Consider the following 139935-nt stretch of genomic DNA (forward strand, 5'->3'; position numbering starts at 1 on the left):
CAAAGAGTCATTGTGTCTCTGTTAAAGGGGTTAACAACTGCCCTGACAACATTAAAGTACTTGGTACTTTGGTGGGCTTTAGGAGACATTACAAGAATTATAAAATTTCTTGTTATAATTGAAGACTTGGGTTTATTGTTTTTGTTATTGCTTCTGGGATTGTGGGTTGTGCGACAGTGTTTGTCTGGTAGTATTTTGAAAATTGTGTTTATGGTTGCATGCTTGTATAGATGTGTGTATATCATTTTTTTTTTTTTTTTATGAGGTTTTTTGTCGAACTGTGTGCCAAATAAATTCATTCATTCATTCAATTATAGTTTAGTTTTCTCTGATATATAATTTCTGTTGTTTATATTGTATATATAGAAATATAATGTATTCATTAGTCAGTATTGTGTTTATATATGTAAATATTTTTATGCAGCCTAATCATATATTGTCTCTTCAAATTACTAAAATAGTTGACTTTAGTGCCACTATCTGCTTCTCTATCGTGTGTGTGTTTACAGTGTTTGCAAAACACCTGTCTACAGTCTAGACTATAACAGAATATTCTGTTACTGTTAAGCCCACTATGAATATTGAAATACGTCGAATCATTTGTCCTGTATCATAGCTACATGTATGACGTTTGCAGAAAAAAAAAAACGTGTGAAAGAGGTGCGATGGATTAAATACGCTGACACGTCATAGAAGGGGTCGGTGGTGTTGTTTATGTCCGCCTTTCCCGCGCATGCGGACACAGATCGGTAGGCAGAAAACTCCAGACTCTAAGCAGATGTGGTGAGAAAACGCACGGGAAGATGACTTCAAACTACATGTCAACTCTTCATCCCAATATCGAAAGCAATATTGTGAGAAATTAAATCTTTGAGACGACGACCATGAAGAATTTCAAGTTTTTGGAGGCGTACAATTATTCTATCAGTCGTCACGTGAGGGAATGCCGTTATCAACTGCTGCTGCTGCAGATGTTTGAGCTCTTTCTGCTGTCTGGTTCCGTCTCTGTGGGCTGAGTGCAGCAGCAGGACGTGCGTTGAAGTTGAAGAACTTTTTAAATCCACGCAGTTCACCTGTGTTACAGAGTCATTAAATGCAGCAATTCTGCGTGTGCAGTGCACCCAGTGCAAGGCTGAAAAAATGAAGGAAAAACAACGAGCCAAAGGTTTCTCTTTGACCCCCCCCCAAAAAAAGCCACCACAATGGGGCCACACGAAAATACGAAATGGAGCGAAATGGGGGATGAATGTACGAAGTGGGGTAAAATATAACGAAATGGAGCAGAGTAGAACAGATTCACTCCAAATATTTAAAAAAAAAAAAAAAATTGGTGACTCCAAATACTTTTATTTTTTGGTGTTTTGTTTTTTAGGCATTTTGGAAATGCGCTCTGTATGTACTCGGGGCAGGACTGCAATCAACTTCACTCGGCACAGTTCCGATAACCGATAATTATCGAAAATAATGTTTTCATTATCGGATTATCTTTTTAGATAGCTTTAAAAACCATTATCGGACTAATTATCTTGCGATAAATTTTTGTCCCATAATTGTTAGACCAATAACGTGGTAAATAAAGCTGAACAGCTACAAATATTTATAAAACTTAAAATCAGTTGAGCACCTACCTGTTAAATGTTTCGTAGCTGATGTGCAGTTCTACCCTCTGCAAAACAGAGAAGAGCTGCTTTAAAAAGAAACCACTCTATCTTCTGTAGACAAAGGAGAAAAACTAGTTTCTCTTAAACCCCATACTGATACATGGGCAATATCACCCAAGTCATCCAGAGGCATACATTTTTAACTTATGTTATTGTTTGGGTTTTTGTCGCTTTTGATGTTACCAGAAGCAATCGTGGTGTTAAAACTCAAATTCAGTTTATTAGTGGTTGCAAATATACCAGAGACAATACTGGAATTTATCAGTTATCGGTTATCTGTAATTTCTGATACATTTTTGGGTGGTTTATCTTTATCAAAGATGACTGAAAAGTTATCTGATTATCTGTTATCGAAGTTAATTTTTTGGTTATCATATATATATATATATATATATATATATATATATATATATATATATATATATATATATATATACACACAGAGATCAGTGGAGTGGAGTTGTGTCTTTTTCATGTTGAATTGGCATGGCCATGCTGATATTAAACCTTTTTTATTGTTGTTTGTTTGTTTTTTGTAAAATTTACAAATATATTAAGTCTCTTGGGCTGCTCCCTTGATTTCACTCAGGGTCACCACAGCAGATGCAAGGAGGGTCTGCATGTTGATTTGACACAAGCTATACACCAGATGCCCTTCCTGCTGCAACGTCACATTGCAGTGATTTTGGTTTTACAGTGGTGGTTTTACCACCACTGTAAAACAAAATGTACACTATATTCAAATTCTATCTCAAACACTCAAATGTTGTCAGTCATGATAGTTCAAAAATGTATCCCCTATGCAACTGTACTAAATAAAGAAAAAACTTCCTCAAATTTACTGTAGTAATTGGGTATGAGCCAAAGTATAAATGAAGATAAAATACCTGATGGTAGGGTGCAATACCAGCTATAAAGATAGGGGATACAAATTCTGGCAGGCCAACAGATGGTGGCTGCCAGAACATGTACGTATCCCCTATGCAGCTGTACTAAATAAAGACAAAACCTCCTCAATTTTACTGTAGGAATTGGGTGTGAGCTAAGATATATATATGAAGTTGAAATAGCTGATGGTTGGGTGTAATTTTAATTTAACAGGTTAGTCCCACTGAGATCAAGATCTCTTTTGCAAGGGAGACCTGGGCAATTCGAAAGTTTCCAATTCACCTAACTTGCATGTCTTTAAATGTGGGAGGAAATCAGATCACCTGGAGGAAACCCATACAAACATGGGGAGAACATGTAAACTCCACACAGAAAGGCCACAGGTGGGAATCGATCCTATGACCTTGCTCTGAGGCAACTATGCTAACCGTAAAGCTACCATACTTAGTAATCTATAAGATACAGACAGATATCAGGGGTGGTGGCCAAGTGTTTAGTGCACTTGGTTTCAGTAACACAGGTTCCTGGTTCGAACCCCACCCCTGCCACATTTCACTGGAATGTGACGTGCAGCAGGAAGGGCATCTGGTGTACAGCTTGTGCCAAATCAACATGCAGACCCTTCTTGCATCTGCTGTGGTGACCCTGAGTGAAATCAAGGGAGCAGCCAAACGGACTTAAATATTTATAAATTTTACAAAAAAATAAAATAAAAATGGTGTAATATCAGCATGGTCATGCCAATTCAACATGAAAAAGACCATCAAAATTACAGATTAATATTTTAATTACAGGTTTAAACAGTAAAATGTACATAAATATGTATATGTAAAACAATTTGCATATTAATTGTAATTTTGATAGAATTCCCCTGGCAACCACAGCTGCCAGAATTTTTCTGTAAAAAATGGATTTTTTTTTTTTTTTTTTTAAACTGTGAAAGCTGAATTTTATTTCTTGTAAACCAAAACAACCCATCACTCCACATCACGTTTGTCTGCTTATCTTTTATTTAAAACAGAAAAAGTCATGGACAAGTACAAGAGTGTTCAGTTTATAATTGTTCATATTTTAATCTCGAATGAACGAACTGAACTGAAGAAAGAGTGAAAATCATTGGATTATCTTGACAGCGGTGCGATCATAAACGTTTTTATGTTGGACACCGTTTCTGTGCGTGTAAGACACGCATGCATTAAACGTCGTCAAAAGCTTATGAAACTTATTTTTGTCTTGTCATGTATTGAACAATTTTTTGTCTGTAAGCGCAGCACTGAGTCAATGCGCGCTCCCGCGCCAGGGGATACAAATTCTGACGGGGGGAACTACTTTGGTATGACACCTGTCGGATGACCGGTCCAAGATGGCGGCCCCACGGCTCATTAGCGCCAGTAGGCAGTAGCGGTCGATGCGGTGTCAGATCGCAGTGTATTGTGGGAAAATCGCAGTGCATTATTGTAAATGCGAAACCACGAAGCTGCTTGTGTTTACGTTTTTTTTTCTTTCTTTCTATTTTTCTGCCGTTCTGCTCTTTATGCGGGTAATATGTAAATAACGATTTGGATATTTTGAATCACGGTTGTATGTGGAATCTGCCGGTATATTCGGAGATGGTAAATCGCTGTGTTGTGTTTGGGTGCAGCAACGTGCCCAAGTCTGGAGTTGTCCTTCACGTGTTCCCCGTGGAGAAGAATCAACAAGATGCGTGGGCACGATTTGTCAAAAGGACGAGAAAGGATTTTGATGGTCCCACGAAAAAAACTGCCATATGTAGTTGTCATTTCACTCATGACAGCTTCCTGAATAAGATGCAGTACGACATGGGGCTGTCCAAGTACCTAAAGCTGAAGACGGACGCCACCCCCAGTATTTACCCCGAAAGTGGGCGTGCTGACCCCAGCCCACGCGTGACTTCAGCCACGATGAAACTGGAAGTCACACAGGTTTGTTTTCAGTTCACATGGTTACGTCAGTCCAAACATTTGCAGAAGAAATGTCCTGTGTTTGTGTGTGTGTGTGTGTGTGTGTGTGTGTGTGTGTGTGTGTGTGTGTGTGTGTGTGTGTGTGTGTGTGTGTGTGTGTGTGTGTGTGTGTGTGTGTGTGTGTGTGTGTGTGTCACATTCTCCCTCTCTGTTGTTTACAGTGATATTTGATGGGAATAAGAAAATGTCATTCTGGCTGCCTGTCTTCATGTCTCTGCGTAATCAGGAAGGTGTATGTTATTTCAAGCATGTGTGGTTAGAAAAGCAATATTAAGGATTTACACAACAAAAATTACTGACCAATACAGATCTTGGAGTTGTTTTGGTCAAATTCCTTATATGAATCTTCTTCTGGCCATTCTGGCTCAAACCTGTGAGGTTGTACACCACCTGGGTCCTCACTTGTCAAAATCAACTCAATATCGTCTATTTCATCATCAAAATTGAGAGAAATATGGGATGAAAGCTTTCCAAATTGCTATTTTCAGATGCAATGTGTGACTAAATAAGGAATGAAATAATTTGACGCAAAAATATACAGATAATTACAACACAGACTCACACTACACAACTCATGTTTTGGCCGAGGCTGTCTGTGTATTCTGTATTGTGAGTTTGGTCAGCTGCTACCTCAGTCTCGTATCTTGTCTGCACGGACTAGGATGGAGTGAACAGTTGAGAAGAAATTCACATCCAGTGATCTGTTGTTGTCTTCTGTTTTGTAGAGCAACTGTCCTCCGTTTAAACATGTGAGCTGTCAGACGGATACAGAAAATCAGAGTACAAGATCAGTTGGCACGCAGCTCTCAACGGGAACTCTCCAGAGTGTAAAAAGTAAAGGTCTGTAGCCCCATGTACATACATTATATGACTGGACCCAGCGATGTTGGTGTGGTGCCAGGAGGACAGAAGCAGGTTCCAAACTGTGTCAGTCCCCACAAACAGCTTTTGGGGGGAGACAACAACTTATTTTGTCAATATATGAAAGTTCATATGAGACAGACGCTTTAAACGTGAACAGAGAAGATAACATGACAGTTATATTTTGGGATCAGTCCACAGTTTTGAGCCAAATAATGGATCTGAAGAATGGATGGATCTGACAAATAGCACAGAAGGTTGGGATGCAGGAATTTCCTACAATTTACAACAGCCTGATAATAACAATAATAAATTGTATTTTTATATTTAGTGAATTAAATAGTAATTACAGTAAGGAAAATAAGTATTTGAACACCCTGCGATTTTGCAAGTTCTCCCACTTAGAAATCATGGAAGGGTCTGAAATTTTCTTCTTAGGTGTATGTCCACTGTGAGAGACATAATCTTAAAAAAAAAAAAAAAAATCCGGAAATCACAATGTATGATTTTTTTAATAATTTATTTGTATGTTTCTGCTGCAAATAAGTATTTCAACACCTGTGAAAATCAATGTTAATATTTGGTACAGTAGCCTTTGTTTGCAATTACAGAAGTCAAATGTTTCCTGTAGTTTTTCACCAGGTTTGCACACACTGCAGCAGGGATTTTGGCCCATCACATCTCAGAAGCTAAGCAGTACAGGATCTGGTTAGTACTTGGATGGGAGACCTCTTTGGAACACCAGCAGCTGTGTGTGTTTCTCCGGGTAAAACTGGAGTTGTGTCAGGAAGGGCATCCGGCATAAAACTTGTGCCAATTACCAGTGCGGATCTGGCTGTATCCGCTGTGGCGACCCCAAACAAAACCGTGAGCAGCCGAATGAACAACAACCTCCACACAGATCTTCTCTAGATCAGCCAGGTTACTGGGCTGTCGCTGAGAAACACGGAGTTTGAGCTCCCTCCAAAGATTTTCTATTGGGTGTAGGTCTGGAGACTGGCTAGGCCACTCCAGAACCTTGATATGCTTCTTACGGATCCACTCCTTGGTTATCCTGGCTGTGTGCTTCAGGTCATTGTCATGTTGGAAGACCCATCCACGACCCATCTTCAATGCTCTAACTGAGGGAAGGAGGTTGTTCCCCAAAATCTCGCAATACATGGCCCTGGTCTTGCTCTCCTTAATACAGTGCAGTCGTCCTGTCCCATGTGCAGAAAAACACCCCCAAAGCATGATGCTTCCACCCCCATGCTTCACAGTAGGGACGGTATTTTTGGGATGGTACTCAGCATTCTTCTTTCTCCAAACACAGTGAGTGGATTTAAGACCAAAAAGTTCTATTTTGGTCTCATCTGACCACATAACTTTCTTCCATGACTCCTCTGGATCATCCAAATGGTTATGGGCAAACTTAAGACGGGCCTGGACGTGTGCTGATTTAAGCAGGGGAACCTTCCGTGCCATGCATGATTTTAACCCATGACGTCTTAGTGTATTACCCACAGTAACCTTGGAAACAGTAGTGCCAGCTCTCTTCAGGTCATTGACCAGCTCCTCCCGTGCAGTTCTGGGCTGATTCCTCACCTTTCTTAGGATCATTGATACGCCACGAGGTGGGATCTTGCCTGGAGCCCCAGTCTGAGGGAGATTGACAGTCATGTTTAGCTTCTTCCATTTTCTAATAATTGCTCCAACAGTTGATCTTTTTTCACCAAGCTGCTTGGCAATTGCCCTGTAGCCCTTTCCAGCCTTGTGGAGGTCTACAATTTTGTCTCTTGTGTCTTTGGACAGCTCTTTGGTCTTAGCCATGTTAGTAGTTGGAGTCTTACTGATTATGTGGGGTGGACAGGTGTCTTTATGCAGCTAAAGACCTCAAATAGGTGCTTCTAATTTGGAATAATAAGTGGAGTGGAGGTGGACTTTTTAGAGGTGGACTAACAGGTCTTTGAGGGCCAGAATTTCATGTGTTGAAATACTTATTTGCAGCAGTTACATGCAAATAAATTATTAAAAAAATCATACATTGTGATTTCTGGATTATTTTTATTTTTATTTTTTTTTTGGATTATGTCTCTCACAGTGGACATGCACCTAAGATGAACATTTCAGACCCCTCCATGATTTCTAAGTGGGAGAACTTGCAAAATTGCAGGGTGTTAAAATACTTATTTTCCTCACTGTATATACAGTATATAATCCCATGATTTTGCCATCTTAAATGTAACACAAGTGTGAGACACACACAGTTTTAATTTATGTTTTACAATGGTATTCCACCTTGGTTCTTCAAACAAATTTCATCCGTACAAGCACTCACAAAAAAAAAAAAAAAAAAAATCCCCATTCACATGAAAAGCCACAGGAGATGGACCATGGCACATGGTCCTGCTGCGGCTGTCTCTGGCTTGCTGTGTAGAGCCGCATGAACCAGGTAAGGTCGATGCGGGTGCTTCAGAGGGCAGAGAGTCTGCACCAACGTGGCATCCCCTAATGATGTGTTTTGTCCACAGCAGTAAGGGTTGTTCATTCTGATTGATATCTCTGTGTAAATCCTAAAGACGTATTTCCATGCCACAGCTCACAGCACCTCTGTAAGATGTGTATGTGTCTTGTGGGTCCACTCTGACCTCAGTCATTGATCTTTTTTCTCTTGTTCTCAAAAGAACACAAGTAATAAAAAAGAAAACTTGTTGGAAATACAAACTTAGTATTTTATGTTCATTCTGATTTCAGAAGAAAGCATGGTTCCTTCCATGAAGTGATCTACAGGGGGAAAAAATGCATTGCAAATATGAATCCATTTTGTAGCTGTCCCACGTTCAGTGTAATGCTCATATTCTACCTGTTGTCTCTCTCATTTGAGCACTCCGCAACAACAGACCTATGAGGCATATTTCCATACAGAGTGATTTTTTTTTTTCTTATTATTGATCTCACAGCTCCAGTGTCTGTACTTTCAAATGTGAAAAGTGAAAACTTCCTGAAGTTATGTCGCATGCTCCTCATAGTGTAAAACAGAAGGGTGAAGGTGGAATTGGCGTGGGAAATTTTACACCTTATAAAATTCTCAAATTGCCCATTCCAGATCAAGTCCTTAGCCCTCATCTCTGGATCAGTATGACATCTTAAGATGAGCCCTCTTCTCCCAAACACATACAGATTCCCGGTTTAGGCTGACTTGTTGGGTTCTGGTATGTTCTATGCTTCTATAAGCTACCCTCTGTTAATTACGTGTGTTCTTCTGAGCTGTCTGTTTTTCTCATGAAGGTGATAGAAAAGGATAACGTCATACCAAATGGACTGCAATTACAAGTATATAGCACTTTTCCATCTGCATCAGACACTCAAAGCGCTTTACAGTAATGCCTCACATTCACCCCAATGTCAGAGTGATGCCATACAAGGTGCTCACTACACAGCAGGAGCAACTAGGGGATTAAGGACCTTAGCCCAAGGGCCCTTAGTGATTTTCCAATCAGGCTGGGATTTGAACCATGGATCCTCTGGTCTCAAGCCCAATGCTTAAACACTAGAGTGAGGGAGGTGATGGTGTAGTGACTACACCATCACCTCCTCAATGTAGGCACCAAGACATGTAGTCTTGAGCTGTTTCTCCCTTACTGCATGTCATGAAGGATTGAATCCCCTCTACAAGGAAAGGTACTGGGATTAAGGTTAGACCTTATTCTTGTGAAGTGCCTTGAGGCAGCTTTGTTGTGATTTGTCGCTATACAAATAAATTAATTTATTATCCAAATGACGCTTTAATGTGGCACACAGTAATAATACACCAGCATAGTCTGTAATCTGGCTTATAGAAAAACTTTGCCTTTCAATATCGCATACCTTAGGAGTGTGCGGTTGCCACACTCACAGCTCGCATTGATTTATTTGCGCAAACGCGTGTGTGGCTGGTCGGTCGGTTGGTCCTCACTGAAAACAATGGTCTGTCCAAATTACTGTACATCTGCCACATACTGTGAACATGTGACTGCAGGACTACTTTTTTCTGTCATATCTGTGGAGAACATAAATCCTTGAGTCGACCATCAAACTGTAACAGCTGCGTGTATATGAAGGATTCTGATTTGGCTGGAATCCAAGCAGAACCTGTTGTTGTTATTGTTATCTGATGACCTGCACTTCCTCACCCAGGCGTGACGCATGGCCTCTCAATATGACATTGACGTGTGTCTGTTATAGTTTTAATTTGTCCTGCAATGAATTGCTTTTTTTATTGTTAAATCTTTGATGTTTGAAAATTCTTTAAAAAAAAAGTATTTTGTGCTTTTTGTTGCATGCTAAATGATTTAAATAGATGAATTTTAAAATTTTGTTCTTTTAGTTTTGAGTAATCAGATGTTTCAGGAGTGAATTTAACGGGATAGGGTCTCAGGTTTTTCCTTAATTTTATCTTGATTCTTGTTGCTCAGTTAGGATCAAACACAGTAATGTTAATTTCTCTATTTGTTTTTATTACATTCCAAAGCTGTCCAGGCCAATGTTCGGAGTCGGGATTTGGGCGTTGGCACCACCACCTTCCCCTTGGACAATCTACAAATATTTCTACAACCAACTGTAACAGAGACCTCCTCGAAGAGACCCCGTTTAGAACTTAAAGTGGAAGAGGAACATGATTACTCTTAAAGCATCACTTTTTCTGTCAAGGTTTAAGAACTACCGGATTCAATGTGAACTTCCTGTTTGACAATTTAAGAGTCAGCAGACCTGCCATACCTTCTTTGCTGTGTCCCTGTATTTTATTTTCAGAAATCTCAACATGGAGAGGAGTTTCTGACAGAAAGACAAGTGTTGGGACACTTAAGATCAATGATACTATAAACAAATCCTAGCAATTAAATTATTAATCTTTTGGCAAATATTTCCATTGTGCAAAGGTTGAAGTGGTACAGTCAAAACCACTTTAAGTGTAGCTATGAATCACCAGACAGTGTTGGAAGTGAAAGTTCCTCCTTTTCAAGCATCCTTTCTTAAGGCACCAAACCTTCAGCAGCACCCCTAAGTGTTTTAGTCTTTAGCAAAGGCAGGCATTGTTTGAAAGCAGTGTACTTTATTTTAAAAAAAATCAGTTTTTGTTATGCCTGCATAGTTATATAAGTTTTGTAAAGTTCCCCCCATTTTTGGATTAGGCCCGATTTAAAAAAAAAAACAAACAAAAGCTGTTCTTAGAGATGGAGAACAAACTCCAGTAAAATTTTGAAGTTGGGAAATGAAACTTTCCCTAAATATCCACTTGCAACTTAGTCACTCAGCTATAAGACACAAAGACTATAGTACAGTTTCACTTAGAACTGTGACAAAACCAGCCTCATGGATTTGCAATAATATTTGATTAAAATCCACAAAAATAGGGATGTCAGCCAGCTACTCTTCTAGGAGGTGGGCCGGACCAAGCGGCTGGAACTACAGAAAAGACGACGTGGACTTAGCATCCAAGCTGCCTCCAATTGTCCAGCATACCACATGCATACTGGCTGTAAATATCGCTCATGATCACCTCGGGGGAGCGCTCACCCTGTACTATGGCTTCATCTTCTTGCCCTTATCGCCAATCTGTATCCCAATAAATGGCAAGTTCCGGGCCTGGCTTGGTGAACGTTGGCTGTCTTTGGCCAAAGCATACTCGCCACCTAGCAAGACGTGCCAGTTCTTGCACAAGCTGTACTGCCGTCAATGAAATTTGGCAAAAAGAAAAGAAAATTGCTGTGGGCTCATTTCGGCATGCGGGCAGGGATGAACTGTTTTTGTTTTTTTATGGGCCTTACAGTGACTAATGATCAATAGACACAATGTCCTTTTATCAGGACACAATAAATGCACAGGGTTTTTTTGTGTGATTTGACTTTATAGTTTCCCTCAATTTGTATTTGTGTTATTTTGCATTTCGATCGGTTACTCTTCTTAATGGAATTTGACTGCATTGAGTCCACAGCCCCAAACAGAAAATGTCAAACTATGGTATTCATTCCCATTTCTTGAAAGAAAACTCAAGCATTTTATTGTAATGTGCAGAGTTAAAAACAGGCAGTTATGCCACACAATGAAATTCTTACTCTGTTCATTCTCCCTAGAAAATTTGCATGTAGAAAGCTCACATCAGATAATTCAAAAAACAGAAAATAAACATTGCTAGATTGAAGAATGTATTATAGATATTATTTAAGGGATGTAGAGTTTAGAGGATGTGTGGATGTGCAGTTTATGCAGTATTAGCAATTTTGTTCAATATTGTATAGTTTAGCAGCATTCCTGCTGTGTAGGAGTTGTAAGGTGCATGGGGGCATAAATAGTGAACAGCGCTATTATAATAAATACTTGGACGATGATAGTAATAATGATGAGGAGAAGAGCAACAGTGAAATAAGTCACTCATCAGGTAGTGGAGGGGTCAGTGTGTAAGAGAGTTATTGAGAAGCCTAATGGCCTGTGGGTAGAAGCTGTTCACCAGCCTAGTAGTTCTAGCTTCAGACTCCTGTAGCATCTGCCTGATGGTCAGAGTGTGAAGAGTGTGTTGGGGTGTGTCCTACGTCAGACTGGTTTGGTAAATGTCCTGCAGTGAGAGGAAGGCTGCCCCAGAGATGTACTCTGAGGTCTTAATCACACGCCGGAGAGCCTTCATGTCTTGGACCGTGTAATTACCGTACCAGACTGTGATGGCAGTGGTGACAACACTCTCAGTCGTACACCTGTGGACATTGCTGAGAATTTTGGCTGACATTCCAAATTTTCTCAGCCTTCTCAGAAAGTGCAGTCTCTGTTGTGACTTCTTGATGATCTGTCAGGTGTTGTAAGACCAGGTGAAATCATCACTGAGTGCCGAGGAATTTGAAGGTTTTCACCCACTCCACCTCTGTCTCATCAGTCTATAGTGGTGTGTGCAGCTCCCCACTACTCCTTGGATTAATAACCATCTCTTTGGTCTTGTCTGCACTGAGGTAAAGATTATTGTCACAACACCAGGTTACCAGATCTGCTACCTCTCTTCTCTATGCTATCTTGTCCCCACCAGTAATCAGCCCGATGACTGTAGTGTCATCCGCAAATGTAATGATGCTGGTGTTGTTTTTGTAGGCTACATGGTCATAGGCAAAGAGTATGTAGAGCAGGGGGCTCCGCACACAGCCTTGGGTTCTCCCCTTGCTTACAGTTATTATGCTACAGGTATCTCATGCATGCATGCTGTTTCAGACCCAGAGAAACACACCACATATCCAAAATGTTGCTGATGTCCATTTAATAGTCATTCCAGTTTCACCTTAGGTTACACATACTCCTGGCTCAAACAGATGCAAGCTATTTATACCACTGACTGGTTCCCTCCTCTAATGCTACTGTGCATGTTTTTATTATTATTATTATTTATTCTTTTGATGCATAAAATTCTCCTCATACTTTTTAGCCCAAGTGTTTGCCCCCACCGGCCCACAAAATTAAAGCAAAACAGCAATAAAAAAAATAAAAATAGTTCCGGTTTGTGGTTATATATACGGTTTTTCACTTCCGACTAGAGTTCTTGCACACCGATTTTCGCGCCAAAAATCGTAGTGCATTGTGGGATGCATTCATGGAGGTGCCATGAAGCACCGCCAGCGAACATCCTGAGGCTTTTATTTTCTCTCTCTTTCTGCGGCTTGTATGTAAATAATGATTAGGCTATTTTGAATCGCAGTTTTATGAGGAGTCTATATTCGGAGATGGTGAATCGCTGTGTTGTGTTTGGTGCAGCAATGTGCCCAAAACTGGAGTTACCCTTCACGAATTCCCCGTGGAGAAGACGCAACAAGATGCGTGGGTACGATTTGTCAAAAGGACGAGAAAGGACTGGGATGGTCCCACAAAAAACTACCCTGTGTAGTTGTCATTTCACTGAGGACAGCTTCCTCAACAAGATGCAGTACAACATGGGGCTTGCCAAGTTCCTGATGCTGAGGAAGGACGCCACCCCCAGTATTTACCCCGAAGGTACACCCGGCACGCTGGCTAAAGGTGGGCGTGGTGACCCGACCCCCACGAACAACTTCAGCCGTTAGGAAAAGGGAAGCCTTACAGGTTTATTGACGTCATTCAGAACATTTACTGGCGAATAGGTTCTGGCAGTCCTGTCTCTGTGTGCCACTGTCTTGTTTACAGTGATATTTGATTAGATCTGACGAAAGGGTTAAAAAGAACTCATAACCACGTGACCCGTCTCTAAGCTACCACAGTCAAAACAAACAGCTGCCGCAGGAAAAAAAACTGCTCATTTTTTCCTCCGAGTGTTTCCGACGTTGTTTACGTCACTCTGAGCAAACGTCGCAGCTCGAAAGGAGTGAAGACAAACTTCCGCTAACCAAAACCTCAACGGCGATCTTTCCAACGTTTAGATCCTTTTGTATACAGTCACAATGACACGGGGATGTGTTGTCGGAGGCTGTGACAACCGCTACTGCGATTCTTTGTTGCCAAAACAGCAGCGAAAGCGGATTAGCTTGCACGGTTGGCCTAAAGATGACCCCAAACGTGCGGCAAAATGGACCAAGTTTGTGAACTCGACTCGCAAGTTCTGGAAGGGTCCGACCGCCTCATCGACTATCTGTGGGGACCATTTTGTAGCTCCTGACGATTTTGTTGGCTATAGACCGTGGGTAAGTGGGCATCGGGATCGTTTGGACTTGCAGCCACATGCCATCCCGACCATTAAACCCGCTGCCGTCAAGCTAAATGTACAGTCTGCTCAGCAAGGATCCAAAGTCTGCAGATGTGACCCCGGCCCATCTGATCCCAGTACACCAAAGAGGAGGAAATCCACTGCACTCATAAAGTTAAAACTTCAACGAGTAAGTCTCGTTCCAGCCATGTGCCATATTCATTATGATATGGGCTGTTTCACAGTCAGGATACACAGTGACCTCACATATAGGATCTGCTATACTTTCTGGAGATGACTATTTTTAACCCCCTACCACCCTCCTCATTTTGGTTTGTCAGTATCTCACAAATAACTAGAAGCACTCAAGAGTGCAAACCACCAAGGCCATGGGGTCACTGACGCCATAACATCTACATGCCATGGAATCATTGAACCAAGTAGTAGTTAAAAAACTCAGTAGTTAAAAAAAAAAAGTTTCATCTGCTGTGACTGGATATCATGTATGCTTAGCACTTGGCATCAAAGTTTATTGCAACTTTCCCAGAAGCTACTGTCATCTGAGCACTGATATTGATATTGCATGTGCTTATAGACAAAAACGAGAGAAAATTCAATTTATTATTCAACTAAACTGCAAATATATGAATTTTTTTTAACATTTATGAAACACTTCTCTAAACAAGGCCATAGGGTCACTGACCCTAAAGAGATTCCCTCCTTGGCACAATTTCTTTTTGTCTCTTTCTGTAAAATTGTATATAATAATCATTAGATTATTAATATATAAACAAAAATAAATTTAAGAAATACTACAATTTGAAAACAAATGCACCCGAATGTGATGACAGCTGCAACTCCTTAATGCTAACTTTTAAAATTGAAAATGCCATAGACATGCTAACGCGTTAGCATCTGGATCCGGATCGTGATCCGGATCACCACTAAAATTTAATCACTTGTTCCTCTTGTCATTTCCAACCACTCCACAAAATTTCATCAAAATCTGTTCAAAACTTTTTGAGTTATCCTGCTGACAGACAGACAGACAGACAAACAAACAAATGCGCCCAAAAACATAACCTCCTTGGTGGAGGTAAAAAGTGAAATTTCCCATTGATGGGATATACAGGCTTAGAAGGGGTTTTAACTAAGATAATTATGTAAATTATACAGACTAAGATTAGTGCAAGATACCCATATACTGTACTATACAGGGCTGGATCCAGAGTGAAAATCTGACAGATGCATTTTTGCCCAATGATAAAATAAAAATTGTACGCGTCTTGTTATTCAATAATCTTGATTCTTTCATTCGTGTGCAACATACACTGTCACACTTCTTTTAATATATTTATTATACTTCATGGACCATAGTGAACACTTCTTATTTGTATACGAGGTCTATTAGAAAAGTATCCGACCTTATTTTTTTCAAAAAACCATATGGATTTGAATCGTGTGATTACATCAAACATGCTTGAACCCTCGTGGGTATGCGAGAGTTTTTTCACGCCTGTCAGTTACGTCATTCGCCTGTGGGCAGTCTTTGAGTGAGGAGTTGCCCACCCTCTCGTCGATTTTTTTTTTTTTTTTTTTTTTTCCTCATTGTTTAGGAATGGCTCAGAGACTGCTGCTTTGTTTGATCAAAATGTTTTCAAAACTATAAGGCACAACTGAGTGGACACCATTCGATAAATTCAGCTGGTTTTCGGTAAAAAATTTTAACGGCTGATGAGAAATTTTGGTCTGTAACTGTCGCTTTAAGGACGGCCCACGGCGCCTGACGGCGTTCTGCGCTTCGAGGCGACAGCGTCTCGCTGTTTCAAGTTGAAAACTTACACATTTCAGACTCTGTTAACCCAGTAAGTCGTCAGAGAACAGAGAACTTTCAGAAGAAGTCGGCATGAGGAGTTTATTCGGACATTCCATTGTTAACAGACATTTTGTAATGAAAGAACATGCGGGCAGAGTCGCATGTCGGGCCGGACCCGACCGCGGGGGGTCGCGACAGGAAAAACACATCCGTTGGAAACCTTAACGGGCAAGTTGGAACATGCCCAAGCTGTTAAACAATTTCTCAGTTACTCACTTGTTGAAAGCCATCAAAAGCCGCCTGAATTTTACAAATGGTTTTCAACACGGAGGTGTTTTTCCTGTCGCGGCGCACACAGATTCACCGAGTCGTCATGGAAACGACTCGGCGAATTTGCGCGCGCGTCTTTCATTAAAAAAATGTCCTTAAACAGTGGAATGTCCGCATAAAGTCCTCATGCCGGCCTCTTCTGAATCTTCTCTGTTCTCTCACGACGTCCTGGGTGAATTAAGCCTTAAATTAGGATGTTTTCAGGTCGAAACAGGCCGACGACGGCGCCTGGAAGCGCTGCAGGACGTCCCGGTCCGTGGGAAGTCCTTACACCGTCAGAAACACCCCATAATCTCTCATCTGCCATTAAACGTTTCACCCAAAACCATCTTAAATTTCTCGAATAGTATCCACTCGGATATTCCTCACAGAGCCAGAAAAAATTTTGATAAAGCAACGCGCGCCGTCTGGAGCAGCGTGTGAAACAAAGGAATTCAGCCGAGAGGGCGGGACCACATCTCACTCAAGGCCTGCCCACAGGGAAATGACGTCACCGACGCGTGAAAAAACTCACGCATGCGTACGAGGGTTCAAGCATGATTGGTGTAATCGCATGTCAATCAAATCCATATAGTTTTTTTATATATATATATATTTATAAGATACCTCGTAAATATGATGTCCTAAAAAACAACACTATAACAAAAATTGACTGTAAACAGGATCAAATTTATTGCCAAAATCTTTCAATTATACCTGACTCTATATATGATTTTTTTTTTCAATTAATAAAATCAAAAATATGACTGCATATATTCTTAATAATAATATATTGAGATACAGTTCACAGAAGACATTTTCCATTGATACCAATCAAAATTAGAAACAGTCCAGCGGGTAACAATATTCATCATGTCCATGACTAAATATACTAAAACAAATACATCATAATTGTGATATGTGTACAATTGTGATGTATTTGTTTTAGTGTATTCACATTTTGTTGTGATTTGGCACTTTATAAGCCGATTGAATTGAAATTGAACATTTTATTGAGTCTTAAAGTAAATAAATATGAAATTGGTCACTGGATCCTTAAACATTGGACATAATAAACTCTATATGGTGGATCCTTGATCTCTGGACATAAATAGGAATAAACAAAATCTGTAGTTTTTGTCAAAACCATTTCCTTTCAGACATTATTGACATGAATGTCTTTCCATATATCTGAGCTGAGCTCTTGTAGCTGCTGCGCTTCACTTCAGGATATAATTTGTAAAGAAATACAGCACGTTTCATTTTGGGAGGGAAAAAACGTTTTAGTCGATTGTAGTTTCTTGTCTGTAATACGTTTGTAAGAGGTGTCATTTTATTTAAAGCGGCAATTCGTTTTGAAGTTATTAATTCCGACCGGACTCTGTCTCCGCAGAGAGCTGCGCAACGTTTGGAGCTGTGACAATGGAATGGAGGACGATTCTCGTTTCTTGACTGCAACAAGACAATAGTCCCAGTTACTGACTTTAATCCACACAAAAGTGACTCATGATATTTTAAAGGCTTTGAGAGGGGTTAAGAAGCGGACTTATCGCTTCTAAAGAGCAGCGAATCAAAGAGCCATTGAATCGAAGCATTGCTTCAATGGTTCACGGCTTCAAAGTGGAGTCGTGCTGCAGAAACAGTTGATTACAGACCCACTGCAGACTAAACCCTGAATATCCAACTTTATTTGTACGTCTGTATGACTCTGAAACTCTGAAAAAATCTGTATAATATATGGACTATAGCTTGACATGAAAACCACAGAAAAGCTGTGTTCACCGCGGGGACACGTTCGGCACTATACGGGATTATTCAGGTTTTTTTTTTTTTTTTTTTACCGATGACGAACGATGCGTAAAAAAAATTGACCGATGCAACTGCATCGGTCCAAACCTGTCTGGATCCGGGCCTGCTATACTCATATCTACTATGTACTCAGACTACACAACTGCTATTGTGCTTCTGCATTCTCAAATAGTGATGGGCTATAAGCATTTCTGGAGAGGACAGTTTTTGACAGACAAGACCCCAATGTTAAAGACATTTGACATTTTGCAGCAATTTGCAGCCTGATCCTGAGCCAGGCTTTACTGGCCTCTACTGGTGGTTGGCTCTCACTGCGGTATTGTATCACTTCCTGTTCCGGAGCACAGCGGTGTTTTGCTGTATCTGTTAGCTGTTTAATCTGCGTAGTTAGATTGATCTAGATAACTAGATAACGATTTGTTTCACAGTGTAATCTTCACGTGCCTTAACTAAAGCACTCCCTCTGCTGAATCACCTCTAAATTATTTACACATTATTCACTTTGTGTGTTTTTAGGAATCCACTAGCTTAGCTCAGCTACTAGCTCTTAGCCGGTTTAGCATGGCGGCTTCTCCTGTCTCTCCCGCACTTCTCTGCTCTGGGTGTGAAATGTTTAGTTATTCCTCGGCCTCCTTTAGCAGTAATGGTACCTGTAATAAGTGTAGCTTATTCGTAGCTTTGGAGGCCAGGCTGGGCGAATTGGAGACTCGGCTCCGCACCTTAGAAAATCCTACAGCTAGCCAGGCCCCTATAGTCGGTGCGGACCAAGGTAGCTTAGCCGCGGTTAGCTGTCCCCCAGCAGATCCCGAGCAGCCAGGAAAGCAGGCCGGCTGGGTGACTGTGAGGAGGAAGCGTAGTCCTAAACAGAAGCCCCCTATACACCATCAACCCGTTCACATCTCTAACCGTTTTTCCCCACTCAGGGACACACCCACCGAGGAACAAACTGGTTATTGGCGACTCTGTTTTGAGAAATGTGAAGTTAGCGACACCAGCAACCATAGTCAATTGTCTTCCGGGGACCAGAGCAGGCGACGCTGAAGGAAATTTGAAACTGCTGGCTAAGGCTAAGCGTAAATTCGGTAAGATTGGAATTTACGTCGGCAGTAATGACACCCGCTTATGCCAATCGGAGGTCACTAAAATTAACATTGAATCGGTGTGTAACTTTGCAAAAACAATGTCGGACTCTGTAGTTTTCTCTGGGCCCCTCCCCAATCGGACCGGGAGTGACATGTTTAGCCGCATGTTCTCCTTGAATTGCTGGCTGTCTGAGTGGTGTCCAAAAAATGAGGTGGGCTTCATAGATAATTGGCAAAGCTTCTGGGGGAAACCTGGTCTTGTTAGGAGAGACGGCATCCATCCCACTTTGGATGGAGCAGCTCTTATTTCTAGAAATCTGGCCAATTTTATTAAACCCTCCAAACCGTGACTATCCAAGGTTGGGACCAGGAAGCAGAGTTGTAGTCTTACACACCTCTCTGCAGCTTCTCTCCCCCTGCCATCCCCCCAATACCCCATCCCCGTAGAGACGGTGCCTGCTCCCAGACCACCAACAACCAGTAAAAATCTATTTAAGCATAAAAATTCAAAAATAAAAAATAATATAGCACCTTCAACTGCACCACAGACTAAAATAGTTAAATGTGGTCTATTAAACATTAGGTCTCTCTCTTCTAAGTCCCTGTTAGTAAATGATATAATCATTGATCAACATATTGATTTATTCTGCCTTACAGAAACCTGGATAAAGCAGGATAAATATGTTAGTTTAAATGAGTCAACACCCCCGACACACACTAACTGTCAGAATGCTCGTAGCACGGGCCAAGGGGGAGGATTAGCAGCAATCTTCCACTCCAGCTTATTAATTAATCAAAAACCCAGACAGAGCGTTAATTCATTTGAAAGCTTGATTCTTAGTCTTGTCCATCCAAATTGGAAGTCCCAAAAACCAGTTTTATTTGTTGTTATCTATCGTCCACCTGGTTGTTACTGTGAGTTTCTCTGTGAATTTTCAGACCTTTTGTCTGACTTAGTGCTTAGCTCAGATAAGATAATTATAGTGGGCGATTTTAACATCCACATAGATGCTGAGAATGACAGCCTCAACACTGCATTTAATCTATTATTAGACTCAACTGGCTTTGCTCAAAATGTAAATGAGTCCACCCACCACTTTAATCATACTTTAGATCTTGTTTTGACTTATGGTATGGAAATTGAAGACTTAACAGTATTCCTTGAAAACCCCCTTCTGTCTGATCATTTCTTAATAACATTTACATTTACTTTAATGGACTACCCAGCAGTGGGGAATAAGTTTCATTACAGTAGAAGTCTTTCGGAAAGTGCTGTAACTAGGTTTAACGATATGATTCCTTCTTTGTTATGTTCTCCAATGCCATATACCAACACAGTGCAGAGTAGCTATCTAAACTCTGTGAGTGAGATAGATTATCTCGTCAATAGTTTTACATCCTCATTGAGCACAACTTTGGATGCTGTAGCTCCTCTGAAAAAGAGAGCCTTAAATCAGAAGTGCCTGACTCCGTGGTATAACTCACAAACTCGCAGCATAAAGCAGATAACCCGTAAGTTGGAGAGGAAATGGTGTCTCACTAATTTAGAAGATCTTCACTTAGCCTGGAAAAAGAGTCTGTTGCTCTATAAAAAAGCCCTCCGTAAAGCTAGGACATCTTACTACTCATCACTAATTGAAGAAAATAAGAACAACCCCAGGTTTCTTTTCAGCACTATAGCCAGGCTGACAAAGAGTCAGAGCTCTATTGAGCTGAGTATTCCTTTAACTTTAACTAATAATGACTTCATGACTTTCTTTGCTAATAAAATTTTAACTGTTAGAGAAAAAAATACTCATAACCATCCCAAAGACATATCGTTATCTTTGGCTGCTTTCAGTAATGCTGGTATTTGGTTAGTCTCCGATTGTTCTGTCTGAGTTATTTTCATTAGTCACTTCCTTCAAACCATCAACATGTCTATTAGACCCCATTCCTACCAGGCTGCTCAAGGAAGCCCTACCATTAATTAATGCTTTGATCTTAAATATGATCAATCTGTCTTTATTAGTTGGCTATGTACCACAGGCTTTTAAGGTGGCAGTAATTAAACCATTACTTAAAAAGCCATCACTTGACCCAGCTATCTTAACTAATTATAGGCCAATCTCCAACCTTCTTTTTCTCTCAAAAATTCTTGAAAGGGTAGTTGTAAAACAGCTAACTGATCATCTGCAGAGGAATGGTCTATTTGAAGAGTTTCAGTCAGGTTTCAGAATTCATCATAGTAGAGAAACAGCATTAGTGAAGGTTACAAATGATCTTCTTATGACCTCGGACAGTGGACTCATCTCTATGCTTGTCCTGTTAGACCTCAGTGCTGCTTTTGATACTGTTGACCATAAAATTTTATTACAGAGATTAGAGCATGCCATAGGTATTAAAGGCACTGCACTGCGGTAGTTTGAATCATATTTATCTAATAGATTACAATTTGTTCTTGTAAATGGGGAGTCTTCTTCACAGACTAAGGTTAATTATGGAGTTCCACAAGGTTCTGTGCTAGGACCAATTTTATTCACTTTATATATGCTTCCCTTAGGCAGTATTATTAGAAAGCATTGCTTAAATTTTCATTGTTACGCAGATGATACCCAGCTTTATCTATCCATGAAGCCAGAGGACACACACCAATTAGTTAAACTGCAGGAATGTCTTACAGACATAAAGACATGGATGACCTCTAATTTCCTGCTTTTAAATTCAGATAAAACTGAAGTTATTGTACTTTGCCCCACAAATCTTAGAAACATGGTGTCTAACCAGATCCTTACTCTGGATGGCATTACCCTGACCTCTAGTAATACTGTGAGAAATCTTGGAGTCATTTTTGATCAGGATATGTCCTTCAATGTGCAGATTAAGCAAATATGTAGGACTGCTTTTTTACATTTGTGCAATATCTCTAAAATTAGAAAGGTCTTGTGTCAGAGTGATGCTGAAAAACTAATTCATGCATTTATTTCCTCTAGGCTGGACTATTGTAATTCATTATTATCAGGTTGTCCTAAAAGTTCCCTGAAAAGCCTTCAGTTAATTAAAAATGCTGCAGCTAGAGTACTGACGGGGACTAGAAGGAGAGAGCATATTTCACCCATATTGGCTTCTCTTCATTGGCTTCCTGTTAATTCTAGAATAGAATTTAAAATTCTTCTTCTTACTTATAAGGTTTTGAGTAATCAGGTCCCATCTTATCTTAGGGACCTCTTAGTACCATATCACCCCAATAGAGCACTTCGCTCTCAGACTGCAGGCTTACTTGTAGTTCCTAGAGTTTTTAAGAGTAGAATGGGAGGCAGAGCCTTCAGCTTTCAGACTCCTCTCCTCTGGAACCAGCTCCCAATTCGGATCAGGGAGACAGACACCCTCTCTACTTTTAAGATTAGGCTTAAAACTTTCCTTTTTGCTAAAGCTTATACACTCAACAAAAATATAAACGCAACGCTTTTGGTTTTGCTCCCATTTTGTATGAGATGATCTCAAAGATCTAAAACTTTTTCCACATACACAATATCACCATTTCCCTCAAATATTGTTCACAAACCAGTGTAAATCTGTGATAGTGAGCACTTCTCCTTTGCTGAGATAATCCATCCCACCTCACAGGTGTGCCACATCAAGATGTTGATTAGACACCATGATTAGTGCACAGGTGTGCCTCAGACTGCCCACAATAAAAGGCCACTCTGAAAGGTGCAGTTTTGTCACACAGCACAATGCCACAGATTTCACAAGATTTGAGGGAGCGTGCAATTGGCATGCTGACAGCAGGAATGTCAACCAGAGCTGTTGCTCGTGCATTGAATGTTCATTTCTCTACCATAAGCCGTCTCCAAAGGCGTTTCAGAGAATTTGGCAGTACATCCAACCAGCCTCACAACCGCAGACCACGTGTAACCACACCAGCCCAGGACCTCCACATCCAGCATGTTCACCTCCAAAATCGTCTGAAACCAGCCACTCGGACAGCTGCTGAAACAGTCGGTTTGCATAACCAAAGAATTTCTGCACAAACTGTCAGAAACCGTCTCAGGAAAGCTCATCTGCATGCTCGTCGTCCTCATTGGGGTCTCGACCTGACTCCAGTTCGTCGTCGTAACCGACTTGAGTGGGCAAATGCTCACAATCGCTGGCGTTTGGCACGTTGGAGAGGTGTTCTCTTCACGGATGAATCCCGGTTCACACTGTTCAGGGCAGATGGCAGACAGCGTGTGTGGCGTCGTGTGGGTGAGCGGTTTTCTGATGTCAATGTTGTGGATCGAGTGGCCCATGGTGGCGGTGGGGTTATGGTATGGGCAGGCGTCTGTTATGGATGAAGAACACGGGCGCATTTTATTGATGGCATTTTCAATGCACAGAGATACCGTGACGAGATCTGAGGCCCATTGTTGTGCCATACATCCAAGAACATCACCTCATGTTGCAGCAGGATAATGCACGGCCCCATGTTGCAAGGATCTGTACACAATTCTTGGAAGCTGAAAATGTCCCAGTTCTTGCATGGCCGGCATACTCACCGGACATGTCACCCATTGAGCATGTTTGGGATGCTCTGGACCGGCGTATACGACAGCGTGTACCAGTTCCTGCCAATATCCAGCAACTTCGCACAGCCATTGAAGAGGAGTGGACCAACATTCCACAGGCCACAATTGACAACCTGATCAACTCTATGTGAAGGAGATGTGTTGCACTGCATGAGGCAAATGGTGGTCACACCAGATACTGACTGGTATCCCCCCCAATAAAACAAAACTGCACCTTTCAGAGTGGCCCTTTATTGTGGACAGTCTAAGGCACACCTGTGCACTAATCATGGTGTCTAATCAGCATCTTGGTATGGCACACCTGTGAGGTGGGATGGATTATCTCAGCAAAGGAGAAGTGCTCACTATCACAGATTTAAACTGGTTTGTGAACAATATTTGAGGTAAATGGTGATATTGTGTATGTGGAAAAAGTTTTAGATCTCTGAGTTCATCTCATACAAAATGGGAGCAAAACCAAAAGTGTTGCGTTTGTATTTTTGTTGAGTGTAGTTAGGGCTGGATCAGGTGACCCTGAACCATCCCTTAGTTATGCTGCTATAGACTTAGACTGCTGGGGGGTTCCCATGATGCACTGAGTGTTTCTTTCTCTTTTTGCTCTGTATGCACCACTCTGCATTTAATCATTAGTGATTGATCTCTGCTCTCTTCCACAGCATTTCTTTTTCCTGATTCTCTCCCCTCAGCCCCAACCAGTCCCATCAGAAGACATGCCCCTCCCTGAGCCTGGTTCTGCTGGAGGTTTCTTCCTGTTAAAAGGGAGTTTTTCCTTCTCACTGTCGCCAAGTGCTTGCTCATAGGGGGTCGTTTTGACCGTTGGGGTTTTTCTGTAGTTGTTGTATGGCTTTTGCCTTGCAATGTAAAGCGCCTTGGGGCAACTGTTGTTGTGATTTGGCACTATATAAATAAAATTGATTTGATTTGAGCGAATTAGGTACACATCCTTTTGTGGCATCACAGATGGTGATTACCGCTTTCAAACAAAATATTATTCATATAACACTGATGCTTGAGTTTGAAATGCACTCTTTCCAGGGAGGACAGACTAGACATTTTATTTTTGAATGCCTGTTTCAAGCCGTTTCCCCACTGGGGCAATGATCCTGGGAGTTAGATTGTTAAACAGTAGGCTTTGATAAGGAAATTAGTACATTTAGTGGTTACCTGCTAAATAAATAGTTCTGTCAGCCCATCAAAATCAGATATCATGGAAATGACAGATACTTTGGTAAAAACTGGTATAATTAGAGTTCTGCTGGTAAACAAATGGGGATATCAAACAGATGACCATTGCTGCTGATAGATGTCAAGCTAAACTTTGGACATTTCCACCTTGTCATTAAGCCAAACTTTCTTTAAAATTCACTTATGTACCCTCATTGTAAAACAGCCCATGTATACGTAGTAAAATAATTATACAGGTCTACATAAACAATCAGTTAAAAGTTGCAGGTCATTCCTGAGGATTTCTAGAGACCTCGGAAAAATGCAACCTCGGGACCAGTGGTAGGGAGACGATAGCGGAACCACTACGATCTCTGTACCACATGTATTCATGTCATACGTTTTGGTCCATATCTCCCTTAATTTTTGTCTTATCGTGTTAATTTTTTTAATGTGTTCCTCACATTATTCTCTTTAAGAATCATATGTTGGATTTTACCATCAGCACGCTAAAAAAGTGTAGCGAGTGTCAACAAAAGGGGTAAATTTGTGCTCTCTGAGGCATTGCAGAGGTGTCATTGAGCAGTGGTGGTGGCTGGCTGCCAAAACAGTGTGATTTTGCGTTATGTTCTGATATATAAAGTCTAGATCCTGTAGTCAGTGTAGTGTACATGCCATCTACATGGTAACATTCACTACACAGTGACTATCAATTCAGTGATGTATGCCAGGCTAACTCAGTTAAAACGAAATTTCGGAACCATTTACCCCTTTTCAATGTGCTGTCAATGAAGTTCAGTATATGATTCTTGAAGAGAATTACATGGGGAACACATTTAAAAAGTTAGCATGATAAGACAAATATTAAGGGAGCTATGGAGCAAAGTGTATGACATTAATACATGTGGTTCAGAGATCCTATGGTTCTGAGATCTCCAGACACCATTTCTGACTTGTTTTGCAATTTTTATAAGACAGGAAATACAGTGAAATCTGTTTGAAGACCCCTGGATTTTAAAACTGCCCTGTTAATGTTTTAAGACCACTCTATCCAGACAGATTAAACATGAAACACTGATATTTTACCTGTATATTAAGAACACCTGTCTTGAGAGACCACTGCTTTTTGGCAGTAAGGGTGGTCTTAAAACACTGGTTCCAGACTTCCAGTGATACAATTTTATGTGTAAGTTGATACTCTTGTGGTACCTTGGTATGCTTTCAAAGCTTAAGTTCCAAGTCTCATGAATTATATAAAAAAAAAAACATATTCATGTGCAAAGTCTAGGCCTAAGCTTTTTCATTGCACCTAACCATGTAAATCCTATAGTTATAGGAAAAATAGCATTTATTATTGTACCACTGCATTACAAGATTAGTGTACATGCATACACATTGAAGTTGTTTACAAAGTATGTTGGGTATAACTGCTGATTTAAAATGTGCATTAAATTATTTCCAGGAAATGTCTGAGCAGCAGCACACAGCCAAGTTGGACATCCACATGGTGGATGGCAGTTTCTGAAGTAGAGACTGAAGCACACCAAACTCCACTGGTCTTACCTAATTCTTCAGCTGCACCCGCAAAACCTCAGCTGCTGATTCCACAACAGGTCTCACATCCAGTGCCAGTTACACCAGCAAAACTTCATCCACAAACCCCCGCTCCCTTACATCATCAGAGTGGACACAAGTTAGGGTGAAAGCAAGGATTTGTAGTTACGGTATGAAATTACCACCTTTCCTTTAAACTGGGCCAGACTTTTAACATGAAAATTATGAAATCAGACCACTTTATCATCTTGTAAAACCTTTCTGGACCACCCATTATGCATATTTTTCAAAAGTTCATATAAAGCATATAAACAGTATTAATATGTAATATTTATGTAAATGATTCAAAATATGCGTGTTTATATATATATATATATATATATATACACACACACACAGTGGTCCCTCGCTATATCGCAGTTCACCTTTCGTGGCCTCGCAGTTTTGCGGATTTTTTTTAGTGCAGTTTTGCATGCGTCTTTTTTTTTTTTTTTTTTTTTTTCAGCTCATTGTGTTCTGCATCCTCATCAGGCAGGCTGGTCGGCATCACCGCGATTGCTTTCACTGCCTCCGATGCGCCCACCGAGTCTGTGGGCTCGGTAAGTGCTGCAGTGGGCCACTCACACCGCCTGACTGTCTGCTGTGCAGAGTTGCGGCCAAAATCTGGCAACAGGTCCAGAGACTACGCTCGCTGTTTTGATGCAGAGCGCTCCAGCAGCCCGCAAGGATAGAATTCTTGCGGAAAAATCCGCAGCACTGCATGGTCTCGGTAACCGCAGCCGCAGAGCTCTGTGGCCACTGAGAGAAGTTTGTATCTTTTTAATGACTTGGATTCTTTGCGGATCCTGCATCTGTCCCGCAATGGTAACACCGGAGGCAGTGAGCGAAGAAAGAGCACTCGCATTGTGTTTTGCGTGTGTCTGTTTATATTGTTCTCGCCCAGAAGAAACAAGAGCGCCAACAACTACCCATAACTATGTTCTTCCCTCGGAAAAAGACATGCACCAAGGTGTAACTCGTTGGAAAAACACGCTACGGAGTGGCGCCAGGACAAAGACACACGGTCAGAGGAACTGTGAAATACTGGTCAGTCACTATTAATAATTTCTTATGTGTCCAACCTCGTAGGTTGATCGTTAAAATTAAATTCGTTAGTTCTGAAAGCCATCATAATTATTTATAGGAAAATGTTCTGTTTTTACCTGAAAACAGGTTTTGATCTTTGGTTTCATTCTATAATACTAGACTTATTTTTCCACTAAGGTTTGAATTTTGAGTGTTTACACAGGAGAGAAAAGAGAAAATGTTAATGCCTGTTTGAGAAAAGTGTATAAAGTGTATATTGAGGGGTTTTACAGCCTTAAAACATCTATAATAATTGTAAAAAATAATGCTGACCACAGATTTCGCCTATTGTGGGTTGTTTTTAGAACGTGACTCCCACGATTAACGAGGGACCAGTGTGTGTGTGCGCGCACACACACACGCAGACAGACATAGGCACACACACATTTTATGTGGTTTTATGTGGACACTGACATAAAAGAAAAAAATATCCACAATGTTAATCTTAAAACAGATTCCACAACTTACAGTTCCTTTCAGGGCCTCTCTCAATATCTGAAAATTAAATCAATCAAGTCAGAAGATCAGATTAGGAAAACTCACAGCTTGATTACAATATTTGTTCATACATTAGTAATTTTGATAAGGGCCACATTTATTGAAAAACTGCTTGAAGCCCATGTACAGTTACAATCACTAAATTGGAACGTATTTATATAATAATATCTTTATTTCATGAGTACATACAGTGAGGAAAATAATTATTTGAACACCCTGCGATTTTGCAAGTTCTCCCACTTAGAAATCATGGAGGGGTCTGAAATTTTCATCTTAGGTGCATGTCCACTGTGAGAGACATAATCTAAAACAAACAAAAAAAAAAATCCGGAAATCACAATGTATGATTTTTTTTTAAATAATTGATTTATATGTTACTGCTGCAAATAAGTATTTGAACACCTGTGAAAATCAATGTTAATATTTGGTACAGTAGCCTTTGTTTGCAATTCCAGAGGTCAAACGTTTCCTGTAGTTTTTCACCAGGATTACACACACTGCAGCAGGGATTTTGGTCCACTCCTCCATACAGATCTTCTCCAAATCTTTCAGGTTTGGAGTTTCAGCTCCTGCCAAAGATTTTCTATTGAGTTCAGGTGTGGAGACTGGCCAGGCCACTCCAGGACCTTGAAATGCTTCTTACGGAGCCCCTCCTTAGTTGCCCTGGCTGTGTGTTTGTGGTCATTGTCATGCTGGAAGACCCAGCCATGACCCATCTTCAATGCCCTTACTGAGTGAAGGAGGTTGTTTGCCAAAATCTTGCAATACATGACCCCATCCTTACCCAATCATCCTTACTCCACAAAGTGAGATCTTGCATGGAATCCCAGACCGAGGGAGATTGACAGTCATCTTGTGTTTCTTCCACTTTCTAATAAATAATCATAACAGTTGTCTTCTACCAAGCTGCTTGCCTGTTGTCCTGTAGTCCACCCCAGCCTTGTGCAGGTCTACAGTTTTGTCCCTGGTGTCCTTAGACAGCTCTTTGGTCTTGGCTATGGTGGACAGGTTGGAGTGTGATTGAGTGTGTGAACAGGCGTCTTTTATACAGGTAACAAGTTCAAACAGGTGCAATTAACAGGTAAAGAGTGCAGAATAAGAGGGCTTCTTAAAGAAAAATTAACAATCATACATTGTGAGTTCCGGATTTTTTTTTTTAGGTTATGTCTCTCACAGTGGACATGCACCTAAGATGAAAATTTCAGACCCCTCCATGATTTCTAAGTGGGAGAACTTGCAAAATTGCAGGGTGTTCAAATACTTATTTTCCTCAGTGTGTGTGTGTGTATGTATGTATGTATGTATATATATATATATATATATATATATATATATATATATATATATATATACATACATACATACAATCATATAATAATTTTGTAGATATTCTACTGGTTCGAACCTATAACACCACCTGGGGTCTTTACTGTCAAAATCTCCTCAATTTGGTTTGTCTCATTGTCGTCATTTCAAGAAATATCAGATGAAATCTTTCCAAATCACTGTTTGAATGCTCCACCATTGTGAATGAAAGCAATCAATCATGTGTAGTCCCTATGTTGACGTCACGCTGCAGCATGCGCAGTCTCACCAGCACAGGATATTTCAGGTGCATTGTGTGACCAAATAAGGAATAAAATAAACAGACATGGGCCAATTTGGCTACAATACACGTATGGTGAATGAGGACCAAATCCAGGGTATTTCTACTAATGTATGTCTAACCCTGAATGCATTGCTGGAATCCTAATACATCCATAATGTCCATAAATGATTTGCACAGGGGGTCAGAAGGCTTATTTATATGAATATTGATCTCACAAACAATCAGAATGTTATCTGCAGAGGTTGCCAGGTTAGTTTCCCAACGAGGGACAGTACAAAGCAGAATTTGCTAAAATTCTGATGCTGAACTGCGGCGCCAGACCAACTGTCCATTACCAAATGTCAAAAATAAGAGCTCTAAATTTTATAGTTTTATCTTCCTTTACCGTGTGTAGCAAGATAACCTGTTGAATGTAATGACTTACTTTTTCAGCAGTTACAGCTAGAAAAAAAAAAAGAATTTCCAATTCACGTCAAATTAACTGAATTTACCCCAGGTGGACTCCACTTAAGCTGTAGAAACATCTCAAGGATGATCAGTGGAAACAGGATGCATTTTATGTACATGTGATTTATTAGGGTTTTTTTTTTTTATTACTATTTTATTTTTAATAAACTTGCAAAAATGTCATTATGGGGTATTGTGTGTAGAATTTTGAAAAAATAAAAATTCATCCATTTTGAAATAAGGGTGTAACATAAAATGTGGAAAAAGTGAAGTGTTGTGAATACTTTCTGGATGCACCGCACTTGTTTACCTGCACTTAATATCTTGGGGTCACTGATGTGACATCGCCTCGTCATAAAATAGCAGCTTCCTATTGGTTTACCTCCTGCAGCTAATTTAGGGAATAAATTTGTCAAGTCGCCTGAATTGATGGTGTTTCTTGCCTGATTTTGCACTTCCATCACATAAGAAATACATGAAGCAAAATGATTGTTGTAACAATGACCACTACAGGTACACTTTAAGTACTTCATATGTCCATGTTGAATTCCAATGAGTATAAAGCATTTTTTGTCTGGAGGACGGTTCCAGCTCTGTGACACAGTGTTTGGCTTCTGCAGCGTGCCAATGCTGTGCCTCTAGTTTCATGCCTGCGGGACACTGGCAGGGTTTGTGTGCTGTTGATCTGTTCTATGTGGAATGGTGATGTCTTGTAATATAAAAAAAATTAAAGAACAGCAACAAAAGACAATGCTGGTATGCAAGGCTAACGGATGCAAAAATAAGCGCAAAATACCTGGAAAACACCTATTTTGCATCACATAACTTAGGTGCAGGTCAATATCTGTAAACGTTTCCTTTCGGAAGGGATTCAGTAGTCTGAGAGGATCACTAAAAACCGACCTGCTGTCAGCAAGCTCTTCAGGCAGAAATACTGTGAACCAAGTAAGTGTCTTCTGAAAGCAGACGCTGTTGCTACAGAAGTCCTACACAAGAAGCCTGACAATAGAAGGGGGGAAAAAAGCACCTCTACAAAAGGAGCCAGGTGTTTGAAATATAAATGATTCTGATTCATTGTTTGTACTTTATAGTTAAGACCTCAGTAGTTGTAGTGATTTGAACCACTGCGTTAAAGAGTACAACACTAACACCCCCGCCCCCTTTCCCATGATGAAATCCGCGGACACATAATTTTAAAAAATAATTCAGCTTGCCACGTCAATGAATGGAACCACACTGCCATCTAGTGGATATCTAGTGTGCGTGTGTATTTGTGAATCGGTCGACATTTGTGAATCTGTTCGCGAAAAGAATCTCAAAATGACGTCGCAGAGAAAAGCGATGAATGCGTGTAATTGGTGATCCACAAATGCTGAAACTCAATTTATAAATACAATTTCCAGTTTTACAAATGTATTTTTTTTTTTTTTTTTTTACAAATTAAGTTTTATATTTGCAAATACAACATTATTTGCAAAGACCAATTTACAAGTTACAAATATGAAATTTGCATTTGTGGATATCTGAACACATTTGCAAATCAATGATTATTTGTAGATCACCCTGCGTGCATTTACAAATATTGAGACAATTTTAACTCCATATGATTCACTTTTAATTTGATTTGCAACAACTGCAATGTCTATATATATATATATATATATATATATAAAATGTATGTGTTTTAAAGTGGATATGACAAAGACAACATAGCAACAAAGTCTTATTACATGTATAGAATGTTAACGCATGCGTAGATCTGTTTATTCGTAATATTGCCTATAATAATAACATTGATTAAATAACTGACAATAGCTGTAAATGAAGAAATGGCGCTGTTTTCTAAGCGAGGCGGAAAGAATTGTACTTGACACCGGAAATAGACCATATCGGCTTGCACGCTTGGTGGCTGTTGTTTACACTTTTTTTTTAGCGGGAGAAACTGATTAAACACAGCTCTCAGGGACTTGTTTGTCGATATGCCTGACCAGTGTGTCGCAGCATATTGCACAAACACAAGGGCGAAAGGTTTTAGTCTTTACAGGTTTCCACAGGACAAAAATCTCCGCGAAAAGTGGGTTCAGCAAGTTCGTCGTACAAGATCAGGTCCGACGAAGGGGACACTATGGAGGCCGACCACGTATTCTTTTTTGTGTTGTGCACATTTTGAAGATGGGTGTTTCGACACCGTCCCAGCTTTGAAGAAGCAGTTTGGGATAAATGTACGTCTGAAGAAGGTTTTGTTGGAGGGCGCTGTTCCAAGCATCTTTCCACGCGGCACATCGACGTCCACGGCAAAGCCTGTGAAGCGTAGAAAATCTGCTACATTAGAGAAACGGCGGAGATTGGAGGTGGGTTTGTAGAATTTTGTATGCCTCGAGCACTAGAATTCGAATGCATTCTTTCGCAGTGCATGGTGCAATTCCATACGGCAAATCTTCGTCGAAGTGAGACAGTGGCAAACATTTTCACGTCTTGTGCTATCATGTTACATGTGCATGTCTGCACGGTACCATAATATCCACAACCCAGTCTCACGGCAAGACGTGATTAAGCAGCACGAAATATACATTAATCTTATTGTGACGAAAAGCGCCTCATTTTCGTCACGGCAGCACGAATTTATTCTAATTCACTCAGTGATGGCTGCACGTAATTAAAAGTGAAAATGGAGGGGGGGGCGTAGGGGGTGTTTATGGTTAGGATTGAGGGTAGGAATAGGGTTCGTAATAGTAAAAAAAAAAAAAAGTCTACGAAAATTTGGCTCAATTCGTCATGGGAGCACGAAAAAAAAACGTGAGACTGGGCTGAATATCCATGTATATATGCATGTTCGCGGAGCAGTGTAGTGAACTGGTCGCTATGCGGCAATCACTATTTATATATTATTATATTTAGGTAATTATTTTCATAATGCTGAAGGCTGAGCCTCACCAGAAAAATATGAAGCCTGTATTTTCTGACCACTGGTTTCACAGTCATTTATTTGTTGTCGTCTGTAAAGGAAAGCATTCCCCAAATCGCTACTTGTCTTCCATGCTGAAAGTTGGGTCAATAATTTTGGAATGAAAGAGAGGTTCGAACTTGGCCTACAACCCCTGGCAATAATTATGAAATCACCGGCCTCGGAGATGTTCATTCAGTTGTTTAATTTTGTAGAAAAAAAAACAGATCACAGACATGACACAAAACTAAAGTCATTTCAAATGGCAACTTTCTGGCTTTAAGAAACACTATAAGAAATCAGGGAAAAAAATTGTGGCAGTCAGTAAAGGTTACTTTTTTAAACCAAGCAGAGGGAAAAAAAATATGGACTCACTCAATTCTGAGGAATAAATTATGGAATCACCCTGTAAATTTTCATCCCCAAAACTAACACCTGCATCAAATCAGATCTGCTTGTTAGTCTGCATCTAAAAAGGAGTGATCACACCTTGGAGAGCTGTTGCACCAAGTGGACTGACATGAATCATGGCTCCAACATGAGAGATGTCAATTGAAACAAAGGAGAGGCTTATCAAACTCTTAAAAGAGGGTAAATCATCACGTAATGTTGCAAAAGATGTTGGTTGTTCGCAGTCAGCTGTGTCTAAACTCTGGACCGAATACAAGGGTGATTCTTTAACTACGGGCACTGTTGGCCTTGTAAGGGTGATTCTTTAACTACGGGCACTATTGGCCTTGTAAATGTAATTTCCACCACACCATTGCCTTACAATATAAAGCGCCTTGGGGCAACTGTTTGTTGTGATTTGGCGCTATATACATGTGCTCTGATGTCACTGTTTATCTCCATAGAAACTACCCAAACAATCTTTCATTCAAACTGTTTAAAGGGACATTACAGTGTTGTGGTGAAAATTATGGCAATAGTGTGGGACAACTACATTTTGTTCAAAAAAATCACAACAGTTGTATGACATTGAATACCCCAATTATGTTTTGATTATTTTACTGATATTTTATTCAGAGATATTTTAAAACATTACAAAAAATGTTTCTTTACCATTCATTTTTATCATTGAAGATCAAAAGTCTTGGTGTGGGACAAGCACAAAACGGCAATATTTGCATATAATGATGCTGAAAAAAGGTGAAAGTCATCATAGACTACTAGAACAAATTTCTTAAAACACTTTCATTATAAAGATAACTATAAAAGTGTGAAATTTCCCCTTTTTTCTGTTTTTCATACAATATGATCAAAGGACATAATAAGTGCCCGTAGTCTAAGAATCACCCACAAACAACATGGGAAGGTTGTTAAAGGCAAACATACTGGTAGACCAAGGAAGACATCAAAGCGTCAAGACAGAAAACTTAAAAGCAATATGTCTCAAAAATCGAAAATGCACAACAAAACAAATGAGGAACGAATGGGAGGAAACTGGAGTCAACGTCTGTGACCGAACTGTAAGAAACCGCCTAAAGCAAATGGGATTTACATACAGAAAAGCTAAACGAAAGCCATCATTAACACCTAAACAGAAAAAAACAAGGTTACAATGGGCTAAGGAAAAGCAATCGTGGACTGTGGATGACTGGATGAAAGTCATATTCAGTGATGAATCTCGAATCTACATTGGGCAAGGTGATGATGCTAGAACTTTTGTTTGGTGCCATTCCAATGAGATTGATAAAGATGACTGCCTGAAGAGAACATGTACATTTCCACAGTCATTGATGATATGGGGCTGCATGTCAGGTAAAGGCACTGGGATGATGGCTGTCATTACATCATCAATAAATGCACAAGTTTACGTTGATATTTTGGACACTTTTCTTATCCCATCAATTGAAAGGATGTTTGGGGATGATATCATTTTTCAAGATGATAATGCATCTTGCCATAGAGCGAAAACTGAAAACATTCCTTGCAAAAAGACACACAGGGTCAATGTCATGGCCTGCAAATAGTCCGGATCTTAATACAATTGAAAATCTTTGGTGGAAGTTGAAGAAAATGGTCCATGACAAGGGTCCGACCTGCAAAGCTGATCTGGCAACAGCAGTCAGAGAAAGTTGGAGCCAGATTGATGAAGAGTACTGTTTGTCACTCATTAAGTCCATGCCTCAGAGACTGCAAGCTGTTATAATAGCCAGAGGTGGTGCAACAAAATACTAGTGATGTGTTGGAGTGTTTTGTTTTTCATGATTCCATAATTTATTCCTCAGAATTGAGTGAGTCCATATTTTTTTCCCCTCTGCTTGGTCTAAAAAAGTAACCGTTACTGACTGCCACAATTTTTTTTTTCCTGATTTCTTAGTGTTTCTTAAAGCCAGAAAGTTGCCATTTGAATTGACTTTAGTTTTGTGTCATGTCTGTGATCTGCTTTTTTTCTACAAAATTAAACAACTGAATGAACATCCTCCGAGGCAGGTGATTCCATAATTTTTGCCAGGGGTTGTATATGACTGATTATCCACTGGTGTAGGGAAGAGAAATATTCCTTATAAAGGTTGACATAGATTGATTTGTGGATTGCTATTTACCAGGATGGGACTAGACAAACAAAAATAAATCATAACTTATACTGTTGAGTGTAGTATACAATGACTACAGCATGTCTGACAGTACATTGTGGAGAAGCTTGAATCTTCGACTGGACTGGGTTGCTTGACGCGAGGACGTTTCGCTTCAAATCGCAGAAGCTTCCTCGGCTAAAATTCTTGCTCTGGAAGTCTGACTTCCAGAGCAAGAAGTCAGACTTCCAGAGCAAGAATTTTAGCCGAGGAAGCTTCTGCGATTTGAAGCGAAACGTCCTCGCTAAAATTCTTGCTCTGGAAGTCTGACTTCCAGAGCAAGAAGTCAGACTTCCAGAGCAAGAATTTTAGCCGAGGAAGCTTCTGCGATTTGAAGCGAAACGTCCTCGCGTCAAGCAACCCAGTCCAGTCGAAGATTCAAGCTTGTCTACTATGGAAACCACTTGGACAACTGAGAGCCTACACAGAAACACTACAGTACATTAGATATTGAAATGCTGTCTTTGGTACATATACCAGATACTCCAGGAATGTCTGCCTGGAGCGTCTTCTGATGTTGGAGAACAGAGAAGAGATGGCCCTTCTGCAGACAATGATGCACCTGTTGATGTAAGTTTTGGCTTTGTGATAAACAGAGGAGGTGCAGATTTTATTTCACGAAATATACATCTACCATTTACTGTCTTTTTCCAGACCTTTGGGGAAATATGTACTAGGATTATCATTTTTTTTTTTTTATCCCACAGTTGTTGACAATTATCCTTTTTGAACACTGCATGATAGTACCAATTTATAGCAATGTATTTTTGTATGCATGTTTAGGTGAACACAACAGAAGTGCAGGTCTCGCCGTGCAGTGACATTGACATCTTGAAATGATCAAGGAACTTGTAAAAATATCAGTGCAATACATCGTGAACACGACGGCAGCATTGAAGGTCGAGGGTCATGTCTGTTTTGGCCGCCACCGTTCACTGTTGTTTTCGGCGATCTTTTTCGAAACTTTCACCGTTTATTTCCTATTCTTTCATGAAAGTAACGTAACTAAACACAGATGAATGCAATGCCAGACACTCGAAAACAGCAAGAACCGAAGGTAATGACGGTGAACCGCAAGTAGTAGCTACACTATCGCAGGTCCGGAAAAATAACACAGGTGGTAAACGGATGCTAGAATCAAAAATGCTATAACTATAGTGTTATAAACAGCAGCAACAAAAATCAAAGCCTCCCTTACCATTCTGTATTCTGCAGCCTTTCAAAATCCATCGGAATTGGCACGTCTCTTACCGCTACTTCGGCTCCGCCATAAGAACCGTCAGCATTATTTTCACTGTCAGAATGCTCCTGGTTTGAATGTTCATCCGAAAGATACGGCTCGAATCTGTAGGGTCTAATCACTGCTGCGACATCCTCAGGATCTGAGTTAGTCTCGATTTCCTCATAGAAACAATCCACACTTTAAGAGGATTCAGAAAAGTTCTCGATCTTGTCACTGTCCATGCTGAGGCCTATCTGTTCTTGTTGTCAATCGAACAGACAAAGATGGGACTCTACAGTCTGTGACGTCACGGCATCACGTGGCCACTGATGGAATGCTGCCAGCGCGCTTTCCAAGAAACACACTTTTGAGGAGCTGTGCAAACTTTTATTTCTCAGTGATAATGATTAAAACCACTTTCAACTTAATATACTGTATGTATATTTTTGATATTTATATCAGTTTTACCTATTTTTTTTTTTTTTTCAATTTCAATATATTTTCCTTTAAATAGCGCCAAATCACAACAGAGTTGCCTCAAGGCGCTTCACACAGGTAAGGTCTAACCTTGCTAACCCCCCAGAGCAGCAGTGGTAAGGAAAAACTCCCTCTGAGGAAGAAACCTCAAGCAGACCAGACTCAAAGGGGTGACCCTCTGCTTGGGCCATGCTACAAACAAATTACAGAAACAATTCACGGACGAATATACCTAATGCTGTTGGTGCACAGGACCTATGCTGTTGGTCCTGTGCACCAACAGCATTAGGTGTCATCCACTTTAAAGACCTCCAGATGAGAATGTGTTATAATTTTAGTAATTTATTTTATATCTCAAACCACATAATTTGGTTGTAAATGCATTCAGTGAATCAAGTGAGTAGGGAAAAATGGTGGGGTTCTGTAAATTGTGTCTCTGGCATGGCCCAAGCAGAGGGTCACCCCTTTGAGTCTGGTCTCCTTGAGGTTTCTTCCTCAGAGGGAGTTCTTCCTTACCACTGCTGCTCTGGGGGTTAGTAAGGTTAGACCTTACGTGTGTGAAGCACCTTGAGGCAACTCCGTTGTGATTTGGCGCTATATAAATTGAAAATGTCATTTCATTTTGTGTGAAACGTACACATGTAACATTTACTGAAACATTTCAGATGAGGAATAGCAGATGTGAATTTGACCGTGTTCCATTTTTCTGTCAGTTACAGATGGTCAGTACACTGCCGCAGACACCAGCCTCGAATACTTCTGAAAGTACTACAGCGACCACCATTTCAGAAGCTGTAGCAAGTTCCACAAATGAAGTCACAAATCCCTTTTACCAGCCACATGTAAGGTTTTTCTGACATCTCTCTTGCTACATCCACAAACAGAGACATACAAAAACCTACACTCAACAAAAATATAAACGCAACACTTTTGGTTTTGCTCCCATTTTGTATAAGATGAACTTAAAGATCTAACACTTTTCCACGTACACAATATCACCATTCCCCTCAAATATTGTTCACAAACCAGTCTAAATCTGTGATAGTGAGCACTTCTCCTTTGCTGAGATAATTCATCCCACCTCACAGGTGTGCCATACCAAGATGCTGATTAGACACCATGATTAGTGCACAGGTGTGCCTTAGACTGACCACAATAAAAGGCCACTCTGAAAGGTGCAGTTTTGTTTTATTGGGGGGGATACCAGTCAGTATCTGGTGTGACCACCATTTGCCTCATGCAGTGCAACACATCTCCTTCGCATAGAGTTGATCAGGTTGTCAATTGTGGCCTGTGGAATGTTGGTCCACTCCTCTTCAATGGCTGTGCGAAGTTGCTGGATATTAGCTTGGAACTGGTACACGCTGTCGTATACGCCGGTCCAGAGCATCCCAAACATGCTCAATGGGTGACATGTCCGGTGAGTATGCCCGCCATGCAAGAACTGGGACATTTTCAGCTTCCAAGAATTGTGTACAGATCCTTGCAACATGGGGCCGTGCATTATCCTGCTGCAACATGAGGTGATGTTCTTGGATGTATGGCACAACAATGGGCCTCAGGATCTTGTCACGGTATCTCTGTGCATTTAAAATGCACCTGTGTTCTTCGTCCATAACAGACGCCTGCCCATACCATAACCCCACTGCCACCATGGGCCACTCGATCCACAACATTGACATCAGAAAACCATTCACCCACACGACGCCACACACGCTGTCTGCCATCTGCCCTGAACATTGTGAACCGGGATTCATTCATGAAGAGAACACCTCTTCAACGTGCCAAACGCCAGCGAATGTGAGCATTTGCCCACTCAGGTCGGTTACGACGACTAACTGGAGTCAGGTCGAGACCCCGATGAGGACGACGAGCATACAGATGAGCTTCCCTGAGACGGTTTCTGACAGTTTATGCAGAAATTATTTGGTTATGCAAACCGATTGTTTCAGCAGCTGTCTGAGTGGCTGGTCTCAGACGATCTTGGAGGTGAACATGCTGGATGTGGAGGTCCTGGGCTGGTGTGGTTACACATGGTCTGTGGTTATGAGGCTGGTTGGATGTACTGCCAAATTCTCTGAAACGCCTTTGGAGACGGCTTATGGTAGAGAAATGAACATTCAATACACAAGCAACAGCTCTGGTTGACATTCCTGCTGTCAGCATGCCAATTGCACGCTCCCTCAAATCTTGCGACATCTGTGGCATTGTGCTGTGTGATAAAACTGCACCTTTCAGAGTGGCCTTTTATTGTGGGCAGTCTAAGGCACACCTGTGCACTAATCATGGTGTCTAATCAGCATCTTGATATGGCACACCTGTGAGGTGGGATGGATTATCTCAGCAAAGGAGAAGTGCTCACTATCACAGATTTAGACTGGTTTGTGAACAATATTTGAGGGAAATGGTGATATTGTGTATGTGGAAAAAGTTTTAGATCTTTGAGTTCATCTCATACAAAATGGGAGCAAAACCAAAAGTTGCGTTTATATTTTTGTTGAGTGTATATCTGCTGCATGTCTTAGTGTGATTAAGTCATTAATTTACTTTGGCTTCTCCCTTGTTTTCACTCTGGAGCATCACAGCAGATCCCAGGTGGATCTGCATATTAATTTGGCACAAGTTTTACGCCAGATGCCCTTTTTGATGCAGATAATGTTATACCAACAACTCTTATGTCCATCATCCATGTCTCCGTCCCTGCGTTTAACAGCATAAGTACCGACCTCAATCATCTAAAGTATCACCTGATAAATGACAGAATGGTTGTTCCTATAATGGACTGGAACACAGTGCCTGGATTTTTCAGTATTCTAATGTTTACTTGCAATGGGAACCAGGTATTGTTCTTAATGGGAGCTGAATATTTAAAGTAAATGTAATGCTTTTGTTTGGTCATACATAAAATCCAACCTATACTGATGTGCTAGATTAATCTGTAACATAATCACAATATATGTTAATTCTTCATGAAAATGATTAAATCAAAAGATCAATATTGGAAAAATACATACTACCAAATATGAGTATTGTCCATACCAGTGACATACTGGGCAATGTGGGGGTCAGTGCACTTTCTTCAAAAATATGCCCATTCTCCATGTAATATGGAGTTGTATCAGACCTAAAGCTTGTGGCAAATCAACATGCAGATCCATGTTGGATCTCCTATCATGATCCCAAGCAAAAATGGGAGAAGCCGAAAGTACGTACATACGTTATTTACGTTACTGAAATCGTAACAATCACCTCCACATAAATGGTCCAGTCGTCTTGATTTCTCTTAAAATTATTTCATGTTATTATAGTTGTGATGTAAATAATTAGGCAGAATGTTCTGATGGTTTTACTATGAGATGATGTGCAAGACACTACTAGGGCAATATTATAACACAGTTTCTGATGTTGTGGTGCTCTTAATACTAGAGCAGTACACAATGCCAGTACAATATTCTGTCAACCATTGATGTGTACACACAGATCACATTGCACATTCATTATACTTCCTGCTTACTGCTGCCAAGGCTCATGTACACTCTGCTGGGTTTTTTTTTTATTTTTTATCTTTTTTAATCTTTAAACTGCACTGTTGGAGGCTGATGCAACTGCAGTTCCTTTGTGTATGCACAATTAAAATAAAAATCTTGATTCTGAAGTACTTAACATAAATTTCCATGGCTTGTTGGTATAATAAGTCTGATGTGGCAAATGTATAGCTGTGTATATATACTGGGTAAAATCGGTGTGACATCGCCCATAGGTTTTCTATGGAGAAAATAGATAGCCTGACCGGAAAATCACTAAGGGCCCTTGGGCAAGGTCCTTAATCCCCTAGTTGCTCCTGGTGTGTAGTGAGTACGTTGTATGGCAGCAGCCTCACATCGGGGTGAATGTGAGGCATTATTTGTAAAACGCTTTTGAGTGTCTGATGTAGATGGATAAGCGCTATATAAATGCAGTCCATTTACCATTTAAATGTCTTAAACTAAGAAGTTAGGAAATTAGATAGGAAAAAAGCAGTCTTTTTTTGTATCAGGCTGTAAACATGCTTATTTCTGCTCTCAAGTTGGGAGTTTTAACATTGTCCTGTGGGAATGTGCTGTTTTGGAGCCAGTGTCAAGAGGTCAGTCGAGTAACTGCAGTTTTTTTCTTCTTCCAGTAGCTCTTTGTTTGAGACTGTCGAAGCTTCTTACTTAAATGGCTTCTTCACACAAAATATGTTACTGAGCTGACTACTTGGGCAGCTTATAGTGTCTGATTATAGTATAATACCCTGCTTTTTCTGTTTTTAAATGTCAAGGGCATCAAGTTTACACTGTGAACTAAATGTTATATAAATGTTATTGTTGTGTTTTTATAGCCCATAGTGGAACCAGTTGTCACATCGCAACATCGTGTGTGTGTGTGTGTGTGTGTGTGTGTGTGTGTGTGTGTGTGTGTGTGTGTGTGTGTGTGTGTGTGTGTGTGTGTGTGTGTGTGTGTGTGTGTGTGTGTGTGTGTTGTTAAAGTACAATGAGAGTACACATTGAGTGATGACATATGTTTTGTTTTACTAATTCTGGGTCACTGAAAATATAAATGATATTTCAGTGTTTATTGGCTCGAGATTTCAAAATACTCTGCTGGGTCAGTGTACATGATCCTTAAGTTTGTAATGGCAGATGTTATAAATATAACGCTTTTTAATCATAAACTTAGGTCTTTACACAATATTTCACCTGTCCTCTTGATGTAATACTTTAAAAATGAACAAAAATGTTATATTAACAAAAACAAATTCTGAAACAAAGGGCAAACTTGATAAAAGTATATAGGCTTGTCTTTGAGTGTATGTCATAAAACCTAAAAATTTAAATATCTTGGAAATGGGAGCAGTCAGCAGTTTTTTCATATTTTATTACCGAACACCAAAATCAAAAACGGAAGGCACATTTTATTTCAAACAACCATAATTCAATTAATTTATCACATCCAAATCTATCTGTTGACCAGATCATAGTACATTTAGATCAGTTCAGGCATCCTTGTATAGATGTAGGAATATCTTTTACTTTAAAATCATTTTTTATTGTTACACCTTGATGCATGTTGAAACCTAATTAACTCATTGAGTGCCAGCCATTTTCAAAGTTCAGAACATCCCAGTGCCAGGATGTTTCAGCATTTGAGTGTTTTTTCAAGACCCATAGAAAATTTGAGTTCTATGTCCATGTCAACAACAAACATACCAAAAGAAACTTCAGACTTTCCTTTATCATCAGAAAAAAAACATTTGTTTGTACCTCTTTCCATTCTTTAGTAATTTTCTGCAGAACATGGGTGTGTATCACTAAAAATGCTGATTTCTGACAAAAAACTGAGAAAATTGGCTTTTTGTGACAAGCAACATTTTAAGGAGAAAATGTCTTTGATTATAATTGTTTTTGCTTCAGTGACATCTCAAACATTATGAAAAGTGATCCTATTGTATAATGCACCAAAAAAAAAAAAAACATCAGGGGAGGGACTCCGCCTGTCTCTTCTCTCGGCGGCACATCTTTCCCTCTGGCTCCCGCGTATCGGACCTTTTTATTTTTTTCAAAAACCTGATGGATTTGAATCATGTGTGCTTGCATGAGCCTGTCGATTGCGTCATTTGCTTGTAAGCAGCCTTTGTGTGAGGTGTGTGTCGTGCGCTCTGCGTTTTTTTCATTCCAAGGAAAAAGACGGAATGACTGGAGCAGCGCGACTGCCTCACAGTTTGACAGACAGCCAGGTGGAAACCAGTCATATTAGGAGTGGTACAACCGTAAAACGTCCGCACAACGGTGGAGAGCGAGCCGCGCTCCGGTCCACCCTCACACTGCTACCACCCACAGAATGGGTTCCCTTGTGATTACAACTCTATTTTTGTTTACACAAGCTAGATCAGCTGATTACCCCGCCCCCCCATAAAAAAAATGTAATTGGCGTGATAACGCGTCTTTGGCGCTGAGCGTTACTATCTGAAAAGACGCGTTTAAGCGTCAGTGGCACTCAATGAGTTAAGAGCAGAACATTTATGCTTTTAAACCTGAACTTGGATTATAATGCAACTTCTGTGAGGATGATTGCTGTTGCGAGCAGTTCATGCTGCTCCTCCTTTATATTTTAGTCCACAGATTGAAGAAATGTGTTTTCTGAATATTTGTTCCTCTCTTACTTTGTCCCGTGCTTCATCCAAACCTTGAGTCATTACATCCAGCAAAGACAGAGGTGGAGACAGTGGACCATGTAATTATGAAGAAACTGATGCAGGACTTTTCAAATTGAACCTATAACTCTAAATGACTGAAGCAGAATAAAAATCTATTTTTAATGATAAAATAAAATGCTATGCAAACATTTTTGACACCCAAAATTTTGGTGCAACTGTTTGATTATTCCCACCCCAGGTCGACAAACTCATTTAAATTGTCCAAATGTTCCAATTCTGAATTTTATTTATTAAAATGTTTTAATCAAGTTTTATTTTATTTTTTGGATGCTTTTGTCACTGACACCATCGCTTGCTGAATAGGAACATTTCACTTGCAACTGTTAATACAGGCTGTGACCTCTTGAGGCTTGTGGAATCAAACAAAGTTGAAGCTAACAGTTGTGCTGCTGTTTTGTTTGTTGTGGAATTGAAATTTTCTTTTTCTTTTTTTTTTTTCCCCCAAATACTGCAGCCAAACGTCTGGTCACTTCACCCAGCAGAGACAAAGGTTGAGACAGTGGACAAGGTAAGTTTGGTTAAACATTTAACACCACTAGTCAAAATCTGTCTTTATTACAGAATGGAATCGTAATTTTTGAAAAAGTGAAGGTTTGGTAAAAATGTAGCATTTGATTCTTCGCACCACAATCGACACAAAATCATATTTGGACTTTCCAGACATTTATTCCAGCAAATATCAAACGTGATAAAAGTGCATCAAGTTTACACTCTGATGAACTAAATGTTATATATATTGCGTTTTTGCAGCCCATAGTGGAACCAGTTGTCACATCGCAGCTTCCTGCAGAGACAAAGGTGCAAACCATTGACCACGTGAGTTTGAAGAAATTGACACTGTGTGTAAATAATCACAGCTGATGGTTTTGCTAAATACTGTAAGGATGTGTTGATTTTGTTAACTGTTAAGGGCCTTTCACATTGAACGCGTCAGAAGCGTTAAAAATCGGTCTAAAAAGCATTATTTTCAATGGGACGCGTTGCTTTTTAGAGGCGTCAGAAGCGTTGCGTCAAAAGCCGAGCTAAAGCGACGCTTCTGACGGGAGCGCGTATTGCCGCTTGTCGGCAGGCTGACGCGGTCAAAGTTCAATCCAATCCAACTTTCGACGCGCTGAGCTATGACGTAGCTTCGCTCTGTCCAATAGGAACAACGCGTCGGGCCAAAACGGAAGACTAGTGGCAGAAACCACTGATCTGTACAAAACAGAAATGTGTCACAGGACTGTTCATTTATAGAGCAGTTTTCTGAATAAAAATCTTTGGAAATGTTTTTTGTTGTTGTTTGTTACCTCAAAATTCTGATTACTGTTAAAAAAAAAAAAAAAAAGGTTTAGAACACTTGTAATTAAAATATCTAAATAAATCAATAAATGGTTCTTTAGAAACCTTTCATCTGTAAATTAAAACCACCTGTTATTTCAGATTAGATAATTTCTTGTTTAACATAAGGAACCTGTCATTTTTAGACGAATCAAATAACATGGAAATTTGTACAGTTTTAAGTCTGGTAGATTATTTATATCTCTTTTCAACCAGAAAAACAGACACCGTAAATAAATACAAATGTTTATTATAAATACAGCAGGAAATAATTTAACAATGACTGCAGTGTGATTGTAAAGTAGGATTTCTGTGACATAAACCTCATGATGAATTTTATATATATATATATATATATATATATATATATATATATATATATATATATATATATATATGTCATTTAAACTTGTAATTTTGTCAAAATATGTAATTGCCTTTAATGTTGTTATCAGGACAGTCATTTCTAAAATATGAATTTGAGCGCAATAAGTGGAGAGCTTTGACCTGTGCAAATGTCTTTTGACTTTGATTCGTGGACATTTTTAACCCCTTAACGCCTATCGTCGCATATATGCTACAGTATTTGACTCAAATATGCAACATATCAAATTGACCAGTATGCCTGTTATCGCAAATTTGCAACATACCATTATTATAACATTATAACATAAAGTCATTACCAAAATACCAAAATTACTATTTAGTTTTTTGTGCAAAAGTGAAATTAATAATCTCAACATTATTTACCATCTACTTAAAGGCAAAAACACACACAAAACATTTTTTATATACAGCTATATAAATTGAGGCGTTAAGGGGTTAATGCTCCATTCGTTTACTGTTAAAATATAAAATGAAACAGCTTTTTAAAAATAATAAAATAGTTGCTGTTGAAAGCCTTTTATTTAGAAGCAGGTGATGTTATGCTGAATTCTTGGGACCAGATGAAGGTCTCTTCTGCAGCTTTGAACTCTGGTGATGTTGCTGAAGAGCAGAGATGTTTTCTTTTGACTGGACTTCATGGTGTTCAGCTCATCAATGAAAGTTTGGTTGTCTGCACAGCAAATGTTCCTGATTGGGACAAATACAAACATTTCTTATAAAAAACATTAAACAGTGTATATATATATATATATATATATATATATATATATAGATATAGATATATATATATAGATATATATGGATGGGGGGAAAAAACGCCCGAAAAAAAAAGTTATTTAAAGTTGAGCTTTTGTGGTCTCTGAAAAAAGCTGTAGCTTTATTTGGTAAAAATAAAAATAAAAAGACTGAACATTTACAAATTAAAGCGTTCACTCAGATCAACTGTGCTAAAAGGCTAAGCTAACGTTAGCCGATCATTAAACCTTCATAGCAGCAGATTTATTTTTATATTATTCTCACCTCAATAAAGCTGCAGAACTAAACTCCGTTGGGCAAACTGGGACTTCGCATATATCCAAAAAGTGGGAGATTTCGGACTGAGTGGGTTTGCTCCATCACCCCAGCTGCCTGCCTCAGTCTGCCCAGTGATGATGCCTGAAGGCTGGCTTCTCCGTGTGGGTCGGCCCGCTGTCGCAGTTCGATCGATATCCCACCAAGTCGTCAGTCCTCCCTCGGTCCGCGTCACTCTGAAAAGTAGCTGAAAAAAGCTTCTCCCAGCGGGGTGATGGGAGAATCGTTCTACTGCTGTTTTTTAATGTTTTTTTGTGGTTCAGGCGATGCAAATTCAAGATGGTGATAGCTGAACTTTTTTCAGATTGTGGAAACAGCCAGAGTGTGACATAGCAATCTCTGCCCCCTTCCGGCTTCCGAAGCGTCAGGCGCGTTAAAGTGTTGGTAGGTGTTATGGAGCGTTCAATGTGAAAGGCCCATTACACTGCTCCTCTGTGTGTGTGTGTTCTTAAAGTACAATGAGCAATGAAATACATTTTGCAAATTGTCTTGTTTTTTAATGTTAATTTGTTTAATTAATTGTTGCACCTCCATGCACGTTGAAACCTAATTAAGAGCTCTTGTGATGTCTGCTGCTTTTAAGTCTCACTTTGGATTATAATGCAGCTACTGTCTGTCTGTATTTCTTTATTCACAAGCCTTTAAAACAAAAAAGCAGTACTATAAAAATAAAACAAGTAAAAACAAAATATAATAATAAGAAGAATAACATAAAAGCACCATGCCTTTACCCTGTACATAGATGGGTAATAATAGCAGTAATAATAGCAGTACATTCTTGCAAACTGAGCATATTATCTTGACAGCTGTCTCTCGTAATATACAGCTCTTTAATATGTTGAGAGAGTATAAAAACATCCTCTTCAAAATTTTGTTGCCAAAAGGCAGAAACATTATTAATATCACATTCAAATTTAAAAGAGAGTTACCTCATATTAGCACTAATTATAGTATGGGAACCTTTTTGAAACACTCATCACTCACTCATCTTCAACCGTTTTTCTGGGTTCGGGTTGGGGGGACAGAGAGAGAGAGAGAGAGAGAGATTTTTATCAGTCGGACCTGTGGCCCGGAGGACCGACGCCCAGCTGCTAACAGACGGTGGCAGCAGCAGAGAAACGAGTCACTTGGAAGAAAAGCGCTTAATCAGTGAAGTTCCACAAAAACCACACATGAAGGATATTTGTTTTTTTTTTTGTTTTTTTTCCCTTTTTTCTTTCCTTTTTTACATGAGAGGCCGTAACTTCAGCTTGTCGGTGAGCCCACGTGACACCGGTAACACCGTGCGCATTTGAAGGAAGGAGTCACGTTTCACATAACGGAGGACATTATCTTTAACGTCAGTTGATGAAGTGTCACATATTAATGATTCAGTCCGGGTCTGAGGGTTGGCTGCCCCTCGGAAAAGCCATGTTAATGAGGAACAAGTAAAAACTCCAGTGGGACACAGTGGGCGAGCCTCGTTTATTGGTCGCACCCAAGTCCTGGTTAGTGACTTTAATCGACAAAAAAGGTGAGTCGCGATTGATATCTTTAAATGGCTTTGATGACGTTTACCTGCGGTGCGCTACGTTTGTTTTATGAGTGAGAGCATTTTACCGATTAAATGTGAATAAGCCAGTTTCAAGTTTCTCAGTGCACATGCAAAATTTGACTTGCTCTTTTAAAGAGCACCCCCAGACCCCCATAATCAATACTGTGTTTTTATTTCACAGTTTGAAGTGACTTTTGTTTCAGAGGGTTTCATACCCAAAATTCACCAGAATACACAAAATTTGACTTGCTCTTTAAAAAATGTTCTGGGGGAAGCACCCCCAGACCACCCAGAATCAAGACCCCCTCCCACCACCACCCTTTTATGTACCTTTATGTTCAGGTTTTGCATGCTTTTTATGCTTTGTCTCTCACTCTCCTTAGAGGCTATTTAGAATAGATTTGTATACTGTATAATATGTTCATTGTATTTATTGAGGAAAAAACAGTGTGTGCCCCCACTACGCCACATTTTAGGGAATTGCTGGCATTGATTTTTGCCAGGAAAAAATTTCAGTCAAATGAAAATTTATTGCTTTAACCCATGCCATAGGTGAGAGTAGGAACAAAGATTGCCCAGATTTTTGAAACAACTCATTCCTAATATTGGAATTTGCATTTTTGGTGTTCCGGTGATATCACCACACCGAATGGCAGCCTAAACTAGCCAAATAAGAGGTTTTCGACAAATGCTAGAAAGTGTTGACGAGGCGAAGATCATGAAAAACAAAAGAACGTTCCAACACATCACTAGTATTTTGTTGCACCACCTCTGGCTTTTATAACAGCTTGCAGTCTCTGAGGCATGGACTTAATGAGTGACAAACAGTACTCTTCATCAATCTGGCTCCAACTTTCTCTGATTGCTGTTGCCAGATCAGCTTTGCAGGTTGGAGCCTTGTCGTGGACCATTTTCTTCAACTTCCACCAAAGATTTTCAGTTGGATTAAGATCCGGACTATTTGCAGGCCATGACATTGACCCCATGTGTCTTTTTTCAAGGAATGTTTTCACAGTTTTTGCTCTATGGCAAGATGCATTATCATCTTGAAAAATGATTTCATCATCCCCAAACATCCTTTCAATTGATGGGATAAGAAAAGTGTCCAAAATATCAACGTAAACTTGTGCATTTATTGATGATGTAATGACAGCCATCTCCCCAGTGCCTTTACCTGACATGCAGCCCCATATCATCAATGACTGTGGAAATTTACATGTTCTCTTCAGGCAGTCATCTTTATAAATCTCATTGGAACGGCACCAAACAAAAGTTCCAGCATCATCACCTTGCCCAATGCAGATTCGAGATTCATCACTGAATATGACTTTCATCCACAGTCCACGATTGCTTTTCCTTACCCATTCTAACCTTGTTTTTTTTCTGTTTAGGTATTAATGATGGCTTTCGTTTAGCTTTTCTGTATGTAAATCCCATTTCCTTTAGGCGGTTTCTTGCAGTTCGGTCACAGACGTTGACTCCAGTTTCCTCCCATTCGTTCCTCATTTGTTTTGTTGTGCATTTTCGATTTTTGAGACATATTGCTTTAAGTTTTCTGTCTTGACGCTTTGATGTCTTTTTTGGTATACCAGTATGTTTGCCTTTAACAACCTTCCCATGTTGTTTGTATTTGGACCAGAGTTTAGACACAGCTGACTGTGAACAACCAACATCTTTTGCAACATTGCGTGATGATTTACCCTCGTTTAAGAGTTTGATAATCCTCTCCTTTGTTTCAATTGACATCTCTCGTGTTGGAGCCACGATTCATGTCAGTCCACTTGGTGCAACAGCTCTCCAAGGTGTGATCACTCCTTTTTAGATGCAGACTAACGAGCAGATCTGATTTGATGCAGGTGTTAGTTTTGGGGATGAAAATTTACAGGGTGATTCCATAATTTATTCCTCAGAACTGAGTGAGTCCATATTTTTTTCCCTCTGCTTGGTCTAAAAAAGTAACCGTTACTGACTGCCACAATTTTTTTTCTTGATTTCTTATAGTGTTTCTTAAAGTCAGAAAGTTGCCATTTGAACTGACTTTAGTTTTGTTTCATGTCTGTGATCTGCTTTTTTTTCTACAAAATTAAACAACTGAATGAACATCCTCTGAGGCCGGTGATTCCATAATTTTTGCCAGGGGTTGTAGGATATGAACATTTTCTGCTTTTAAAAAGACCTTGCATACTTATACAAATTTGAACCAGACTTGTTGGCCACTTCATCAGCCATTTTATCACACTTGATCTCAGCCTCCTTCATAACAACCATCTTATAAGCCCTGAGATACTGTGCTCTAGTCTTTCTCCTGAGATCAGCAATCACACCTTGTCTAGGGTGACCATTATCAACCCACATGTTATGCCAGATCAGTAAAGCTTCAAAATCCTTTTTAACATATTCATTCCAACCTGGTACCAGTTTTACATGCTTTTTGCATTTGCGGGTTGGAATACACTTACTACTTGCTTGTAACAGAACATCAACAATGTTGTGATACACTGTGATGATCTCAGTACTTTGTAAATCACAAAGCTTATTATCACATAAAACAACATTATTAGGTAAATGCAGAGAATCTAACAAAAATTCTAGCTCTTTCTGGTAAGTGTTTGCATTGTTAACAACTGAGTGATAACCAACATCAAATTGCAATGCAGATAAAAGTGATTTCCACTGCTGCTCGCTCTCCCCTCAAACTCCTGGTCACAGGCTGGCTGCCAGACACAGGACATGTCCACATCAAATCAAATCAATTTTATTTATATAGCGCCAAATCACAACAAACAGTTGCCCCAAGGCGCTTTATATTGTAAGGCAAGGCCATACAATAATTACGGAAAAACCCCAACGGTCAAAACGACCCCCTGTGAGCAAGCACTTGGGGTTGAGGGAGAGAACCTTGTTTACAATGGGGTACTCAGGTCAAAGCAGTTTCAGTCTTTTGTTCATGGTAATGAGTCATTCACGTCATCAGGAGAGTCGTCAAGGGAGCCATCAGGAGAGGCTTCTGTCCCATCATTAGGTGGGACAGCTGCCCTGTCATTAGGAGGGTGCTAACTAGAGCACAATAGGTGCTAATTAGAGCTATTGTTTAGTCACTAGCCTATAGCAGTCAGCCTCTCGGTAGGAAGGGTCTGGTTAGGTTTAAAACTCCAGCTTTTGTGGCTTCTGTTTATTCTTCTCTACAAGAGTCAAGACAGAAGTCAGGCTACCAGAGCAAGAATTTTAGCTGAGGAAGCTTCTGCGATTTGAAGCAAAACGTCCTCGCGTCAAGCAACCCAGTCCAGTCGAAGATTCAAGCTTCTCTACTATGGAAACCACCTGGACAACTGAGAGCCTACACAGAAACATTGAGTACCATCGAGAATAAATTCAAGTGGGTCTGGTGTGAGGAGAGGTACCAAAACTAATTTATTTATTTAACTATTTTTTCAGTGTATACACATAAAACTAACACCTCTGGAAAGTCTTTTCCAATTGCACATCTTACTATATCATGTATTGTTCATGATGGCGCAAGTAGCAATCTTCTCCATGAATTTGTTCTCAGTTGATATGCTGAGTTATTTCACAAAAATCTATCAAAATCTGGATGAGTTTACTTAAAACTCTACATGCAAAATAGTGTTTATTTATGTTTTGACCTAGCATGCAAAATATGCATTTTATGACTTCTCCTGTTATATGGCATGGAATATTAAAAAATGATAAACATTTAACATGCTTGGAGGAGTCAAATATTAATGTGAAAAACCTTTGTTGTTTTGCACAACATGTAAATTGCACATAGGTCAGAAATGGTGACTTCAATATTGGGTGAAAAAATCTGTTATTCCCTTTCTCCTTAAAGTAGACCTGCATTGAAATAAATGCAGTCAGATCTCTGGACCAAAAAATGACTTATATTTACACATAAGAGCCTTCTGAATGTAGTAAAGTAAATCTGAAAGCCCAGATCTGTCATTCAACAGAGAAATCTTCATTTAAAAATGACAAATTTACAGCTAAAATTTAGCCCTCCGCAAAACTGTCATCACATCCGGGACGCTGCCGAGACGTCAGGGAAAAGACCCTCTCCCAGCATGCATTGCGCGCGCCAACTGTAATTTGTGGATTTACGCCAGTTTGCATCTGCACCTTTTTCTTGTCTTATACGGAAGGATCTACTTTTTTTAAAACTTCATATTGTCTTGCGGCACGTTTGGTGAGTACACATTTCTTTTATTTGTGCTTGAAAATTATTTTGGGGACTTTTTCATACGCCCCTTTGATTGAGTGGTATCGCATTGAAAATCTACTGTCTTTCGCCTCCGGTACCGTCATGGGGTACGGAGGCGGGACCCGCAAAGAATTCAAGTCATTAAAAAGATATAAACCTCTCTCAGCGGCCACGGAGCTCTGCGGCTCCGATTACCGAGACGTGTCGCGCTGCGGAAAGTCTGTCCTTGCAGCACCAGGTGTTACTGGCCGCTCCGTATCAAAACAGGGAGCGTATTCTCTGGACTTGTGCCAAGTTGGCTGCACCTCCATTCACTACACAGAGAGGTGATGCCGGCTGCACAGCAGACACGGGGGAGGTGTGAGTGGCCCGCTTCGGCGGTTACCGAGCTCAACTCGGTAAGCGCAGCGGAGGCAGAGAGAGAGGCGTAGGGGAAGAACGGCGCCCGCTGTCGATGTCGCCGCTGATCTGAGCATGCAGAGCTGTATCTCACATTCATTGCAGCTTACTTTTCGATGCTGAAACCAGGATGTGTATAACAGTAACATTACTAACAGATAAAATCAATTTCAATGCGGGATCGGACTGAAGGCGGGAGCGCTCCGTCTTCTGCCGAACGTCACTGCAATGACCCGGATGTACAAACAGTTTTCACTGAGGGCCAAATTTTAGCTGCAAATTTGTCATTTTTAAACGAAGATTTCCCTGCTGAATTACAAATTTGGGCTTGCAGATTTACTTTGCTGCATTCATAAGGGTCTTATAAATACATATCAGCTATTTCTTTCTGAGATCTGACCACATTTATTTCAATGCAGGTCTACTTTAATAAAGTGAATAAGAATACATTTTAAGCCCAAATCAGTGTTATTCAGAACTGAAAGTGTTATTGGTGACTGTTAATGAGTGGTTGGTGCAGCTATAAAAGTACAACTTGCTGATATCAAATGGTTGGATAGTTCTCAAAATAAAACCATAACAAACCAATACAAATATGTGGTTTTATGAAATGGTAATAATACCATATTGTAATCCATGTGGCAGACTGCATTATAGGTCCGCCAGGGTGCTGAAGGGCGCCACCATTTTGAATGGTCACGATGCAATCTAAAATAGTGTGGGGGAAGCCACCTCATCCGCCACGAGGACCCCTAGAACTGAAGGGTGTGGGGGAAGAATATACAACCCCTGGCAAAAATTATGGAATCACCGGCCTCGGAGGATGTTCATTCAGTTGTTTAATTTTGTAGAAAAAAAGCTGATCACAGACATGACACAAAACTAAAGTCATTTCAAATGGCAACTTTCTGGCTTTAAGAAACACTATAAGAAATCAGGAAAAAAAATTGTGGCAGTCAGTAACGGTTACTTTTTAGACCAAGCAGAGGGAAAAAAATATGGAATCACCCTGTAAATTTTCATCCCCAAAACTAACACCTGCATCAAATCAGATCTGCTTGTTAGTCTGCATCTAAAAAGGAGTGATCACACCTTGGAGAGCTGTTGCACCAAGTGGACTGACATGAATCATGGCTCCAACACGAGAGATGTCAATTGAAACAAAGGAGAGGATTATCAAACTATTAAAAGAGGGTAAATCATCACGCAATGTTGCAAAAGATGTTGGTTGTTCACAGTCAGCTACGTCTAAACTCTGGACCAAATACAAACAACATGGTAAGGTTGTTAAAGGCAAACATACTGGTAGACCAAGGAAGACATCAAAGCGTCAAGACAGAAAACCTAAAGCAATATGTCTCAAAAATCTAAAATGCACAACAAAACAAATGAGGAACGAAGGGGAGGAAACTGGAGTCAACGTCTGTGACCGAACTGTAAGAAACCGCCTAAAGGAAATGGGATTTACATACAGAAAAGCTAAACGAAAGCCATCATTAACACCTAAACAGAAAAAAACAAGGTTACAATGGGCTAAGGAAAAGCAATCGTGGACTGTGGATGACTGGATGAAAGTCATATTCAGTGATGAATCTCGAATCTGCATTGGGCAAGGTGATGATGCTGGAACTTTTGTTTGGTGCCGTTCCAATGAGATTTATAAAGATGACTGCGTGAAGAGAACATGTAAATTTCCACAGTCATTGATGATATGGGGCTGCATGTCAGGTAAAGGCACTGGGGAGATGGCTGTCATTACATCATCAATAAATGCACAAGTTTACATTGATATTTTGGACACTTTTCTTATTCCATCAATTGAAAGGATGTTTGGGGATGATACCATTTTTCAAGATGATAATGCAAAAACTGTGAAAACATTCCTTGCGAAAAGACACACAGGGTCAGTTTCATGGCCTGCAAATAGTCCGGATCTTAATCCAATTGAAAATCTTTGGTGGAAGTTGAAGAAAATGGTCCATGACAAGGCTCCAACCTGCAAAGCTGATCTGGCAACAGCAATCGGAGAAAGTTGGAGCCAGATTGATGAAGAGTACTGTTTGTCACTCATTAAGTCCATGCCTCAGAGACTGCAAGCTGTTATAAAATCCAGAGGTGGTGCAACAAAATACTAGTGATGTGTTGGAGCGTTCTTTTCTTTTTCATGATTCCATAATTTATTCCTCAGAATTGAGTGATTCCATATTTTTTCCCTCTGCTTAGTCTAAAAAAGTAACCGTTACTGACTGCCACAATTTTTTTTCCTGATGTCTTATAGTGTTTCTTAAAGCCAGAAAGTTGCCATTTGAAATGACTTTAGTTTTGTGTCATGTCTGTGATCTGCTTTTTTTTCTACAAAATTAAACAAATGAATGAACATCCTCCGAGGCAGGTGATTCCATAATTTTTGCCAGGGGTTGTATATACAACCCCTGGCAAAAATTATGGAATTATGGAATCACACCTTTTGCAACATTGCGTGATGATTTACCCTCGTTTAAGAGTTTGATAATCCTCTCCTTTGTTTCAATTGACATCTCTCGTGTTGGAGCCATGATTCATGTTAGTCCACTTGGTGCAACAGCTCTCCAAGGTGTGATCACTCCTTTTTAGATGCAGACTAACGAGCAGATCTGATTTGATGCAGGTGTTAGTTTTGGGGATGAAAATTTACAGGGTGATTCCATAATTTATTCCTCAGAATTGAATGAGTCCATATTTTTTTCCCTCTGCTTGGTCTAAAAAAAGTAACTTGTTACTGCCACAATTTTTTTTTTCTTGATTTCTTATATTGTTTCTTAAAGCCAGAAAGTTGCCATTTGAACTGACTTTAGTTTTGTGTCATGTCTGTGATCTGCTTTTTTTCTACAAAATTAAACAACTGAATGACCATCCTTTGAGGCTGGTGATTCCATAATTTTTGCCAGGGGTTGTAGGATATGAACATTTTCTGATTTTTAAAAAGATCTTGCATACTTATACAAATTTGACACAGACTTGTTGGCCACTTCAGCCATTTTATCACACTTGATCTCAGCCTCCTTCCTAACAACCATCTTATAAGCCCTGAGATACTGTTCTCTAGTCTTTCTCCTGAGATCAGCAGTCACACTTTGTCTAGGATGACCATTATCAACCTACATGTTATGCCAGATCAGTAAAGCTTCAAAATCCTTTTTAACATATTCATTCCAACCTGGTACCACTTTTACATGCTTTTACTACTTACTACTTGCTTGTAACAGAACATCAACAATGTTGTGATACACTGTGATGATCTCAGTACTTTGTAAATCACAAAGCTTATTATCACATAAAACAACATTATTAGGTAAATGCAGAGAATCTAACAAAAATTCTAGCTCTTTCTGGTAAGTGTTTGCATTGTTAACAACTGAGTGATAACCAACATCAAACTGCAATGCAGATAAAAGTGATTTCCACTGCTGCTCGCTCTCCCCTCAAACTCTCATCATTGTGTTATAAACCAGTCACCATTTGTTTTATTATACATCTGTGTAGTTAATAAAATTATCTTCACGGACAGTTCGTTCGCGCTCATGTGGGGGGGGAAAAAATAGCTTCTGCTCCTGCTGCGGTGCTGCTTGCTCTCCCCTCAAACTCCTGGTCACAGGCTGGCTGCCAGACACAGGACATGTCCACATCAAGTATAAACTCTAGACATCTTCACGTCACTACATATCCAGTCCCTTATTCGTCATCGCAGCGCGACAAGACAAAAAAGTTCAGATTTTTCAACTTGGGGAGGAGGGCGACGCGGCACGAAATCATGCCACAAACACGCCAATTGCTCAAAATCGCTTCATTCACATCCATCGCGTCGTGTTACGTGGCTTGGCACCACAACGTGTCCTTCCATAGGGATTACATGGTAGCCTGTGGCCGCTGTCGCTCGCGTCGCGCCCGGTGTGAACGTGGCATAAATCTTGTAAAAACATAAGACAAGCTGAATCAGCATACTCAGTTATAATTTATAAAAGTCAAATCATCTGACGATGGAAAGTTCTTACTGGCCTTTGTCAGATCTGTCTGACAAAGGCATAATCACAAAGCCTCCATCATTGGATCTTGATGCCGAGCGGAAAACCTTGTCTTTGTCTACAATATCGACAGCTTATAAGACTTAAACTTAGCTTTCACAGTCGAGGTCAGTGTCAACTCAGAGAGAGGATGATTGCTGTTGTTAACTGTTCGTGGTCCTCTTCTTTGTGTTTTCATCCACCGAGTGATGAAATGTGTTTCCTGAATAATTTGTTCCTCTCTTACTTTGTCCCGTGCTGCAGCCAAACTTCAAGTCATTACATCCAGCAAAGACAGAGGTGGAGACAATGGACCATGTAAGTTTGAAGAAACTGATGCAGTACTTTTAAACTGAAAATAAAATTTCTTAATAATCCTGAATTCTTGAAATGGAATAGAAATCAATTTTTGATGATAAATACAGTTCTGCGCAAACAGCAGGAGGATATGGATGGATGGATGAGATTTATTGTCATTGTCATTACAAGTGCAACAACAATGAGATTACGTCCACACTCACATTTCCACAGGCAAACAGCAATTAATCCACAATTATTACTTGTTTACCATAATAATGGCACACATCAGAATTAAGACAACACATATACATTTGACATTGTTTATGTGCACTAAACTTGACAGTCCGTTTTCCAAATTGAGGCGATGTGAGTGTGTGGTAGCCGCTGCAACTGGAGTCGCGCCGCCGCTAGCTAGGCAGAGAGAGAGGCGTAGGGGAAGAACTGCGCCCGCTGTCGATGTCGCCGCTGATCTGAGCATGCAGAGCTGTATCTCACATTCATTGCAGCTTATTTTTGGATGCTGAAACCAGGATGTGTATAACAGTAACATTACTAACATAAAATCAATTTTGAAGGCGGGAGCGCTCCGTCTTCTGCCGAACGTCACTGCAATGACCCGGATGTACAAACAGTTTTCGCTGAGGGCCAAATTTTAGCTGCAAATTTGTCATTTTTAAACGAAGATTTCTCTGCTGAATTACAAATTTGGGCTTGCAGATTTACTTTGCTGCATTCATAAGGGTCTTATAAATACATATCAGCTATTTCTTTCTGAGATCTGACCACATTTATTTCAATGCAGGTCTACTTTAATAAAGTGAATAAGAATACATTTTAAGCCCAAATCAGTTATTCAGAACTGAAAGTGTTATTGGTGACTGTTAATGAGTGGTTGGTGCAGCTATAAAAGTACAACTTGCTGATGTCAAATGGTTAGATAATTCTCAAAATAAAACCATAACAAACCAATACAAATATGTGGTTTTATGAAATGGTAATAATACCATATTGTAATCCATGTGGCAGACTGCATTATAGGTCCGCCAGGGTGCTGAAGGGCGCCACCGTTTTGAATGGTCACGATGCAATCTAAAATAGTGTGGGGGAAGCCACCTCATCCGCCACGAGGACCCCTAGAACTGAAGGGTGTGGGGGAAGAATATATACACAACCCCTGGCAAAAATTATGGAATCACCGGTTTCGGAGGATGTTCATTCAGTTGTTTAATTTTGTAGAAAAAAAGCAGATCACAGATATGACACAAAACTAAAGTCATTTCAAATGGCAACTTTCTGGCTTTAAGAAACACTATAAGAAATCAGGAAGAAAAAAATTGTGGCAGTCAGTAACGGTTACTTTTTTAGACCAAGCAGAGGGAAAAAAATATGGACTCACTCAATTCCGAGGAAAAAATTAAGGAATCATGAAAAACAAAAGAACGCTCCAACACATCACTAGTATTTTGTTGCACCACCTCTGGCTTTTATAACAGCTTGCAGTCTCTGAGGCATGGACTTAATACTCTTCATCAATCTGGCTAACCGTTACTGACTACCACAATTTTTTTTCTTGATTTCTTATAGTGTTTCTTAAAGCCAGAAAGTTGCCATTTGAACTGACTTTAGTTTTGTCATGCCTGTGATCTGCTTTTTTTTTCTACAAAATTAAGCAACTGAATGAACATCCTCTGAGACTTTTGCCAGGGGGTGGGTGGGTGGGTGGGTGTGTGTATATGTATATGTATGTGTATATGTGTGTGTGTATATATGTATAGAGAGAGAGAGAGAGAGACACTTATTGGTCTCACAGTGGAGAAATTGTTTACACCCCAGTTACCTCGGACAGCAATTAGTCCACAATTATTACTTGTTTACTGGAATAATGGCACACGTCAGAATTAAAGACAGCACATACACATTTGACATTGCTTATGTGCACTAAATTTGAAGAAGTCCGTTATCAGAATTGAGGCAAGTGGCCAGTGGCGCCAGCAAAAAAAAAAAAAAATTCTAAGGGTGGCTACTGGGGGCTACGTCAATTTGGTCGAGGCTTTGCCTTAATTATATCAGTAAAGTGCTACTGAATGCACACAGTCTGCTTTCATGCTGTTAAATTGCCATGTTTTTACACTGTCTTGGTTCTAAACATGACATGCACTGCAGATGTATTTCCTTGTGGTGGCACGGACGTCATTTATAGATGATATGTAAGGTACTTGGGGCGGGGCTTTAGAATTGCATGCTTGCTTACCATAGTCTCGAACTGAAATATCGCGGGAGTTGCGTTGCTACTGCAGGACAACAGTGTGCATGTGACCGGGGCGGCGGGAATAAAGAATGGTGCGTGTTTGCGCCTTTCCGAACTGCGGCAACAAAATGTCGAGCAGCGCCCGTGTAACGTTTCACCGGCTGCCGCTGCGTGACAGTGACACGCTCAGGCTGTGGCTGGTCGCCCTGCAGCTTGGCGTGCACACGCCCGTGCACGTACTGCGCGAGAAAGACTTCCGCGTGTGCAGTCAGCATTTCGACAAGGACGACTTCTGCATGTCCAACAAAAACCCTTCCCCCAAGCACGTGTTTTTGAAGAAATGCGCCGTTCCCGGAGCGGGCGGGCCTGCCGTGGACAGCGTGGAGGTAACGTTAGCTCAAAGCTCGCACCCAGACACGACGGCAGCAGGTCTCCCACCCAGTGTTCAGCTGCTGCCTGACTGACTGTTAACACGCCACACTGCAGCCTCCAGCCGTATAACAAAAGGGAAGCGGCCTGTTTGTGTCCCGAGCATCAACTGAAATCCAGAACCTCCTGAACTTTAGTCTTTTGCTTTAGTTATGTATTTTTTCATGAGGATTCAAGTCGTGAAAACAGCGAGGGGATCGGACCAATACGCACTTGCACAATAAGAGCCTGTATTTCAAAATAAAAGCGTGTGAGGTTGTTGCAGACCTGACAGAATTAATCAGTCTGTCAATCCGCTAACATCCCAGACAGCAAATTCAGATCTAGACGTTTTCTGTATGTATGTGACCCCAAACCCAGAATTAACAGAACAGCAGAATTGTCTTAACAATGTCTCACACAGGCCAAAAAAGAAATTTGATCTAATGTGAACACTTGGTACAAATATAAAACTTCAGTTAAGTTACTGGTTAAAAAATTTTTCTGTCAGTATGTATAAAAATTTTAAAAAAAGTATCATAACTAAATAGATTTTCACCAAAAGTCAGCTGTCCTCCTTATATAGTTATAGAGTTTCACCATAAATCTGTATTTTCTGCACTATTACTGTGCTGTTACATTTATTCAAACTTGGTCCCACATTTGTACGGCCAACATTTATCAAAACAAATACAGAATACGATCAGACTGGTAATATAATAGACTTGAATGAATTTGTTAGTCCCAGTCCAGATGATGTGAAGAGTTCACCTGGAGCTATGAATTTTGTTTATACAATCCCGACCATTGGAATCATTATCTCTATCAAGATAGAAAATAGTACCATCCGTTTGTCAAACAGAAACATATATAAACACGTCTGCTGCAACACGAGATATTAGTCTGATCCTTAATTAATTTCATTGTGAAGTTAAAGATAATCAGGAGTGAAAGTAAGAGCTTCACATGCTTGCATCATATTAAATGTATATTAATATTAAAGACTGCTTTTAACCCGCCTGCTGTGCTGCTTTTATGCAGCACTCAAATAAAATAAAACGAAACAGCCACCTAACTACTTGGACACGACACCGGTCCTCCATCTAGTGATTCAATAGATATCTATGTTGAACTCTGATTGTGTGCGCTCCACTCCAGCGGGATCTGAAGGCACAACATTGGAATATGGAGTATATCATAAATAAATTCTCATTCGTGTATATTCTTATATTAGTAGCAGACTATAGGGACTGTCACGCCACACATCAAACTGAGAGAATAAAACATTTCCGTTCTATGAATTTGCTCTTACAGAATATCTCAGTATGGAAAACCTGATGTGAAGAAAAAAAACTGAGGTTAATTAAAAAGCAACAAATTGAGACTTATGATTGAATCACTAAACAAGTGGTGAGATATTTATCATGACAAAGCAGGCAGTAAAATTTTTCAGTACTTTACAGAATACAGATTGACACAAAAAATATAATTTTCTAACCTTTATATTCAGCAACTTGAGTATTTCCCCACATCATTAATATTACATATAATACTCATGAAGGCTCACTCCACAATTCTTTGTCAGTTTGTTGCTGCACCTGAATGCTGCACAAAACATCATTTTCAGATCACTTTAACCTGAAGTTTAAGTCAGTGTATCATCATATTTCTATTTAATGACGCATATTAACGCTAAGCAAGATGGCGGCTGCCTGGCAACAGCTCACAGGCTGTATCAGCCATCTAGTGCAGGGGTGGCCAAGTTCGGTCCTCGAGAGCCACCTTCCTGACACTCTTAGTTGTCTCCCTGCTCCAACACAACTGAATCCAATGAAAGGCTCATTAAAAGTCTGCTAACAAGTCTTTCATTGGATTCAGGTGTGTTGGAGCAGGGAGACAACTAAGAGTGTCAGGAAGGTGGCTCTCGAGGACCGAACTTGGCCACCCCTGATCTAGTGGATTAAATAGAAATTGATGGCACAGATGGAGCGTAATGTAATCATAGTAACTGTACGCTCATACACCTTAAGGTGTCGGTATGAGTAGTGTACTATGAGAAACTGAAGAATGCAGAATTTAGGTGTGCTTTGATTAACTTACCAGAATAAAAATGTAGGGAGCAGTGATTCACGCTCGTCCACATCAGAATCTTGTTGAATGTAATATTTGTTCATCTTACCGCTGACAGCTAGGACATTTATTCTCTTTTAGCTCTGCATCCTGGAGTCCCCTGATTTTTGGCACCAAGTAGATGAGTGGTGAAAACGTAGTCCTCTGTTTTTGTGCCGATGGTCATGTGAACCGCTGCTGCATATTATGTAGTAACGTCTTACCATTAATTATGAATAACTTACAGAATAATAATGAAAGCAGGTACCTAACTGACAGCATGGATGATGTACTGGCTGCAGTAAAATAAGACAGTTTCCAATGAGGTGATGTTCCAGATTGCATTTCAGTGTGGGGACACAATCCCAAGCCCTATTATCATAGTGTTGAATAATGTTTATTAGCTCTAGTACAGTTCATCTACAGAGTTGATTTACACCGCAAGTAGTTGAACCATATGTACTCAGTGTTCAAGGCTAACTTTATTGTCCCAAGGGAAATTTGTCTTGGGCTTGCAATGCTGTGGTTAGAATAGTAAAAACACACACAATCATACAACAACATAATTTACAATTACATCCACAGCACCTTATTCCAAAATGAAGCTGGCTTGTCAAAAATGTGCTTTAGCATAACTCAAGCAACACTGTTTGTGGCGTGCAGGCAGAAAAGGCTTCCTTTGCATTACCCTCTCATCCAGCATCTCCTTGTACACAGTGCGCTGTATAGTTGAACGATACACAGAGACACTGTCTGCGGCAAGATCATGTTGTACATCTGTGGAGCACGTCTGTGGGTTGACTGACTGTTCTCACCATCCTTCGCTTCAGCTTATGTGAGATTTTTCTTGGCCTGCCACTTCGGGCCTTAACTAGTACTGTGCCTGCGGTCTTCCATTTCCTCACTATGTTCCTCACAGTGTAAACTGACAGCTGAAATCTCTTAGATAGCTTTTTGTGTCCTTCCCCTAAACCAGTGATACTCACTATTTTTTTTCTCAAGAGCCACATACGAAGAAAAAAACCAGGAGGAGAGCCGCATATGTACATTAACATACCACGCCTTTGCAAATGTGCACAAACGTCCAAAAAAAAGACAAAATCAATATATTTTCAATTAAGATATTTATTACCTTAGTACTGGGATGAGCGGAACATTGCTTGCATAGCCTTGACCTTCTTGATGTTGTATTTGTAGTTTGTTGTTGCAATCACAGTAAGACATTCAAGATGAGCATTTGTCAGTTGGTTTCTCTGTTTCCTCTTGATAGTGTTCATAGTTGAAAATGTTGACTCGCAGGTGTATGTGCTCACGAAAAAAGACATCACTTTCTGCACAAGTGGTTTCAAAGTGGGAAAGCTTGCTTCAGAAACCAAACTCCATAAGTGGCCAACACATGCTTTGAGTTCAACCTGGAGAATGGCATTTGTTTGCAGCTCAACTATTTAACACTCCAGAGCAGCACAATCACAAGGGCAGAGCTGAGTGATGGATGGAGTGAGAGAGGATACATCCATGTGGAAGGGGTTTTCAATAAAATTGAAAATGTTCTGATGTTCAGTCACATCACTGAACCTGGATTCAAACTCAAGCTTCAGCTCCTCCCAAACTTGAACAAATCCAGTGTAGCTGAAATGGTGCAGCAGTGATGGGTCTCGTGTGATTGTTTCTCTGAGTTTTGGGAAGTGGATGAGTTCTCTGTCAGGTATCCACAGAGCAGTTATTTTGCTTTGGAATGCTCTGACTGCCCTCAGCATGTCACTTGGGAGCTTGTCTCTTCCTTGGAGTTGCTGACATGTAATGTCAGTAAGGAGGGCCAGCTGCACAATCCACTGTGGGTCTTTCAACTCTGGCTGTTGCTTCCCCTTGCTGTCCAAGAAGGTGCTGATCTCAGGAAGGAGGCTCAGGAACCGCTTCAGCACTTTCCCACGAGACAGCCATCTTACTTCATTGTGCAGCACTAAATCGCTGTACTCTGTTTCATAGTCCTCGATTAACTGTCTGAACTGTCTGTGGTTTAGTGCTCTTGAAACAATGTAGTTGACCACATGCACAACAATTTGCATCAAATTTTGAAATGCATTATTTCTGAGTTTTAACACCAGGGTCTCCTGGTGGATGATGCAATGGAAGCGAATGAATTTTGGCATTTCATCCCTTTTTTTCATGAGGCCAACAAGACCTTTCTCTTTGCGTTGCATGCTTGGGGCACCATCAGTACAGACACTTGCGAGTTTGGGCCAGCTGAGATTATTTTCCTCAAAAAATGCCAAAAGTGCATTCAGGATATCCTCGCCTCTTGTTTGGCCCTGGAGTGGTAGTAAACACAACATTTCCTCTTGAAAAGAGTTTTCTTTTGGGAACCTCACCCAAACGCACAGCTGAGCTACATCGGTGATGTCAGTGCTTTCGTCCACTGCCATGCTGAAGCAAGGTGCGGCGCGCAGATCAGCAAACAGCTGGTCACAAATGTCCTTTCCGATGTTTTCCATCCGCCTCATTATTGTTGAATCAGACAGCTGTAGTGCTTTTAATCATTTAATGATCTCGTCCTTGTTGGCGAAGTCTCTGAACACTATTTCCGCGGAAGCCAAAAAACAGTGTTTAACTGTTTCGGAGTCCGAGAAAGGTTTTTTTTTTTTTTTGTCCCAGGCAAAATCCACGCTATCTCAAAAGACGCCTCTGTTAAAAACTCTGCAGCAGAGCTTGTCTTGTGGATAAGTCTTTGCTGCTCACCAAGTGAAGTAGTGAGCTGTGTTATTTTAATCTTTCTTACTTCACTGCCAGGTGGATAATTTTCATTAAATTGTGGATGCGCTGTTTTGAAATGCCTCTCCAAGTTACTCCTTTTAAAGCAGGCACGGGTTTCATTGCACAATAAGCACAGCGGGGTCGTGTTATGGAGAATAAACAAAAACTCATCCGTCCATTTATCTTGAAATTTCCTGTGCTCATCTTGTATGCTTCGTACCTTCCTTTTTGTACTCTGACTTTCCGTTTGGCTGCTTGTCCCCTCGTCGGGGTCTGCATGCTGATCTTCCTTACGCTCTCTCCCCTCTCTGTTTCTTGCAACTCTCTGTCTTTCCATCTCCTGCATCAGCTATTTTCTTTCCCTTTTTAATTACAAAACGATCCATTTTGTCATCTGTGATTTTTGCATCTCACATCCGAAGTAGCCTATTATATGACATCGCTGCACATGCGTTCACAAATGGTTGGTGGGGTGCGTTGCCAGGTCTGCGAGCCGCCAAGTAAAGCTTCACGAGCCGCGCAATGAGTAACAGGGCCCTAAACCATGATGTTGAACAATCTTTGTTTTCAGGTCATTTGAGAGTTGTTTAGAGGCTCCCATGTTGCCACTCATTAAAAGAGATGCAAAGAGGAGAAACATTTATAAATGGGCACGTTAAATACCCTTTCTCATGATTTGATTGACCTGTGTAAGGAGGTCAAGGGTCATTAAGCTTACCAATTTTGTGTTCCAATAATTAGTTCTAAATGTATTAAAATCAATAAATTGACAAGGGTGGCCAAATTTATGCACCTGCCCAATTTTGTTTAAAGAATTATTGCACACTTTCTGTAAATCCTATAAACTTCATTTCACTTCTCAAATATCAGTGTGTTCGTCTACTATATGATATATTTAGCTGAAATTTCTGATCCAGACAACCAATGATTTATAAAGGAAAATCATGAAAATTATCAGGAGTGCCCAAACTTTTGCATACAACTTTATATGTGAGCGAAAGAAACCACTTTTTTTTCTGTAATATCTAGGGATGGATATTGATAAGATTTTATCTATCGATGCCATTATCGATTCTGCTTATCGATCCGATTCCTTATCGATTCCCTTATCAAAACCTTACAGGTTTTCTATGTATTTCCTTGAGTCTTAAAGTAAATAAATATGAAATTAGTCACTGTATCCTTGATCTCTGGACATAAATAAAAATAAACAAAATTGTTTTGCTTTGAAATTATTAATTCAGACTGGATTCTATCGTTCTATCTTGACTTGTCAGAGAGCCGCGCAACGTTTGAAGCTGTATGAACAGAACGGAGGACGATTTTCGTTTTTCTCGCAACGAGGCAGGAGCCCCAGTTAGTAACTGTAATCTGCACAAAAGTGAATCACAACTCATATTCAGGGACGAAAGTGGTGAGGAAAAAAAAAAAAAAAAGCTGAAACCCAAAATAACCCCCCAACACCACCTGCACGGAAATGTTTCAATTCTAGAAGCTCTGAAATGCAATCTGGGACTATTCTAGACGATAAACTGGAGTGAGTGCAGCATCCATTTAGGTAAGAAAAAAAAATACAACTTATTCAAATTCATTCCAGTAGTATTTTGCTCTTACTAGGATGCAGCAGTTTTCTAGTTTGGCAGATAGTTCTGGAGGAAATCACTGAAGAAATTAACAAAGTGAAAATATGGTTTGACCGAAACAAACTGTCATTAAACTTAAATAAGACAGGGATGAAATGGAGGTGTATGAGTCACGAGGTGTTCACAGGAAACACTTATTTCTGTATGTATTTATTTATGTTCATTGTTAGTTGCTATTATATACGAGGTCTGTCAATAAAGTATAGGTCCTTTTTATTTTTTTCAAAAACTATATGGATTTCATTCATATGTTTTTACGTCAGACATGCTTGAACCCTCGTGCGCATACGTGAGTTTTTCCACGCCTGTCTGTGACATCATTCGCCTGTGAGCACTCCTTGTGGGAGGAGTCGTCCAGCCCCTCGTCGGAATTCCTTTGTCTGAGAAGTTGCTGAGAGACTGGCGCTTTGTTTGATCAAAATTTTTTCTAAACCTGTAAGACACATCGAAGTGGACACGGTTTGAAAAATTAAGCTGGTTTTCGGTGAAAATTTTAATGGCTGATGAGAGATTTTGAGGTGATACTGTCGCTTTAAGGACTTCTCACAGTGCGGGACGTCGCGCAGCGGTCCCAGGTGCCGTTGTCAGCCTGTTTCAAGCTGAAAACCTCCACATTTCAGGCTCTGTTGATCCAGGACGTCATGAGAGAACAGAGAAGTTTCAGAAGAAGTCGGTTTCAGCATTTTATCCGGATATTCCACTGTTAAAGGAGATTTTTTTAATGAAAGACGTGTGGATGGGTGCGCGCGTCGGGACGCAGCCGGTGCGTTGCGGCGGCACAGGAAAAACACCTCCGTGTTGATAACCATTTGTAAAATCCAGGCGGCTTTTGATGGCTTTCAGCGGAGTGAGTATATGAGAAATTGTTTAACAGCTGGACATGTTCCAACTTGTCATTAAGGCTTCCAACAGAGGTGTTTTTCCTGTGGCGGAGTGTCGCAGCGGCTGCAAGCCGACGCTGCAATCCGTCCGCACGTCTTTCATTAAAAAAAAATCTCCTTTAACAGTGGAATATCCGGATAAAATGCTGAAACCGACTTCTTCTGAAACTTCTCTGTTCTCTCACGACGTCCTGGATCAATAGAGCCTGAAATGTGGAGGTTTTCAGCTTGAAACAGGCTGACGACGGCGCCTGAGAGCGCTGCACGACGTCTCGCACCGTGGGAAGTCCTTAAAGCGACAGTATCACCTCAAAATCTCTCATCAGCTGTTAAAATTTTCACCGAAAACCAGCTTAATTTTTCGAACCGTGTCCACTTCGATGTGTCTCACAGGTTTAGAAAAAATTTTGATCAAACAAAGCGCCAGTCTCTCAGCAACTTCTCAGACAAAGGAATTCCGACGAGGGGCTGGACGACTCCTCCCGCAAGGAGTACTCACAGGCGAATGACGTCACCGACAGGCGTGGAAAAACTCACGCATGCGCACGAGGGTTCAAGCATGTCTGACGTAAAAACATATGAATGAAATCCATATAGTTTTTGAAAAAATAAAAAGGACCTATACTTTATTGACAGACCTCGTATTTCCTGTTGTTTCTATTCAGGTTCTTTTTGTCTCTTTCTCTAAAATTGTATATAATAATCATTAGATTATTAATATATAAGCAAAAATAAATTTAAGGAATATTACAATTTGAAAATAAATGCACCCGAACGTGATGACAGCTGCAATTGCTAAATGCTAACTTTTAACATTGAAAATGCCATAGATTTGCTAACGCGTTAGCATCGCTCCCGTTTTTAAGTTATAAAATACATCTATCAACTGTTTCAGAAGACCATAACAGGTCGGTTTAACATAGAAAAGGTAAATAATACTCAGACGTATGCTCTTTAGGGTTTTAGCGGGGGAAAATTAAGCGAAAGAAATAAACAAAGCAATTGATCGAAGCATTGCTTCAATCTGCGAACCACTGCTTCGATTGGTTCAAGGTTCAAAGCAAAGCCGCGCTGCAGAAAAGTTGATTAAGGATCCGCTGCAGGGTCTGTAATCAGTGTAGAGAAATGATCATTTTCCTGACAAACACCCGCCAAAACAACGGCCACTCTGAAGGACCGATAACAGAATCGTTAAGCACAAAGCTTATTGATGTCGGTGGATCGAATCATTTCTTAACGATACCCGAAAGGAACCGGCTCTCGATACCCATCCCTAGTAATATCACAGACGTGTCTGCCACCTCCTGGATGGTTTGTGCATGTTGGATAAATGATTGAAACTTACAATCAGCTGAACTTGCATGTGGCCTGTCTCCTGAACAGTGGACACGTCACAGTGTCTGTTCGCTGCTGCGTTCTACCCAGCCAACATGTTAAGATAGCAGCTGCAGAGAGAAATGTGATGCCCACTGCCTGGGCAAAATAAATAAATAAAAAAAAACACAACAGGAAGGTAAAACCTGAATTAAAGAAAGGGTCAGCGTGTGCGGTACTGCTTTATGGTGTTGTGGTACAGAAGGGTTCCTTTAAAAACAAGATGTGAGCTTTCAGCTGCAGTTTGCCAGAAGATACATGGGAGACTCGAGCAGAGATGTGACTTGTATGAAAATCCTTCTCTGTCCCTGTCAAGATTACATAATGTGTGTGCCACGCAATCTCACCTTTAGCACTGAAAAGGCCACTTGGCTGAGTGGTGAAACATTGCTGCAGGTTAAACTTTCAGGCTGCTCTCACTTGGTTGATTGAGAGTCTTCATCGACACTTCTTTTTGATTGCTTTTGCTGGCATTTCATGCTGTTTTTCTGTCTGTTTTTCATGTAAAATATATTTGCTCATTGATTGAAACACGTTGGGTAAATAAAATGTTCTTTTGTTTTAGCCCATACTGCAGCTGATGTCACTACATCCAGCAAAGACAAAGGTGGAAGCAGTGAACCATGTAAGTCAGCCAAATTTTTGGGATTGTAAAAGGGAGGGGAGGGGGGCAGATACTCACAGTCACTATAGTGGTGATCAGTTTTCTTTTATTCTGGCATCATGTTGGCGCCATTCTTCTGTAAACAATCGTGTACACAGTGCAGTATCGAGGTCAGAAAAACTGAGGTCATGTCCACATAGCATACAACAAGTACACTCAACAAAAATATAAACGCAACACTTTTGGTTTTGCTCCCATTTTGTATGAGATGAACTCAAAGATCTAAAACTTTTTCCACATACACAATATCACCATTTCCCTCAAATATTGTTCACAAACCAGTCTAAATGTGTGATAGTGAACACTTCTCCTTTGCTGAGATAATCCATCCCACCTCACAGGTGTGCCATATCAAGATGCTGATTAGACACCATGATTAGTGCACAGGTGTGCCTTAGACTGCCCACAATAAAAGGCCACTCTGAAAGGTGCAGTTTTATCACACAGCACAATGCCACAGATGTTGCAAAATTTGAGGGAGCGTGCAATTGGCATGCTGACAGCAGGAATGTCAACCAGAGCTGTTGCTCCTGTATTGAATGTTCATTTCTCTACCATAAGCCGTCTCCAAAGGCGTTTCAGAGAATTTCGCAGTACATCCAACCAGCCTCACAACTGCAGACCACGTGTAACCACACCAGCCCAGGACCTCCACATCCAGCATGTTCACCTCCAAGATCGTCTGAGACCAGCCACTCGGACAGCTGCTGAAACAATCGGTTTGCATAACCAAAGAATTTCTGTACAAACTGTCAGAAACCGTCTCAGGGAAGCTCATCTGCATGCTCGTCGTCCTCATCGAGGTCTCGACCTGACTCCAGTTTGTCGTCGTAACCAACTTGAGTGGGCAAATGCTCACATTCGCTGGCGTTTGGCACGTTGGAGAGGTGTTCTCTTCATGGATGAATCCCGGTTCACACTGTCCAGGGCAGATGGCAGACAGCGTGTGTGGCGTCGTGTGGGTGAGCGGTTTTCTGATGTCAATGTTGTGGATCGAGTGGCCCATGGTGGCGGTGGGGTTATGGTATGGGCAGGCGTCTGTTATGGATGAAGAACACAGGTGCATTTTATTGATGGCATTTTGAATGCACAGAGATACCGTGACGAGATCCTGAGGCCCATTGTTGTGCCAACATCCAAGAACATCACCTCATGTTGCAGCAGGATAATGCTCTGCCCCATGTTGCAAGGATCTGTACACAATTCTTGGAAGCTGAAAATGTCTCAGTTCTTGCATGGCCGGCATACTCACTGGACATGTCACCCATTGAGCATGTTTGGGATGCTCTGGACCAGCGTATACGACAGCGTGTACCAGTTCCTGCCAATATCCAGCAACTTGCATTGAAGAGGAGTGGACCAACATTCCACAGGCCACAATTGACAACCTGATCAACTCTATGCAAAGGAGATGTGTTGCACTGCATGAGGCAAATGGTGGTCACACCAGATACTGACTGGTATCCCCCCCAATAAAACAAAACTGCACCTTTCAGAGTGGCCTTTTATTGTGGACAGTCTAAGGCACACCTCTGCACTAATCATGGTGTCTAATCAGCATCTTGGTATGGCACACCTGTGAGGTGGGATGGATTATCTCAGCAAAGGAGAAGTGTTCACTATCACAGATTTAGACTGGTTTGTGAACAATATTTGAGGGAAATGGTGATATTGTGTATGGAAAAAGTTTTAGATCTTTGAGTTCATCTCATACAAAATGGGAGCAAAACCAAAAGTGTTGCGTTTATATTTTTGAGTGTAACAAGGGTGAAAGGCATTCACTTACTTTCAAAGGTAACTTTTAATGTCCTATGTTAGTTAAAGTCTGGAATTCTTCCAAAGGCAGTGAAGTCCTGGAAGAGTTCTGAGCTCAACAGTATACTGGAGTTAAAACAAAGAATCTGAGCTCAGAGTGTAGCTTTGACAAACATGCTGCTTCCAAATTAAGGTCCTATTTCTTTTGATGGCTTTCTATAATATTAATTTAGTCATGGTTCTTTCCCTGTGTTTAGTATTTAGCCCCGTTGCTTATCTCACCTGTAATTCTACAGTCTTAACATGTAACATCGGGACAGGGAAACAAAAAAAATAGTAATTGTAGGCGAGTGAATTAGTCCATCCTCACTGGCTCGTTTAAATAAATTATTAGTTCTTCATTAGTGTTTTCATTGTTGTTGTGCCTGGCTAACATGGACACCTTTTTTCTTTGCTGTTTGCTGCAATTCAAATCTACCTATGGGTGCAAATAAAGTCACCTGAACCTAAATTAAAAGCTGCAGGCGGGCCATCAGTTTGAAGGTGACGTGTCACCAGCTGAGGTGTGTATTGCAGATGTATGATGGAGTTATCAACATTGAGGTGATGAACATATTTTTGGGGAACGTTAAGAAGGCACCTAGCTAAAGTGCTGTAACTGATGAGGTGCAGAACGTTAAGAACGAGTTTGAATTGCCAATAAAGGTAGTTACACCTCCTGTTCTACCACCAGCAATGTCATCAGCTACATCTTCTGCTTCTGGAACCTGCTGCAGCAGAGTTGCAGAAGACACCCACCGCTGGTGTCAAAATCAATTTTCTGTTTTTCAAAGGGATTGCAGTTGATTTGCACCCTCGTGTTAAGATGGCTCAAACACAAGTGAATGGAGTGAGACTGCAGAGTTGAGTTTCATATAAAACATCATAAAACTTTGAGTTTCATATAAAAGCTCCATATAAAGTGCTCCAGCATGAATGGCTCTTGTTCAGCCACAATAAATTAAAAGTTTGACTTGCTTAAAATATAAAATTTCTGAAGTCCGCAGATTAAATTGGGCATTTCTTGGGGGGGGGCATTTCTGTCGGACTTGGTTGATTCCAGCCGTGCGTTTTATCTGGGGAGCATGTCCTGTAGGTCGGCCACAACGTAGGCGACTACAGCCCACAGTGCTGAGCAGAGGTCCATCTCTCGAGGATCCTGAACAGTCATGGTATCGCCCTCACTGTGGTGGAACCAAAAATAGCGCCTGTCTTCTACATGGAGGCTCGCACCTGGATGAGTGAAACACAAGAAAAAACAAACATACTGTGCTTCTAATCTGAGAATTCTAGTGGAATTTTTATACGGTCCTGGACTTTAAACGAAGAACACTGAAACTTTGCTTGCACTTGCATTTGTAGTTGAGTTTTCTGCAGAAAGATGGAAGGATTTTGTTTTGACCAATCAGAAGGTGGTAGAGGAGCATAAAACAGCCGCGAGCAGAAGTGAGGAGACACCACAGGCAGGTGGAGCACCACAGCACCCTCACAGGGATACATGTTAACAAAAACTAATGCCAGTGGTGCAGAGGGAGGAGCAGCACAGCTGCTTCCACTGTTCCAGCTCGCTGCCACGCCACCATTGCTTTTTCTTGCTGTGCTGAGTGTTTTTATTGTTCACAGCTGATCATTGGGGTGAGTGTATAAAAGCATCACTCTCTTTGTTTTAGGTCGACATATTTCGGAGTGTCAAACACGTGGGCTGTCAGACTGAGGTGGGCGTTTTGGCAAGAAGAAAAACAGTTGGCACGCAGGTTTCATTGAGAACCCTGACGAAACGCCGAGATAGAGGTATGTATGCCCTCACCCTGTGAAGTCCATCAGTACTCACTGGTTTACCCATCTTTTTTGGGGGGGGGTCTTTCTCTTCCCCCTTGATGGGTTAGTTGAAAATTAAAATTTAGTTTAAACTATTTAGTAATACGATGCTGTTGACTCTAGTTTTTACTGATTTATGTTGCAGAAAAAAGTCCCAGTTGATAGAACCATTAATTCTGTTTTTGTTTTTTTTTTGTTTTTTTGTAGCAAGCCAGGTAAAGGTGAGATGTCAAGATTTGGGCGTCGGCACGACAACTGTCCCCTTGGATCGTCTCCAAATCTTCATACAGCCAACGGTAACAGAGACCTCACCCAAGAGACCTCGTTTAAGCCTTCAGCGAGAGGACTGTGGTTAAATTTTAAGAACTGCGGGACTGAAACACAGTTGTTCAGTCTGTCTCTCCAGACGTGCCGTGAGCTGCTTACCACCACTTCCCACTTTTCAGAGAGTTTTGTCTGTAAAGCGGCTTGTTTGTGCAATTAAAGGCAGCTTGTGATGTGAAGAGACAAGTCCCAGGATTTATCTGTCGTTTTGGTAACGGTGGTGGTTTTAGCAGTTGCATGTGTCCAGTTGATCTGGTCCTAATCCTGCTGCTCATTCCTGGTTTTTCCTCAGAAACATGTAACATGGAGAAGCAGCATCGTGAGCACATCTGACTGTAAATGATGAACTGCAGCTCTGTTGGCAACTGTTATTTAAAGTGCCTTTAAGCAAGGCACCAATGCCTGGGCTGCTCAGACTTAGTTTGCAAGGAACTAACTGCTGATTTCTGTAAAAATGTTTCTGGTTAGATTACAAACCACAATATGGTGTGTGAGTAAACCTGAATCCACTGTGTAGGAATCTGTCAAATCTGAAAATATTTTAAGAGCGGAGGGATGAAAATGTCAACGGTTCATGTGATGTTACTTTATTACAAAATTGGATCTTATTGTTCTTTTGTTTTGTTTTCTCATGCAATAACAGCAAATAGTTTTAATTAAATAATGTTTATGTACAATTTCTGATTACTGTCATTTATTGATGGGGAAAAAAAAACAGTGAAAGCAAACTTTTTATCCCCCAGAATAAAATCGATCATGTCGAGCAACAGCAGTAAGGATTTAGAGTCTCATGGAAAAACCTAGTCAGCAATCTTCCGCACTGACAAACTCCTCGTCAGTGAAGTCTAGCAGCTGGAGGGGAGTGGGGAAAGATCCTGAACCCACTCCGGGTGAAGAACGTTTATTGTTATTCACAAGGGCAACAGCAAACTGTCTCTCTGCCTGCTGACTGTCCTCTCTGCAGTCAGTCTTTTATACTACCATGTAGCGCCCTCTACTGGTGACAATTACACCCTTACCACTTTCAGAGACCACAGAATCAAGCTTCAAATGGTCGAAACTAAGCTGATTTTTTTTTTAGGGTGGGATTGAACTTACTAACTCGCAGTCTGATTTTGTGGACTCCAACTCGCATGAGTTTGGGGCTCACCTGTATTTAGCATAAGGGTGCACTTGGGTGGTCCCTCCAACAATATTACTGATGACTCTTGTTAACGCTTGTTGCCAAATGTTGCAACTCTGCTCCACAGACTTGAACCTTAACTTTGCTACAGAGATAAACGTAAAAAGGTCCAATTGAGGTTTAAAAAAAAAAACCTGCTTGACTTTACAAAATCTCACTTGAAAGTAAATTTCCACACACCACCACACTTCATTTTTCAATACGACTGTGGGCTGTTGTATGCATCACTTTTAACAGGAACCGCAGACTTGTTTGGGGAAATGAGTTGCTTCTTTTTTTGTTTGTTTTAAACAAACTACTTTGTTCTAAAACAAACACAAATTCATCATTTTATATTCTCAGATTTTTTTTTTAGATTTTGCTGCCAAGATAGAATCTTTTGCGTTGGGCCTGCTGGGGAAAAATGGAACAACTGACTATACCTGGTACTCCTGCCTTTATCCAGAATGAGATGTCTGTCCCTTTTCCATCTGGTTCCAATTTGATCACATTAATAGGAGCCAAAAGTTTGACCACCTGTTCCATCACCTGTCAAACAGAGAGGTTCCGCACACGTCATCGTCATCTTACCCATGCTGTTAAACAGCTTGTAGACACCTCATGATGGCTTACATTATACAACATTGTGCTCAGTTACAGATCAGAGTGGAGCTGCACCGTGACGTCAGTGACTGATCTCTTCAAAACCGCTTTGCTTTGTGTTACATGCATGTCTCTCATATAACTTGTAAAATCTAGCGAGAAATAAACATTTCTAAAATCAAAAATGCAGTTTTTGGAACCTAATACCACCGCTGAACTTATTTCCTGGATGCTAGCATAGTGACGTCACAGGCTGGTAGCTAGCTGCAAAACTTTTTGTGTATATATCTTTGTCATATATTATGTAAAAGACAGCTTGAAATAAGCACTTCTAAAACTGAAAATGCTATTTATGTAACCTGATAACACATTTTGCGGCTTTAGCGTGCACCCTAACTTCAGCTAACTCAAAGCTACTTCCTCTCACTCATCTTCAACTGCTTACTCCAACTAAAGGTCGCAGGGGGCTGGATCCATCCTAGCAGTCAGAGCGTGAGGTGGGGTACACTCTGGACAGGCCACCAGTCTGTCACAGGGCCACATATAGACAAACACATTCACACCTGCACCTACGGACAATTTAAAGTATCCAATCCACCGAACCTGTGTGTCTGGGTGTGGGATGAAGCCGGAGCATCCAGAGAGATCCCACGCAATCACGCAGAGAACACACAAACTCCACACCGAAAGACCACAGGCAGGAATCAAACCCCTGATCTTTGCGCTGTGAGGCAACAGAGCTAACCACTAAGCCACCTTGCTGCCCAGCTAACTTGCTATGGAGTTAAATTTTTCTCATTAATACCAGCAAATGCACAGAGGGTGATCTACAAATATTCCATGATTTGCATAACTGCCGCTTTTGTCAAAAGCTCATGTACACGCACAAGAAAAGCCTCCTGCAGACGCCGTTAAAACGTAAATATTGTTTTTGATTGACTGATTAATAGAGGGGCTTCATTGAACATGTACAAATTTTATGTACGACAACAGCATCTTATTAATTAATTGCAAATTATAAACACAAGGTTCATACGGCTGAGGGTATTTTAGCATTGCGTTATATTTCTTAATAATATAAAGGGGAGTGGCCAACAAAACTTCCAGACAGCTGTGCAAACTGGGATGTGCAAGGTTGGGAACGTTTCCATGGTGTAAATCACTTAATGTTCTGTGTGGGGGAGACACTTATGGAGAAAAGTTGAACATTTGATATTCATTAATTCATTTTCTGTCACTTATCCAGGACCAGGTCATGGTGGTAGTAGGTTAAGCAGCTCATCCCACACTTCCCTATCCTCAGCCAAGTCCTCTTAAAGAATCCCTCCAGCGTTTTCTGGATCTTCCCCGAAGCCTCCTCCCAGTTCGATGTGCCTGGAAGACCTCCCTCGAGAGACCACCAGGGGGCATCCTCACCAGATGACTGAACCACCTCAACTGGCTCCTTTCAATGTAAAGAAGCAGTTACTCTACTCAGGGTCCCTCCCTGATAGTCAAACTTACCACCCTGTCCAGGAGTGTAAGTCAGTCACCCAACAGAGGAATCTCATTTCCCTTTTGTATCCGCGTCGTGAACTTACCTTCTGTCATTACCCAGTGTGTTCTCCTGGGTAATGGGAACACTTGTGCGCTGCAGAATTAAAGCAAGTGTTCATATAAAAAAAAAAAAGCTGATGTGTTTTTGCAAATTTTTGTTGTATGACATCAGTTAATTTTATTAATTTATTGACTAGTGGTGTTCTCTGCCCCATGACTGTAAAGCTGTGGCTGGTGAATGTGAACGTTAGAGCTCTCCAATCACAGCGTCTAAAGAATATAAATTGGAGAAGTTTTTTGATTCTTATCAAGAGTCTTTTTCATGTAGTCACTAAGTTTTTGAGAAATGTATATTCTTGGCAGATACTTTCCATTTCTTGATTATTTTTTCTGAATTCTGAGGAGTAGTCAGTGAGTTGGAAATACTTTGGAATCAAATCTCTAAAATCAGTAGGTTGTAAAAATGATTTGGCTTTTATTACATTTATATTTTTACTTGAGGTCATTTAGATAAAGTTTTTCACTTGAACTGAAAGAACAGTGTTTTTGTTTTGGTGTGAAGCTTTTTAAATGTCACTGATGTCATAAAACAAAAACACGTGAAACACCACTGGGGTTTGTTTTGCAGACAGCGTGTGGAAGTTGTGATTTTAATCTGACCTGTCGAGCTGCACTGTTGCCAGTAAACTGCAGAGCCACCGGTGAGAACGTCCCGGAATCAGACTCCATGACCAGGTCAAAGTTTGACATGTTTACCTTGGGGGTGGGGGGGCACACAGAAGATAGAAAAAAATGAGCTTGGACATACAAAGTAAGTGGATTTAACTCATCCAAGCCTTTTCTAATGTTCTTTAAGCACGCTCCTATTACTTCTTGTGACTACAGTAAACATAGGCAGTACCTTGTGCAAGTTGTAGTACTGCTGTGCACCAACTCCACCTGGTTCCTCACCGGTCCACAGCACTGTGCGCAGAGTTCTGCGTGGATGCAAACCTGCAAATAAACAATGATCCTCCACAGCAATGCAAAGGAGAAGCTTTCACGTGACAGTCAGGGTTGGAATTATGGGGGTACTGACTCCTCTGAGTTAAGAAAGGTTACTGTAGATCACTGAGTGACAGGGGTGGTGGAAATGTGGCTGGTTTCACTGCAAAAGTTTCACGGTTCAAACCCCACCAATGCCACATTTCTCCATGTAATGTGCAGTTGCGCCAGGAAGGGCATCCAGGACCTAAATGGTGAGATGCTGAAGAGCTTCGCTTGTTCATGTCCGCGACATATACATATTATATTAATGAAGTTGGCAGGATTGTAGTTTTTGTAAGGAAATCCATACGAATTCATCCTGTCAGTAGAAAACTACTCATTTGAGACGTTTTTCATCTTAATAATGAATGTCTTCTTTGTAAAGACGACATCCCAGCACAGATATGTTCCTGCAGTCATCCATATTGATTTCCAAGTTGACTAAGTGGGACGGACCTTTTTCACAACTCACAAGTTCATAAACTGGGTTTTCCAAGTTTCTTCTCTACAAGAGTCAGACAGAAGTCAGACTTCCAGAACAAGAATTTTAGCTGAGGAAGCTTCTGCGATTTGAAGCGAAATGTCCTCGCGTCAAGCAACCCAGTCCAGTCGAAGATTCAAGCTTCTCTACTTTTCCAAGTTTAGTTAACGGTGTGTGATAAGCAAATTTTCCTGTGTGTGCTTTTCTTCTGTCAAAAATGATTTTTTTTTTATTATTTCTCAGATTTTGGAACTGGATCCTCTGATTCTGTCACAGAAAACTCACTTCAGCAATGTCTTGTTCCCTGTGTGCAGTGGATGTGGCACATCATTGAAAAGCACTCTGAGTAACTGCATCGCACAGATTGTTTTACACTTTTCTTCAGTTGTTAACACTTGGATTCCTGACTGTGACTATATGCACTCAGGCTTTACACCTTACCGAGGTCTTTAATGAGTGACAGGACCTCCCAGGAAATCATGGCTCCACCCCCATCATCCATGGCGCCCTGACCCACATCCCAACTGTCCAAATGGCCACTCAGCAACACGACCTAGTAGGCAGGGAGACATGTACGAATGGAGTATGGTGAGAGTTTGTCTCAATGTTTGTCCATAGCACGATAATCTGTGGCCAAAATAACCCAAAAAGTGATGAGTGAGCAAGACAGGAAAGTAAATCACGTTTTCTTTTTTTTTTCTTCACGCTCACAGCAGTGTGTCTGCTTTTGTAATGTTCAGGGATAAGTTGTACTTTAGCCTGAAAACATGCCCGTGTTGTGAAATTGCTGTGCTTTTATCAGGATGGAGACAAAAAATAAACATTCAGTGTTGATAACAGATTTACAGGAATTAAAAAGGAGTTGCACTGCTGTCAGTGGGATGATCCTGACCTCATATACCAAAACATCTGACCAAGCAGTGACTAGAGCACCTCGTAAACCATTACATCCCAAAATACACACAAAAACTTTTTTTTTTTTTAATCAATGAAATAAAATGATCAGTCACTGCTAGAAAATGAAGATGCCAACAAGCCTACAAAGAGGAATTTCACATTGTACAATGCAGTTCTGGGAGCACGGACTGGTGCCACGCATCACCACATCCACCACGGCACGGAACTATGCTGGGTCTTGGATAACAACCACACAAGCAGACAACCAGCCTATCCCGTCCTCTCAAAAGTACCCATCTACTGCCAGCCAGGTGAAAAAGGCCAGGCTACACCTTGGCCTTCTCCAGCTTCTGGCATCCTCAAACACTGAGGCACCTGCGTGCTGGACCATGTCCACACTCCCTCAAAATGCAAATACTCCTCATGTGAGTCTTCCTCAGTAACTGCTTGTTTCTCATTCTAGCGGTACCCAAGAATCCTCGAGAGAGAGATCTAGTACTAAAGACATCCACTCATTATCTTAGGTGACTGGTTAAGCGTCCAAGTCTTATAACAGTGCAGTTAGAGTAGTATATCACTGACACGTGACTGGTGGTGGAGAGGAGGCGGAGACAAAAACCGCGTGAAAAGGCAATAACTTTCTCAGTGAATGGGTCGTCCCGACACGTGCACGTATGACAGCCGACTGTCTGCTGAATGCCGTTTGGAGTGGTGTTTATTCAGTGAGGAGAAACAAATGCTAAATTATTGTTGTGCCGTAGCTTAATTTTTGTTCCGTCTTTGCGACCCCTCTTCATGAAGTTAGATGCAAAAATGTTGAAATTGGCGCAATCCTGCAATGATAAAGAATCCTTAAAAAAATTACTGGATCCGGGTCGTGTTCTGGATCATTACCAAAATTTAATGACTTCTAAGTTAGGCCAAGATACACCTCTGGTAAAAAATTTCATTGAAATCAAACCAACCAACCAACCAACAAACAAATGGACGCGAACAAAAACATAACTTCCTTGCGGAAGTAAAAATAAAGTCTGAAGTACCTAAATGATATGATGAGATGGTGAGGAACTTGCAGGCATGTGGATTAGTGGTTAGCACTGTTGCCTCACAGCGAGAAGGTTGTGGGTTCAATTCCCGTGGCCTTTCTGTGTGGAGTTTGCATGTTCTCCCCATGTTTGCGTGGGTTTCCCTCCGGGTGCTCAGGTTTCCTCCCACATCCAAAGACATGCGGGTTAGGTGGATTGGAATCTTTAAATTGTGGTGCGTGTGTGGGTGTGTCTGTGTTTGTTTGTCTGTTTGTGGCTCTGCGACAGACTGGCGTCCTGTCCAGGGTGTACCCCGCCTCACGCTCTATGGCTGCTGGGATAGGCTCCAGCCCCCCGCGACCCTTAATTGGACTAAGCAGTAGAAGATGAATGAATGAATGAAAGTCTGAAGGACCTAAATGACATGGTGAGATGCTGAAGAATTTCGTGTCCGCGACATATACATATTAGTTATGATCTACAGAAAATATGAAATAAATGCTTAGATTTGAAGTTTATAATAGACTGTCATTGTCACGCAGAATGGCTCAGATGTGTGTTTTAGGTTAAAAAAAATCTAATCGGGAGACTGCAGGTACAAATTGTATACTATTTAAAAACTGAAGCTGCTATTAAGCAGGAAGACGAGCTGCTTTTGTGGGTGGAAAACTGTGAGTGACTAAATGCTGTCAGATGATTCTGACGTATGTGCAAATGACTCAATAAACTTTAAATGTGCATCTGTCTGCACGTGCACATGAGCCAACCACAGCTGTTCTGTGCGCTGGTTGACGCAGACTCACCAAGACAGAAATGATGTCATTAAGGGCAGCTGTTTCACTTCTCTGGGTGTTCTGAGTATGCTGACAGGTCAGCACACGTTTCCAAACCAGAGTAATCTTACATCTTACGTTAAAACTACTTCCCAGCAAGATGATGTTCAAATGTATTTGTAACTTTAACCTTCACTATGGTTATTTTAATTTTGTGCATTTTGTATTTGTCCCCTATCAACAAAACATATCAGCCATGATGTGACGCACAGGGACTTCTGCATGCACACTTCCTCATCAACAGCAAAAACATCCGCCTCGCAGGGAGAACCCACCTCCACATGCTGTGAATCATAGATCACACTGTGGAATGGAAAATGTTATTCTGGTTTATTCCCCCTCTACAAAAAAAAAAAAAAAGCTTTTCTTGCACCTCCCTGCTACAGTGGGGTAAAAAAGTATTTAGTCAGCCCCTGATTGTGCAAGTTCTACTTAGAAAGATGAGAGAGGTCTGACATTTTCAACATAGGTACACTTCAATTATGAGAGACAAAATGAGAAAAAAAAAAAATCCAGAAAATCATTTGTAAATTATGGTGGAAAATAAGTATTTGGTCAACCACAAACAAGCAAGATTTCTGGCTCTCACAGACCTGTAACTTCTTTAAGAAGCTCTTCTGTCCTCCACCTGTTACCTGTATTAATGGCACCTGTTTGAACTCGTTATTTGTATAAAAGACACCTGTCCACAGCCTCAAACAGTCAGACTCCAAACTCAACCATGGCCAAGACCAAAGAGCTGTCGAAGGACACCAGGAAGAAAATTGTAGACCTGCACCAGGCTGGGAAGAGTGAATCTACAATAGTCAAGCAGGTTGGTGTGAATAAATCAACTGTGGGAGCAATTGTAAGAAAATGGAAGACATATAAGACAAATGATAATCTCCCTCGATCTGGGGCTTCACGCAAGATGTCATCCCGTGGGGTCAAAATGATCATGAGAACGGTGAACAAAAATCCCAGAACTACACGGAGCGACCTGATGAATGACCTGCAGAGAGCTGGGACCAAAGTAACAAAGGTTACACACTACACAGAGAGGGACTCAAATCCTGCAGTTCCAGGCGTGTCACCCTGTTTAAGCCAGTACGTGTCAAGGCCCGCCTGAAGTTTGCCAGAGAGCATGTGGATGATCCAGAAGAGGATTGGGAGAATATCATGTGGTCAGATGAAACCAAAATAGAACAGTTTGGTAAACACTCAACTCTTCATGTTTGGAGGAAGAAGAATGCTGAGTTGCATCCCAAGAACACCTTATCTACTGTGAAGCATGGGGGTGGAAACATCATGCTTTGGTTCTACAAAGGGGACAGGACGACTGATCCGTGTTAAGGGAAGAATGAACGTGGCCATGTATCGTGAGATTAAGCCAAAACCTCCTTCCATCAGTGAGAGCATTGAAGATGCAACGTGGCTGGGTCTTCCAGCATGACAATGATCCTAAACACACCGCTCAGGCAACAAAGGAGTGGCGCAGTAAAAAGCATTTCAAGGTCCTGGAGTGGCCAAGCCAGTCTCCAGACCTCAACCCCATAGAAAATTTGTGGAGAGAGTTGAAAGTCCATGTTGCTGCAGCGACAGCCCCAAAACATCACTGCTCTAGTGGAGATCTGCATGGAGGAATGGACCAAAATACCAGCTACAGTGTGTGCAAACCTGGTTAAGACTTACAGGAAATGTTTGACCTCTGTCATTGCCAACAAAGATTATGTTAAAAAGTATTGAGTTGAACTTTTGTTATTGACAAAATACTTATTTTCCACCATAATTTACAAATAAATTCTTTAAAAATCCTACAATGTGATTTCCTGGATTTTTTTTTTTTTTTTCCTCATTTTGTCTCTCACAGTTGAAGTGTACCTATGATGAATACTACAGACCTCTCTCATCTTTCTAAGTAGGAGAACTTGCACAATCAGGGACTGACTAAATACTTTTTTACCCCACTGTATAGAGTCATTCAGAGTGGTTGGTGTGTACAGCTGAGCCTCCTGTGCATGCTCCTCACACATCAGATGCATCACTTCAGCTGTCATCCATTAAAATTCAGACAAATGCAAGAACACAAGGACTCTGCACAGCCACAGTCCAAAACTTAAATGTGCACAATTTGTTCTAACTTACTGCACATCTGCAGTTCCATGTTTTATAGTGAACACAATGCCATGGACTGTGGACTGTTTGCTGAGGCCTGTCCAGTGTGTACCAAACAAAATGTCCAACAACAGTAAAGAATATGCTGCAATATTGGATTTTTGACAGTGGTTCCTTCAATAAGAGGGTTTTTTTGTGTGTGTGCCAAAAGAGTAGTTCCAGTAGATTTTACAATATGTGTAATTTATTGATTCACTCATGTTTGCATGTTGCTCATTGGCCAAAGCTACAGGAAGTTGTTCCGGGGCAGGACTAGTTTGAATCCACTTTACACAGATTCTCTTTATGGTAAATTTACATTCTAAATGAAAGAAAAAGAACAATTGTTGTGCCGTTGTACCAAAACTTCCGCACAAACCAAGAAGATGTGACAACGGCCATCAGTCTGCTGGAACCTGGTTTGTCAAATTGGCTGATCTTGTTGCTCCAAAAGATCACATTAGTCTGTTTCTTTGGAAGATTTCAGTTTGACAGAAGTAAAGTTACTGAAGTCAAAGTTCAAATTTTTTGATTTTCACACTGATTTACAGCAAACATACACACATATGTAGGAACTGCCCAGACAAAGTCAAACTTGCCAAAGGTCAATCACTGACGTCAAGGTTGTTGGGATCAAAGGTCAAAAATGATTTTTTTAATTAATTTTTTTTTTTTCATTTTGACTGGTAGCACATTTGGTACACGTATCGAGGTGGGTTCTGGAATTGCCCAGGCAAGGTCAAATTTCCCAAAAGTCAGCCATTGTCTGTCAGTTTGTTGGTCTATTCTTCATAGGTCCTTTGGCCTTTCTAACAAACCTAGTATGTGGATGAAAGTTGACCCTATAATTGGCCTAAATTAGTTCATTTTGTCAAAAGTCAAGATTGCTGGGGAGAATGAATTTGATTTTTGACCTGATTAGGACCAAACTTGGCACAAACACTGTAAGTGGATTCTGTAATTGCCCTGGCAAGGTCAGCTAAAGGTCAGTAACTGAGGTGAAAGCCAGTGGGATCATTGGTCAGGTGAATTTGTTGTTGACCAGGAAATTCCTCACTGAAATTACACTTACCCCAGCTATCTGCCACAGCCCTTAGTATATTCATGCCCAGTCTTAGCAAATATTGAAAAAAAATTAATGTTTATTTCAGAAAATTTGGATTTGTAATGACTTGCACCATCTATATATTAAAATCCAAGTGGCCTCTGTGTACATGTGTGTAACTTTGATCATGGACAAACTGGGGAGAGCTGACATTTGTCATATGGTATGCTTATGTATTTTGGGTCAAGGATGAACCCTGCAAAAATGGAAAGTTGATAGGACTAATATTTTTGGAAAAATTGGGGATATTAGGTAACAGTGAACAATGCATGTTGATATTACCATTAATCAGTCCCTTTTAACCAGACATGGTCTAAACATGTTTTACAACTTTGCCAGTTGTAAAACATGACATTAACTAAATGTAACAAACAATAAATACAATTATTCACAAAATGTTCTTTTTAATTTCTTGCACTTTCAGTTAAACTCATTATGGAAACATGGATCCCCATGGGCAACACGCTAGTATATACTTAAAGGTCTTGTGTCATGAAGATTACATCAGACTGTTGTGCTGGAAACTTCAGCAATTGGACATAAGTTACAGTGACATCTGAGGTGCAACATGTGTGTCAAAATAAGAGATGTCATACAGTCCGTTTGTCAGGTTCTACCTGCTAAACATGTCTGTGCTCTCTCCACAAATATATTAATCACTGGTTCAAAGGATGTGACTGACTGGAATTCCCTTCTACAAAGGCGTAAACCTATGTCAGAAGGTGTGGGCAGAATACATAGAAATATACAATTCTAATATTTTTAAATGATAAGTGACTGATTGCAGACTGACTCTAGAAGTTACTGGGTTCAAAGTCATCAGCTACCAAGAACAAAAAAGTATGCATAATACTAGTAGCACATCTACAAGTTGTTTATAATGGCCAAGCGGGGAAAATACTGTAATTTATGAAAAACACATTAAAAAAAATCAGGATGTCAAAAGTCATGTCTGAGAACATGTATCGAAGACAGCCAAAGTAAGAATGATTCCTAAAAAAATATTAAAAGCCGAGAAGGGAACATGACAAAAAAGTGTTTTTCCAAAGGCAAAGTAATCACTTTAATTTCACAATTCTGTTTCCTGTCGAAACACATTTAACCCCTGAAGCAATTTGTATGTGCTTCTATAAGTGGTGCCTTATGGGTTTAACTATAGTGACTCAAAGTAACATTGAATGTTAAGTCTTTCTAGCTGAAGCTTCTGCATTCCTCTATAAGGTCAGCTCATTCAACATGCATACAGCAGAAATAAGGGAAGGTTACTGCGGTGAGAATATGTGAAGTCAGCAAAGAATGGCTGCACCCTTTGTTCCTTCTAACAAAATGGAGAAAAGACAAACATAAAGTCTGTTTTTAAAATTTGAATTCTTCCCTGTTTGTGCCATGAATTCCAGAATTCACATGAATTGTGGAATTCATCAGAGATGTGTTCGGGCTCCCACATAAGATGTTGACTATATGTTTTTCATACTTTGTCTCCTCGGAGAATCCTTGGGTATGACTGCAATAACTTTGTCTCAAACAAATGGTTATGTAGGATCACTCAGATAAGAAGGATCACTTGCACTGTCAAAGAACAGCTGTTATTACATTTTGGCCAAGTGGTACTTTTCTCTCTGAATGATCTAGCATACACGACCCCAGCGGCTGGAGAAGGCCAAGGCACGCCCATGTTTTACCTGGCTACAACAAACAGTAGGTTCCTTTAGAGAGGTGGTGATGGACTGATTGTCTCCCTGGGTGTATGACATCCAGGTGCCAAGGTGGTTTTGTGGTGTGATGGATGTGTGGACACGTGGCCACAGCACATGCTCCCAGACCTGACCTGGTTGGCTGCCAACACAGATTTTTCCTAAAGTTTACGTTATCACACCAACAAACATGGACTTTCACGTGCACCATGACGGGACAGTCAGAGTTACCTGCTCAGGATGCTGCCAACCTCGTATCTCCGCCACTGTGTTGAAGGACTGAACATCTGGTAGGGTGACGGCTTCCATGTTGAGCCTGACCACAATCTTCTGCCCCCTCTTTGCCATGCGCCACATCAGCTCAGCATCCTCCACAGTGATGCAGGCAGTAGGGATGCGCTTCACTCCGTCTTGGTAGTTCTGCCAACCTGTATGGGGACTAGACCAGGACACACAGACCGGGACAATTGGTGTTGATCTGAATTAACATTTTCCTTCCAGATTAGTGGTGGAAAATCAATGGATGTTTATGAAGAAAGTGCAGACCTGTTAATTGAGAACGGAGTGACAGATCGAATGAGTGTTGCCACAGCACCGTGTTTGGCCGCTGCAGACGCACCATACGAACGGTAAGCCACCGTCGCTCCATAGCTGACGAATGGTTGATTGAACACCACAATCCTCCCAACGGCTTCACCAGCCCTAACCTCAAGTTCATCAAAAGACTGGACCACCAACACCTCCGCCTTAATCCCTGCACACAGGTAGACCCCATTCTGTAAGATATTCCACCGGATCAGCATTTTTTCAGTTTTTCCAGCTGTGATCAGTTTGATTCTTCACTGTAATAATTTTGTTGACCTGTTAGTCCAATAGAGCAATGGGTCAAAGGTCAGAAGAACATGAATGGATCAAACAGAAACTTGGGGTCTGTAAATCTACTCTGTAGCCTCAGCTGTTACTGAGGTGAAGTGACGGATGAGTTCATTTAGGTCAGACGTGTTTCTAGTTAATTTAGGAAAAAAGACTGAATTAATAGAATAATTAATAGACTTAATAGAATCTTTGGGTGTGTGAATATTTTAAGTCCACAGTCTGCTCCAAGCCTCAGTGGTTACAGAGACCTGAGTCATGGGTGTTTTTACTGGGTTTTTTTTTTTTGGCCTTCTGACAAAATGTTACATTGGTTTCCATTAGTGCTACCAAAACTTGTATCACGTAAATAATTAGACACCAAAAATAACACTGTAGGAGCAGAAGTTCCCGAGATTTGGCAGAACTTCCACTGAAGTAGACATGGACGGAGGCACAGGAGGAATACGGTGCACGACAAGAGATATATTTTCTGTTGTCTCTACCTTCAGGTGGTGTACCCACACTGCTGCCCAAACCCAACATCAGCAGACTTTTGGCTCTTGGTAAAATCATCTCAGCACTCTCTTTCCCTCTCACCCAGTGTGGGATTTTTACTGGCTCTGAAGAAGAAAAACGATGACAGAAGGCACAAAAGAAATTTTAAGATCTCAGTATGCAAGGTGTTTTTACATTTAACTTATAAAGACTTCCTCGAACACACTCACCTAGATGTACATCCAACCCGTCCTGTGCCATAGCACTGTACATGTATTTAATGGCTGTCTCTAAATTCTCTGAGCCACTAACACGATTCCCGATGGTGTCGGTGAAGTTGGCGAGCCGTGCGTAAGAGCGGTTCTGGGCGGCTCCGTACACAGCCAGGTCAATGATCCTTTTGGCCACATCAGTATAACCTGCCACCTCTGCTGCCATGTCTAAGAGTGTAGAGAAAATTATTGTGTATAACTCTGTATAGCAAAATCAATAGTACAACCCCAATCCCAGTGAAGTTGGGACATAAATATAAACAGAATACGATTTGCAAATCCTCTTCAACCTAGATAGACCTTTTTGTTTTTGTGCAAATATTTTCTCATTTTGAAATGGATGCATGCAACACAGTTCAAAAAAGTTGGGACGGGGCACCAAAAGACTGGGAAAGTTGATGAATGCTCAAAGAACACCTAATTGGAAACAGATGAGTGTCATGATTGGGCATAAAAGGAGCATCCCCAAAAGGCTCAGGTGTTCACAAGCAAAGATGGGGTGAGGATCACCCCTTTGTGAACAACTGCGTGAAAAAAATAGTCCAACAGTTTAAGAGCAATCTTCCTCAATGTTCAATTGCGAGGAATTTAGGGATTCCATCATCTACAGTCCATAATATAATCAGAAGATTCAGAGGATCTGGAGAACTTTCTACACGTAAGCAGCAAGGACAAAAACAAACACTGAATGCCCGTGACCTTCGACCCCTCAGGCGGCACTGCATTAAAAACCAACATCACTGTGTAAAGGATCTTACCGCGTGGGCTCAGGAACACTTCAGAAAACCATTGTCAATTAACACAGTTCGTCGCTACATCTACAAGTGCAAGTTAAAACTCTACCATGCAAAGTGAAAACCATACATCAACAACATCCAGAAACGCCACCACCTTCTCTGGGCCCGAGCTCATTTGAAATGGACAGACGTAAAGTGGAAAAGTGTGCTGTGGTCTGATGAGTCCACATTTCAAATTGTTTTTGGAAATCATGGACGTGTCCTCCAGACAAAAGAGACGAAAAAGACCATCCAGATTGTTACCAGTGCAAAGTTCAAAAGCCAGCATCTGTGATGGTATGGGGGTGTGTTAGCGCCTATGGCACTTGCACATTTGTGATGGCACCATCAATGCTGAAAGGTACATCCAGGTTTTGGAGCAACACATGCTGCCATCCAAGCAACGTCTTTTTCAGGGACGTCCCTGCTTATTTCTGAAAGACAATGCCAAGCCACATTCTGCACGTGTTACAACAGCGTGGTTTCATAGTAAAAGACTGAGTACTAGACTGGCCTGACTGCAGTCCAGACCCGTCGCCCGTTGAAAATGTGTGGCACATTATGAAGTGCAAAATACGACAACAGAGACCCCGGACTGTTGAACAACTGAAGTCGTATATCAAGCAAGAATGGGAAAGAATTCCACCTACAACGCTTCAGCAATTAATGTCCTCAGTCCCCAAATGCTTACTAAGTGTTGTTAGACGGAAAGGTGATGTAACACAGTGGTAAACATACCACTGTCCCAACGTTTTTGAAACGTGTTGCAGGCATCGATTTAAAAAGAGCAAATATTTGCACAAAAACAATAAAGTTTATCAGTTTGAACATTAAATATCTTGTCTTTGTGGTGTATTCAATTGAATATAGGTTGAAGAGGATTTGCAAATCATTGCATTCTGTTTCTTTGAAGGCTCTCAGTTGTCCAGGTGGTTTCCATAGTAGAGAAGCTTGAATCTTCGACTGGACTGGGTTGCTTGACGCGAGGATGTTTCGCTTCTAAACGCAGAAGCTTCCTCAGCTAAATTTCTTGCTCTGGTAGTCTGACTTCTGTCTCAGGAGAGTCATCAGGAGAGTCGTCAGTCCAACTGTTAGGAGGGACAGCTGCCCTGTCATTAGGTGGGTGCTAACTAGAGCACAATAGGTGCTAATTAGAGCAATGGTAGTCACTAGCCAGTAGCAGTCTGCCTCTCGGTAGGAGGCGTATGGTTAGGTTTAAAACTCCAGCTTTGCTGGCTTCTGTTATTCTTGTCTAAAAGTGTCTAGACAGAAGTTAGACTTCCAGAGACTACTGAGTGATCATTCTGCGGAGGATCGAATCACAGATCTGGCACTTGCTTCTGACGGATTGTTTGTTACTGTGACGCTACTCTGAACTTCACGCGGTTGCATACGCTTCTTTTATTTCTGTTTAGCACTCTTCTGGTTATTAATTGTATCTACTCTGAACGTTATTTAACAGTCCTGTTGTGAATTGCTAGCAGTTAGCATTCGCTAGCGGTTAGCTTTCGCTAGCTAGGTCGACTCCTCCCCTCCCCTGTCGTTACTTTTTATAGCTGTTTTCTTCTTTACCCGTTTAATACTTCTGTTCATTTTTCAGTCGAACTGCTGTGAATTTTAAGTAATTATTTTACTCCTGTGTAAAATCTTAGGAGCGGCTAGCATTTTTGCTAGCGGTTAGCTTGCGTTAACTATTTTGGACCCCCGTCATCATTTTTTCATTTAATTTTTTTATACTTCTGTTAGTTAATTAACTGTTTAGTGTATTTTATAGCCGCTGCTTTTTTACCTGTTTAATACTTCTGTTAGTTTTTCAGTGTAACTGCTGTGAATTGTAATTAATTTATTTGGGTCTGTGTGAACCTTAGGAGTGGTTAGCTTATCCATTATTGGTTAGCTCATGCTTGCTTGGCTACATTCTTGAATTTCTTAGTGCACAAAGTACACTACAATTCCTACTTTACACCCTCCGTAAATCCTGCGTGATGTTGGAAGACAGGGTGGCTCTCTTAGAGAGCCGTGTCCTTAAGTTAGAGCAGCTTCTTAGCTCAGTGGAGTTAGATGTTACGGGCACTCCAGATGAGGTTAGTGTTGAGCCGGCTAGCAAGCCCATTAGCATCAGCTTAGAAACGCCGGCTGTGGAGGACGGCTTTCGGACTGTGGCTAGGTGGAGGAAGCCCCGTAGGGCTTGGTGCCCGGTTGTGGCACCCCGATCACACTCGCCAGTGCAAACTGTGAATCGGTTCTCCCCCCGATGTGAATTCTCTGAGCCCACAAGTGACTTCCACTCCTGTCTCCAGGCCGAAACACCAGACTTTAGTGACAGAGGATTCTATCACCCGCAAAGTCAGGTTACAGACACCGGCTGACATTAAATGTATTCCTGGGGCCAGAGCTCCTGACACTGCATGTCATCTTAGGGTGCTGACGCTGCAGAAGGGAAGACAGATGAAGGAACATGACATGAGATATAGTCACATAGTTATTCACGTTGGCACCAATGATATCAGGATGAAGCACTCAGAAGTCACAAAAATGGACATAGAGAGGACTTGTGACCTTGCCAGAAAGATGTGTCGGCATCGATTAATAGTCTCTGGTCCCCTCCGCTCCTGGGGTACCGATGAGGCGTTTAGCAGGCTGACATCGTTAAATAGGTGGCTGGTGCAGTTTTGTAGACAGCAAGGCTTTAGCTTTATTGATAACTGGCCTACGTTCCGGGGCCGCGGCGGCTTGCTGATGCCGGATGGCCTCCACCCTACTGGGGAAGGCACCGCTATCTTGTCTGCGAACATAGATAGAGCTCTACAGGGTGGGTAACATTAGGAATTTACAGCAGGCCACAGAGCAGATTAGAGATTAGAGACCCTGCAAGGCTTATGACAAATGTGGGTTTGGAAATCCATTATCTTGGCGGGGAATTTAGTGCAGAAAATCCACTATGGTGATAGTGCAGTTTATTTGCCAGGGAGGGAAATTCAACAAGTTGAGACTGTGGCCTGCTTCCGTAGTCGTGTCCATAAAAATCACAGAGGGATATGCTTTCCAAACTTAATACCCATTACTATATTGGATGATGTTGAAATTGAGGATGGCCCAGTGGTTGTTCAAACAATAGCAAAGATTTCGTGTCTGCTAACTACAACGCACGTGGAATGTCTGAAACCTAAACCTACTTCTAGGCATCTTATATATTCTACTCTGGTACCACCCCTAAACCCAAACAGTTCAACTGTCAACCCCACTGAGGTCCTTAGACTGGGTCTCATTAACATAAGATCACTGTCCTCAAAATCACTGTTGATCAATGATCTAATTATTGATCATCACTTAGATATGATTGGGCTAGGTGAAACCTGGCTTAAACCTACAGCTGTCCTCCCCTTAAATGAGGCCTGCCCACCAGCATATACATTTAGTCACGTCCCTCGTGATGCGAAGCAAGGCGGGGGTGTTGCTCTTATTTATAAATCTAGGTTTAGCTTATTAGCTGTTGGGGGTCACAAATATAACTCGTTTGAGCATCTGATTCTCCGCTCTGCTCAGGATATTACACATTGCCAAGGTCAGAAGAATAAAAATCAGTCGTATTACTTTGTCACTGTATCTAGGCCTCCTGGCCCATATTCTGAATTCTTAGATGAATTTGGTGCATTCATCTCTAACTTGTCAACTAGTGTAGATAACATTCTGATCATTGGTCACTTTAACATTCATATAAATAAGCCTTCTGATCCCCTCTGCAAATCATTTATGGAAATTGTGGATGCATTAGGATTTCGGCAATGCATTCAGGATTCGACGAACATTAGTGGAAATACCCTGGATCTGGTTCTCATACGTGGTATTGCTGTCATGAATATTGACATCATGCCTCTTACATTAGTGGTGTCTGATCACTCACTTATTAAGTTTACAGTTTCGCTGCCATGTTTAGTTGAACAACAACCTTATATATCATTACGGCGATGCATCAACTCCTCAACTAAGACTGAACTCAAAGCTAGACTGCCTGATGTCTTAGCTTCACATTTGACAAATACCCAGTCAGTAGACAGACTTGTGGATAGTTTAAACTCAGTGCTCAAAACTACACTCGACATGATTGCACCACCTGTGTTAAAACCGCGTTCCCCCAAATCACAGTCACCTTGGTTCAATGATTATCTGCATGACCTCAAGCATAAAGCAAGAGGTCTAGAACGGAAATGGCGTCGTTCAAAATTAGAAGTATTTCACCTTGCGTGGCATGATGCTATCTTAGACTATAAGCATGCATTAATGGCTACAAAGCAGACCTACTACTCTGATTTGATCAACAAAAACAAGCATAACTCAAAGTTCTTGTTCGTCACAGTGGCAACACTCATGCATGGACAACCACCTCTTCCCTCTCCTTTTACAGCACAAGATTTCCTGGATTACTTTGGGAAGAAAATAGAAGACATCAGGTTAAACATATCCCGACATGCCTTAACCCAACCACTACACCCTGCTATTGAGGTGGGCACCATTACTGAGGTATTACCTAGATTTAAAGAATTTGATAGTATCTCACTAGGCATGCTGACAAAACTCATAATGTCAACAAAAAGCACAACCTGTTTATTTGATCCTATACCAACAAAACTGTTTAAGGACCTGTGGCCCACTCTTGGGCCGACTGTGCTGGAAATGATTAATCTTTCTTTAACTTCTGGATCTGTTCCTAAATGTTTCAAATCTGCAGTGATTAAACCATTACTTAAGAAACCTAATCTTGACCCTAGTGTATTGAAAAACTATCGGCCGATATCAAATCTATCATTTTTCTCTAAAATTCTGGAAAAAGTGGTGTCACGGCATCTCGTAGACCGTCTTACTGAGAATAATCTCTTTGAGCCACTGCAGTCTGCTTTTAGAAAATATCATTCCACAGAGACAGCTCTCACTAAAGTGGTGAATGATCTTCTGCTTACAATGGATTCGGACACCACTATGGTTCTGTTGCTGTTAGATCTCAGTGCTGCATTTGATACAGTGGATCATCATATTCTACTTGATAGGCTCGAAAATCATTTTGGGATTACTGGGAGTGCCCTTGCATGGCTGACGTCATACTTGACCAGTCGTTCTCACTGCGTTTTGTATAGTAACACTACCTCTAACCTTAGTGACATGAAATTTGGGGTTCCACAGGGGTCTGTCTTAGGCCCCCTGCTTTTCTCCCTTTATATAGCACCCCTTGGGCACATATTGCGGCGTTTTGGGATTACCTTTCACTGCTATGCAGATGATACTCAGTTATACATGCCGATAACTGCTGGTAATCTCATTCGCATAAAATCCTTAGAAGATTGCCTTGCAGCAGTGAGAAGTTGGATGTCTAGAAACTTCCTACTTTTAAACTCTGATAAGACTGAAATGATGGTTCTTGGTCCAGTGAGACATCGGCATCAATTTGACCAGTTAACACTCAGCCTCGGCTCGTGTGTCATACATCACACTGACAAAGTGAGGAACCTTGGGGTAATTTTTTATCCTTCGTTGTCCTTTGGCCTCCACACTAGAAATATTGCTTTCTTCCACCTGCGAAATATAGCGAAGATTCGTCCCATCCTGTCTATCGCTGATGCCGAGACCCTGATCCATGCATTTATCTCTTCTAGATTGGACTACTGCAATGTTCTATTTTCTGGTTCACCGCAGTCTAGCATTAGGGGTCTCCAATTGGTTCAAAATGCTGCAGCCAGACTTTTGACATGAAGCAGAAAGTTCGACCACATTACACTCATTTTGCATTGCATCCCTTCACTGGCTTCCTGTCCCAGTGAGATCAGATTTTACGGTTCTGCTACTAACCTATAAAATTATTCATGGACTGGCACCTCCCTACCTAGCTGACCTAATTAAACCTTACGTACCGGCCCGGGCTTTATGTTCTCAGGGTGCAGGACTACTTTGTGTCCCTAAGGTGAATAACAAGTCTGCGGGTCACAGAGCTTTCTCTTATCGTGCCCCTGTTCTGTGGAATGATCTCCCTGCGTCAATAAAACAGTCAGATTCTGTGGAGATTTTCAAGTCCAGACTTAAGACGCACTTATTTTCCCTTTCATATAGCTAGCATACTGGTACAGTTTTGTTTTACGCTTTTTACTCTTAATTCATTTATTAGAAATTGGAGTGGGCTGTGGTCTCAACTTTACCTAAATTCTGGGTCTTTTAGTGAAGTTTAGGGCTAGTGGCTGGCAATCACCTTAGTATTTCTCTGTTTTTCTTGTTGTTTAATGCTGGCAAATTATACAGTATTTTTTGTCTTTCTGATGCCTGATTCTGTTTTTTCTCTCTGTTTAAGGTGCAGCTCCATCCAGAGATGGGAGTTGTATTCGTGTTGGCGATCCTCCTGTCCTGTGCGCCAATAGCATTTCTTGTATATTTGTTCGTGAATTGTTCTGTAATTTATGTTTGTAGCATGGCCCAAGCAGAGGGTCACCCCTTTGAGTCTGGTCTGCTTGAGGTTTCTTCCTCAGAAGGAGTTTTCCTTACCACTGTTGCTCTGGGGGTTGGTAAGGTTAGACCTTACCTGTGTGAAGCGCTTTGAGGCAACTCTGTTGTGATTTGCCGCTATATAAATGAAAATAAATTGAAAATTACCAGAGCAAGAAATTTAGCTGAGGAAGCTTCTGCGATTAGAAGCGAAACGTACTCACGTCAAGCAACCCAGTCCAGTCGAAGATTCAGGCTTCTCTACTATTGTATTCTGTTTTTATTTACATTTTACACAACTTCCCAACTTCACTGGAATTGGGGTTGTAATTACAGTGTGTAATCATCCAGTGACATATTTGTAAACTCTGAAGCAGAGTTACTTATCTACTTATCTATATAGTAACTTATCTTTAACAGAATTAATTTCTCATTCAGTTTTGCAGATCATGAAGGGAAATCAGATCATAACACATGTGCAGATGCCTGAGCTAAAAACCTTCAAACTATTCTCCCTTACTGCACATTCCACTTTTATCAAACAATGTATGTGTTCAGTCAGTTAGAATGTCTACTTTATTATCATATACAGCTGTTCAAGATAATAGTTATAACAGTAATAATAAATAATTCCTTTGACTTCCTTTGCTTGGTTTGTGCTCTGACATGTATTGTCAACTGTGGGATGTTATATGTAGACAGGTGTGTGCCTTTCCAAATCATGTCCAGTCAACTAAGGTGTAGAAACATCTCAAGGATGATCAGTGGAAACAAGATGCACCCGAGCTCCATTTTGAGCTTCGTGTCAAAGGCTGTGAATACTTATATAGATGTGATTTCGTTTATTATTATTATTATTATTATTATTAATTTTTTTAATCAGTTTGCAAAAACCTCATAAACACTTTTTTCACATTGTCATTATGGGGTATTGTGTGTAGAATTTTAAGGAAAAAGTTTATTTTGGAATAAGGCTGTAACATAAAATGTGGAAAAAGTGAAGCGCTGTGAATACTTTCTGGATGCACTGTACTTCTTCATCAGCACTCTCAGTGCAAAAATTGCATCTGTAGTACTCTTGGCATGAAACCATATTGCTGATCACAGATCTTCACTTCCTTTCTAAGCCTAGCTTTCACTACTCTTTTCCATAACTTCATGCTGTGGCTGAACAACTTTTTGCTTCTATAGTTATTGCTGCTCTGCACATCATCTTTGTTCTTAAAAAACAGAACCAGTTCACTTGTTCCCCACTGATCACACATCCTCTTGCATTCCAAGACTTTACTCAACAATGTGGTTAACAATTTCACTGCCAACTCTCCTAAACATTTCCATGCCTTTCCATTCTTCATCCTCTTCATAGCTGTCTTCACTTTATCCTTACTAACCCATTGCACTTCCTGATTTATTCTCTTCCCATCATCCAGCCTTATTGTCTTCATTCATGAGCTCCTCAGACTACATCCTCCACCTTCTCAACACACTCTCCTTGCTTATTTCCATCTGCATCCTTTATCACCCTAATCTGCTATTGTGCACTATAAATTGCGACGGTACCGCTACCTTGATGATTGTGTTAAGTGTTTGATAAAATGAAATATGAGCAGTAAAGGAGAATTTAGTTTGAAAGTTTTTAGCCAAGGTGTATGTAAACCTATGTTTGCAACTGTATGTTTTTATCCATCAGGATCCTATGAATCAGAAAAACAGTTGTTGACTACAGAACGTCACAATAACCTCATTCATATGACATGGACATTTTTATTCTCTTTCTCCGAGATACATTTAAATCATCTGCTCTGTCCACTCTGTTTGGAAATTTCTAGGTTCGTTGTTTCACTGGAGATAGAAGCCAAATGTGAAAAATGATATCTGCCAAAAGTAAGGAATAATTTATCTCCACTGAGGACTGTACCCCAGCAAACAGTGTGAGATTTGTATGCACACAAACAGACACACACAGCTGATCTCAATCTCATTTTCCCACCCTGAGAGTGGGCAGAGTCCAGGGTAATGGGCCCCTCTGATTTTAGCTGAACTCCAGACTTTTGGAGGCACAGTGGTACCTTTCTTTGTAGTATTGTTGGACACAAGCCAGACTGCAGTGTTTGGACTTAGTGGCTGAGCAGAAAGAGGATGACAGACACACAAATTCAACAGTGTAGAGACGAATGCGGTGAAGAACAGGAGGAAGGATAGTTTGCCTCCAGAAGCCATCTGTAGACAGAACAACATCAGACTGTGAAAGTGCTATACAAATACAGTTATTACAAATTATTAATTAAGTGTAACAATAGATTGCTTCTGACACAGTACATCTGGAACAGATTAGTGAACAATTATTCAACAGAAAAATGACATCACAGGATAACACATTAACTGTTAACACTATTTATCAAGCAAAACTAGCAAAAACATTCCTTTATTTCCAACATCTAAAATAAGAACTCCATGTTGTTCCCCTTTGGCTGACCCAGTAAAGCCTGGGTCTCAAGTACAAGCAACAAAGATATGTCATCTGGTCACACATGTTCTATTTATTCCATAAGAGATGGACACACTAGGTTCAGAGTTGGACCATTCAACCTGGGGTGTGTGTGTGTGTGTGTGTGTGTGTGTGTGTGTGTGTGTGGGGGGGGGGGGGGGGGCACTATACCAAGTGTACTTCTAGTTAAATGGACTGCATTTATATAGCGCTATCCATCTGCATCAGACGCTCAAAGTGCTTTACACACTAATGCCTCACATTTACCCCAATGTCAGGGTGCTGCCATACAAGGCGCTCACTACACACCGGGAGCAACTCGAGGATTAAGGACCTTGCCCAAGGGCCCTTAGTGATTCTTGAACCGAGGATCTTCTGTTCTCAAGCCCAACACCTTAACCACTAGACCATCACCTCCCCCAAGTTAGTCTCACTTAAAAAAAAAAAAAAGTCCAAACTGTTTGACATTGTGAATTCATTATTCCAGGCTGTTTAAAGATCATGTCAAGTTATTAGCCCTTTATTGGGTTACTCATTTCTTATTAGGGCACTAGTATAGTTGATTAAGTACTTGTTAACCAGTCAAAATGGTTTGACATTGTGAATTCATGAATCCAGGCTGTTTAAAGATCATATTATTAGTCCTTCATTGGGTTACTCATTCCTTATTAGGGTACTAGTATACTTGACTAAGTACTTGTTAACCAGTCAACACTGTATGCCATTGTGGATTCATAAATGTAGGCTATTTAAAGATCATGTTATCAGTCCTTCATTGGGTTACTCATTCCTTATTCAGGTACTAGTATATTCGAGTAGTACTTCTTAACCAGCCAAAAGGCTGTTTAAAGCTTGTCCTTGATTAAGTACTTCAATAAAGAATAAAAACTGTTGTATTCCACAGAGAAAGATGGTCTTCAACAACAAATGATTTATTAACAAATCCTTAGCTATTTACAAGAAAGGTTCAAATTATAAGTGCTGGGAAAAACATTGCCAGAGGCCTGCCTGTCTGCCTTATATACTGCTGAAGTTGTTTACTATAATACCATGGAATATTCTATAACTTTGTGGAAAAGCACAGTACTAAGTGCAACATTACAGAACATGCAGGAAAGCTCCAGAGGGCCACAGAACAGTCTAGACAAGAAATAAGAATGTTTTAGCTTATCTGTAAACAGATTAATCATTCTAGGCTGTTCCACAACAGCTCACCACTGAGCCTGAAGGTGTCCCCTGAAGGCTGATGATCTAGAGTGATATCTTCTTCTTGGGCTTTGGTCTCCACTTGGAACAGCGTGGGTTGTGTGGTTCGTAGTCTCGTGCTGGAATCTTGAACCTTGATGCTGGTGGAGCTTGCTCAGGCAAGTGCACCCCCATCTCCATTGGATGATCTGGAGGTGGAATCACAATCTCCGCTTCTGTGTTGATGCTTCTGTCAGCAGAGAAGTCCTCTGGTGGGTTGACATCATCCTCACTGATGTATCTGGGATGTAGCTGCTCCCAGTGAAGTCTCCAGGTGGGTCCTCAAAGAATGACCTTCACAGTGACTGATCTGGTACCCAGTCGTTTTGTGATGATGGCAGGAACCCATCTCGGCTGTTGGTCACGACGAGGTCCAAAGTACTCCATGTAGACTGGGTCACCAACTTGGTAGTTTCGGGTGAGCTTGTCCACAGGTATAGGATTGTAATTTGGTTGCATGTCGTATCTGCTTTCCTTGAGCGATGTGCCCAGGTGACGGCAGCAGAGTGTCGATCCGTGCTCTGAGTTGGCGACCGTTGAGTTCACTTGGCGAGTATCCACAGGATGTCGGCGTACGCCGGTACTGTAGCAGGAACTCCTGAAGTGCTCTCCTTGGTGGCAGAGATGACTTGCATAGTGCCTGTTTGAAAATTTGCACTAGGCGTTCTGCAGATCCCTTGGTAGTAGGATGATAGGGTGCTCCTGTGAGGTACGTGATTCCTCGTTCCTTGCACCAGCTCTGGAACTCTTCTGAAGCGAACGTTTTAGCATTGACAGTCACCAGTGTGAGTACAGTACAAAGCAGTTCTTGTGAGTTGTTTCATCTTCTCCATTCCGAAGTGTCCAAGATGTAGGAGTTCCAGGACCTGTGGTCTCAGGTACTCTGGAATCACCACTCTGGAATCACCACAGCGTAGACCCCTGTCGTTGAGCCGGGAGAGTAAACCACGGAGGATGTTGAGATGATCAATCGCTTCTTTTTCACTCACCAGTATGTCATCTAGATAGACCGCAACTCCTGGCAGGATGAGTGTGAGTTCCTCCATGATCTCCTGGAAGTAACCATGTGCTGACTTAATACCGAATGGGAGTCTTTGCTGCAGTAGTACTCCACAGTGTGTACTGAGAGGTAGTCTTCTTTGACTCTGGGGTGTCAGCTTGATCTGGCTGTAATCATCCGCTAGGTCTATTTTTGTGTAGCCATATCCTCCACCCAGCTTCTGCATGAGTACCTCTGGGAGAGGAACAGGTTGCCGATGCATTTCTATCTGGTCAATGACACCAGTAGAGTAGTCCCCACAGACTCGAATCTTAGGCTTTAGCTGGCCTGGTAGACTTGCCTTGTGATGTGGAAGCACAGGTGTGCCGTAGTCATTGAACTGTATCGGCTTCCAGACTCCTTTGGCAATGCCTTCATTGCAGGCCTTGGATAGGTCATCTCTAACTGCAAATGGAACTGGGCGTGGTGTGCAAAGATTGGTGTTGCATCAGGATTGAATTTCACATCCAGTTCGAAATCCTTGAGGTATCCCAGTTCTGGTGTGAGGAGATCTGGAAATTCATCGCAAAGTTTCTGGCACTCCTGTTGAAGTGCCATCTCTGAATCAGCAGATGGGACCTGCAACTTCTCTGGAACTTGCGATGTTCCCCAAACTGGCTTCAATTTGACAGATTTAATAGCCAGGGCCGATTGCAGAGCCGAATCCAGACTGATTCCTAGCATACAGATGGCATGTTTTCCCAGAATGTTGAGATCTGACATCTTGGTAACTGTATAATCAATGTCTGCATTGATTCCGGTTACCGAGTTTTCTGAAACTGCAGTGAATGTCCCAATCACCTGTAGCTCGTGATTGGTTGCTGACTTGTAGCGGTATGTAACATCAGTCAGTTTTGGCTTTCCAAGTTGCTGCCAGACTGGCACAGAGATGAAATTCCCTGGGCTGCCAGTGTCGAGTTCCATACTCTCTGTCCAGTTCTTCCTTATGCTGCCTTGCCTGAAGCTCAAGCTGTCGATATGCTTCCTTCCACTGATTTTCCATCTCCTTCTTGTGCTGTTCACGCTGCATTAGCAACTGCTCCTGTAGCACCTTAATTAGATCAGTTATAGCTGTCTCCATTATGATGCATCTAAGTTCGCTGTATCCTCAAATGAAAATGGAGATCCTGCCGACAACACCAGAAATGCTCTGTTGTATTCCACAGAGAAAGATGGTCTTCAACAACAAATGCTTTATTAACAAATCCTTAGCTATTTACAAGAAAGGTTCAAATTAGTAAATCTAGTTTAGTAGTCAGACCTGGCAGGCCCAAACGTATCGTGAGGGTCTGCTGGGAACGACTGGCAGAACCCTCTGTCAGCGAGGTCTTCAACTCCCACCTCCGGGAGAGCTTCTCCCAGATCCCGGGGGAGGTTGGAGACATGGAGTCCGAGTGGATCATGTTCTCCACCTCCACTGTCGATGCGGCCGCTCGTAGCTGTGGTGGTGGTCTCTGGTGCCTGTTGCAGCGGCAATCCCCGAACCCGGTGGTGGACACCGGAAGTAAGGGATACCGTCAAGCTGAAGAAGGAGTCCTACTTATCTTTGTTGGTAGGTGGGATCCCAGAGGCAGCTGACAGGTACCGGCAGGCCAAGCGTGCCGCAGCCCGTCCAGTCACAGAGACAAAAACTCGGGTCTGGGAGGAGTTCGGGGAGGCTATGGAGGAGGACTATCGGTCGGCCTAGAAGAGATTTTGGCAAACCGTCCGACGCCTCAGGAGGCGGAAGCAGCTCTCCACCAGCACTGTTTACGGTGCGGGTGGGGAGCTGTTGACCCTGACTGGGGATGTTGTCGGGCGGTGGAAAGAGTACTTCGAGGATCTCCTCAATCCCATCGTCACGTCTTCCGAAGAGGAAGCAGAGACTGGGGACTCAGAGGCGGATTCATCCATTACCCAGGCCAAAGTCACCGAGGTGGTTAGAAAGCTCCTCGGTGGCAAGGCTCCTGGGGTGGATGTACCTGAGTACCTTAAGTCTCTGGATGTTACCTAGATTGACAGAATTTAATAGTGTTTCATTGGGCGTGCTGACGAAACTTGTAGCGTCTACAAAAAGCACAGCCTGTTTATTTGATCCCATACCAACAACATTGTTTAAGGACCTGTGGCCCACTCTTGGGCCGACTGTGCTGGAAATTATTAATCTGTCATTAACCTCTGGATCTGTTCTGAAATGTTTTAAATCAGCAGTGATTAGACCATTACTTAAGAAATCTAATCTTGACCCTAGTTTATTGAAAAATTACAGGCCGATATTAAATCTATCATTCTGTTCCAAAATTTTAGAAAAGGTGGTTTCACGGCAGCTTGTAGACCACCTTACTGAGAATGATCTTTTTGAGCCGCTGCAGTCTGCTTTTAGGAAATATCACTCCACAGAGACAGCGCTCACTAAAGTAGTGAATGATCTTCTGCGAGCAATGGACTGAGACACCACTACAGTTTTGGTGTTGTTAGATCTCAGTGCTGCATTTGATACTGTGGATCATCATATTTTGCTCAATAGGTTGGAGAATTTTTTTGGGATTACTGGAAGTGCCCTTGCCTGGTTGACGTCATATCTGTCCAGTCATTCTCAATATGTCTTGTATAATGGCACTACCTCTGACCTTGCTGACATGAGATTTGGGGTTCCACAGGGATCTGTTTTAGGCCCCTTGCTTTTCTCCTTGTATGTGGCACCCCTTAGGCGTATACTGCGGAGTTTTGGGATTGCCTTTCATTGTTATGCTGATGATACTCAGTTGTACATGCCGATAACTGCGGGAAATCTCACTCCCATAAAATCCCTGGAGGACTGTCTTCTATCAGTGAGAAGTTGGATGTCTAGTAACTTCCTACTTTTGAACTTTGATAAGACTGAAATGATGGTTCTTGGTCCAGCGAGACATCAGCATCAGTTTGACCAGCTGGCGCTCAGCCTGGGTTTGTGTGTTATACATCATACGGACAAAATGAGGAACCCTGTGGTAATTTTTAATCCCACGTTGTCTTTTGACCTCCACATCAGGGATGTTACTAGGACTGCTTTTTTCCATCTGAGGAATATAGCGAGGATCCGCTCCATCCTGTCCATGGCTGATGCTGAGACCCTAATTCATGCTTTTGTTTCTTCTAGACTAGATTATTGTAATGTTCTATTTTCAGGGTTACCACAGTCCAGCATTAGGGGTCTTCAGCTGGTTCAGAACGCTGCCGCCAGACATCTGACACGTAGCAGAAGGTTTGAACATATCACACCCATTTTGGCATCTTTGCACTGGCTCCCTGTCTCTGTGAGAGCACATTTTAAGGTTTTGCTATTAACTTATAAGGTTGTTCATGGACTGGCGCCATCTTATCTGGCTGATCTGGTGGAACTCTACGTGCCGGCCCGGGCTTTGCGGTCGCAGGATGCGGGACTTCTCTGTGTTCCCAGGGTGAAGAAGAAGTCAGCAGGTCAAAGAGCCTTTTCGTATCATGCACCCACCCTGTGGAACAGTCTTCCTGCGACCATGAGGCAGTCTGAGTCCGTGGACATTTTTAAGTCAAGGCTCAAAACCTATTTTTATTCTCTTTCTTATGGATAGTTTTTATTTTTATTTGTTTTATTCTTTTACTTCTGTTTTTATTTATGTATGTGAGTTTTATTTTATTCACTTTTAATTATTTATTCAATTTTATGTTGACTTATTTTATGTAAGGCGCCTTGAGATGGCTTTTGCTGTGATTTGGCACATTATAAGCTAATTAAATTAAATTCAAGTAATTACAAGTGCTGGGAAACATTGCCAGAGGCCTGCCTGTCTGCCTTATATACTGCTGAAGTTGTTTACTTAGAATACCATGGAATATGCTCCCAGACCACCAATAACCAGCAAAAATCTATTTAAGCATAAAAATTCAAAAAGAAAAAATAATATAGCACCTTCAACTGCACCACAGACTAAAACAGTTAAATGTGGTCTATTAAACATTAGGTCTCTCTCTTCTAAGTCCCTGTTGGTAAATGATATAATAATTGATCAACATATTGATTTATTCTGCCTTACAGAAACCTGGTTACAGCAGGATGAATATGTTAGTTTAAATGAGTCAACACCCCCGAGTCACACTAACTGTCAGAATGCTCGTAGCACGGGCCGAGGCGGAGGATTAGCAGCAATCTTCCATTCCAGCTTATTAATTAATCAAAAACCCAGACAGAGCTTTAATTCATTTGAAAGCTTGACTCTTAGTCTTGTCCATCCAAATTGGAAGTCCCAAAAACCAGTTTTATTTGTTATTATCTATCGTCCACCTGGTCGTTACTGTGAGTTTCTCTGTGAATTTTCAGACCTTTTGTCTGACTTAGTGCTTAGCTCAGATAAGATAATTATAGTGGGCAATTTTAACATCCACACAGATGCTGAGAATGACAGCCTCAACACTGCATTTAATCTATTATTAGACTCTATTGGCTTTGCTCAAAAAGTAAATGAGTCCACCCACCACTTTAATCATATCTTAGATCTTGTTCTGACTTATGGTATGGAAATAGAAGACTTAACAGTATTCCCTGAAAACTCCCTTCTGTCTGATCATTTCTTAATAACATTTACATTTACTCTGATGGACTACCCAGCAGTGGGGAATAAGTTTCATTACACTAGAAGTCTTTCAGAAAGCGCTGTAACTAGGTTTAAGGATATGATTCCTTCTTTATGTTCTCTAATGCCATATACCAACACAGTGCAGAGTAGCTACCTAAACTCTGTAAGTGAGATAGAGTATCTCGTCAATAGTTTTACATCCTCATTGAAGACAACTTTGGATGCTGTAGCTCCTCTAAAAAAGAGAGCTTTAAATCAGAAGTGCCTGACTCCGTGGTATAATTCACAAACTCGTAGCTTAAAGCAGATAACCCGTAAATTGGAGAGGAAATGGCGTCTCACTAACTTAGAAGATCTTCACTTAGCCTGGAAAAAGAGTCTGTTGCTCTATAAAAAAGCCCTCCGTAAAGCTAGGACATCTTTCTACTCATCACTAATTGAAGAAAATAAGAACAACCCCAGGTTTCTTTTCAGCACTGTAGCCAGGCTGACAAAGAGTCAGAGCTCTATTGAGCTGAGTATTCCATTAACTTTAACTAGTAATGACTTCATGACTTTCTTTGCTAACAAAATTTTAACTATTAGAGAAAAAATTACTCATAACCATCCCAAAGACGTATCGTTATCTTTGGCTGCTTTCAGTGATGCCGGTATTTGGTTAGACTCTTTCTCTCCGATTGTTCTGTCTGAGTTATTTTCATTAGTTACTTCATCCAAACCATCAACATGTTTATTAGACCCCATTCCTACCAGGCTGCTCAAGGAAGCCCTACCATTATTTAATGCTTCGATCTTAAATATGATCAATCTATCTTTGTTAGTTGGCTATGTACCACAGGCTTTTAAGGTGGCAGTAATTAAACCATTACTTAAAAAGCCGTCACTTGACCCAGCTATCTTAGCTAATTATAGGCCAATCTCCAACCTTCCTTTTCTCTCAAAAATTCTTGAAAGGGTAGTTGTAAAACAGCTAACTGATCATCTGCAGAGGAATGGTCTATTTGAAGAGTTTCAGTCAGGTTTTAGAATTCATCATAGTACAGAAACAGCATTAGTGAAGGTTACAAATGATCTTCTTATGGCCTCGGACAGTGGACTTATCTCTGTGCTTGTTCTGTTGGACCTCAGTGCTGCTTTTGATACTGTTGACCATAAAATTTTATTACAGAGATTAGAGCATGCCATAGGTATTAAAGGCACTGCGCTGCGGTGGTTTGAATCATATTTGTCTAATAGATTACAATTTGTTCATGTAAATGGGGAATCTTCTTCACAGACTAAAGTTAATTATGGAGTTCCACAAGGTTCTGTGCTAGGACCAATTTTATTCACTTTATACATGCTTCCCTTAGGCAGTATTATTAGACGGTATTGCTTAAATTTTCATTGTTACGCAGATGATACCCAGCTTTATCTATCCATGAAGCCAGAGGACACACACCAATTAGCTAAACTGCAGGATTGTCTTACATCAGGTTGTCCTAAAAGTTCCCTAAAAAGCCTTCAGTTAATTCAAAATGCTGCAGCTAGAGTACTGACGGGGACTAGAAGGAGAGAGCATATCTCACCCATATTGGCCTCTCTTCATTGGCTTCCTGTTAATTCTAGAATAGAATTTAAAATTCTTCTTCTTACTTATAAGGTTTTGAATAATCAGGTCCCATCTTATCTTAGGGACCTCGTAGTACCATATCAACCCAATTGAGCGCTTCGCTCTCAGACTGCAGGCTTACTTGTAGTTCCTAGGGTTTGTAAGAGTAGAATGGGAGGCAGAGCCTTCAGCTTTCAGGCTCCTCTCCTGTGGAACCAGCTCCCAATTCAGATCAGGGAGACAGACACCCTCTCTACTTTTAAGATTAGGCTTAAAACTTTCCTTTTTGCTAAAGCTTATAGTTAGGGCTGGATCAGGTGACCCTGAACCATCCCTTAGTTATGCTGCTATAGACGTAGACTGCTGGGGGGTTCCCATGATGCACTGTTTCTTTCTCTTTTTGCTCTGTATGCACCACTCTGCATTTAATCATTAGTGATCGATCTCTGCTCCCCTCCACAGCATGTCTTTTTCCTGGTTCTCTCCCTCAGCCCCAACCAGTCCCAGCAGAGGACTGCCCCTCCCTGGGCCTGGTTCTGCTGGAGGTTTCTTCCTGTTAAAAGGGAGTTTTTCCTTCCCACTGTAGCCAAGTGCTTGCTCACAGGGGGTCGTTTATGACCGTTGGGGTTTTACATAATTATTGTATGGCCTTGCCTTACAATATAAAGCGCCTTGGGGCAACTGTTTGTTGTGATTTGGCGCTATATAAAAAAATTGATTGATTGATTGATTGATTGATTGATTGAATATTCTATAACTTTGTGGAAAAGCACAGTACTAAGTGCAACATTAGAGAGCATCTGCCCTTTTCAGGTTTCAAATCCTGCAAAACCTCGGAGAGGTTGCCGCTCTGCGAGATTGCAGTAACATTGAGAACTGCATTGAGACGCTGTGATCACGCTGCACTTTAACTGCTGCACACGGACAACAGCATTAACATCGCAACATAAAACTATTTTTATATTGTGCCTAAAACTCTTATGAATATATTCTCTGGGTTTATAGACGTTGTTATTGCATTTGTTTTATGTAAACATGCAAGAATCACAGGCTGTCTCTCCGTTATTTTCAATGGGAGCTGCTGTGAGCTCCGCTCGCTTCCTGATCATGTCATTCTGGAGGAAAGTGAAGTTTGCTCTTTAACGTCTTGATTATTGTTCTTTACAACACTGTTTGTCCTCTTTGTTCCAGACTAATATATATAATATGTCTGAAATTCGGTTTGCATTTATTAAATTCCACGCAGATTAAATGTCGCAGACACGGATTATTTGTTATAATTGTTTTAGCAAGTTTTCACGGTATCATGCAGCAGTCTCTTATTAATGTGATGAAAAGCATAAAAAAAAATTTTGTAGTATAATATTAATTTACAATTGTCATCATGTGGATTCTCTATGTTGTTTTGACTGTGGCCATTCTCTTGCGCACAATGGATTATGGGATACATGAAAACCATGGATGCAGGAAATCTCCAGAAAGCCACAGAACAGTCTAGACTAATCAAGAAATAAGCATGTTTTAGCTTATCTGTAAACAGATGAATCATTCTAGGCTGTTCCACAACAAATACCCAATTTCACAGGGGTCAGATGGAACATACATACATACATACATACATAGAACTTCTGAATCATAATCCAAAATAAATTGTTCTAAAAATGTGATATCCAAGGTGGTTTCTGACGATAGTCAAAACCACCCACCACTTTAACCATACTTTAGATCTTGTTCTGACTTATGGTATGGAAATTGAAGACTTAACAGTATTCCCTGAAAACCCCCTTCTGTCTGATCATTTCTTAATAACATTTACATTTACTTTAATGGAGTACCCAGCAGTGGGGAATAAGTTTCATTACAGTAGAAGTCTTTAGGAAAGCGCTGTAATTAGGTTTAAGGATATGATTCCTTCTTTGTTATGTTCTCCAATGCCATATACCAACACAGTGCAGAGTAGCTACCTAAACTCTGTGAGTGAGACAGATTATCTCGTCAATAGTTTTACATCCTCACTGAGCACAACTTTGGATGCTGTAGCTCCTCTGAAAAAGAGAGCCTTAAATCAGAAGTGCCTGACTCCGTGGTATAACTCACAAACTCGCAGCTTGAAGCAGATAACCCGTAAGCTGGAGAGGAAATGGCGTCTCACTAATTTAGAAGATCTTTACTTAGCCTGGAAAAAGAGTCTGTTGCTCTATAAAAAAAAGTCCTCCGTAAAGCTAGGACATCTTACTACTCATCACTAATTGAAGAAAATAAGAACAACCCCAGGTTTCTTTTCAGCACTGTAGCCAGGCTGACAAAGAGTCAGAGCTCAATTGAGCTGAGTATTCCTTTAACTAGTAATGACTTCATGACTTTCTTTGCTAATAAAATTTTAACTATTAGAGAAAAAATTACTCATAACCATCCCAAAGATATATCGTTCTCTTTGGCTGCTTTCAGTAATGCTGGTATTTGGTTAGACTCTTTCTCTCCGATTGTTCTGTCTGAGTTATTTTCATTAGCTGTTTGATGAGGGAAGGAGGAAGATGGCGCCTGTGTGTTTGGCATGCCGTCAGCCCTGTCGCTCGTCGAGTTTTTTGCTATTTGTTGCTGTGTTTTTGCTCTGTGTGTTCTGCCGGGACACTTCAGCCTTGCTTGTGTATGGTCGCCAGTCTCTCTTGGACATTAATGCTCTTTATGAGCCGCTGCTGTCGTCTGGGTCCGGGCTTGGAGGGCCCCGCCCTGCTCTGCCACCTGTGCTTGCGGACGTCCCGCTCCACCTGCTCCGTTTTCCTTGCGTTCCTCTCCAGAGGAGGCGCTTTAGAATGCGCGGAAAGCGGAGCGGTCTGTTGGTGAAACTTAAGTTTTACCTGGCAGCCTTCACTAGAGGGTCTGATCCTCGCCGCCTCTGTGATGGACGATATTTTTGGGCGTGGGAGTGCGCGCTGCACACGAGAGGCTGCTGGATTCGTCCTGTTCCTGAACTGATGACCGGACCAGCTCTGCTAAAGCTGTGCCCGTTTGTGCCGCAGCTTCCCGCTGCTGCCTCTTGCCAGGCTGCGGAGTTTTTATGCCAGTGCTGTCGTCTGCGGGCTCTCAGACGCGGTGTTTCACCTGAGCTCCTCCAGCCGTTGAAACACGCTGCGTCACTGGCTGCTGAGGAGCAGAACTTCCGCATGACCTCATTAAAACCTGCTGATCCCACCGAGATCCTTAGTTTGGGTCTCATTAACATCAGATCATTGTCTCTGAAGTCATTGCTGGTGAATGACTTAATTGTGGATCATCATCTGGATATGCTTGGATTATGTGAAACCTGGATTAAATCCACAGCTGTCCTTCCTCTGAATGAGGCCTGCCCACCGGAGTACACTTTTAGTAACGTTTCACGTGATGTGAAGAAAGGCGGGGGTGTTGCTTTTATTTATAAATCCAGGTTTACTTTAGTAACTGTTGGGGGTCAGAAATATAATTCATTTGAGCATCTGATTCTCCGTTATGCCCATGATGCTAAGTACTGTCAGGGTCATAAAACTGGAAATCAGCTATGTTATATTGTCACGGTCTACAGGCCTCCTGGCCCATATTCTCGTAGAATGTCAGAATGCTCGTAGCACGGGCCGGGGCGGAGGATTAGCAGCAATCTTCCATTCCAGCTTATTAATTAATCAAAAACCCAGACAGAGCTTTAATTCATTTGAAAGCTTGACTCTTAGTCTTGTCCATCCAAATTGGAAGTCCCAAAAACCAGTTTTATTTGTTATTATCTATCGTCCACCTGGTCGTTACTGTGAGTTTCTCTGTGAATTTTCAGACCTTTTGTCTGACTTAGTGCTTAGCTCAGATAAGATAATTATAGTGGGCGATTTTAACATCCACACAGATGCTGAGAATGACAGCCTCAACACTGCATTTAATCTATTATTAGACTCTATTGGCTTTGCTCAAAAAGTAAATGAGTCCACCCACCACTTTAATCATATCTTAGATCTTGTTCTGACTTATGGTATGGAAATAGAAGACTTAACAGTATTCCCTGAAAACTCCCTTCTGTCTGATCATTTCTTAATAACATTTACATTTACTCTGATGGACTACCCAGCAGTGGGGAATAAGTTTCATTACACTAGAAGTCTTTCAGAAAGTGCTGTAACTAGGTTTAAGGATATGATTCCTTCTTTATGTTCTCTAATGCCATATACCAACACAGTGCAGAGTAGCTACCTAAACTCTGTGAGTGAGATAGAGTATCTCGTCAATAGTTTTACATCCTCATTGAAGACAACTTTGGATGCTGTAGCTCCTCTAAAAAAGAGAGCTTTAAATCAGAAGTGCCTGACTCCGTGGTATAACTCACAAACTCGTAGCTTAAAGCAGATAACCCGTAAGTTGGAGAGGAAATGGCGTCTCACTAATTTAGAAGATCTTCACTTAGCCTGGAAAAAGAGTCTGTTGCTCTATAAAAAAAAGCCCTCCGTAAAGCTAGGACATCTTTCTACTCATCACTAATTGAAGAAAATAAGAACAACCCCAGGTTTCTTTTCAGCACTGTAGCCAGGCTGACAAAGAGTCAGAGCTCTATTGAGCTGAGTATTCCATTAACTTTAACTAGTAATGACTTCATGACTTTCTTTGCTAACGAAATTTTAACTATTAGAGAAAAAATTATTCATAACCATCCCAAAGATGTATCGTTATCTTTGGCTGCTTTCAGTGATGCCTGTATTTGGTTAGACTCTTTCTCTCCGATTGTTCTGTCTGAGTTATTTTCATTAGTTACTTCATCCAAACCATCAACATGTTTATTAGACCCAATTCCTACCAGGCTGCTCAAGGAAGCCCTACCATTATTTAATGCTTCGATCTTAAATATGATCAATCTATCTTTGTTAGTTGGCTATGTACCACAGGCTTTTAAGGTGGCAGTAATTAAACCATTACTTAAAAAGCCATCACTTGACCCAGCTATCTTAGCTAATTATAGGCCAATCTCCAACCTTCCTTTTCTCTCAAAAATTCTTGAAAGGGTAGTTGTAAAACAGCTAACTGATCATCTGCAGAGGAATGGTCTATTTGAAGAGTTTCAGTCAGGTTTTAGAATTCATCATAGTACAGAAACAGCATTAGTGAAGGTTACAAATGATCTTCTTATGGCCTCAGACAGTGGACTCATCTCTGTGCTTGTTCTGTTAGACCTCAGTGCTGCTTTTGATACTGTTGACCATAAAATTTTATTACAGAGATTAGAGCATGCCATAGGTATTAAAGGCAATGCGCTGCGGTGGTTTGAATCATATTTGTCTAATAGATTACAATTTGTTCATGTAAATGGGGAATCTTCTTCACAGACTAAGGTTAATTATGGAGTTCCACAAGGTTCTGTGCTAGGACCAATTTTATTCACTTTATACATGCTTCCCTTAGGCAGTATTATTAGACGGCATTGCTTAAATTTTCATTGTTACGCAGATGATACCCAGCTTTATCTATCCATGAAGCCAGAGGACACACACCAATTAGCTAAACTGCAGGATTGTCTTACAGACATAAAGACATGGATGACCTCTAATTTCCTGCTTTTAAACTCAGATAAAACTGAAGTTATTGTACTTGGCCCCACAAATCTTAGAAACATGGTGTCTAACCAGATCCTTACTGTGGATGGCATTACCCTGACCTCTAGTAATACTGTGAGAAATCTTGGAGTCATTTTTGATCAGGATATGTCATTCAAAGCGCATATTAAACAAATATGTAGGACTGCTTTTTTGCATTTACGCAATATCTCTAAAATCAGAAAGGTCTTGTCTCAGAGTGATGCTGAAAAACTAATTCATGCATTTATTTCCTCTAGGCTGGACTATTGTAATTCATTATTATCAGGTTGTCCTAAAAGTTCCCTAAAAAGCCTTCAGTTAATTCAAAATGCTGCAGCTAGAGTACTGACGGGGACTAGAAGGAGAGAGCATATCTCACCCATATTGGCCTCTCTTCATTGGCTTCCTGTTAATTCTAGAATAGAATTTAAAATTCTTCTTCTTACTTATAAGGTTTTGAATAATCAGGTCCCATCTTATCTTAGGGACCTCGTAGTACCATATCAACCCAATTGAGCGCTTCGCTCTCAGACTGCAGGCTTACTTGTAGTTCCTAGGGTTTGTAAGAGTAGAATGGGAGGCAGAGCCTTCAGCTTTCAGGCTCCTCTCCTGTGGAACCAGCTCCCAATTCAGATCAGGGAGACAGACACCCTCTCTACTTTTAAGATTAGGCTTAAAACTTTCCTTTTTGCTAAAGCTTATAGTTAGGGCTGGATCAGGTGACCCTGAACCATCCCTTAGTTATGCTGCTATAGACGTAGACTGCTGGGGGGTTCCCATGATGCACTGTTTCTTTCTCTTTTTGCTCTGTATGCACCACTCTGCATTTAATCATTAGTGATCGATCTCTGCTCCCCTCCACAGCATGTCTTTTTCCTGGTTCTCTCCCTCAGCCCCAACCAGTCCCAGCAGAAGACTGCCCCTCCCTGGGCCTGGTTCTGCTGGAGGTTTCTTCCTGTTAAAAGGGAGTTTTTCCTTCCCACTGTAGCCAAGTGCTTGCTCACAGGGGGTCGTTTTGACCGTTGGGGTTTTACATAATTATTGTATGGCCTTGCCTTACAATATAAAGCGCCTTGGGGCAACTGTTTGTTGTGATTTGGCGCTATATAAAAAAATTGATTGATTCTGATTTTTTAGATGAATTTGGCACGTTCATCTCTAGTCTTTCAACTAGTGTAGACAACATTTTGATTATTGGTGACTTTAACATTCACATAAATAAGCTCTCTGATCCCCTCGGTAAATCATTTATGGAAATCATGGATGCATTAGGATTTCAGCAGTTCATTCATGGTTCAACGCATATCAGTGGTAATACTCTGGATTTGGTTCTTGCACGTGGCCTTGCTGTCACAAATATCGACATCCTGCCTCTTGCATCAGCGGTCTCTGACCACTCGCTTATTAGGTTTACAATTACGCTGCCGCGTTTAGTGGAGCAACAACCTTGCCTATCATTGTGGCGACAAATTAAACCTTCAACTTTGACTGAACTCGAAGCAAGACTACCTGAAATTCTAACTTCAAGCTTGATGAAATTTCAGTCAGTAGACACTCTTGCAGATAGCCTGAATTTAGTGCTAAAAACCACACTTGATAAGGTTGCGCCTCCTCTATTAAAGCCACGCCTTCCCAAAGCACAGACACCCTGGTTCAATAGTTATTTGCGTGACCTTAGGAAGAAGGCTAGAGGGTTGGAACGGAAATGGCGTAGTTCCAAACTAGAGGTGTTTCACCTTGCGTGGCGTGAAGCTATTTTAGATTATAAGCATGCTTTATTGGCTACGAAGCAGGCATATTATTCTGAATTGATCAACAAAAACAAGCATAACTCAAAGTTCTTGTTTGATACGGTGGCATTTCTTATTCATGGACAGCCACCTGTTGGTCGTTCTCCTTTTTCAGCACAGGACTTTCTGGACTATTTCGAAAAGAAAATAGAAGATATTAGGTTGAGCACATCTCAGCATACTTTGGTTGAATCATTGTATCCAGCTACTGAGCTGGGGACTACTACTGAGGTGCTACCTAGATTCACGGAATTTAACAGTATCTCACAAGGTGTGCTGACGAAACTCGTGATGTCTACTAGAAGCACAACTTGTTTATTTGATCCTATACCAACAAAATTGTTTAAGGATCTTTGGCCCATTCTTGGGCCGACTGTGCTGGAAATTGTTAACCTTTCTTTAAACTCTGGATCTGTTCCAAATTGTTTTAAATCTGCAGTGGTTAAACCACTACTCAAGAAATCTAATCTTGATCCTGGTGAATTAAAAAATTATAGGCCGATATCAAATCTATCATTCTGCTCTAAAATTCTGGAAAAGGTGGTTTCACGGCAGCTTGTGGACTATCTTACTGAGAATGACCTTTTTGAGCCACTGCAGTCTGCTTTTAGAAGACATCACTCCACAGAAACAGCACTTATTAAAGTAGTTAATGATCTTCTACGAGCAATGGACTCGGATACTACTACAGCATTGGTGTTGTTGGATCTCAGTGCTGCGTTTGACACAGTTGATCATCATATTCTACTTGATAGGCTAGAAAACTGTTTCGGGATTACTGGAACTGCTCTTGTGTGGCTGACGTCTTATTTGTCTGGTCGTTCCCATTGTGTTTTGTGCAATGACACTACCTCTGACTTTAAGGGCATGAAGTTCGGGGTTCCGCAGGGATCCGTTCTGGGTCCCTTGCTTTTTTCCCTGTATATGGCACCCCTTGGGAACATTTTGCGGCGTTTCGGGGTTGCTTTTCATTGTTATGCTGATGATACTCAGTTGTATATGCCGATAGCTGCTGGAAATCCTGTCCATATAAAATCCTTACAGGACTGTCTTGCAGCAGTGAGAAGTTGGATGTCTAGCAACTTTCTACTTTTGAACTCTGATAAGACTGAAATGATGGTTCTTGGCCCAGCAAGACATCGGCACCAATTTGATCAGCTGGCGCTTAGCCTAGGTTCATGTGTTATACATCATACTGACAAAGTGAGGAACCTTGGGGTAATCTTTGATCCTATGTTGTCCTTTGACCTCCACATTAGGGACATTACGAGGACTGCTTTCTTTCATCTGAGAAATATAGCAAAGATTCACCCCATCCTGTCTATGGCTGATGCTGAGACTCTGATTCACGCATTTGTCTCTTCTAGATTGGATTATTGTAATGCTTTATTTTCTGGTCTGCCGCAGTCTAGCATTCAAGGACTTCAGTTGGTGCAGAATGCTGCTGCCAGAATTTTGACACAAAGTAGAAGGTTTGACCACATTACTCCCATTCTGGCATCCCTTCATTGGCTACCGGTTTCTGCCAGATTGGATTTTAAAGTTTTATTGTTGGTTTATAAAATTGTTCATGGACTTGTGCCTTCCTACTTGGCGGACTTGGTTAAGCCCTACGTACCTGCGAGGCCTTTGCGTTCGCAGGGCACAGGGCTTCTGTGTGTTCCGAGGATGAACAAAACGTCTGTGGGGTATAGAGCCTTTTCCTACCGTGGTCCGGCTCTTTGGAATGATCTACCTGCTGTTATTCGGCAGTCTGACACGGTGGAGATTTTTAAATCAAGACTGAAGACCCACTTTTTTTAGACTGTCTTATCATTAATTTTTTTAATCTGTTTGTGTTTGCTTTGTAATTTCTTTTTATTCTACTGTGTTTTATCTTTTAACTGTGCTTTTCTTGCTTTTAATTTTGAATTTAGATTCATTTGTGTTGTTGTGAATTATGTGAAGCGCCTTGGTGTGACTTTGTCGTGATTTGGCGCTATATAAATTAATAAATTAAATTAAATTAGTTACTTCCTCCACACCATCAACATGTCTATTAGACCCCATTCCTACCGGGCTGCTCAAGGAAGCCCTACCATTAATTAATGCTTTGATCTTAAATATGATCAATCTATCTTTGCTAGTTGGCTATGTACCACAGGCTTTTAAGGTGGCAGTAATTAAACCATTACTTAAAAAGCCATCACTTGACCCAGCTATCTTAGCTAATTATAGGCCAATCGCCAACCTTCCTTTTCTCTCAAAAATTCTTGAAAGGGTAGCTGTAAAACAGCTAACTGATCATCTGCAGAGGAATGGTCTATTTTAAGAGTTTCAGTCAGGTTTTAGAATTCATCATAGTACAGAAACAGCATTAGTGAAGGTTACAAATGATCTTCTTATGGCCTCAGACAGTGGACTCATCTCTGTGCTCGTCCTGTTAGACCTCAGTGCTGCTTTTGATACTGTTGACCATAAAATTTTATTACAGAGATTAGAGCATGCCATAGGTATTAAAGGCACCGCGCTGCAGTGGTTTGAATCATATTTATCTAATAGATTACAATTTGTTCATGTGAATGGGGAGTCTTCTTCACAGACTAAGGTTAATTATGGAGTTCCACAAGGTTCTGTGCTAGAACCAATTTTATTCACTTTATACATGCTTCCATTAGGCAGTATTATTAGAAAGCATTGCTTAAATTTTCATTGTTATGCAGATGATACCCAGCTTTATCTATCCATGAAGCCAGAGGACACACACCAATTAGTTAAACTGCAGGAATGTCACCCATATTTGGCCTCTCTTCATTGGCTTCCTGTTAATTCTAGAATAGAATTTAAAATTATTCTTCTTACTTATAAGGTTTTGAATAATCAGGTCCCATCTTATCTTAGGGACCTCATAGTATCATATCACCCCAATAGAGCGTTTCGCTCTCAGACTGCAGGCTTACTTGTAGTTCCTAGGGTTTTTAAGAGTAGAATGGGAGGCAGAGCCTTCCGCTTTCAGGCTCCTCTCCTGTGGAACCAGCTCCCAATTCGGATCAGGGAGACAGACACCCTCTCTACTTTTAAGATTAGGCTTAAAACTTTCCTTTTTGCTAAAGCTTATAGTTAGGGCTGGATCAGGTGACCCTGAACCATCCCTTAGTTATGCTGCTATAGACTTAGACTGCTGGGGGGTTCCCATGATGCACTGAGTGTTTCTTTCTCTTTTTGCTCTGTATGCACCACTCTGCATTTAATCATTAGTGATTGATCTCTGCTCTCTTCCACAGCATGTCTTTTTCCTGATTCTCTCCCCTCAGCCCCAACCAGTCCCAGCAGAAGACTGCCCCTCCCGGAGCCTGGTTCTGCTGGAGGTTTCTTCCTGTTAAAAGGGAGTTTTTCCTTCCCACTGTCGCCAAGTGCTTGCTCACAGGGGGTCGTTTTGACCGTTGGGGTTTTTCTGTAATTATTGTATGGCTTTTGCCTTACAATATAAAGCGCCTTGGGGCAACTGTTTGTTGTGATTTGGCGCTATATAAATAAAATTGATTTGATTTGAATTGAGTTGAAAATAAAACCCAGCAGTTTTCACTTTGACTGATCAAACCTGTCTGTGATGCTCCAAGAACAAAAGCGAATTCTCTGAACTTTATCATTCATCTAAAGCCAAATTCATATCCAGACTAGAGAGATCAGAAACGGCAACAAGACGTTAGCTGGCTGTGAAGCTAACAACAATAATCAGATTTAATTTGAAACGTCCATAAAAATCACACAAACCTTCCATTCAGCGTCGCTGCTTCCGGGTGTTTGGATCAAGCTCGCGCATAATGATGTTCTTCAACTTCCTGTCCAACACTTTCAGAATAAAAGCATCATTGGTTAGAAACCAAACCTGAATTTAGCAAAACTACGAGAAAGTCCTTTTATTACCTTTCATTTCACATAAAAAACACAACATTAATTAAATGCAAATATGCACCTTTATGTGTTCATCAGTTTGTTTGCATTCTGCAGATCATCTACTAAATTGAACGCCCTTTACTTTTTAATTTATTCATAGACCGAGCACCTCTTTCCACACTTCCCTATCCTCAGCCAAATCCTAGCCTTCCCGTGGGATTCCGAGGCGTACCCAAGCCAACCAGCTGGGAATAATCCTACCAGAGTGTCCTGGGTCTTCCTCAGGGTCTCCTCCCAGTTCCAAGATGCCTGAAGAACCACCAGGGGGCATCCTCAGCAGATGCCCGAACCACCTCAGCTGGCTCTTTTCAATGTGAAGAAGCAGCAGCTCTACTCAGTGTCTCTCCAGCATTGTCAAGCTTCTCACCATGTCCAGATACCCGACTGAGGAAGCTCATTTCCATCACTTGTATCCACGAAATTCTTTACCCAAAGTTTTTGAGTCATGACCATAGGTGAGGATCAGCGTGTAAATCACCTGGTAAATTAAGAGCCTCACTTTCTGTCTCAGCTCCTCCTTCACCACAATGGTTCAGTACAGCATCTGCAAAGCATCAAACGCTGTCCAAATCATCTATCAATTTCACGCTCCAACTTACCCTCCATCATAAACAAGACCCTGAGACACTTAAACTCCAACCCTTGAGGCAGTTTTTTTGTTTTGTTTTTTTTTTGGGAAGAAATTTCAGTTATAATCACAGAGCAGCATATGTTTATGACAATCAAATGTATAGCTTCATAAAATAGGGTTGGTTTTTTTTTGTTGGTTTTTTTTTTGCGTGGTCAGTTGTTAATTTGAGGACCAGCGGCTTCAAACTACAAGCCTGAGGGCCACATCTGCCACAACAAACATTTACATATTGTTTTTCATTTCACATTTGACACTAAGAGTACTGCTGTCCAACATAAACACATAGCTGGGACGAACAGCACAATGACACCTTATTTAACCCTAAAATCAAGGATGTTCTGCAGCACAAATTGTTCTTTCCAAATTTAAAGTAACTGCTAAAGCTGGTCTTACCTACAATGGTAAATGGACTGCCTTTATATAGCGCTTTTCCATCTGCATCGATAAGAAAGCTTATTTTCTCAGTAGTATCAGAAGGTTGGTTTTTTTGTCCTTAAAAAAACAACAAAAACAAAACCATTTTATCTTTGCACAATCTGTTCCCCCCAGTTCTGCCATTTGGGTTTTCTTTTGTGAATCATCAGATTTGGGAAATCACGTGACCATTCAGCTGACTTCACATGCTTCTGGCTCCTGTTAGCATAAAGGATTGAAATATTTTGTTGGCACAAACATTTTCGAGAGGATGTTTCTTGAAGTCCGGAGGAAATGTTTTTCTGCTCTACTGTACAAACAAATGGAACAAAAGTGAATGTACCACCAGATCCAGTACTTTTAAAGACCTGTCAGAATGGTGTGGAAATACATTGAAGTCCAAATGATTAAAATGCCTGAGATTGTGCATGGGACCAATAGATAAGTGTTGTGAAAGTAGCTTGAAAAGCTCACTGTCAGTATAGAAAACGGCACGGTTAAACACAAATGCACATGCTGCACAAAGAATGTGTTGTGCTGTTTTTCTGACAAAAGGAATGCATGCGCTTATATAAGCCAAGGATTTAAAGCCTGCAGTGCCATATTAAAGCCACTTTTTTTTTTTTTTTTAATTCAGTAGTGAACCTTTAAAAAAAAATACAGTATATTATTGGTCACTTGCTCTGCTTCAGTGGCCATTTTAACAGTAACTACATTTGCTGAACAAGCTCAAAATACAAATTTAAATGTTTATCAGCATTTTACCAGTTCTCAATGACTGCCATGTTTTTCTTAAAAAAAAATCATTTTAATTATATTTTGTTTTCACATAGACATAAAAATGAAATGAACCCAGGATTGTCCAAATGCACACAAAGAAAAAAAAATGTAAAGCATAGAGGTTTCAACAATTCAACACTGCACATCAATTACCTGGATTAGTGTATAATTATCACATATAAGTTAATACATATAAATTAAAGTATCATCAGCATACTGTTTGAACTTAGACATACCAGAAGAAAAAAAATGTCCTGCCATCACATTGTATAAGTAGTATGTGTACTAACCTGTTGTCCAAACCCTACATGTGTTAAGTTCATACCTCAACTTTTCTGTTGATGGTGACAATAGAAACTGTTTTCTGCTTAACCATATCAGCAAGCCGCTATCCAGCTGAAAGCTATTACAGATGTTCTTTACAGCTCAGTGGAGCTGACAGGCCCAAGTTTTGCTAAGGTTGCCAAAACCCAACAACGCAGAGTGAGGCACTTTATGTGTGTAACTGTCATTTACATTATAGACAGTAAGTCACAGTGTGCTGGTGATCAGGATATAGCTTGCTCATTATCACAGCGACTGAGTGTGTGGTTTTTCCCAATTTGCACTCACGTATTCTAAAACTGCTTTAAATGGTTTAATAAACAAGAGTATTTGCATAACAGGCATTATACAGAATGTCTGCAGCTGAAGCAAATGAAACTCAGTACCCGTTAAACGCTAACCAGCTGCAAAATAATAACTTGCCTTAATATTGCTATGAACAAATGCTTCTAGCAAATTTAAATCATCTTTACATGTGGTCTAACACAAAAATCAAAGCTTAAGCAATGGTCTGACCTGTCCATAAATACGATATGAACAATAAAGCTGCTTGAAAAACGCTTTGCCACAAACTTGAAAAAAGTTGTTTTGTACACTGTCTTCTTTGACACCTAACAAGTAGTTGCTGAGTAAGTGTTAACTGCATCTCAACTCAACACTCGCAAACAAACAAGCTCATTACCGCTTTCTCCTTTGGTTTGTCTGTTTTTAAGTACGGTGGGATACAAGCTCAGAACTTGACAGGCGTTAACTCAAACGAGCAATTACTAATTATAGCACTAGTGATTAGATTACATCAAGAAAGAATATTCCAGTGGGCCACACTTCTCATTACAGTCTAGAACTAGAAATCTGTAATAGGTTGTATTTTGAATGTTTATGACCTGATCCTTTAAGGAACACAAAAGACTTCATTGTCCCTCAACCTCAAACCTACTATTATAACTCTATACTGCCAAAAACGAATGTGCTTTGGCTTTGGTCCGAAAACACCGGTTGCTTTTGTGGTTTCTGAATTATAGTCATCAACTTTGGCTCTACTTAGTGATGCTGCTGCGGTAAAAGTCCAGCATCCTCCTTGGAGTCAGTCACCAATTTAAACTAACCCAGAAAACATCACTGATGTGGGACAGATGCACACTTTAAAACTCATACAAGAATATACACTGAATCTCAGATGGCTTACAGAAACACAATCTCTCAACATAAAAAAAACAAAACAAAAACACACAGATCTTGCAAAAGACAAACTTTAGGATAATATTTGGTTTGGGGAGAAGTACCTGCAGGGTAACATGTCAATACTGAACATGTGGAATGGGTGTGTGTGTGTGTGTGTGTGTTGAAATAATCAATAAAACAAAAGCTTCAAATGAAGCATACATCAAATGAAATGCAAAAAGCTGTTTCAGCCAATTTGACCACAGCTAAAGGAACAAAAGTACTTTTCTGCATTAATATTGCCAATCTGTGCAATTTCAGTTAACAGCATTCAAAATGTGTGAAAGGTTTTTGAATTCACAAGTTTACCATCTTTGTCCTGCTGCTGAGCGCAGCTGAAAGTCCGTCAAACAAGCGCATCAATCGCAGAACAAAGTCCGGTTCAGTGTGCTTTCAGGTTACAAAATTAATCAGTCTCTAGGCACGATAATTCCAAAATTACGGACTGAGAGACACGCTGTGTTTAACTGAGGATATGTAACTTTTTCATATTCCTCTTAGAATGGAAACAACAACAAAAGACATTTATTGGCGTGTCATTTTCTTCCTTTTTGTTATTTTGTTTTATGCATAAAAATAGAGATTTAGCGAAAGAAGGCACTAAAGGTGAATGTTTAGGGAGGACAGGTGCACTGAAGAATATGGAGGATTGAGACTTTAATCTTCAACAGGTGGACTCATCTACATTCTCAGTCCTGAATGGCAGGTGACTGGTTTGCTTGAGACTCTGCAGTGGTCAGTTCAGGCGTAGAACTCCTGTGTCGGTGCTTTCTGATATGCCGTCGCAGAAAGTTTTGTGTCTCCGAGATCATAGCTGCCCTCGTCCTTCTTCTTCATACGGTAAGCAAGTAGGGCAAGAAGGAAAATGGCACAGAGGAATCCGATCACTCCGCATGCGATAACCGCTGGAGAAGGGGACACCAAAAAAAAAAAAAAAAAAATTGGTATTTATTATTATTAAAATCAAAATGTTAACATATAAATCTTTTTGCCAGTTTTCAGTCAAGGACAACAAAATATTAAAATAATCCAGTCCTTACCTGCCAGCACATCTATCCTCTCCCACAGGTTCTCAGAGGTCACTTCTTCTGAAGTGGTCTTCTCATCCAGCCTGCTGCTTCGACCTCCTTCAGCCAGAACATCGTCTTTAACCTTACTGATCACATCCCCATTTCCAACATTTTCGGTTGTTGTGTCATCCACCCTACCCTCCGTCACAACGTCATTCCCAACACCTTTGGTTACACTGACAACTGTGCTCAGTTTGGTTGTTGTGATTTCAGTCAGGGATATAGGCGTGGTGCTGGTGCTGGGAACAGTGCTGGCGGCGGTGCTGGCGCTGGGGGTGGTACTGGTGCTGGTGGTCTCTGTGAACCAGTCGGATGTTGAACCAAGCATTGGCACCTGGAGAACAGAAATACACAAAGATGACAGACACATGAATTAGGAAAACATGCAAACAAGTTTTGTTCCAACAGCAAGTCGGGAATAAATTGTTGACGTCACAGCACAAGTTGTTCCAACAGCAAGTCAGTGTACCGTCACAAAACAGCTACGTTGACCTGCGTTGAAGACAGAAAATTTGGACTCCTGGAGTGAGTCTTCGCTGGCATTTCAGAGATTTTTGAGAATCTTCTACATTGGGCAGCGTCAGCCACTTCATATCAAAGTGTGAATGGGCCGTAAATAACTCCATTAATAATTGGGACTCTGAAAACACCAGCACAATTCTAAAACCGAATCTGCTGAGGAAGTTGTATTGCAAACTGAATCAATTTAAAATTTCTTTTTAAGAATTCCAACAATTTGTGATTTTCAAATAATCAACATGTGCATGATTATAAGGATATGGAAGGAAAAAAGAAAAACAGTCTACCTTGTCACCTTTTTCCTCTTCAGAGAACACATTTGTTGTTGCCGTCACCATGGTGCGTGTCTCTTTAGTCGTTTTGTGGTGGTATTCTCCCACTGGGGTTGGTGTTGGGTGAGGTGAGTTAGTCAACATCTCTGGTTCATTTAAAATTGTTTCTTGGTGAAGTGTGATGTCTGTGATATTCAGGAACTTTACCACTTCTTCCTCTGTGGCATTTACAATAGCTGGAGAAAAAGCAGAATCAGTCAGTAAACTGACACACAAACACAAAAGGAGTTTAACTGTTAATCAGTTCCTTATATAGGCAGGATAAACGGGGTGTGAATTCTATAACCTAAAGCTGCTGGACATTACTGAACCACAAGTTAGCTTCATCACGTGATCACACTGAGCTTTTGTATTCCCACCCCATTGTAGGTGTAAAAATGAGTAATTCATAATAAATGAGGAGCGTATTTGACATCTTCTAATAAAATCTCACATGGTTAACACCACATCACCTCAGGACAAATATGGGACACAGAGCGAGCTCATGAGTTGGAATGTGGGAGGTCATTTGTGTGCGTTTACGTGAGAGAAGAGTTAAAAATAATTTCTGTTTCTAGTTTTGCTGTGTGGACTGCACATCTGTGTAAGTACATACACACACATACTGTAAGTGTCGTAAAGAAATGTGTGTGAAATCTCATTTATGCTTGTAAATGCTTTCATTACTTAAAAAAAAGCTACAATGAAAGTTGGTCTTGTCTATGAAGCAGGATATGTCACAAAGATAATGAGAAAGTGGTCTCAAGTGGTTTTCCAGCAAAAAAAAAAAATCTGTGTGCACCAGCTGACACCAAAGCTCCTTGAGCTGAAGCAGTAAGATGATGTTTTGAAATTTTTTTTCCCAAAGCGGTTTTCTGTTATTTACTTTAACAGTTGTTTTCATTTCAGTTATCTCATGTGTACAAGCAGAGTGTATTGCGAACCTGTTTATGTAAGGCATGTCTGAATACAGTAAGGATTAGATACTTTAGACCAGGTTTTTGCTGTTCTATGGCACAATTGCATGCTGCTTCCACACCATGCCAATGCACCAGTGCTGCACTTGTCCATACCCCACTTTAAGATCAACATGCTAAAGTCTATTCACCATTTACACATGTGGGTATAAAAACCACAACTGCATCAGATGGAAACTGCTAATGACGCTTGTGTTGCATTCCCCTCTCTTTGTGCCAGATGGAAGATGGGGCAAAATATGTTATTTAAAAATAAATAAATGTTCTACTGTATTTTCCAGATTATAAATTGCACCTGTTAAAAAAAAAAATGCTTATTGAAGAGGAGAAGCCCGTGTATAAGTCACACCTTTTTCGGTATCATCAACTCTTTAATCTGTCATTTTTGTGCATTGTTCTAGTGTACTTTTCATGATTTTATGACTTTCCCTGGAATAAAAGCACTAAATAGTCATAATTATTATTATTATGAAGAAAGAATGTGTGATTTTTCAGTACAAGTTGGACCTGAGTCAAGGACCTCAACACAGGACCTCCCAATCTAGTGGAAAAACAAAACTTACACTCTGGAAAATACAGTAATTGTGAACCCTGTGTTGTAAGGCTTTAGAAAACCAATAAAACAGTATAACAACTGAAAATGTAACTAGTTGCAGTCACTTCTTACAGAAATATCCAGATCCAGACCCTGAGCCGGCATCTTCACCATCTTCATCATCTTCATCATCATCGAAAGGGAAGCCACGAGATGTTCTGCCCTCCAGGTAAAGGTCATCTCCTGAAGAGGAGGAAGTCTGGGAGGAGACTAGGACCTGTAAAAAAAAAAAAAAAAAGAAGAATACTTGTATAACTTATTTGCCATTCATGGAGAGAAAATTATCAACAGGGGAATAGAGAGAGAGAGAGAGGCTGACATGATTTTGCTCCAACAGAAAACAGGTTTCAGGGAATCTGTTTGAATATCAGTGACCTGTGCTGGCCAAATATCTGTGTGTGCATTTGTAGAGAAAAATGTAGATGGAAGCTGGTTTCTTGTTCATGTTCTGTGAGAGTAATTTATGACTGAGCGCAGAGCCTGCCAGCAGAGATCAAAATGTGCAGAGGAGCCAGAAGGAAACACAGAAGGATCTTCAAAGATGACGGACCTAACAGAGTTAAGGCGACATGAAAAGACTGGTTTGCATAGGCTGGCTCATGAAAACAAAAACCCTCTTAGTCTCATCTGCAGTCTGAGCAAAGAAACTAGAAAAGGATGACCACAGTAACTTTAGAGAGGAAGACAAAGTAAATCAGATAACTCGTTGCACTCAACCGGATAATAAATCTAAAATATAACGAGGGTTGGTTTATGAGACAGACCGACATGGATGAATACACTCTATTGAGGGCTGAAGAATGTCTGGTATGTGTGCTCAGCTTCCACTAACACAAGTGCTGCGAGGGATAAATGTGGGAGATGGCGGGTGTAAGACAGTTAAAGCGTGTTTCTCTTACTGTACGACAAAACAGGTGGCGATGGACCCTAACGAGAGTAAAAGCACAAGTGACATGAGTGTGAAATATTCAAATAGAAAACAAATAAACTTGTATAATGATGCCAGTCATTTGTTCCTCTAACTGTGGAGGTATTCATACCTGAAGAACATCAGAAAGAGTTCTCTTAATTCATACAGCTGATAATTATTGCCTTCCAGGGGTTTCTCATTTGTAGAATTGGGTAGTCTACGTTTAATTTGTTTATGCAGTCTGAATTTGTGTATGTTTAATTAAAATCTGGTACCTTAAAAATCCTTGAAGTCCCTCATTTATGTGGACTAAGAAACTCACTTCCAAAAAGCTAAATTTATGCTTGAAATAACCCATTTTAGAATGACACTACTTCTCTGAAGGAAAAAGGGGCGTGGCCAGCCGTAGCTCCTTTCCATTTAAAGCAACAGACACCTAAACAGATTTATTTATTTATAACCCTGAAAAGATGTCACTTTGGCATTTCAGGGGCATTTTTGATCATAATCTTTAATACCCATTTTAAAAACACAGCTGGTGATCTATATTAGTTTGCAGAAAAGCGGATAATACAAACCGATTTTGTGAATAAAGGTTTCGGAGCAGTTTTCACATTGTTCTGCGATATGTGACCTTTGTTTTAGTTTAGAAATCAGACTGCTCTGTGTCAATGCTGTGCCAATCAAAAACAATTTTCAAAAGATATTAAAGTTCGACAATGCCAAGAATGATGAACAGAAGCATTCACATTCTTGTGATCCACAGCCAAAGATTACACAAACAGATCCCCAGCGTGTTTTATCTAGACTGCAAACATGAATAAAACTCCTGCAGGCACACGCGACAAACATCACTGGACTTACTTTTGCTGTTATTGCATCTTTAAATTAATAATGTGTAAATCAGTGAAGAGAGTCGCAATCACAGATTTAGCAGTCATATTACAGCACTGTAGCAGTGTAAGCAACAGACGTAATTCCACCTGTCATACCGGTCACATCACTACACTGCCAACATTTTGCACCTACTGCATCCTTGCATTGTGCATGCACATCAGTTTAAGTTTCTCACTTGCGTCAGATTACCGTAACGGCACACCTTGTGAACTCTAGCTTCAAGGGAATGAAAGCCGGCATCCTGATTGGTGGATTGCATGTAATGCGCACAACACATCCACGATTAATTAGGTGACTTTCTCCAACTCCTTGGTGTATAGCACCCTAGTGTGCTCAAATTACACACCCACTTGATAGCAACTAGAACTTGGACACGCCCAAAAAGCCTTTTTTAGTCTTTGTGATTTTTTAGTCTTTGACAAAAGGCAGCTGAGGCACACATTCCCACAGACTGTGAGCTGGAGTCAGTGTTTGAAATGGCAGCGTTAAGATTTGAATCAACTCCCTTTTAAAGGTTAAAACTAAGACTGACAGAGCACCAAATATGCTGCCTCTGTACAGGTGATTTAAACAACAACCATTCCGTGGTCTGTGATAGGAGCAGAACACACACACACTCAAAAAATAGAGAGAAAAACACAGATTTAACATTTTACTGGAATACTTTGGACTTCTTCCACCTGTAGCTACATCTGGAAAACATACATGCACAAAGTAAGTACACACACAGCAGGAAAGATGGTTTTGAAAAGTTTTTCCCTCCCATGTGTGTAGCTAATGGTTACATTTGACCTTCGCTGATGACCCTAACAGGCTATGATACTGTAAGACTCAGACGCACAGAAAAGGTTGTGAAAGAAGATTGTGAAAAGTCACCGTCAGGTAGATACCAGCAGCAGAACACAACAATGCTGCCTTTGAGTGGGTGTGTGTTTGTTCAAGGCTATGGTATGACACAAAATGATTTACTCAACAGCACAAACAAATTCTACAACGGTCACGTTCAGCAATTAATGAGATGGAGAGAACACAAAATTTTTTTTAGGCATATATATTGTGTTAGATTCTTTTGGGGGGGGGGGGGGGGGGGGGGATCAACCTGTGTCATTTACAAATCAAATCTAAATAAGGTGACAACTCTTCACCTTTTCAGAGACCATTTCTTTGAGAAAAACATTGTATGTTGTCTCCTGCAATACGGTGCATCCAGAAAGTATTCACAGCGCTTCACTTTCTCCATATTTTGTTAAGTTACAGCCTTATTCCAAAATGAATAAAATTATTTTTCCCCTCTAAATTCTACACACAACACCCCATAATGACTGTGGAAAAAAAAACCCCACAAAACTATTTTTGCAAATTCATGAAAAAAAAAAAAAAAAATATTTTGTTAAGTTACAGCCTTATTCCAAAATGAATAAAATTATTTTTCCCCTCTAAATTCTACACACAACACCCCATAATGACTGTGGAAAAAAAAACCCCACAAAACTATTTTTGCAAATTCATGAAAAAAAAAAAAAAAAAAAAAAAATGTAAGAAATCACATGTACATACATACTCACACTTTTTGCTCAATACTTTGTTGATGCACCTTTGGCAGCAATTGCAGCCTCAGGTCTTCTTGAAAATGATGTCACAAGCTTGATGCACCTATCTTTGGGCAGTTTTGCCCATTCTTCTTTGCAGAAAATCTCAAGTTCCATCAGGGTGGATGATGAGCGTCGGCACACAGCCATTTTCAGATCTCTCCAGAAATGTTCAATCAAATTGAGGTCTGGGCTCTGGCTGGGCCACTCAAGGACATTCACAGAGTTGTCCTGAAGCCACCTTTTTGATATCTTGGCTGTGTGCTTAGGGTCATTGTCCTGATGAACTGTCGCCCCAGTCTGAGGTCAAGAGCGCTCTGGAGTAGGTTTTCAACCAGGATGTCTCTGTACATTACTGCATTCATCTTTCCCTCAATCTTGACTCGTCTCCCAGTTCCTGCTACTGAAAAACATCCTCACAAAATGATGCTGCCACTACCATGCTTCACTGTAGGGATGGAGCCTGGTTTCCTCCAATCATGACGCTTGGCATTCGCACCAAAGAGTTCAATCTTTGTCTCATCAGACCAGAGAATTTTCTTTCTCATGGTCTGAAAGTCCTTCAGGTGCCTTTTGGCAAAATACAGACGGGCTGCCATGTACCTTTCACTAAGGAGTGGCTTCCATCTGGCCACTCTACCATACAGGCCTGATTGGTGGATTGCTGCCGTGATGGCTGTCCTTCTGGAAGTTTCTCCTCTCTCTACAGAGGAATGCTGGAGCTCTGATAGAGTGACCATCAGGGCCTTAGTCATTTCCCTGACTAAAGCACTTCTCCTCCAATCGCTCAGAGTCCTGGTGGAAATTAACTTCTTCCATTTATGGATGATAGAGGCCACTGTGCTCACTGGGACGTTCAAAGCAGCAGAAAATGTTTCTGTACCCTTCCCCAGATTTGTGCCTCGAGGCAATCCTGTCTCAGAAGTCTACAGACAATTCCTTTGACTTCATGCTTGGTTTGTGCTCTGACATGCACTGTTAACTGTGAAGCCTTAATATGTAGACAGGTGTGTGCCTTTCCAAATCATGTCCAATCAACAAAATTTCCTCCAGGTGGAGTGGAAACATGATGCACCTGATCTCAATTTTGAACTTCATGGCAAAGGCTGTGAATAATTATGTATGTGATTTTGTAGGGTTTTATTTTTTAATAAATTTGCAGAAATCAAAAAAAACAAAAAAAAAAACACCTTCTTCACATTGTCATTATGAGATATTGTGTGTAGAATTCAGAGCAAAAAAATGAATTTCACCCATATTAGAATAAGGCTCAAACATAAAATGTGGGAAAAGTGAAGCGCTGGGAGCGGAAGGGAGCGCTCCCTTCGGCTCCTCCCTTACGGGGCGTGGGTGCACCTCTGTGCAGGGGGCGGGGGGGGGGGTGGCTAGGAGGCTGGCTGGCCTGCCGGTGGGAGCCCAGGTTGGGTCTGTCTACTCTGCCGTTGGTGGGTTGGGGTCCGGTACCTGGGCGGGGGGTGGTGGGCGATTTTAACATCCACACAGATGCTGAGAATGACAGCCTCAACACTGCATTTAATCTATTATTAGACTCAATTGGCTTTGCTCAAAATGTAAATGAGTCCACCCACTACTTTAATCATATCTTAGATCTTGTTTTGACTTATGGTATGGAAATTGAAGACTTAACAGTATTCCCTGAAAACTCCCTTCTGTCTGATCATTTCTTAACATTTACATTTACTCTGATGGACTACCCAGCAGTGGGGAATAAGTTTCATTACACTAGAAGTCTTTCAGAAAGCGCTGTAACTAGGTTTAAGGATATGATTCCTTCTTTATGTTCTCTAATGCCATATACCAACACAGTGCAGAGTAGCTACCTAAACTCTGCAAGTGAGATAGAGTATCTCGTCAATAGTTTTACATCCTCATTGAAGACAACTTTGGATGCTGTAGCTCCTCTGAAAAAGAGAGCCTTAAATCAGAAGTGCCTGACTCCGTGGTATAACTCACAAACTCGCAGCTTAAAGCAGATAACCCGTAAATTGGAGAGGAAATGGCGTCTCACTAATTTAGAAGATCTTCACTTAGCCTGGAAAAAGAGTCTGTTGCTCTATAAAAAAGCCCTCCGTAAAGCTAGGACATCTTACTACTCATCACTAATTGAAGAAAATAAGAACAACCCTAGGTTTCTTTTCAGAACTGTAGCCAGGCTGACAAAGAGTCAGAGCTCTATTGAGCTGAGTATTCCATTAACTAGTAATGACTTCATGACTTTCTTTGCTAATAAAATTTTAACTATTAGAGAAAAAAATTACTCATAACCATCCCAAAGACGTATCGTTATCTTTGGCTGCTTTCAGTGATGCCGGTATTTGGTTAGACTCTCTCTCTCCGATTGTTCTGTCTGAGTTATTTTCATTAGTTACTTCCTCCAAACCATCAACATGTCTATTAGACCCCATTCCTACCGGGCTGCTCAAGGAAGCCCTACCATTAATTAATGCTTCGATCTTAAATATGATCAATCTAGCTTTATTAGTTGGCTATGTACCACAGGCTTTTAAGGTGGCAGTAATTAAACCATTACTTAAAAAGCCATCACTTGACCCAGCTATCTTAGCTAATTATAGGCCAATCTCCAACCTTCCTTTTCTCTCAAAAATTCTTGAAAGGGTAGTTGTAAAACAGCTAACTGATCATCTGCAGAGGAATGGTCTATTTGAAGAGTTTCAGTCAGGTTTTAGAATTCATCATAGTACAGAAACAGCATTAGTGAAGGTTACAAATGATCTTCTTATGGCCTCAGACAGTGGACTCATCTCTGTGCTTGTTCTGTTAGACCTCAGTGCTGCTTTTGATACTGTTGACCATAAAATTTTATTACAGAGATTAGAGCATGCCATAGGTATTAAAGGCAATGCGCTGCGGTGGTTTGAATCATATTTGTCTAATAGATTACAATTTGTTCATGTAAATGGGGAATCTTCTTCACAGACTAAGGTTAATTATGGAGTTCCACAAGGTTCTGTGCTAGGACCAATTTTATTCACTTTATACATGCTTCCCTTAGGCAGTATTATTAGACGGCATTGCTTAAATTTTCATTGTTACGCAGATGATACCCAGCTTTATCTATCCATGAAGCCAGAGGACACACACCAATTAGCTAAACTGCAGGATTGTCTTACAGACATAAAGACATGGATGACCTCTAATTTCCTGCTTTTAAACTCATAAAACTGAAGTTATTGTACTTGGCCCCACAAATCTTAGAAACATGGTGTCTAACCAGATCCTTACTCTGGATGGCATTACCCTGACCTCTAGTAATACTGTGAGAAATCTTGGAGTCATTTTTGATCAGGATATGTCATTCAATGCGCATATTAAACAAATATGTAGGACTGCTTTTTTGCATTTACGCAATATCTCTAAAATTAGAAAGGTCTTGTCTCAGAGTGATGCTGAAAAACTAATTCATGCATTTATTTCCTCTAGGCTGGACTACTGTAATTCATTATTATCAGGTTGTCCTAGAAGTTCCCTGAAAAGCCTTCAGTTAATTCAAAATGCTGCAGCTAGAGTGCTAACAGGGACTAGAAGGAGAGAGCATATCTCACCCATATTGGCCTCTCTTCACTGGCTTCCTGTTAATTCTAGAATAGAATTTAAAATTCTTCTTCTTACTTATAAGGTTTTGAATAATCAGGTCCCATCTTATCTTAGGGACCTCATAGTACCATATCACCCCAATAGAGCGCTTTGCTCTCAGACTGCAGACTTACTTGTAGTTCCTAGGGTTTGTAAGAGTAGAATGGGAGGCAGAGCCTTCAGCTTTCAGGCTCCTCGCCTGTGGAACCAGCTCCCAATTCAGATCAGGGAGACAGACACCCTCTCTACTTTTAAGATTAGGCTTAAAACTTTCCTTTTTGCTAAAGCTTATAGTTAGGGCTGGATCAGGTGACCCTGAACCATCCCTTAGTTATGCTGCTATAGACTTAGACTGCTGGGGGGTTCCCATGATGCACTGAGTGTTTCTTTCTCTTTTTGCTCTGTATGCACCACTCTGCATTTAATCATTAGTGATTGATCTCTGCTCCCCTCCACAGCATGTCTTTTTCCTGGTTCTCTCCCTCAGCCCCAACCAGTCCCAGCAGAAGACTGCCCCTTCCTGAGCCTGGTTCTGCTGGAGGTTTCTTCCTGTTAAAAGGGAGTTTTTCCCTTCCCACTGTTGCCAAGTGCTTGCTCACAGGGGGTCGTTTTGACCGTTGGGGTTTTTCCGTAATTATTGTATGGCCTTGCCTTACAATATAAGGCGCCTTGGGGCAACTGTTTGTTGTGATTTGGTGCTATATAAATAAAATTGATTTGATTTGGTGCCTCTCCCTCCGGGTTTGTGGGGCCCGCCTGTCTCCCTTTGGCTCCCCTCAGCTGCCCCTGCCGCTCTGGGGTCCCATCTTGCACCTTCCCTGGTTCGGGAACCTCCGGGCGAGATGGCCCATCCAGCTGCGGCTCCATGGCCCCTTGTCCCCATGTTGGTTTGCTCCTCCTTGAGCCTCCGGTGCTCCTCCGGGGCTGCCCGCCTCCCCCCGTCTCGTGGTTTCCCTGGCACCTCCGCGGGATCTGGGGTTGGGCTGGGGGCCCGGTGTATGTGGCCCACTCCCTGCGTTGCGCCTCTCCTTCCACCTGCTGCTTGGGGTTGGGCCTCATATGTCACACCCTTTTAATGCACTTCACCAGGTTAGTACCTGCACGCACATCATATTGGGTTGTAAGTGGCACATTGTAGGGTTCATATAGATTTGCGGCCGGGTGTTGGGGATGGGTTTGCAGTGCAGTATGTGGCGCAGCAGCTTTCCACTGCAATCTCCATCTGCCACTCCTGCATTGCAATTTTAATGCACACACTTTATTTCTACACATTTAGTAAACACCTTCACTAATTTAGATTCGGGGTCACTAGGCGGTGGTGGGTTTGCAGGGCAGGCTGTGGTGCAGCGGTGTGCCGTGGCTGCCCATGGCAGTTTGCCACCTGCCGTCTCTTGCCCTGTTTTTAATGCAACACTTTATCTTTGCTCACTTAGGGGGTCATACACAGCAAGGGAGATTAATCATAACAACTATGGTGAGGTTGGTAAGTAGGGTGAGTGTGGCATGTGGGGTTGGCCCCGAATGGCTGTGCATGTCTGGGGCTCTGGGGTAGGGGGTCTGCCTCGCCGGTTCTGCCGTGGTCCTGCTCTGGGCCTGTGGGGCCCGGGGTCCCGCAACCCGTTGTGGTGGTGGGGCACGGGTGTTGGCACTGGGGAGTTGGCGACTGTTGGGGAGTTGGGGGCAGTGGTCTCCGCGGGGTGGTGCCCTGCTCTCGCTCGGGCGGTCTCCTTGTCATGGGCTTTGGTGTTTGGGGGCCCTGCTGGCTATGCTGGGGGGGCCTGGCACGCTTCCTGGCCACGGGGGTTGGGCCTCACCTCTTGTCTGGGGGCCAGACTCAGTGGTCCCTACCTGTGCTTTGGATTCGGTTGCGGTGGCTCCTTTGTCCCCCATCCTTGCCGCCGCTTGCTCCTGCCTGGGGGGGGCCATGGGGCTCCCCCTATTGGTGGGCTCATGCCGGCGCGCTGTATGCTTCCCTTGGGTATGGGGCTGCTCCCTGTGCCTCCGTGAGGAGGGGGTGCGTTCCGGCGCAGTTGGGCTGCTCTGGGAGTTGTCGTGTTGCCCGGTGGCTCTGGGAGCTGCCCTTCCGCTGCCCTTTCTCCTGGTTTCTCCTAGGGCCCTGCATCCTGGACCCATTTCCGTCATTGTTCGTGGCCAGCTGCGTGGCTTCCGACGTGCCGGAGTGGTCCATGCCATATGGTAAGGATCTGTACTCTTGTCTTGGCCCAACACACCAGCCACAGTAATGATCAGATATTTAGCTGTGATCTGGGTCTCTGTGCGTGGATGGTTGTGGGTTTGTGGCCGTCACCACAATTTGGTTTTGGGTGCTCTCAAGGGGATCAAGACTCTGGTGTCCTAGATTAGGGTATGGATGCTCACTAATTAGACAACAGACTTGCTGTCACTGTTTGTTCACGTATGGTTGTTTGTCCTGGTATGTCATATGGTTGGGGCCCCGTCTCCTCGGTGTCTCACGTCACAGTTATTGTCTTCACCATTTGTCTTTCGTTCTTGTCTGTCTTTGTGCTGTTTTGGTGGTTGGCCCTTCCTGATAGAAGTTGTCGGTTGGCTTTGAGTAGGATGTTATAGGCTGATCGGAACGGCGGATGGGGGTCACACACACACCACATTCACTCATGCACTACATACCTTCTGTCTTGCAAGAATAAATTGCATATATAGGTATTAATGTTCATAAATGGTTCTGCCAGTGTGGCATTTATCATTACTATATATGCAGACAGGGGAAAAAAGGAAAAGTGAAGTGCTCTGAATACTTTTCAGTTGCACTGTAAATTAAAATCATACTGTATTCAGATTTTTACAATAATTTGTTGTTGATTGATCATCATATTTGAGTTGTCAAATACCAAGCACTAAACCTAAAAGGATAAAAAAAACCTTTGAAATTGAAGGTTAAGTAATTGATTATTTTATTCAATAAAATGGACAGAAGAAAAAAAAAAAAAAAACACTCACATTTGGTTGAACAGTTTTTTTTTCCCAGAGGTTGCAAATAAGAATTTTTTTTTTTTGGGGGGGGGGGGGGGGGGGGGGGGAGACAACAAACATCATTCCTGTACAGAAAAGCTGTAGACTTAATACAGTCAGGTCCATAAATATTTGGATTCAATTACATCTTGATCATTTAATTTCAGCTGCATGGTGGTGGTGTACTTGCAGACTAACAAAGTGTGTTTAGCAATAATGTAGCAAATAGATGTGGGTTCCAGCATTTTTCCCAAACCGGCTCTTTGGAAAGTCTTGAGGTAATTGTTTGAACCAAATCCCAGGTGTGATCCTCTCACATTGTTATCCGGTTTGGTGAAATACAGTAGCGCCCCACACAGCTTCATACTTGCCTGGACTAGCTCAGTGGGACTAACTGTTAGTCATCAATCAAGAAAAAGACAACTACCATCAAACTACCACAGCACAAAACCTGTTTCAACATCCAACTTCAATAAGCAAGCAAATGACTCAACAGTAACTGTACAGTCAGCTCAGTCACAATCACGCCTCGCATAAAACCCGCCTACCGGCTGTGACTAACTGTAGCCAGAAATACAGACCTCCTGCATTTGTGTCAGTAGAATAAACTATGGGGGAAATTAAAGTGTGTGTGGAGCAGCATGCGACAAATTTCAGCAGTGGTTCCCAAATATCAACTTTTGAGATTAACGAGGACACACACACACACAATAAAAAGCTTAAAATGATACGCAAGTGTTGGAAGACATGAATTAAATTGCAGTTTGCCCAAGCTGAGTAAAAACACATACATGCTTTCAGAACACAGATAGAGAGCCCAGTATTAATCTGAAAAACAATTATTAGCTTGATCTGCATACCTATTTTTTCCTACATTGCCACACAGGGTTTTACATCTTACAGCAAGGTATGTCAGTCTGAATTCATTTTAAGTCCAATGTTACAATAACAACAAAAAAAAACAACTCAAGAACAAAATTATTTATTTAATATCAGTATAACAAGTCTGATTATACACAAACTTCAATTTATTTGGCATTTTGAAAAGTCACAGAAAATTCCTCTCTCAAATGTGTGCTGTGCCAGTTCCGAACGAGATAGTAATACTTGAACCAACAATGTTTTTTTTAGTGATATACTCTATTGGTCAGAATGTTATTTACTCAGAATAGACATGAATGTTATGGAAGTAAGGAATTCTTACAGTTTAAAGCCAGATGGATTAAGGCTTTATTTTTAATGTCAGTCTGAATTAAATTTAGGGATGCAGCTATTATTATTTTAGTAATCGAGTATTCTACTGATTATTCTGGCGATTAATTGACTAATTGGACAAAAAATACTTTTGCATTTTTAAACAACAACAGTCTAGGGCTCTCCCTAACCAATGGCACAATGTCGCTGCGCCACCACGCAGACTGTCAGTCAGGCTGCATGTGAACGTGAGCACAGCCTGTAAAAAACTGGGCTCTTTTGGAGGGGTGCGACGATTTACCCAAACTGACCCAGACTCAAGTTACACACCCAACAACTTACCCAAAGTGACTCCAAATATGACTAAATGAAGTACTTTTTGCGTGCTGTTACAAGATGCGTTTAACAAATTATTTTAAAGACGATGATAAATAAGTGGCGTGTAAGTCCAGATTGTTTTTAGAACCTTGGAGCTAAACAGTTTTTAAAAGTACAACTCAACCCTTTTATTTCTTGTTAATTTTCACCTGCACCGACGAAAAAAGTCATTTGTATAATACACTCAAATATTAAATCAGGTAATCATAAACATAACACACATACATACATACATATAGTTAATAACAAAAATAACTTGTTGCCCAAATTTTAATGTAGTTTCTTTTTTGGAAAATCTGAATAAATCTCATACTTTCAATATTAACCTGATACTTTCAATTATTACTATTATTTTTTTAAAGTCTCCGCCCACCCAATCCTTCAATTAATGCTCCCAAATCAAAACTTGAGTCATAGAATAAAACCAAACATTTGCACCACAAACATCCTGTCTATGTCTTCACAATTCCACGGTATTTGTTTTTTTTTTTTTTTGATCATTTACTTTCTTGCTCCATGTATGAAGCAGAACAGCCTCATTTCTCTCTCCTTCACAACATACAGACCATAAATCTGATCAAGAGAAGAGATTTTCTACAGAGATGTCAGATTTCCCCGACTCTCCGTTAAAACTATTACAGGCTGTGAATTATGAATTTCTGACTGCATTACAGAACTCTGTTGCATGACATTTTACGGTGTTTTATACAAATATGGGGGTGGTTAGGGGACATTCTGATCTTTTTAAAGCTGGCAAGTATTCATGATCGTTCTAATACGTAGTTTGTCTGCATTTTATCATTTTTAGTGTTACCTACCTACCTTTAGTGTTTTTAGTGTTACCCTTTTCTTTTTGCATACCAGAAAACACACACAACCACCAAAAACAAATAAAAGCCAACTTTAACTTTCCACAGACCAACAGCCCAAGGCTCAAAATGCTTTATTTATTGTTTGTTCTTAATGTGAAAACGTCTGCGAGTAGTTTACACCCCCCCCCTCCCCCCAAAAAACAGCGCAAAGCAATTAATCAATTACGACTTTCTGACAATCGATTAGTCGATCACAAAAATAGCCAACTTTGGTCACAACTTTTAAACGTTGAGGAGGTCCGGAAGTAAAATCCCAACCTACACACAAATCTAAAACAATTAATAGTTTTTGTTTTTTAAATGTTAAAATAAATCATATGTATCAAAAAAAAAAAAAAAAAAAAAAAAAAAAAAAAAAAAGAAAAACAGACTGAGTGATAGTGAACAAGAATACTAACCGTTTAAGGTCTACATGCGGAAAAATCTGGTTGAGCCACAACGTCCAGGTAAAAAGAAGTAATAAATTTGACATAGCAAAAAGCAAACGTTTGGGAACCACTGGTGAACTAATCCCAGCCTCCCGACAGTCACGTTAGATACGATGTTAATCAGCGCTTTAAAAGTAAAAGTACAGATAAAGTCGTTGCTCACCTTTTCACTGATAAATCCGGTCGCCAGGCCGACGACGAACAACAGCCAAAGATTCTTCATCTTAACTTCCAGCAGCGGCGGCAAAACAAAAGTATTCGGTAAGAAACGAGTCTCCGTGTAGCCTTTGTGGAAGCTATGTTCTTTAATGAGCAGCTTCTTCACTCGGGAGACTCTGAAGGAATTAAGAAGAAAAAATAAAATGTTTGGATGACCAGCGTGGCCGCCGCAATGACGTCAACGCGGCGTGACGTCAACTCAGGAAACAGCTGGGGGCGTGGTTCTCATAAAAAAAGGTTTGGCATTTCTTTGAACACTAAAACGTTTAAATTATTAAAGTTTGAAAGGAGGACGTAGTTAGAAAGATTTGAGTTACCTTTAGGTAATTATGCAATCTTCATCAATGTTTTATAGTTATATTGATTACTTCTGTTTCAGATTAGTATGTAGAATGTATTTTCTCTGAGGTATTCTGAGGATTTGTGTGTCCCAGAGAGAGTTGTTATCGACCTTACAATAAAACAAAACAAAAAAAAAAAAACGACAAATGCAGAGTTATTTAATTTTAAATTGCTCCATCCATCCATCAAGTCATTACCACAGTCTATGGTGATTATGGGCATAATATACCATTCTGTATTGTTGCTATTAAAAATTCCCTGCAATTTTTGGAGTTGTGACCTTTTGGTTATTTATTTTTAACAGGCCTTATCAGTTGTAGCATACTAAAAATGGACAATATAGCACTTCTATTTCTGATGGAGACCCTTACCACAAAGTAGTACTGATAAGTATATAAAAAGTAAACTGGAAGTATACTTGAAACATACTTGCATGTACTACTTTTTGGTAAGGGGATGCCTAAAGTATTTTACTACTGGTTGACATCCAAAGGGGTATTGTCATTTTGTCATCCATCATCCTGTCTGTCCACGTTGAGACGTAAACACATTCTCCCTTGAATGGGTTAAGGGATGTTAATTTTGATGTGATCCATCTTGGGAAAGACCAGACACCACCTGTTGAATACTGATATCCCCAGTGCTTCAAAAATAAACTGGATGATGAAACTGGAAGTAGTAGATCAGTTTAAATAAGGTGGCATGATTTAGTAATGACTGATTGATTGTATATTTGTGTGAGAACTCCAATGGAAAAAGATGTTCATAGTGGCAATTTGAGATATTCTGTACCGCGCACATAATTGGGCTATTCTGAATAAATACATTATTGGTCACATTGACTCTTTTCTGGGGGAAATAACCTAGGCCCGCTTTGTTCATCAGGTCACAATCATATTATCACCTGAAGAGACCAATAAATGTTTAACATTTTGCTGTCAGTGATGTATGTTTTTGTACAGCAGATACCTCAGTGGGATGGGAGTTGGGCTACCAAGACTTTCCTGACTACCCTACCTGTATCTGTGGGTAAGACACTAAATCTGCATTTTCCGACTTTACTCAACTGTAAATGGGTACCAGCTTGGGCTATGTGGAAGTAATCAACGATGGCTCTGCATCATGCCCAGTAGACTCATTTCCAATTCACGCTACAGTATCTGGGAAAAGCAGAGGCACCAATTGATATCATAGTCTATACAGGAGGTATCATTGGATGGACTGCAGACTATAAGATTGGTGTCTTTCAGACATTCTTTTTGGGAATATGGGTGTTTTGGCCTCAAACTACATAAACACAATATTTTTACTGCATTTGTATAGCACTTTTACATCTGAAGATACTAAAAGCACTTTACAATGATGCCTCACATTCACCCATTCACACACACCCAATGACAGTGTGCTGCCATGCAAGTTGCTCAACAGCACACAGGGAGCAACTTTGAGGATTCAGGACCTGGCCCAAAGGCTTTTAGGGATTTATTATTTTTTTGGTTTGAACAGAGGATCCTCAGGTCTCAAAGTCTACATTTTTAACCTTACGCATCACCTGAATAAGCTGTAGGATGTCCATCACAGAAAACAAAAACAAAAAAACACTGATGCATTTTTGTGTGAAGAAGCCTGTTTTTATTTTTTGGGGCGGAGGTTGCTATTCATTCACCGAAGGCTTCTAAGTGCTAAAGTACAACATTTCTTTGTTACAGAAGCACCACAACAAAAATTTAATGTGAATGAACAATCTATTGACAGAACATTTTTTTCTGCTCTGTACATTATCACTTACTAACACCAAAGCATTTAGAAACGAAATTTCTTCTACAGCAACTGGACTTGGTGGTCTTAAAGACACCACTCATCCAAGTGTTTTAACAAAAGGTAAAATGAGGTGGTTTACCCAATAAATACCCTGAGGGGGAGACTTGTAAAATAAACAAGAACAATCTGTTCAACCATAAAGAACAATCTACAGATTGTCCTGACAGCACTTAGTCGACTTGTCTTTAGCGGATAATTGGGTGTGTTCTCAAAGGAATTCCTAATCTTCTTGAGCGATCAAAGCATTGCACAAGTGGCAGAAAGAGACCTTCAAAAATCTAGATTTAACACCCTAGTGCAAATAGTGGTTATTTCAACAGAGAAGAAATTGAAATATCTTAAGACACACGTCGCAGAAGTAAAAAAAAAAAAAATAAATGTCACTTTCCTATGTTCTAAAAGAAATAATCATGGCACACCAGAGGTTTCAAACATTTTCTTTATAAAACATTAAGTATTCCTGTGGCATTGAAAGAAAACACTGCTTTTCTTCCATCAACAACCCATTTTTATTGTTCATGCGCAGCATAAATTTTTTTAAAAAAGCAACAGAAATCAATATTTACAAATGTATGTACTTTTCCCAGTGCTGTTACCTCTCAAATATTGACTTATCAAAGGTTGAAGACTTGCAGTTTGGATTTCATGTGTACTTGATTTAGGTGAATCAAAGATTTGTTTTTAATTCAAAATTAGGGTTTTCTGCTGATCAGTTTTAAAGCAGTTTCTTGCATGCAATGTGATTCAAAGTTGGATAATATAACATTCAACATTTTAATTTGGAAAAATACAGTATTGCAAAACAGCAAATGTTATGTTGGACTTGGACACACACACACACACACACACACACACACACACACACACACACACACACACACACACACACCCACACACACACACACACACACACACACACACCCTGGCAAAAAGTACGGAATCACCGGCCTCAGAGGATGTTCATTCAGTTGTTTAATTTTGTAGAAAAAAAGCAGATCACAGACATGACACAAAACTAAAGTCATTTCAAATGGCAACTTTCTGGCTTTAAGAAACACTACAAGAAATCAGGGAAAAAAAATTGCGGCAGTCAGTAACGGTTACTTTTTTAGACCAAGCTTTTTTTTCTACAAAATTAAACAACTGAATGAACATCCTCCGATGCCGGTGATTCCATAAATTTTGCCAGGGGTTGTATATAAAATCACAGTTGTCCTGAATCCACTCCTTTGATATTTTGGCTGTGTGTTTAGGGTCATTGTCCTCCTGAATGATGAACCGTTGCCCCAGCCTGAGGTCAAGAGTGCTCTGGAGCAGGTTTTCATCCATCTCTGTTGATTGCTGCATTCATCTTTCCCTCAATCCTGACTAGTCTCCCAGTTCCTGCTGCTGAAAAACATCCCCACAGCTTGATGCTGCCGCCACCATGCTTCACTATAGGGATGGTGCCTGGTTTCCTCCAAACACGACACCTGGAGTACACACCAAAGAGTT

At 40.9% G+C, this 139935-nt stretch overlaps 4 protein-coding genes across 7 annotated transcripts; 2 read left to right on the forward strand and 2 right to left on the reverse strand.

Moving 5' to 3' along the window:
• The first annotated feature begins 4025 nt into the window (after positions 1–4025).
• On the forward strand, positions 4026–11428 carry LOC117514645 (THAP domain-containing protein 10-like). Its single transcript, XM_034175197.1, has 3 exons — positions 4026–4492; positions 5257–5371; positions 9882–11428. The coding sequence occupies exons 1-3, from the start codon at positions 4133–4135 to the stop codon at positions 10037–10039; spliced, it is 633 nt and encodes a 210-aa protein (XP_034031088.1). The 5' UTR covers positions 4026–4132; the 3' UTR covers positions 10040–11428.
• A 2273-nt stretch (positions 11429–13701) lies between these two features.
• On the forward strand, positions 13702–73190 carry LOC117514648 (THAP domain-containing protein 10-like). 3 transcript variants are annotated; one of them, XM_034175199.1, is made up of 9 exons: positions 31942–32350; positions 36003–36092; positions 37935–38063; positions 43911–43964; positions 44207–44272; positions 56691–56744; positions 68706–68765; positions 72269–72389; positions 72624–73190. In XM_034175199.1, the coding sequence occupies exons 1-9, from the start codon at positions 31979–31981 to the stop codon at positions 72770–72772; spliced, it is 1095 nt and encodes a 364-aa protein (XP_034031090.1). In that variant the 5' UTR covers positions 31942–31978; the 3' UTR covers positions 72773–73190. The 3 variants fall into 3 exon arrangements, with proteins under 3 accessions (XP_034031091.1, XP_034031090.1, XP_034031092.1); XM_034175200.1 differs by lacking the exons at positions 31942–32350; positions 36003–36092 and adding an exon at positions 13702–14229 and having other exon boundaries at positions 37941–38063; XM_034175201.1 differs by lacking the exon at positions 56691–56744.
• LOC117514647 (carboxypeptidase Q-like) lies at positions 70445–116237 on the reverse strand. The gene is made up of 12 exons (XM_034175198.1): positions 116161–116237; positions 96168–96318; positions 86816–87025; positions 86594–86710; positions 85782–85989; positions 85467–85674; positions 77990–78101; positions 76943–77034; positions 76702–76797; positions 74346–74451; positions 71664–71831; positions 70445–71618 (listed from the first exon to the last, which is right to left on the reverse strand). Exons 2-11 carry the CDS (start codon positions 96316–96318, stop codon positions 71671–71673), a joined length of 1461 nt encoding a protein of 486 aa, XP_034031089.1. The 5' UTR covers positions 116161–116237; the 3' UTR covers positions 70445–71618; positions 71664–71670.
• Positions 116238–118180: 1943 nt separating this feature from the next.
• Positions 118181–136438, reverse strand: LOC117514651 (syndecan-2-like). 2 transcript variants are annotated; one of them, XM_034175207.1, is made up of 6 exons: positions 136223–136438; positions 123258–123402; positions 121590–121810; positions 121079–121117; positions 120754–121024; positions 118181–120618 (listed from the first exon to the last, which is right to left on the reverse strand). In XM_034175207.1, exons 1-6 carry the CDS (start codon positions 136280–136282, stop codon positions 120455–120457), a joined length of 900 nt encoding a protein of 299 aa, XP_034031098.1. In that variant the 5' UTR covers positions 136283–136438; the 3' UTR covers positions 118181–120454. The 2 variants fall into 2 exon arrangements, with proteins under 2 accessions (XP_034031098.1, XP_034031096.1); XM_034175205.1 differs by having other exon boundaries at positions 120754–121117; positions 136223–136436.
• Between the last annotated feature and the right edge of the window lie 3497 nt (positions 136439–139935).

This window comes from Thalassophryne amazonica, chromosome 7 (assembly GCF_902500255.1).
Source record: "Thalassophryne amazonica chromosome 7, fThaAma1.1, whole genome shotgun sequence".
NCBI classification, from domain to species: Eukaryota; Metazoa; Chordata; class Actinopteri; order Batrachoidiformes; family Batrachoididae; genus Thalassophryne; species Thalassophryne amazonica.

What these genes read in the sequence shown, in the direction of transcription:
- LOC117514648 (XM_034175199.1), top strand. Translation starts at nt 31,979, where the DNA reads ATGCCTGACCAGTGTGTCGCAGCATATTGCACAAACACAAGGGCGAAA. An exon ending in AGGTGGAGACAATGGACCAT is followed by an intron (nt 56,745 to 68,705) that starts GTAAGTTTGAAG and finishes CTTTTGTTTTAG; the next exon opens with CCCATACTGCAGCTGATGTC. An exon ending in GACGAAACGCCGAGATAGAG is followed by an intron (nt 72,390 to 72,623) that starts GTATGTATGCCC and finishes GTTTTTTTGTAG; the next exon opens with CAAGCCAGGTAAAGGTGAGA.
- LOC117514645 (XM_034175197.1), top strand. Translation starts at nt 4,133, where the DNA reads ATGTGGAATCTGCCGGTATATTCGGAGATGGTAAATCGCTGTGTTGTG. An exon ending in TGAAACTGGAAGTCACACAG is followed by an intron (nt 4,493 to 5,256) that starts GTTTGTTTTCAG and finishes TCTGTTTTGTAG; the next exon opens with AGCAACTGTCCTCCGTTTAA. An exon ending in CCAGAGTGTAAAAAGTAAAG is followed by an intron (nt 5,372 to 9,881) that starts GTCTGTAGCCCC and finishes TACATTCCAAAG; the next exon opens with CTGTCCAGGCCAATGTTCGG.
- LOC117514647 (XM_034175198.1), bottom strand. Translation starts at nt 96,318, where the DNA reads ATGGCTTCTGGAGGCAAACTATCCTTCCTCCTGTTCTTCACCGCATTC. An exon ending in CGGGTTGGATGTACATCTAG is followed by an intron (nt 86,711 to 86,815) that starts GTGAGTGTGTTC and finishes TTTCTTCTTCAG; the next exon opens with AGCCAGTAAAAATCCCACAC. An exon ending in GCAACAGTGCAGCTCGACAG is followed by an intron (nt 74,452 to 76,701) that starts GTCAGATTAAAA and finishes TCTGTTTGACAG; the next exon opens with GTGATGGAACAGGTGGTCAA.
- LOC117514651 (XM_034175205.1), bottom strand. Translation starts at nt 136,282, where the DNA reads ATGAAGAATCTTTGGCTGTTGTTCGTCGTCGGCCTGGCGACCGGATTT. An exon ending in GTCTGGATCTGGATATTTCT is followed by an intron (nt 121,811 to 123,257) that starts GTAAGAAGTGAC and finishes CTTTTTCTCCAG; the next exon opens with CTATTGTAAATGCCACAGAG. An exon ending in GAGGATAGATGTGCTGGCAG is followed by an intron (nt 120,619 to 120,753) that starts GTAAGGACTGGA and finishes CCCCTTCTCCAG; the next exon opens with CGGTTATCGCATGCGGAGTG.